Source organism: Cryptomeria japonica, chromosome 5, assembly GCF_030272615.1.
Source record: "Cryptomeria japonica chromosome 5, Sugi_1.0, whole genome shotgun sequence".
NCBI classification, from domain to species: domain Eukaryota; kingdom Viridiplantae; phylum Streptophyta; class Pinopsida; order Cupressales; family Cupressaceae; genus Cryptomeria; species Cryptomeria japonica.
Genome location: NC_081409.1, coordinates 826,760,350 through 826,904,528, shown reverse-complemented (window position 1 = coordinate 826,904,528; position 144,179 = coordinate 826,760,350).

Below are 144,179 nucleotides of genomic sequence, written 5' to 3'. Positions count from 1 at the left end.
TCAGCAAGTAAATTATTCCTTTACAAATAGGAAGGCAAGGTAAAAATCTTATCCAATTAGTACTCAATTAGCACTCATTTCTCTAGAATAATATAATTTGAGTAAGAAAATCAAGGAGTTTGTCATAATACTGCGGACATTTCAAAAATATCCTAGTTGTTCAAAAATATGGTTATATTTGAAGAGAACACATATTCAATGTTCAAAAATATCTATTTTGCTTTCTCAGGTTTGGGCCACAAACAAATAAACAAGCATACAAAACAGTACCTGTTAAAAGGATATGACTATCTTGCTTTGAGAAACACAAACAGAGTTGTAGATCATTTTGCTAACAAAGTATTGGCAATTCAAATCTTGCCAAATTTTGTATATATACTTAGAAGAAGAAAAGTTAACGACTCCAATGAATAGATACAGATGTGTAACTTTGTTTATTAAATCAATTCTACTCTATCAGTTCCATACACCACAGTTAATAAGCAAGACTTGCTATTTGGGATTTGTTGTAAACATGCATGTATTCCGATCAACTATCAAGACAGCAAATTTAATTCATCCCATTTGTATTTCATTAATGAGGTCCAGAACTTTCTTCTTCATTTTTTCCTTTTTTTTCGTTTCTGTTTTTTCTGTTTCTTTTCGTAAAAAAAGGGTTCCTAACAGAAACATTACACATCCCTGGAGTGTACCCCATACACTCGAACCATTCTTAAATCTTAGATGTAAAAACCTAAAGGTGATATGGAATACCGGTACTTCCAATATCTGTATAAACGATATCAAATTTTGAGGTATATTATTGCCCGGATATTTAGCGATGCAGCTAAATATCAGCCCTCAGCAAGTAAATATTTCCTTTACAAGTAGGAAGGCAAGTAATAATCTTACCCAGTTAGTACTCATTTCTTGAGAATAATATAATTTGAAGGCAAGTAATAATCTTACCCAGTTAGTACTCATTTCTTGAGAATAATATAATTTGAGTAAGAAAATCAAGGTGTTTTCAGCAGTTACAGTACTGCAGACATTTCTATTAAGGATGTTTGGACAATCTTTTGAAAAGATTATTATATATAGTACACTGATTATTTATTCCCAACAAAATCTCTTTTTTAGGATTCATTAAAAATTGGCAGTCCTTGAATAAATCTAAATCAATTCATGTTTAATTATATGTTATTTATCTGATTAGAAATGACCCTTATCAGTGACCCAGATTTAGTAAACTTTGTGTTGAATTCTCTTCAATCTCATCTTCTATTACAATAAAGGATCTAGAAAAGATTCTAATAAACAATTGCAAATGCAAAGAGCATTTTATGCAATTAAGATCTAAAAAAGATTCTAATAAACAATTTCAAATGCAAAGAGCATTTTATGCAATTTTTTTTCTTAATTCATTTTGTTTAAATGTTTATTTCTCAAAAATTAAGATTTTTGTGACAGTAAATGTTTCAACCATTTTTATTTCCTTCGAGCAGTTTCTATTGGAACAGTTTCGAATAGAGTGAACTATTCTAACAACATTTGACAAAGGCTACACCTTCACGCAGCTCCTATATTAGATAAACATTACTTATTCCTTAATGTTTCAGAATCAAAGTCATCTGTTTTCATTAAAAAATAACTTTACCTTAAATATTTTTATTATTAGACACAGCTATTACCATAAAGCTACACAAACATGTCACAATTCAATAATACATGGAAAAAAAATTCATAAAATAATCTTTCCTTTACAAGTTGAAATCCACTTTATGATTTGGAAAAAAATTTGTTTTGTTGAATCTTACATGAAGATATCTCCGATGCCTTTGTGCTTTTTAGAATGACTTGAGAGTCGCTGGTGGAACACGAGTTCTTGCAGGAAAAAGCAAAACCTTTATACCTCCCTTTTCTTTCATTATCTTTCCTGCACTCTTTCATAGCTGCTACAAAGGGATCCCTCTGAAATAGTTTCTTCTGCTTGTTTTGTGATAGTTTTTCCATGTTCATTGGAGGAGGTGGTGGTAAATGACGATGATCATCATCTTCCGGAAAGCTCCGTGGAATACAACTTCTGGTTGTTGTAGTCGTTCTCCTTGCTAATTCCATTTTTTTGACATTTGAAATTGGTAGTAGTAATCCTTTGTCAGGTGGAGGACAAGATGGCCACAACTGCCAGGACGATGAAGAAGGCGAAGCCATGAAATGGATGTAATGACTGGCTGACTGATGACTGAAGGAAGCACTAATGACTAACTGAGCTATTTATGGAAGATAGGTCACTCCTATCACGCGCTATCGGGAATCCACAAGTTTGAAAGCAATGCTAAATAAGATAAATAACGAGGTACATCTGGTCATGAAATAATCAGATTTGGGAAGGAACGGTATTAAAATTATGGTAATTTGCTCTTACAGATGTCAATGTCTTTTACCGAAGAAAAAATTTAAAATCTATAACTAAAACTTGAATATTTTATTCAATGTATAGGGTGGATACACATCATCTTGTATGTGGTACTTGTATATTTATAACTATTTTACTGATGAACAATTTCATTGAATTTTAAAAGAAATTATTTTATATCTAATAATCATATTAAATATTATATTTGGTATTTCAAATTTAATATATTTATAAATTATGTCTTAAAAATAAAAAAATCCTTGTATTTATAATGATATCAAGTTGTAATAAAAAGTGAAATTAATTTTTGGAGTCTCCAATATTTATTTATGATTTTTATTTTCATGATACTTTTTCTATAAAAAAAAATATCCTACTTATGATAAATTTTAAGTTTTTTATAATTCTAATTTTCATTCAAGTTTTTCTAAAAGTAAATATATTTATTGATATTTTCTTAACAAATGTGGTGCCTTGAAATCAATATATCTATTTTTAGAATTTTGTGAGAAAGATACCAAGACATCATTATGAAGGCATTTATACAACTCAAAATCACAAATCTCCTAGAAAATGAACACTTTGAAAATGATGATAAATATATTTATCATTCTCAAAGTGTTTACTTTTTACAATATTTGTAAATGGGAGCCTCCAAAATAATATGAATATAATTTCCAAAATGATATGAATATAATTTCCAAAATGATATGAATATGATCAGCTTAGTTTTTGATAAATGATATTTTAACCTAAAATTATAACCTTATGAATGTTAATCTTAGTAATAGTTTTTTGTAGAATAAATTTATGAAGTATCTTATGAACTATTATCATAATTTTTTTTAGTCAATATATTATAAGAAAAATATAATTCAAAAATTAATTTATAACTCAAAAATTACATATATCAAATAGGAATATAAATAAAAATATATAAATATTGATATCGTCATTTCTACAACTTAGAAATAATGAATTATTAAAAATATAACTTCAAAATTAATCTAAATAAAATAAAATATATATATATATATATATATATATAAAAGTTAAATAAATACAGAGAAATATTACAAAATCTCATCTCTCTCCATATATATATATGTAAACCTCATTGTATAACTTCTCTATATTTCTATAAGAGGTAGATAAACTATAAGAATAAATTGTTATCTAAATAAAAATTTCTTAAATAAATTTGAATATAATTAAATTGTGTACATAAAAATTATAACATAGTTACTACATAACTAAAATTCTATGCTCCAGTTTTTAAATTCATTAAAATTGTTATCGATAAAATAGTTATAAATATATGCAAGTATGTATGTGTATCTACCCTATATATTGAATAAAATATTCAACTTTAAGTTATAGATTTTAATTTTTTTATTTCGGTAAAAGGCATTCCCATCTGTAAGAACAAATTACCATAATTTGAATCCAGTTCCTTCCCAAATCTGCTTTATTTCATGACCAGATGTACCTCGTTATTTGTCAAACTTGTGGATTCCCGATAGCTTCCTTTCTTTCATGACCAGATGTACCTCGTTATTAGTTCATTTGATTTGCTATGTAGTATTATCAGTCAGTCTTGACAGTTGTGGGCATCTTGTCCTCCACCTAACAAAGGATAAGTACTAACAATTTCAAATGTGAGAAAAAAGTGGAATTAACAACAACAACCAGAAGTAGTATTTCACAGAGCTTTCCCAAGGATGATCATCATCATCATTTTCCACGGGCCTCCTCCAATGATATGGAAAAGCTATCACAAAAGAAGCAGAAGAAACTATTTCAGACGGATCCCTTTGTAGTGGCTATGGTAGAGTGAGGGAAAGATAACGAAAGAAAAGGCAAGTGTAAAGTTTTGTATTTTCATTCTGAAAAGAACAAAGGCATTAGATCCATCCACATCTAGGAATCAACGAACAATTTTTTTTCCAAAGCATTAAGTGGATTTCAGCTAATAAATGTAAAAATTACTGGGGTGAAGTTATTTTTTTAATGTAAAAAGATGACTTTGATTCTGACACAGCAAGGAATAAGTAATATGTGTATCTAAGACAGGAGTTGTGGTGAAGGTGTAGTCTTTGTCAAATGTTGTCAAATTGTTCAAAGGAAGTAAAAATGGTTGAAACATGTACTCTAACAAAAACCCTAAATAGTTTGCGCTAACAGAAACTATTCAAGGAAGTAAAACCGGTTGAAACATTTACTCTAACAAAAACCTTAAATTTAAAAAAAAAAATATTCTATTGTAAAAGAAGATTAGACTGGAGAGAACTCAACAAAAAGTTTACTGACAAGGGCCATTTCTAATAATGAAACATGAATTGACTTAGATCTATTGAAGGGCTCCATATTTTCAATGAATCTTAAAGAAAAGTTTTCTTGAGGAATTAACAATCAGTGTAATATATATGATATTCTCTTCAAAAACTTGTCCAAACATTCATAGTAGAAATGTCAGCAGTACTATGACTGCTTAAAACACCATGATTTTCTTTCTCAAATTATATTATAATCATGAAATGAGTGCTAAATGGGTAAGATTATTACCTGGCCCTCCTATTCTTAAAGCAAATTTTTATTTGTTGAGGGCTGATATTTAGATGCATCCCCAGAGGTTCCTTTCGGTACTGTTAAAACAAAAAAAAAAATAATTAAAGTTTTTTAATGATATATAAAAGAAAATCATATAATGGTCCTATGATTAATATTTATAGTAAAATTATGTAAAAAATTCACTTTTAATCATTTGAGGCATGATATAAGATTTGAAGTGGGTATGGGACAATTTTGACAAAATAGATAGCTCTCACATATCCTTTCTTACCCAAAGAAATATTAGTATAGACTTATGCTCTTATAAAGAATAATAATAACAATTCATAAAAAACTATAATATCATAATTTAGCCATAGCAATACCTCTGCTGATCAAGAGTGAATTGTAAAATACATTAAAATCAATTTTGATTTAACTTTTCAATATGTTTCTGAATCTTTACATAGAAAATGATTTCAAAACTAATCTTAAAATCCAGCCTTAAAATCATTATTTATTTACAGTTGATCAATAGTAACCCAATAGCTGTTAAAACTACCTATTGATCAACTGAAACAATAAAATAAAACTAAACCAGATCCAACATTAACAAAATAAATTTTGATGGCGTAGATATAATCAACAGCTTGTAAATCTTTGATGGGCAACACAGATCAAACAATTTATGACAATCGGAAAATCAAAATGGCTATTAAGGAACTACTAATGAAGATATTTTATAATTCTTCAAGTATAAAATACATTTCTGTTATGACAGCACCTAAACATTAATAAATATGCTACGAAGAAAATACACACAAAATCAACAGTCAGTAAATGGTGGAAAGTACACATACAAAATCCAATGTAGTGCTTATTGTTATCCTGACAGTCTGAGCCTTCTTTTAATACCATCGTCCACTTGTTCATTGCTGATCGTCAACAATCCACTCAGCAAAATCCTCCTCCAAGTCATCCTGACCGTTGGGTAACAACAAGCAGAATGTGATTTATTGAGGTCGAAGCTATTGGGGATGCCCATGTCCCAGTTTTAATCTGCAGGTAAAGAAAATCTTACAATAAGATACATCAAAAAATAAGAAATCAAATCAATCTGACTTTTCGGAAGAACTATATTTACCTGCTGAATTTTGGGACAATGGGAGAAACAGTAACTAAGCCGAAGAATGATGCGTCCGGAGGAAAAGGATCTAACTTAACAGGAGGAAATGGATCTAACTTAATAGATGGAAAAGGGGCGTCAGTAAAGTGAAACCCTAAAACAATATCCATTGAATTCTCAACCTCTTCAGCACAAACCAAATTATACTATATAGCAGGAGCTAATGACTCACTGATTGATAATATATAACAAACTGGATGAATGAAGATACAGTAGATGAGAAATTTATAAGGGAGAGGCAATTCCTATCACGCGCTTTTAAAGTCATCTGAAATTAAAATGGATGGAAATGGATTCTTTTATAGTTAATGATTTTGGACAATCTGTTTATGGATCTACAGATGGTTTCTAATAAAGGACTTCTGAGAGGGATCTATCTATGGTACAAATGAAGGGTATATACCTCCCCTCTTATATTGGAAATCTACAAGATTGACTATTTTGAGTGTGAAGAAAACCATCATAAATAATGAGAAATAACAAGAAACACTTTTTTGTGAAGTTATGTTGATCATTGTGAAGGGTTTTGGGTCCGTTCAAAATCCATTTCTTATTCATAGATCCGTCAAAAGCGCTAATCTTAATATAACAAAGAGAATATGGTTTGGAACAACAATTATGTATGTATGCACATCAATAAAACTGAATTGCGAAAGAATTCCAATAATAGCAATTTGATATTGCACTTGACCTATATTTAGGAGAAAAATATATCCTTAGATCTTAAAAAATCTATAACTTACTTTTATAAAACATATTTGTTGAACACATATTATCTTGTAATTGCACTTATATGTATTTAGAAAAAAAATAATCAATTTAATTTTGGGTATCATTTTTTAGAATTTTTTTTTCTTATTTCATTTTGTAAAGTCATATTACTCATTACAATTAACATTTTTTATTCAGATATCTTGAATTTTTTTAATATTGATAGTTTTATTCTCAGTATTAATAATGAAAATAATAAAGAGATACATCAGAAAATTAAACATACTATTTTAATTGTCATCATTTAGGAATGTGTTCTTTAAACTACTTTTTAAGTATCTATATAGGTAATTTTTGTACTCATATTATATTGTTCAAACATATGTTAATTTTTCAAACTAGCTTTACTCTCTTTTATACATATGGCAAGTTTTCAAATTAGTTTATCTTTTTCTCAAAGCATTATATAAGAAACAAAGGCATATCATTCTGAAGATGCCTCTTCAAATTTTATGACAAGCCCCATAAAAGCTCAACATCTTGAAAATTGCTGGTCTTTTATACTTATGAAAAGTTTTTAAATTAGATTTTCTATATTTATTAAAAACTATGCAAAAGACATGAGACATATCATTCTCAAGGTGCATCTTCAACTTTGATCACAAACCTCTAAACAGAAAACACCTTGAAAATAATAGATATATATTCATAATTTATCTATTAAATCATGCATACATATACACATATAATATATACATTGTAAAATTCATTTAAGAGTTACAAGTTTCATTTGAAATATTGTTATGTTTTTCAAAAACTATTTTATTTTTTTTAAATAATAGAATGTGTGTGTGTGGGGTGGCAAAATTCTAATATTCTATCTTTATTTCATCATTCAATATATATATTTTCTATAATTTTGTTTATAGTTATGTGTTATGCATTATTTTTATTTATAGAGAAATTTTTAAGATATATTTTTAACTAGTATATTATTTGCATTTTTTTTCAAATAATGATAGTTCATCACATGAATTCATTACAATTATAGTTGATCATAAGAACTATTATTCATAAGCTTAAATCAAAATCCAAACTTAACAAGAATTCAAATTCTTGTAAATTTTATGCCTTGTGATTTATTCTCCAGAGATACTATGAATCTTCATTCTTGGGAAGTTTTGAAACTCTAGTACCATCTTTTATGACTAGATCAAGAGAAATTTGACATAATTGTGTTGTCTTTGCCTCTAAATATGCTACACAAAGTTGGCATTCATTCTTTCTAAACTTGGTGGAAGGATCAACATTGGCATCCCGACACCACCGTTTTCCATTGTAAGCCACGTTGAGGTTATTGATGGCTCTCTTCACACCTTCCCACAATGCTTTCTCTTAATTTCAGCTCTTTCTATTTCGCAAAAGTATTTCCACAATATTTTTTTTACTATCATTGAGCCTAAACTTTCCCATTTCACCTAGTGTATTCTTTTCCAAGGTTTTCTGGAAGCACCCACATTAAACATATCCGGTTTTTGGACCTATTTGTCCATTTTTCAGCCAACCAAAATATTTCATATGCCTCTTCTTGTTTTTACATTATTATCAATATATCTTAATCTTATGACTTAAGACAATAAATAAGATAAAAATTTAATGACCTAGGAAACAAGAAGTAAATGTAATAAGATAATTTGATTACATGACGACTATAGCTCTAAGAAAAAATTCTAGGTCCCATGTGTACTATAGTTAACTCAAGTTACATGTGTGAGATTAGGATCTAGGGGATGGACATAGCTTAAAATGTCCTTTCACACAAAAAACTTAGTTAAGTGCAACTTAGGGAGAATGTACAAAAATGCAAAGACTGTAAGATGCAGCTTGACTACCAGGCCATGCTTGATAGCTATGTACAAATTCAATGTAACACAATCTCTCACAATCAAAGAAAATGAGAAAATGTAGTGGAAAACACGAGGGCTTCACTTAGTGAACCTAGGTTATATCACATGTGTTCACGACATACTAAAGAATCCTCCTATTTTCAAAAAATATTGCTCTAAACTCATTTCTTGTCACCCCCTCTGAATGCACAAACAAAAATAAAAAACCCACCTATTTTCATTAGATATTGTATGTATCAAATTTCTCTTTAACATTTTTCATATCCCATATTTATATATTATGTGTCTCAAAAAAATTAAAAAATTAATCTTATTGACTCACCAATGCACATGTGGATGGACACATCAGAAGGAATGGCTATTGGCAAAATGTTTTTTCTTTTAGATCCTTTTGTTAGGCAAGATACTAAATGCATTTGTTGGATGCGATTCTTCTTTTCAATCAACCAATCATTGTAGAAAATTCTTCCATTACTTTAACATTCCTAAAGTTTCAAATTTTTTAAACATTTAAATAATTATGATAAAATTATTCCTCCATCTTCCTATTGGTTGATGCAGTCAATAGTCATTATTGTCCAAGTAAAACATAAGTACTCACAATATCTATAATTTTTCACTTGTTTTTTATCAGAAATATGGAGTAGAATTGTGAGAGATATACACCAGCCTATATATCTTCACTTTAATCTATATAAAGTATGCAAAGAGTGCCGAGGATTATTTTCCCTTTAATTTAATTTTTGCATATTTTCTCACTGAGAATCAGGTTCGATTGAAATTTATCACTTGAATCAGTTAGATTACCTAAATAAAGACTAGTAGATGGCGACATCGAAACAATTAATGGGATCAAAGAATTGCTCAAGAGACAGTATTGTTTACTTTTAAAGTATTAAAAAAAATTGTAAGCATTCTGGAAAGACTTATATCAAAACCAGTGATTTATTATATAACCCATATACTTTTTTTTAATCTTGAGAATATAATACAAAATTTAAAATATGTGCATTGTCTACTCATTCAGTATTTTATAGCCATTGAACCATATTAAAAAAGAAAATAAACACTCTAGTCTATAGTATCTCCATATTTTTTGAAAGCTCGCATTAAATCAAAATATGTCATCGTTAACAAAATTAGTTAACATAATCTATATATTCACCCTAGTCTATAGTATCTCCATATTTTGGAAAGCTCACATTAAATCAAAATATGTCATAGTTAATAGAATTAGTTAACATAACCTATATGCTTTCACTATATTTAGACATTTAATATCCAAAAACAAAAGTGGAAAAGTCCTTATACATTTTTTAGATTGTAAACAAAAAAAATAAGAAGAGGAAATTAAGGGGTAGAACATCCCTTAGACCTTAGTGATGGATTGGTCAGAGTGCCTTCCCTTGCCATACTTGGTGTCCTAGATATGGTTCATCATCACAAGGCTAAAATTATTCTTTAATAACCACTCCATGATGCTTAGGTTCATACTTTGTGCCAAACCCTTCCTCATTGATGTATTCCTTTAACCAATCCCTACCTTTGTTGAACTTCAAACCCAAAACTCTCTACATGAATATCATATGCTTCAGAATTTTCAATATCCTTCCTTCAAACACATTCAAAAATTCCCTAGAAATAATAGGTATCCTACAAAATTGCTGACCCCCATGACAATTTATAAAATAGTCTTGTGGGAATGAAATGGTGAAATGGCCATGAATATTAGCAACAACTATTTCAATTTCAACCCAAAAAAGCATAGTTGAGGGGCTTTTGACACAAGTGAATGGTAGTCACCTTTTTTTTTTTTCTCTTTCGTTGATAATCAAAGATAGGAATACAATAGGGATGCCTACATTCACTCTATATCTATGAAAAGTCATGATGAAATCCTCCCCTAATATTTCTTTGGTGACATGAATGATGAGGGGGCTGGAATAATTCAAAACTCCTAAGTTGCACTTAACTAAAATTTCTCCAATAAAATACATTTGTCTTTTGGTAGAAATCAAGCAGATAGGAAAATAGATGGATGCAGAGAAGGAAAAAAGTACCAAGGGAAAATGGTGGGAAAATGAAGGATTTGAAATGGAATGAAAAAAGAGAAGCTGCAAATAAATATATAAAAAACTAATTGGCCTCACCTATAAAAATAGAGAAAGAGATAATAAATATGGAATAAATGTGACATGAGTAGAGGTCTTGAAAATCTGAAAACATATAATTTCTATAGAAAAAATAATCTTGTTTAAAAAAAATCATTCTTAATCACATTGCATATCATTTGCCATTGGCACGTGTTAGGAGAAGGTAAGAATGTAAGGATTTCAACGAAGCATTAAATGATAAAAAATAAATTTTGAGGAGAATGAATAAAAGGATTTCCTAATTTCGATATGTATATCTCCAAAAAAATTAGAATCTCGAATAACCAGAGCCAAATCACCTTCAATCTCCACTTTATCCATATTTAAGTTGACCGGCTTATTTAGTATGTTCTTCTTCTTAAGTTGTCTTTAAGGGTTCTAAGTCATTTCCTTAATCAACCTCGTGTCTAGCCTTGTAATATTTTGTTGGTCGGCATATTTTCCTTAAGTCTTCACTTGCTATTTTTTTCTTTCCTAAGTCATGTGTTAGCGCATATTGGTCCACTATTATGTGTTGGTAACTTTATCTTTAAAGAATATGTTTTAAGTCACTCCTAAGTCATGGTCCCACCAAGAGGTCATCAAGTTCTCGTAGATGTCTAAATCATGTTTGATTCGTCCACCAAGTTGATGTGAAAGTCCACATCATGATAGATAAATAACAAAAGTATCTTTTTGTGACATTGGTGATATCCTTATTGAGGTCTCAATAACCTAGCAATGTACACTTGTCAACAAGGAGTTAGTGAAGGAATGATGTTGAAGGTTCACTAGGAGATTTCTTAGATCCCAATGACTTGGCAATACTAATGTGGACAATGTTCAAAGATAAACCACTTATTGGTGAGATCTTGCACTTGGGGGAGGCTCTAATTCTATCTTTTTGATTCATTGATGCACATGTGGATGGACACTGAAAAAGAGAAATCATGTTGGTGAGATTCTACGTCCTTTGGGCATTTAAATTTCATCTTGTTGACACAGTAATGCATACATGAATGTACACATTAGAAGAAATCACCATTGGGAAAATATTATTATGCATCTCAATGACTTGATGATGGAGGAGGTTGCTAAATCATAATATGTGTCATCCACATCATCAAATGGTGCAAACAACAAAATGATGTTGGGAAGGAGATCAATGGGAGAGATTGTTTACTCCCATGATCCACCGATGATAAAACATATGGGAAAGTTTCACATCCACCTAAGAAAAAAAGATAGTAACATTTCCTAATTGGTTTTTGATAGAGTAAAAATTCATCAGTGATTATTTTAAAATGAACTTCAATTTCCCAATGGTGTCAAGTGTTCCAAAGCTGACCATTGGTAAAAAAATGTCAAATTTTGCTAATGACCATTGATAAAATCAAATCAACGACATAGTTTTAAAATATCTTAGCTACTAGTTCTAAGAAATTAAATCTCACACAAAGGATATTAATGGTAGACACATGGTGGATAGATAGTTGACAAAAGCACCAATTTGGCTGGATTTTCTCAATTTTGAGCCAAAAGTCGATTGAAGGTGAAAGAAAAGACAATCTTGAGCTCTGGAGATTGTGTTGAAAAGAACAAAAGAGGAAATATAGACAAGGGAATTTGGATAGTGAGTTGGTTTATTTCCTATTTTCTTGTATCTATCTATAATTTCTAAAATTTAAGAGGCTAAAGAAATTAGAAACCCTACCTATAGCATTAAATCAATGTTTAGGGTTCCTTTGTAAAATTAAGAAACCACAAAACATGTCAACCTTATCCAAAGCCTCTATACTAGAGAGCCCTAAACCCAAAAAAGAACATGTCAACCTTATCCAAAGCCTCTATACTAGAGGGCCCTAAACCCAAAAAAGAAAAGGATTTGAACCTCTGTGATGACCTAATTGCTCAATATCCAGGGTCTTCTCGAAGACCAAGAACTCTAGGGCATGTAGAGAAAATTTCATGACTCTTAGAGGAATCATAAAGAATATTATATGTCAATCAGAGACCATAACATTTTAAGATATTTTTACACCAAATCAAATAAAGAAGAGCCCGAGTGTAATTCTTGGAGACTAGGGTTAGCTCAATTGGTAGTCCCAAATGTCTTTGTAAATGTGAACATAATCAGAGGGGTAAGTGCACAAAGATGGGGGACCAAAAAGGGTGATCCCCCTAAAGAGTGATCCTATAATACTGGGTTACACTTTTTATGCAAACTTGACACTTGAATCAATATTTTGTACTAGATATTTATTTTCATAAACTTAAAGAAGCTAAACTATTAAAAATTTGAAGATGAAGTAAACTACTTTAATTTGTGAGATTTTTCCTCTAGATTATATATATATATATATATATATATTAGAAATTAAATGTCCATATTGTTACGTGACCTTTAATAACTCGATATTTATAGTAATAAATATTTTTGAGATGTGACATTTATTTGGTAAAGTATAACATTTTTTATAAAAAGAAGGAGATCCTAATTTATGAAATATAGAATTGTCACAACAATAACTAGTGAATGGATACTTTTTCATTATTTTTTGTTACATTTATTGTTTTTAATTAATTTTTGAAGATAGAGTAATTGTAATTTTGATGGAGGTGTATTCTGTAATGTATATCTTTTTTTGTATGCATTTGAATTAATTTTTTTGGTGTTGAATTGAGGATATCAATACCTAGGGAAAAGATATTGTTTACAAAAAAATTTCTCTTTTTTTCAAATTTTCCACATGTGTGAAACACAATCCTTAATGTTCGATGTAAAATATACATTCATAAGAAATGAAACATACATATATTAATGAAATTAAATATATTTAAAATTATACTATTTTGAAAGCTTAAATCTTATAATAAGGACTAAATAATTAATAAAAAAAAACTTCTAAATGAATTCATTTGACCCCACAAAAGCTAATGTAAATGTACATTCTTATTAGCATTTTGATAGGTGCAAAGGAGACTCTATTGCAAGTATCATTTAGGGACCTAGAGATGTTATATCCAAGAAATTTTGATCTAAGAGTCCTTGATCTAACCCTCCTAAACTAACTACTTCAAATGGGACGTCTTAAACTTTAAATCATTATATTTTCTAAAAAATGTATGATTTCAACAAAAAATAGGATGTACCAAAAAGTGTAACCCAATATTTTGGGATCACCCTAAAATGTCAACTTTTTTTTTGGAATTTTTGAAATCTCTCTTGTGAGAAATTATCTAACACCATGTAGTTTATGCTAGATTTTTTGGCTAATTTTTTAATGAATATATTATTATTTACTAATTTTCGAAGTGTATACATCTTGAAAAAAAGAAATTTGAGCATGCTCCCCCTAAAAATTTGTGAAAACTACTCAAAAATATATATTTTAAATTGTGTAGGATGGAGTCTAGTTTCTAAATAAGTAATTAGTTTCAAAATTCTCTAAATGAGTAAAAATCTATGGTCGAAATACGACATGTTAGTTTTTGACAAAAAAATGGATACACTAACAAAAACATTATGGATGAAGACCTTAACATTATCAAACTTTGAAAAGAATTATATGGTTGGATAGCTAAGATAGAGCTTAACGATTGTATGTGTAGACACATAAAATTGTCCTTCCTAATTAAATAAACATTTTTATTTATTTTATTATTTTATCCTAAGTCTTCTATTAATTAAATAAATCTGTATTTATTTAATTAATTCATTTATCATCTTATAAGCCTTTCCTCATTTAAATAAATACTTTCATTTATTTAAATTGTCCTTTTCCTAAATTAAATAAATATTTTATTTATTTAATTGATCCCACTTCCTCTATTAATTAAATAAATCTTTATTTATTCAATGAATTCATTAGCCTTTTCTGCCCATGACACATGTCACTCATCTCTTATTTATTCTCTTACCTACCCCCTTTATCATTTTATGAATTCCTCTACCTACCCTTTAATCTTAGTCGCCCACCTATCTTTATAGCTCTTAATCTTTTCCCTCCATTTCTTACAGTGTCTCCTATATAAGAGGATACACTCCTTCATTATCAACCCTAATTAATGAGCACACTAATGATGCAATCAAACCTTCTTGCAATCAAGCTATCAACCACATTTACATTCTTTGTTGAACTCTTGTGCACACATAAAATCTGAGAGAAAACATATCAAGCAAGATCAATGGAGATAGGAAGAAATGGAGATTGAAACCCTACTAGACATGTGAATGGTATATTTGATTTGTTTTTGTTTGTATGATCTTAGGTAACTACATTGTGTATGGTGGATTGCTTTCATTGTTAGGCTAGGGTTTTATGGTTGATCCATTTTAGTATTTCAATATTGTTATTTCCATTATCCACTTTTCAACATCACAAATTTTGGCATGCCCCATGGGACTCTTCTCCCTTTATTTTAACATTTTGCTTGCATATTTGGTGCTTTTCAAAGTTATAGATTCAACATTGTGACGATTTTGTGCTCTTCAATGTCTGTGACAAATCCGATCATGTCTTCTTTTTGTTTCTGCATCTCAAACTGTTATTTTTTATTTTTTCATTTTACATATCTGCAACTCTTAAATCACATTTTTGAACCTTATTATCATGTTTATGTCATTAAATTGCATTTGTGTGGCTTAAAATCACATTTTTGTCATCTATGTTGTATAAAACTGTGTTTTTGTTCTTGCTGATTTTTTTTGCTTGATTTGGTAGGTTGTAGGTTTTGAAGTTGCATCTGTGATCTGTATTATGCGTTTGTGTCCATAAGGTGCATCTGTGCAGGCTTATGTCATGTTTCTATGTTGTTGTTTTCTTTCCTCATTTTAGATCTGGGAAGTTGCATCTATGTCTTATCATTCTACGTCTGTGTCTATATTTTCAGTTTTTCCTATTTTGCTTCCAATTAGAGTTTCAGATCTAGTTTTTGGGTGCTAACCTCTTTTGATCTAACTAATGAAGTGGTGGTATCTATCTAAAAGGAAAAAAATTCTTGTTGAAGGCCCCTATTTCATAGTCTTTTGGATCTAAAATTTACCTCTTGTGTGCTTGCAGGAGGGGTATTATTTCAAAACTACTAACAAGTTTAGTGTAGGACCTTGGGCAAAGATTTGATTTTAAATTTTTTTTCTTTGTCTTCTTTAGTCTAGCAAAACACTTCAATTGGTACTCTAAAATTAACAACTGTCTCGTGTGTGTTGAGTGATAGGCTCTTTTTGTGTTTCCTCTTAGAGGGCTTTCCTCCCGAGTAGCCCATAAGGCCAAGTGAGAGGGAATGACCCAAGTTGTAACAAGCTAAAGCCAAGGTCTTCAAGCCGTTATAAATAAATGTGTTTTGTGATGAAAATTGCAAGCAATGGGTGTTACATGCTACTATAAAGATGTTATGACTCCCCATAAAACCTATAGAGGGCAACCTCTATAGGCACCCAAATGGATGCCCTTACTAGACACCTTGTGTTAGAAGACAAAAACCTTATTGTTGGTTGGCGCAGGAGGTCAAACCTATGAAGCATCTCACATTCTTATTATTATTAGTAGAGATACAAAGTTTGCCATGGTGCATTTTTGTGGGGATTGGTGCTTGGCTGCCCTAGATAAGTGAGTGCCGAGGGTGGAGCCAGTGGGGTCAAGCATCTAGGTATCCGCTCTGAATTGCGTAGCCTCGGGGTATCCCCCCAAGTGAGATTTAACAACTATTGTCCCTGCAAGCCCTAGGATTTGTGCTTGCATGATTCAAACACTGAAACATTTTTTTCAAACAAAACAAAGAGACATAGTGTATATCATGTCTTTAAGTGTATGTAAACAAAATTTCACATCACACATCACATTTTGGAATATTTTTGATACCTTGGACAAGACACTTTCAAACATTGAGTCTTCACTGTTATTATGTCCTCTTGCCACAAAAAAGAGTCAAAATATTGAGATTTGGTCACATTAAACATCCCCAAAATCAAATAGAATTATGCAAAGAATCAAAAATTGTGTCTGTGACTGCTAAAACTGTGTTTGTGTCCAAAAAATGCATATTTGCAGTTAAGAAATGCATTTGTGTCTCATACAAAATTGTTAATGAGAACCTATCACATTTATCAGAAACTGTGTCTGTGTTATCTAAATTTGCATTTTTGTCCAAAAGTCATGCCTGTGTAGAGTAGAACTACATTTTTTATCTTCAGGGTGAAATGGTCATCGTCACAAAATAACCACATTTGTGCTCATTGAAACTGCATTTTTTATTAAAAATCATGTCTGGGTCAGATAAAACTGTGTTTGTGTTTACAGTTGAGAGATTATAGAAAATTTTTGAGAACAAAACAAACTTAAGTTTTTAGATTCAGAGAGCTTCTAAGGTTGCTTCCTATAGGGCTTCATTTTTAGTTAGCCCATTTTGGTCATTTCCTTCAGTGGCATTGCCCTCATACATATCTTCCAAATGTGAGCTAAAAGGTTACTTTGCTTGTCCTCATCAAACTTTGCAAACCTACTACAACACAACACTAGGCGAGTCTTGCATCAAGATCCATCATCTGAGGGTCTCATTTAGTTTCTTCAGTCAAGGTCAACTTACCTCATCAAGAGATCCATCATCTGTTTCGGAGCCACACCTTACTCTCAAACATACATACCTAGAATCAAGGTCAAATTACCTCATCAAGAGACCCATCATCTCTTTGGAAGCTATACCTTACTCTCCTACTTTGTTCTTATAGTCTTGGACATTATAAGTTTACCTTAGATTCATTTGCATTTCATACACCTCTTGGTCTTCCATAGTATTCTCATCTTCATCCTACCTTTCATTTTGGTCAAGACTTTAGTCCATGATTGAAACCCATTCACAAAGGTCGAGAAGGGAAGATGAAGAAGCTTTACGGTCTTTAAACATGAGTACCTATGAGTTTGATGAAGATGAATTCTATAATCCATTTGAAAACCATAATAATATACCAGAGAATGACAATAACAATGGAAATGATAATGACAATGACAATGCATCTATGGATTTTGCAGAAGTTGAGGAAACTATCATGGATCCCCATTTTAATAGATTAGTTCAAGAGATCATGAAAAGAGACAATAATTCCTACAAGTTATGGCACAAAGTGGGACAATAATACCTCATGGAATTTATATGTCATATATTTTGGAGGGTGATACAAACCAAATAAATCAAGTTAATACAGTACAAAGGATTCCCAATAGTGGTGGTAAGAAAGAACATCTTGTGCTTGAGTCACCTTCATCCCTATTTCAAAAACTAGAGATTCAAAACACATACACTTATTCTCATGCCAGCTATGATAGAACCTCTCATGAACAACCCCGTAGTTGTCCTTTCCTATGAGAAGAACTACCACCATACCTGACCATGATGATACCCAAGATAAAACCAAAGCATATAATTACACCCAAGAAAATATTCAAAATCATGACACGAGGAGACCCCATGTCAGATTTGGGGGTAATATCAAAGATCATCATTATGATACCTCCTATCCCCATGGTTATAACAAGTATCAACCTAGACCTAGTGCTACTCACTATAATACCATACCAAGTGGTCCATACATGAGCTATAACTATGTCTCTCCTCCATATGAACACATCTATGATCAATACCACCTATATATGCATTATATCCCTCCTCCTTCGTCCAGTGGCTCAAGCATGGGACTAGCTCAAATAGAAAAGACATCACCCAAGAATGACTTACAAATGCTGATAAAGGACTTACAAAAGCACATGATGGACATGAATACACCAAAACAATAGTACATAATGAAAGATATATGTCGTTACCCATTTCATAGAAGAATTCCAATGCCTCCATTCCCTCCACATTTTGTAACACCAAATCTTGATAAGTACAAAGCCAAAGGGGATCCTAAGGAACACATAAGATAGTTTTTCACAACTTGCATTAAGGTAGCAACAAAAGAAACATAATTGATTAGATTGTTTCCACAAATCTTAGGCAAACAAGCAATGGAATGGTTTTCCCAATTTCCACCTCGATTTAAATCATGGGGTGATCTAGTAGAGGCTTTTATATAATATTGAAATAGATGTGTTAGTAGCCACCTTATGTAATACTAAGAAGAAATATGGGGAATCCTTCTCTTCATTTTTACAGTGATGGAAAGGTCTCGCTAGTCGATGCTCTTGTGATATACCAGAAAAAAAAAAAATGGTTGAAATGTTCACACAAAACATCAACAAGGATATTAGATATGAGTTAATAAAAGAATGTTTGTCTACCTTAAAAGTGGTCATTTCGAAAGGAATGGCGATAGGAAAAGTCCTTCTTGAACAAGGTGTCATTAAGATATTCAAAGAAAATAAACAGGAATCAAATGGGAAAGACAAACCCCACTTTTGGATCAAGAATAAGAACACAGTCAATGATGGGGTTGTAGATGAAAATGTTGTGAAACCTAAGATAACTTTCCCTAGTGAAAATTCTTCTAACTCAAACAATTAAGTGAACAATCAAAGGAAATCAAAACCCCAAATAAAATAAACCCTGTTACGAGAGGCAATTGAAATAGCATTCTAGAAGTTAGTGACAAACAAGATCATAACACTGCCAAATAATCCACTATATGAGCAAAAGTTAAACCAAATTGGTAGAATGATGATGAATATTGTAAATATCACAAGAGCAAAGGGAATTTAACTAGCAATTTTCATTGATTGAAGAATATCATATAGGATCTCATTGACAGAGGTGACATAGAAGTGGATGGTCATACCTCCAATAAAGAGAATGCGATGTTTAAGAAGCCATTACCTAAGCATGACAAAGAAAAAGAAAAAACTATCGATAATCAAGCTAATTATTATTAGACCCTCTATGACTATGATTCCACTATTAATTTGTTGGAATCCAAGACCACTAAGAGGGAGGAGTGAATCAATGTTCTACTAAAATATTCAATTTTAACCTTATTATAACATGCATTCACCAACCAATAAACTAGTACATATATAATTGAAAGAAGTAAAGCAATCAATCAAACAATCACACAAATGAATACCATAATGTAGAGAATTATACATGGAAAACCTCAAACAAGAAAAACCACGATGGGATTTGTGACCCACAATATCAATCCACTCGCCATATTAAAATATATTACATAATATGGGGGCCTGCACTTGCAGGAAGGCTTACATCCTAGAGCTGACTTCTCATCACAAAGAATTATCATAGACTATAGTTACTTTGAATAAGAAAACATAAAACTAAACTCATTTAATGCATCTACTATGCCTGATAGAGTTTTGGTTCAAGCTCTGACTGTTCCACTTCAGAAATCCTAAACTCTTACCGAAGTAACCTCTTACATAATTTTCACATTACAAAATTCCTCTCATTACAAAATATTCATCTCACATCTCACATATCACAAAATGATCTAATCAATTAACCTATATACCCTAACAATCCTCCATGCCTCATGTCATCTTACATAGATAATTACCAAATGAATGTACATGTTGGCTCAATTACATATATACATAAATATCAAAATTAATTGTTGATTGTCAGATATCCCAATGATGTTGGTCTCCTATGTCGGTGTCCTTTTGTAAGTCATGTTGACCACCAATGCAAGTACCTGAAGAATCCTTCCTATCAGTGAAGATACTTGTCAGTGCTAGTCTCGGTGAAGTGTCTATCGGTAAACAACCAAACCAAGCAATGAAAGCCGAAACATGTTTCCATCAATGACAACATATAAAACCAATCAAATGAGTATCAATATCCAACAATCTCTCCCTTTGGCATTGATGGTAACACTCATGTAAAAAATGATAATGGTTTCCATCTGTCGGTTTCACCCTAAGACTGCTCCCCCTAAGCTAAATATCCATCTGTGATCACGACCTGTACAATATACTCCATACCTCCATATCTCCTGATGTCAAGAATATATTTTTTACCTATACCCCCCCCCTTTTGACATCAATGCCAAAAAGAATTCCAAAAATTGGGATGATGTACTCTACAAAGAATATATCCCAAAACATCTTACCGGAGCTGAATATACTTGAAAATATTTGGATAGGGTTTCTCCAAAATCTCTAGATAGGTGTCCCAATCTGATTTGAATGTGTCAAAAATAGATACAAGTCCATTTTGCATGTGAGCATATGACTCTTTATCCTTAAGGTCTGTTGGTGTGGGGCTACCAACCATATCAATGCATTCCTTCTTATGTAGACTCAAAGAGTCAAACCAAGGACTCACCAATCCTCTAAGCCCTTTATCTCTCCTTATGATTTTATCTTTTTTCCCTTTCAAGAGCTGAAACTTGAACTTCTAATACCAAAATATGACCATCAATAGATGTAGTCAAAGAATTTGAGCCATCAAAAGAATTAACTATACCTACAATTTTCTCCTGTGAATCCTTAATCATTTTATCTATATCTATAGCAAGGAAAACTATGTTACAACATACTCTATATATATTAGTACATTTCCTTAAAGAATTATCAATCAACTTCAATTTAACAGTAATCTATTTCTCCTCTATTTCAAACATCTAATAAAAAGTAGCTCTCTTAGCTTGTGTGAACCTCTCTAATGCCTGTCGGTTAGATATCTGCTATAAAGATTGAAAGTCCTTAGAAATATGCTCTCTGATTATTTTGATCTTTCCAGATGAGCTTTCTCCTTTGTCAAAATGACACTTTGGGATAAGCAAATGCAAAATTGGGATTGATTGATCAATAATTCCTTTGTCCACTGATCCTTCCTTCATCATATTTAGTGCAACCATTATCATGAGCTTAGTAGATCTCATCTCAGTTATGCTTTTCTGTTCTACCTATGAGGTATCAATTCACAACAATAATGTGCTCACAAACAGTTCCCTACCAGATTCCTCTTTCTTCTCCTTTGATGGTTGATTAACTTTAATATCTTCAAGTTTTGCACCAGTGGTTTAACCACTTGGTGCAGTATTGGTTACTGCCAGTTGCTCCTTATGAAATGTGTCCTCAACATGTACATTCTGACTCGAAGGACTATTTTCCTCAACATTTGTAACCCGTACACTCTGTGCATCTACTAGCATCTCCACATTTGTCGGTATCACCTTTGTGTCATGTACATTACATTCTACTAGGGGCTCTACATCCAATACCTTATTATCTTTCAAAATTGTAGATGAGGTACCCACTATACCTTTGCCTTTCCATTCAACTAGGATGTTAGTAGTGCTTGTTTCAACTTTCTATGAAGTGTAGAAACTAGGGATTTCCAAAAAGAATTGAACTGATGCCTTGTGGGTTTTAGTGATTATCTCATTAACCCTTCCTAATATAAGACTATCTTGTGCTTGCTGTGAAAGATTTTTCTACCTGCAACCTCAAGTGTCATTTCCAACTCATTTGGAGTAATGGATCCATAAGTAATTAATAACTCTTGAATCTTTATATGCTTATCCTCCTCCATAGATGATAATCTCCTAGCATCTAGGTTGTCATATAGATGTGCTAGGATTTGATTCTCAATTTCCAACAAATCTTTCTTATATATATCCAAATATAATAAAATTGTTTCTTCAACTTCTCTTTGCTCATCATTATCTAAATGCTCATAATAGAATTGTACAATTTTCAACATACCATCCTTAGTTATTTCATCTACCAATTCTGTACAAGCCTTACATTATCGGATATAATTGCAAGATTTGTGTCATCCATATTCTTTCTTCTACCAGTACAGGATGGTGTAGAAGGTGTTTCCTTTGGAGCTCTTTTATTATCTAGTACCTTGATTGTGACCTTCCTTACCAGTTGCTTCCTTGCTTCCTCCTTAGTCTCCCCACCTTTCTTCCTCAATACCCTCTTAATTGCTAAAGGTGTGTCATCTTCAATTCCAGAGTCTAATGGAATAGGCTCAATGAAGACTTCAAGATCTTTCCTCTACCTTCCTTTTTCTGAAAGAACATCCATTAAGGCCTTGATGTCCTGAGATACTTGTTCAAAAAATTTGCTAGCCTTGCCTTGTTGTTTCTCCCTCTTCTTCTGATTAAATTCAATTTGAACCTCTTGATTCTTCTATTTTGTAATACCAATTGATTTTTTAGTCTCATCAACAGGAGTATCAACTAACATCTTTGCATAAGTAGCTAGGAATCCGATAATCAACCTCATAATCCATTTCCTCTATCCATATCTTTTGGGGTTTGACTACTTCCATCAAGGTTTCATCATTTTTAACCATAAAGAAGATCTCAGCTAAGTATTTCTCAACAATTTGTTTTGGAACCCTCTCCCTAGATTTCATTGCCTTTTGGAATAACTTGAACTAACCCCAAACCTTATCATCTTAGTGACTACCCAAAGTAGCAATAGATTGTTTTAGTTATCTTCCTACTAGTATATCAAATTCTCATTGTCTCTTCCCAAGACCGAGAGTGTCATTAATGAAAATAAACATCAAGCAGACAATAAGATTTCCATACTAGAATGTCCCCTTTTTCTCTCATTTGATCTTCCCTAGATTGATTAAAAACTCATCTAACATCCATCCATAGAGATATAACTTCTCATTTTCCCTCATGATCTTATGTGCATCATGAATGAAGGAGATAGAAATAGAGTTGAGATGATTAGATTGAGTTACCTTGTATCCAATAATCATGCTGCTGAATCTGATATCTCTATTAGTAATGGTACTGACTCGCATCGATCATCAGTATGAAGTTGTGCTAGTGAGTTTGTTAGCCTAATCATTTGAAATCTTTTTCTCTAGACACTAACAAATCTATGGCAAACTTGTGACGACCCTAATGGCCTCCTTTTTGATCTTATAACATCTATCCAGCCAAATGAATTCTCCATGCGCTGTACTCAATACATATCTATGTTGGAATATGTAAAGTCTTTAACTGGACTAGGCTCCTAATAGAGAAAATTTCAGAAGAGTTCAAGAACAACTTGTGGGTATTCATCCCCACCATGGTTTTTACCAGTTGGGTTTCCACATGAAAAATTAGTGTGTTATGTGTGATGCTTTTTCATGTGATGTTTTAGTTTTTTTTGTTAAGTGGTAATGCAAGCTGATCCAATGGTCATTGTATTTCTAATGTATTACTTGCATAAGAATATGGGTGAAGTTGAGATGACATATTAGGTTTTAAGAAGATCTATATGTTACTGGTTTATGTCTTTTATAGTCAGATTGTGTTTTACCAGTAGTGCCTTGATTCAGATTGGTGATATTGTTTACCAGTTAGTGCAGTCTTTGTAGTTTAAGTTGTTGAAGAAGTTTTTGTCCATACTGATTCACCCCCCTCTCAGTGTCTATTAGGTATTTACTGTTCATCATTATTCATCAATTGGTATTAGAGAATCCTCCAGGTCCTTTGTGTTATAAGCTTAACTGCTTGAGGAGAAGATCCTATTCTAATGATGAAGAGGGAAGGTCCTAAGTTCAATAGAGATAACTTTAAGATATGGAAGGACAGAATTAAGATCTACATTAAAAACATGGGTGCTCAAAACTAGAACTATGTTGAGAATACTTATGTTGTCTGTACCAGTACTCTCACCGATGATCAAAGAAGAGAAATTTAGGATAATGGGCAATTCATGGAAGCTCTTATCAATAGTCTATCTAATATTGAGTTTATAGATGTTTAGGATAAAGACAATCCCAAAGATGTATGGGATACTCTAGAGACTATCTATAGTGTTGATGAGCATGTGAAGCAAGCTAAGGAAGAAAGCCTTAGAGGAAAATTTGAAGACATGCAGATGGTTGAAGGAGAGACCATTCAACAATATGGGATAAGAATTAAAACCATTGTTGGAGATATCAAGAGTGTAGGAGGTACAATGGATGATCCCACCATTGTTAGCAAGGTTTTGAGATCCTTGTTACCGATCTATGCAATAAGGGTTGCTGCTATTCAGGAGTTGAGATCTATTGAAAAGACAAAGGTATCCCTAGACTCCATCATTGTTAAGTGGACTACATATGAGCTAAATAGTTATGACGATAGTCTTTGAAAGACTGAATCAGCCTTTAGAGCATCTGCTGCACTATCTAGAAAGTGAAAAGGTTGTACTAGCTATGAACCCAGACAAAATAAAGATATGGATGATGAGGAGATCCTAATGGAATTTTAAGCTCTTGTTTCCAAGAGACTTCCTAAGTGAAGTGGAAAATATAGAGGTAAGCTCCCTTTGAAATGTTTTTATTGCAGTAGGATATGACACATTGCTGGCAACTATCCCAACAGTGATAATAAAGACAAATCGGAGAAGATTAAAAAGTTCAAAGAAGGAAATAGAAGAAACTGTCTTGTTGCAATTGATGAAGGTGTCACTAATGATGAATCGAAAGATGAAAAAAGAAAAGATGTAGTGTTTGTAGCCGTTAAGGAAGATGTGTCAGACAAGAAGGCTCTTGTCTCCCGCTTTGACAATTCTAATGAGTGGATTATTGATAGTGGATTTTCTCACCACATGACTGGTGACAAGAGGAAGTTTCTGTCTCTGGAAGAGTACGATAGAGGTGTAGTATGATTTGGTAGTGATGCACCATATATGGTAAAACGCAAAGGGTCCATCTCTCTAAATGGAAAAAGCAGTGCTAATAATGTGTATTGGGTAGAAGGTCTCAGGCATAACCTTTTGAGTGTTGCCCAACTAAATGATAAAGGACTCACTCTAGAATTCAAAGATGGAGTGCGAAAAATAAAAGACAAGAGTGGTGAACTGATGGCCACTGGTATGCAGACCAAAGGTAACTTATTCCAGTTAAATACAAATATTAGTCAATGTCTAATGGCTAAGTTTCATGACAGTTGGATATGGCATAGGACACTTTGCCACATAAATTTTGGTAATATTGTGAGGGATAGTAAGATCAAGGTAGTTAGAAGATTGTCTGTGCTAAAAAAAATGGAGAATCCTTTGTGCAAAGAATGTCAACTGGGGAAAATGTCTTCCTCAACCTTCAAAGGTAAATATTTCACAATAGATAATTTACTTGATCTTGTGCACACTGATTTGTGTGGTCCTATGAAAACTAGGAGTGTTCAGGGAGATATGTACTTTATAATTATTACTGATGATTGATCAAGAATGATGTGGGTCACATTCTTGAAAGACAAGTCTGAAGCTTTTGGAAAGTTTAAAGCCTTTAGAGCACTAGTTGAAAAGGAAAGCAGTAAGAGGATTAAATTCCTTAGAACCAACCAAGGAGGTGAGTTCACTTATGGTGAATTCAATAAGTACTATGAAAAGAATGGCATCAAGAGGAATCTGTCTACCCCTAGACTCCACAGTAAAATGGCTTAGTAGAAAGGAATAACCGAACTATAGTTGAAGCAACCAAAACAATGCCGAGTCAAGGGAAGGTTGCTCACACTTTTTGGAGAGAAGCGGTGAGCACTGCAGTCTACACTATGAACTAGGTACTCATTAAGAAAGGTAATGATAAAAATCCTTATGAGTATTGGACTAGTAAGACTCTAATAGTAAGCTACTTTAGTGTTTGGTAGCAAGTGTTATATCAAGAGAAGTGAATACAACAGAAAGTTTGATGCAAAATGTGATGAGGGAATATTCCTAGGGTATTCCACCAGAATAAAATCTCTCAAGTGTTTTAACAATAGGACTCAAAAAATTATTGAAAGTATAAATGTTAGAGTTCATGAAACCTCTCAAAAACTTGAGGAAACTAGCAGCAAGCGAGCGTTAGATGAACCAGATGTAACCTTTTGAGAACCGGTTGCAAAACAACCAAGTACAAGTAACAGTGCTCCTACACCACTAGATGTTGATGAAGATGAGGATGAAGAGGAAAAGCAAGAGGAATTAGTTAAGATCATTCCTAGGTATGTAAAATTCCATCATGATCCAAAGCAGATCATAGGGGATAAGGATGTAGGAATAGTTACAAGAAGAAAGGTCAGAGAGAATTCTTGCATGATTTTTGAATTTGAGCCGAAAACATTTAAATAGACACACAAATTGAAGACTAGATTAAGGCTATGGAAGAAGAAATTGACCAAATAGAAAAGAATGGTACATGGTCTTTGGTACCCAAACCTGAGCACAAAAATGTTATTGGCACCAAATGGGTTTTTAGAAACAAGTTGAATGAAGATGGCACAATGGTAAGAAACAAAGCAAGATTGAAATGTAAGGGATATGCTCAAGAAGAAGGAGAAGACTATGGAGAAACCTTTGCTCCAGTAGCTAGATTGGAAGGAGTTCGAATGCTACTTGCATATGAAACCTTCAAGGTATTCAAAGTGTATCAAATGGATGTGAAATCTGCATTTCTGCATGGAGTAGTTGAAAAGGAAGCGTATATAGAGAAACTAGATGGGTTTTCCCTATCAGAAGATAGTGATATGGTGTGTAGGCTACATAAAGCCTTGTATGGATTGAAGCAAGCACCTAGAGCATGGTATGAATGCTTACACTCCCATCCTATGAAGATTGCATTTGAAAGAATAAGTGAAGATATCAATATCTATCTGAAGACAGAAGGAGATCAAATTCTGATATGTGAAGTGTTTGTTGATGGCATAAGTTTTAGTGGAGATGATAAGATGAGCCATGCATTTGGAGATGAAATGAAGAAGGAATTCAAGATGTCACTAATCAGAGAGATTAAGTTCTTCATTGGACTAAAAATTCAACAAATGAAAGATGGTATCTTTATCACTCAGTCCAAGTATGTCAAAGAGGTGTTGAAGACCTTTGGAATGGAAGACAACAAATTGGTTGGTACATAGATGATGACCAGTTGTAAATTATCAAAAGAAGATGACTCAATGTTGGTGAATGAGAACGACTATAGGTCAATGATTAGTAAGTTGCACTATGTTGTACATAATAGACCAGACATTGCACATGTAGTGGGCATTAGTGCATGTTTTTAGAAAAGTCCAAGAGAATCCCACTTGGTAGCAGTCAAGTGGATTCTTAGATATCTAAAGGGAACTATAGATTATGGATTGTGGTATCCATACAATAATGATTTCAATCTCAAAGTGTTTACTGATGTCGATTGAGCTAGTAATGTAGACGACCAGAAGAGCACAACTGGTGGTGCATTCTTTCTTGGTGGTAGACTAGTCTCATGGATGAGCAAGAAGCAGAGTTGTATCTCTCAATCCATAGTAGAAGCAGAATATGTAGCAACATTTATGAACTGCACTTAGACAATTTGGATGAAGCATGTATTAAATGGTTACAAAGTCCCTATATCTAAATCGGTGAGTATAATTTGTGATAACAGAAGTGCAATTAATATTTCCAAGAATCTAGTATTGCATGCTAGAACCAAGTACTTCGAGGTCAAGTATCATTTCTTGAGGGAGAAAGTTTATAACAAAGAGGTTGTATTGGAACATGTTTCCAGTAAAGAGCAGTTAGCAGATCGATTCACCAAGCCTCTACCGAAGGCTACATTTACCTATTTAAGAGGTGAATTAGGGGTGTTGCCCCTTCAAGAGGTGAACTAAAAGTATGTGCTCCACATCATTCTGGTATTGTATTGTCAAATCTTTTATTAGGATTGATGTGTTGAAGGATGCTACTCCTCAAGGGGAGCAACATAGTAGATCATGGATGTTTGTGCCTTCACTTCGGCATTGTTGTCAAAGGGGGAGAAGATGTGAACCAGAGAAGATATCTGCAGTATTGAAAACATATAATATGGAAGAAGATGTAGAGATATCTTTCTATATTGCCATTAATGCTAAAGGGGGAGATTGTTGGCATATGTGTAGAGTTTGATGACATGATGGGATTGTATGTTGTCATTGATTTCAATATGCTAAAGTATGAACTGATATATTGAAGTAAGAAAATTGGCAAGTGAACTGGTATGATGGTATGAACTAGTATACACAATAAGTGAACTGGTATGTTGGAGTGTGAACCAGTATATGCAAATTTTGTATCAGGTTTTCATTTGGTATGACTATCAGTTGTTATTCTTAGCTTCAAGGTTTTTGGTTGAGGCATTCCAAGTCTGTGTGATTTGACAGACAACATCTTGTGATGAGTTAGCATTAAAATGAAGATTAGATAATGTTTCCATGTCAACATTGTGCACATGAAGAATTTCCTTGAGGATCTTTCATGAAGAAGATTGATTCTATCTACCTCGAGAATGTGCAAAATCTTAGTAAACGATGGAGAGCACGTGATGGGTTATCAACTTTAGTAAATGATGGAGAGCGCATGATGGGTTATCAACTTCCAAAAGTGCTAAAGAACGGACGATGCCGAACATCTTGAGATTTGTTCAAGATTGTTTTATCCTATGTAATGTGACTAAATGGTCAAGATTGGACTGAATATATTGTTAACCTAGATGCTTAGAGTTTTACGTTTTGGCCACCAACCTAATTATTGTCTATAAGGTCAATGATAATTTTCATTTGATGTTGTTGGAAAATGATTGTATGTGAGGTGATTCTTTCTAGACCAAAGAAGTAAGAAGAGATTTGCAGAGTGTGATTGTAGATGTAAAGGAACTAAAGTGGATCTGTGTTGGCATTGAGTGTTGTTATCAGATCAGTGTATTACCTGTTGACTTCTAACCATTTGAGCAGTTGGAAAATCCATTTACCAGGTAGCTTTAACAAGATTTTTGTAAATCCTTTAATAGGGTGACTCAAACTCATTGAGTTCTTCAAATCCTCTTACAAGGTAACCTTTAACAAGGTTTTAACCTCTAACCAGGTATTTAGCCATCCCTTAACTAGGTGATCCCTAATAGGATCAGTTCCTAGCAAAACCTGTTGTAAAGTCTTTAACCGGACTAGGCTCCTAATAGAGTGAAATTTAGAAGAGTTCAAGAACAACTTGTGGGTATTCATCCCCACCATGGTTTTTCCCACTTGGGTTTCCACATGAAAAATCAGTGTGCTATGTGTCATGCTTTTTCATGTGATGTTTTTGTGTTTTCTGTTAGGAGGTAATGCAAGCTGATCTAATGGTAATTGTATTTCTGGTGTATTAATTGCTTAAGCATATGGGTAAAGTTGAGATGACATATTAAGTTTTTAGAAGATCTAGATGTTACTGATCTATGTATTTTATAGTCAGATTGTGTTTTATCGGTAGTGCCTTGATTTAGATTGGTGATATTGTTCACCAGTTAGTACAGTCTTTGCAGTTTAAGTTGTTGAAGAATTTTTTGTCCATACTGATTCACCCCCCCTCTCAGTATCTATTAGGTATTTACTATTCATCATTATTCATCAATTGGTATTAGAGTGTCCTCCAGGTCCTTGATCTTTTTAGAGTCTCCCATTAACTTGAATATATACATGCTCTTGATATCACTGGTACCCAGATGCTCAATGTGGTAGTGAATGTAAGCTTTGACATCTTGCACATATACAACTCCTTTAGGAAAATGGGAAAATGCACCAACAGAATCATCCAAGCAGGCAATATGCAAACATTGCTTGAAAATAGGCCTAGGATGATCTTTAACCTCGACAATAGTAGGATTTACAATAAAAGTAGGTGCAAAAGATGATCTCACTTCCATGATGAAAGATAAATACCTGATAAATAGTTGTCAATGAAACCCTAAATAACTCTTTCGATCACTGGTGGAGTCATTGAAGAATTTATTTGATTGCACTGAATCTCTCTTAATCACTCTAAATGCAAGGTGATAAAAAATGAAGTGGATTCAACCTTTTAACCTTTAACAAACCCTAATCCATCATTGATTTGAATGAATTCCGGTTAAACATACCGGATCTTGGTCGAACATCTTGCTGCTAGATAAACCTTTCCAATGTTTGGAACATCTTCCAGAACTCCTTCTCGGGGCTTAAGCAGTATTGTCATGAATTTTTCCTACCCCTAAGGAATCTACCACAGTTACCAGATGAGCTTCCTACTGGTGTAGGAGAAACCTCCTCTATCGGTTGAGTAACTAGAGCATATCCATCTATTGATTTCTCATTTGACTTCCTGACCCATTTCTTGCTAAAATCTTGCCAGATTTCATTGACCTTCCCCTTCCCTTTATCATTTGATGCATCATTGTTAACTGATGGATTTTTGTTTCTATAGAATTTAGCTATGTGTCCAATCTTGTTGCATGCATAACATGTAATATTGTTTTTTTCAATTGATTTGATATAACCAGTATAATTTCTTGACCTGCACTTACTATCCATATGTCTAAATTTTCCACATGCATAACATTTAACATTCATTCTGAAATCTCCTATCTTATAACCATACTTATTGCATTTAGAACATTGACCGGGAGTAGAATTATAGTTCTGATTTGTACTATTTCTACATTGCCTAGCCATGTGACCAAATTTATTACAAACAAAGCATCTACCATTAAATTTGTAAGGATTAAGTTGCCTTACTAGTGCCTTCTAGTTTTGATCTTCATTTGTAGTACCAAAGCTTTGACCTTGTTCAAATCCAAGTCCACTGGAATCTCCATACTGTCTTTGGCTTTTTTAATAATTCATCCAACTATGTTGAACTAACCTTGAATTTATCCTTGTACTCACTTGCAATAGTCAGATCATCTCTCAAAATTATCATTTATCTCTCAATTTCTTTTTCATTACTTTGGGATTGCACTAAATCAGTTCTCAACATATCATTTTCATGAACCAATTGGATGCATTCTTTAGATCTATCTTTTAGATATCTCCCAAGGTTTTCTTCGTTCATCTTAGGGTCTTCAATCTCCTTTGAAAAACTCATAGTTAGGGCTTGCATTTCATTCCTCATGACCATCTTCTCTTGACTTAGCTTGTGATATCTTTCAATAAGGGCATCTTTCTCTTTATTATCCTTCTTTTGCAAACATTCCTTCCTCCTATCTTGAACAAATGATAGCCTCTCCTATAGGATAAGAATGAATTCCTTGGCAAAATTCAATTCATCTTGTAAATTCAAGTTCTTCATCCTTTTAGCATCATAATCTTCAAGTGCTACGTCAAGTTGCTTCTCCAAACTCATATCCATGGATTCTAGATTCAGGATCTGCCTCAAGCTATTAGACTTCCTCCAAGGCACAAGGCTCTAATACAAATTGTTGGAATCCAAGAACACTAAGAGTGACGGGGGGGTGAATTAGTGTTCTACTGGAATATTCAATTTTAACCTTATTATAACATGCATTCACCAATTGGTAAACTAGTACATATATAATTGAAAGAAGTAAAGAAATAAATAAGACAATCACACAAATGAATATCATAACACAAAGAATTATACATGGAAAACCTTAAAGAGGAAAAACCACTATGGGATTTGTGACCCACAATATCAATCCACTAACCATATGAAAAGATATTACATAATATGGGGGCCTACACTTGTAGGAAGGCTTACAACCTAGAGCACATTGCTCATCACAAAGGAGTCTCACTCACTACAATTACTTTGAATAACAAAACATAAAACTAAAAACATTTAATGCATCTTCTATGCTTGATAAACTTTCATTTCAAGCTCTAATTGTTTTGGATCTAAAACCCTAAATCCTTACCAAAATAATATCTTACATATAATATTTGCATTAAACCATTCCCGTCATTACAAAATATTAATCTCACATCTCACATATCACAAAATGATCTATTAAACTAACCTAGATACCCTTACAATCCTTCATGCCTCATGTTAGCTTACATAGATAATTACAAAATGAATATAGATGTCAACTCAGTTACATATATACATAAATATCAAAACTAATTTCCAATTTTTGGATCTCCCAATGATGTTGGCCTCCTATGTCGGTGTCATGTTGTAAGTCATGTCAGCCTCCAATGTTGGTACCTAAAGAATTTGTCCTACTGGTAAAGATACTAGTTGGTGTGGGTGTCGATGCTGGTGAAGTGTCTATCGATAAACAACCAAACCAAGGAATGAAAGTTGAAACATGTTATCATCAATGACAACATATGAAACCAATTAAATGAGTTTTGATTGCCAATATAATCATATTTCAATGTACAATCATGTTTGTACTAGCATTATAAAGGACAAAACTCTTGAAGGTCTTAATTTCACAACTCGTTGAGGTAAAGTCACCTTGCAAGGTGTTCCATCCAAACCCATAGCCTTATCATCCATAGAGAATGAGTATGACCTTGTAGATCAGCTAGAAAAGAGACTTTCCATCATTTTCATCCTTGAGATTTTATGCATATCTCCTGCACATAAAGTCATCCTTGATAAGACTTTGAGAGAGACTTTTGTACCCACTATTATGAACCTAGACCAGTTTCAAGCCATGGTGGGATACCTTTCAATTCCACGTACCCTCACATTCACAGAAGTTGATGATACATACATAACCTAGCCTTATAATACACCTATACATATTGAAACCTTTATCTATAAAAACCACATCAAACAAGTCTTGATAGATGGAGGAGAAGGTCTAAATATTTATATATTGAGAACTATTAGGCAATTGGGATATTCTGGAAAGGCTGTGAATTCTACAAATGCAATAACCATTAAGGCATATGATGACAAAGAATGTTCATCTAGGGGCACAATCACCTTACCTCTTAGAGTTGGGCCAATTACAAAGGATGTGGTATGCCAAGCCCTTGATTTAGAGCTCACATACAATATACTCTGTGGATGTCCATGGATGCATTAAATGAGAGTTGGTCCTTCAACATACCACCAATGTATCAAGTTCCCATACAATGGAGTTGAAGTGATCATTAATGGTGATCCAGAATTCATTTGTATATTGCAACAACTTATAGTCAACATCGGAAACAATAATACCCATCAATAGAAAGGCAACTCCATCATCTACATATATTTATCCTGAGTCACTACAACTTTAAACAATAAAACAAGGTGATCTTAAAGGGAAATACCAGGATAAAGGCATTGGTGAGTACACTCTAAATCAAACTATTTACCTGAGACAACTAATGGATTCTCTAGAAGAGTATGGACGATGACATCCTTCTAAATAGTTATCAATCATTACACCAAAATGGGATCCTATTATATTCCAAAAGTGGGGTGAGATGGAAGAAGAGGACTTGTACAAAATACTTTACAAAGAACCTAAAGAAGATACACAAGATCACATCAAGATACCATGTAAAAAGTATGATAAAGGATTCCAAATCCTACAAAAATTTGGCTATGATGGTAAAATCCCTCTTGGTCTAAAAAAAGAGGGTATCACTCAACATTTGCAACAAGAATTGACATTCAAGAATTAGTGCTCAAAAGAGCTTTCTTTGATACCTTTCAGGTTAAGCACTCACAAATGTGAAGAAGCATTGCAAATCAGAGACCCCAATGATCAAAAAGAAAAACACTATTACACCAACTCGAATGAGTGGGAGTGGGGTTCAAACAAATCATTTATTTATTACGATCTCACCCAAACATTCAAAGAACTAGGTGAACCCATGAAAAAAGAGGAAGTTTATAGAAAATTTAGAGTTCGTCAAACTACTTCAAAATCTACAGCTCAAAAGGAGGATAATAAAGGATATATTCTTGAGGATCCCAAACAGTCTTCGTTTCTAGGTTCTAGGTCCAAATCACAAAGAGTAAGGACTCCCATTACTAAATACACTTCTAGTGAGGCTAATTTGGATTTTTTTATGATCAAGACACATGAGGAGACTGCTAGCAATGACCTCAATAATTACCTTGATATACCTTAAGATAATCATGTCTTTACCCTTATGCCCATTGACTTTGAAAACATTGATGGCCTTCCTCTCATTCACCCACAACTCATTGATTTGACCATAAAGGACCTTTACAACTAGACACATTTCAAAATAATGAGGATTTCATAGACTACCTCAGAATAGGAGATGATCTTCCACTTGGGGACCATAACGTGAGATACACTATAAAACTCAACAATGTGGCATACTTCGGTGAGGGTGTTGGGCCTTCTAGTCACAAAATAATAAAAATAAAAACAAATCATGGGTCTTATGATGAAAACAACATGTGGAACTGTCTGACTCTTATAAAGTAAAAAGAAAGGTCATATCTGAGGCTATAAACCTCTTTGATGCTCCAAAAGATGGAAGGCTCGACATTCTCTTGGCATCATATGAGGAGAAATCATCCATGTTGGTAGAGGAGACTATCAAAACAAACATTGGCACAAAAGATAAGTGATTACCTAGATAGTTGATTAAGGGGTCCAATAGCATGGTGTATTTTCTTTTTTGGAGACCTCAGTTTCACTTGGTGTGATTAGTTGTACACTTGTGTCTATGAACTTGAAATATTTTCAAATTTGGGAGATGGTGTGTCATGATTCTTGGAGATCTTAGTACCATGGTTCAATGGGAGCTTTAGCACTGGTTGTGTATTTATCATGTGGTGATGCATGTTCTTCTTTAGTGATGTAGATGGCTTGGAAGGATTCTTAGATGGACTATTGTTGCATAAATGTTCTTTCCCCATTGCATGTACACTATTTGAGGATGGGTAACATATCAAAGCCCTGGAGGACTATTGGAGTTTTTGGTTGAGGTGTTGGTGGTGCTTGACAAGTGATGTTGGTTTAGATTATGTTAGTGTTATGTCATGGGATACTCTTGAGTGCGCATTAGGTTTTTGGCATAATACATTGTTGTTGAAACCATGATATGTTCACTTGGGTCATGTGATGTCCTAGGAGGGGATGGTCAGCTCATGATGGATTCTTGATTCATCTTATTGGAGCTTTGATAGTGGTTTGGATGGTTCTCTTTGTATTTGGTTCATTTGGTCATATATTGATAGCTTCATGAGAGTGGAGAGATGCGTTTTAAATTTTAGCATGGATTGAACATTTGTTGGTACTCATGGATACATAGTGACTTAGGTCAAGCTATATTACTCTTGAGATGAGAGACATGTGTTGAGATGGTTACTATTGATAATATTTCAGCTGAAAGTTTGAAAAGCCTACACCTTGATTGGATGTGAGTTCAGTAGATACCTATGAAAATATTACTCTTGGATGAGTCATGATAATTTAGACATCTTGGAGGAGCATTCTCATTCTCCACTCTTGGTCTACTCAATAGTTTATTACTTCAGAGGTTTGGTTGATTGTTTTTCTCATGTGCTTTATGATTTTCTTGCATATTCATAAATCTTGAGCTATGATCAAATGGTTTTATATGATTCATTATAAGATATGGATAGTATGGATATCTCCTTGGGTATGTACTTTATTTTGTGATGATCATTGGGGATATTAGTGGGATGATTTACTAAAATGAGAAAGTAGTTTGATCTTCTTTGAGAGACTTACATCCATGTAGATTGATGAGGCATATGCTATGAATGGATTTGGATGTTGTCATGGCTTTTCTCATGGAGATGCGAGGAAGACCTTACTTGACATATCTGACAATTAGAAGTGTATGTAGAAGGAAATGCTACATGATTTTCAAGTTATCTCTTTGGTCTTGTTTATCTTCATGGATGTTTGGATTCACATAAAATTATTTTTTAGATATTAGGTGGATCTATGGTGATCACTAGTTTGTGGTCATATGTTGTCACTTTTACTTTATTGTTTTTTGGTGATGACATGGATGGTCCTTTATCTCTTTCCTTTATTGGATGTGGAGAACTTGGGAGACCTATAGAAACATCTTGAGAGAGATGTTTCTTGCAACAATTTTGTTTGCAGGATGTGCCTATCTTTGTGCATGGTCCTTGGTAGTACATTGTTACATTTTTCATGTGTTGTGATTGGTAGACTTGGTATGTTTGATCTTTTAGATTTGGCAATACCCATGCAGTGGGAGTCTATGGATGTGTTTGGTCTTCATCGACTGGTCTGTACATGGAACTTGTGGTTGTAGTTTATGGGTTGGTTATGATGGTGGCATGAGTTTACTAATGGTGGATACCTTTGAGGTATGTGTGATTGGATGGGTTAACACTTGTTGTGGTTATCATTTTTCAATCCTGTCGATATATCAATTGGATCTAAGCAGTGATTTGGGTTGTTGTTCTAGCTGATGTTCTATCTTTTTCTATGAGGACTACATTGTAATTGTGTTCTAGTTATGGGTCTTTTAAGTTGATGTTGATGCTTTTGTATATGTTGTGAGAGCATTGAGGTTGTGGTAGTATCATATAGCCTTTGTTATCACTCGGATCTTATGTTTGTATTCTTTGGATTGGTGTCTTGCTAGAGCATAAGAGCATGTTTGACATTTGTGTGGTTGTATGGATGGTTTTTATGATGTCATTTCACTATTTTAGCTCCTATGGAGTCAATGTTGTTGACTCTTTACAGGTCTTAGATAAGTGGGCGAATGTTGGGTTTAAGGTGTCTCAACCTTATAGTCCTCAAATGCCAATTTAATTAATTGTTTCCTAATTGATTTATTCTCAGATATGAACTTCCTATGTTGTCATTCACTTTGTATAAACTCTAGGTGAGGTGGTATCCTACATGGTAGGTGATGAAATGGTATATTCCTTATTTTCAAGGAAGTTGGTACCGACTTGGAAGATGTTATGTTGGAGTGGAAATTGATTTGGTATTTTCCTATGTTGACTAAAGAGTCTTGATTTTCAGCTTCTATTATGTATTGGAGTTATATTATAGCTACTGGAATTTATGATGGAGTTCACTTGTACAAGTGGTGTGAAGTAATGAAGGTGCCTATTCCTAGTCATAGCAAACTCTATGTTGTTTTTACATTGTATTTTCCAAGATGCCCATTATGGATGAGATAGGTGTTGTTTCCTTGGAAGTTGTTATGAGAAACATGTCATGGGATTAGCAAGATATTGTTTTGGACACAACTTATCTCTTAGGTGTTGAAGATGGTTTTTGAAAGCATGGGAACCTAACTCCTTATGCTAAGCTCTATTTATATGTTGATGCCTTAGCTGATTTAAGAGAGGATAAGAGTACATTTTATAGAGGCTACACTACCATTTTTTCTCCAGGATGAAACAAGATGTAAATCTCCATGTAAAGGATTAGAGCCTAAAATTGTATTGGAACTTGTTGCTAAATAATAAATTGGCTTGATGTTTTGGAAAGTGGATTTTTTTAACCAAAAGGGTTTTCCCCACATATATCTGTGTTCTCTCTTTTGTCCCATACTTCTTTTTTCATGATTATGATGTATTAAATTTGTATGCTACAATGCTACTAAAATTTTCTTAGATCTATATATTGCAATCACTTTCCTCTAAGGTTTTAATTGTGGGAAGTCAACTATGTCCATTTCTACTTTTATGGCATAGTAGTATGTTATTGTATCAACATTTTGTAATCTATTTTGAAAAATCATTGGATACTAGAGGTGCATACTAATCTGAGATGGTTTTCTAGGTGTAAAGCGGAAAAATCGAACCCTAGTAGCTCTCCCCTCTTCCAACTCCAAAGAGAGAGAAGGGAGGTCACTAGGGTTGGCGGTTTTCACTTGGGGGAGACTTTACATTCAAAAGAGGGGTTGAAACCCACAAGATCCAATCCCACACAAGGCAAGATTGGATTCTAAATGAGTTTCAAGGGTTAAGACAGCAAGGCTACCCTCTTTTGTAAAGAATGTAGATAGAAGGATTAAGCTAGGAATGCATGAAAAATGAGAAAGATTCACTTATAAACAGAGATAGGAATATAGGATGAAGCTGCAGACCTGGAATTAGTAGTAAAATGTTGATACGGCACTGTCCTACAAATTTGAGCCAAAGTTGACAGGACGATGGTGCCTGGCGTGCACACGGTCCTCTGAAAAATCCACGAAACGAAGGGGCATCTGTTCATCTCTGCACAAGGATTCCAGATCTTCAATTTCAGCCACGTACCTACAACCTACACATAGAAAAGCAAAGACAATTGGGGGGTTAGGGATTAGGGGTTTGCCCTTAGGTCAAACCCCGGTTTTGGAATTAACCAAGAAATGAGAAATGCTGTAAATGTAAATGTTTGTAATGTAAAACAAGTACTAGTACCTTGTTGTAAGGATGTTTGTATCCTTATATGCGAAGGTATAGATGTTGTATGTTGTATGTTGTATGTAGTAGGTGATCTCCTCTTCAATGGTTGAATCCTTGTCTTGAATGCAACACTTAGCCTTGAATGGAGACTTAGAATGATCAATTGCTTGAAGGAATGCTTGAATGCTTGAATGTTTGAATGCTTGAATGTTTGAGTATCGTTTCCACCTCTTTTTCCATCCATCCAAATGGGAGAGGAAAATGTAGTTTATATACCTGTCAATTAGGGCTGATAGACTGATTTTTCCGACCTTGGGCCGACCAGGAAATGTTATTTTCTAATTTGCAAACAAAAAGACCCGAAGCCCCATAGGAGACCAGGCCCAAAATAGGGCCAGGGACCAGGGCACTGGGCGCCATGGTCCTAGGGGACCAGGGTGCTGGGTGCCCTGGTCCTGAAGGACCAGGGCACTGGGCGCTCTGGTCCCACCTCCCGGGACAGCAGGGTGCAAGGAGGGATTAGGCCAGGGTGCAAGAAAATGCAGTTTTTGGTGTCGTGGACAAGTTTCAGGGTCTCCATTCAGGTTTCATGTTGCGTCGCCATCGTGAAGACCAAAATGCAGTCGAAATTGCAAGTGTCGCAATTTTAGGACGCTACATTTAGCCCCCACTTTAGCGGGAGTATAGGCGTACGCTCATACTTCTGGTAAAGTACAAGGAAACAACATTGAAAGACTTTCACCACGTCAAGGAGGCAAGACACACCAAGCCCCCAGTGGACTAAGGATCTTATGACTTCGATTGACAAAGTAAAAGGGAAGATCAAGAGGGAGAACCATGACTGTCCGTAGTAAGGTTCCCTCACTATGAGTCATGCAAGAGAAATACCAAAAATTTTCAAGGCAAAGCTAAGTTCGCCAAGAAATTTTCAAGTATCCTGAAAGGATAGACAGGGTGTATGCCCCCCTACGTTAAAGCAATCATACACGTCCAACGGGGGTGATTGCTTTAAGGTAGTGATATAAGAAACGAGAAGGGAAAGGAGCACGCTATCACAAGGATTTAGCCCCCAAGTGTGAGATAAACCCAAGGATAATAGACACAAAACACAAAGCACGAGGTGACTTCGCTTTCCTTGGGGTCAGTATGCTGTATGATAATTCATGTATATCATATGTATGTATGCATAATTGTTCTTCATTCCCCAATCAAGGAAGGTCACCTAGAAGAAGGGAACACATGTGTCTTTTGAGTCAACATGAGAGAGACCAAAAGAGATCTCAATGCTTTGCATCGTCCTCAAGTAGACAACACTAAGGACAACAAATAGAAGAATGAGAATAACACATAGAAGAAGTAACAAAAGAGAGGAGGAGGGAATCTTCTATGCTAATGAAACTAGTCTAGCACGTCATCTACCCCCCGATCTTGCTGATCAATGTTTCGGGAAGGCAGGAAACATGCTAGAGGAGGAACATCCAACACAGCAGATGGAGCTATCACAAGATCCAAACAAGGGTTGTGTTCATGTTCCAAGCAACGTTGTTCTTGTCTAGGAGCTAGGATAAGTGCTTTGGAAAATTTGTTAGATAAATGGTTATCAATATCAACAAGTTCATATTCACTATCAGAAACAAGAGGAGTAGCATTTTCATCATGAATAACATTTTCATCTATATCATCATCAAGATTTATAAAAATAGGATCTTTAACTCACACAGGATCAAGACCATCATGCATCTTATGTTTAGGAGATTTTGGCTCAATTTTCGGCTGAGGAGAAAATGGAATAATGCTTGTTGAAGGTGTTTTTGGAGATTGTAAAGTGTGAGGAGCAGCTGCCTGAGCTCTAAGATGACGCTTTCATCTACGTTCACGTGCAGAATGATTTCATCTAGTCTTAGTAGGAAGTGGAGAAGATTGAGGAGGAGGAATGTTCTCATCCTTATCACTTGGATGTTTAGGTTGTGGTCTCTTAGGCTGGATAATAGGAGAAGAGGAAGGTCTCTTTTCTCTATAAAAGGAAGGAGGAGGAACTGCTCCATATAAAGGATGAATATTTGGTTTAGGAAGGAGACCAAGTCCATCATGACGAGGAGGTATAGGTCTACCCTTAGAAAGTTTGTTAGACATAGACATAGTTACATCCATAGGGATGGGTTGGGAATCTTCTTGAGGAAAGACATTAGTTTTATCTTTCAAAGGAAGAACTTCCTTCTCAAGAATGATAGGAATATCAAGTTTGGGTGTTCTAGGTTCACTTAAAGATAGGATCATATCTGTTTTCCACTTTTGATAAGATTTGAAAAGATGATCACTTCGCGGAGGAAGAGATTGGAATTGTTTAGGCCAAAAATAATCAATAGGAACGCTAGAAGTTCTTTCAGCTGGTTTAAAGAGACTATGATTGACAGTAACAACTTCACCATTATGGGGAAATTTCAAACATTTATGAATAGGAGAAGCAATAGCTTTCATGGAAGATAGCCAAGGATAGCCAAGCTTCACACGAAATTGTTCGGATGAAGGAATAATAGCAAAGTTCACATCAAGGGATTTGTTATGAACTTCAATAGGTAATGTAATAGAACCAATTGCAGGAGAAGAAAATGCATCAAATAATTTCACAATCACATCTGTTTTGTCATAAATCACTTGATTGAATTGCAAAGTAAAAAGAAATTCTTCAGTAATAACATTAACCATGCACGAAGGATCAATAAGCACTCCACGGCAAGGTGTATTCTTGACTTTTGCAACTATGTATAAAGGACCATCAGGTGCCCTGATAGTTTCACTAGAATCAAATGTGATGGAAGGTTCTTTAGGGTTTTCTTGTTGCTCTACAAAGTTAATCACATTCGGAGTCATACACACAAAACCATCAGATGAGAGAGAGGAATCATTAGTCTCAATCGCATTACAGGTATGAGAAGGTAATGGATCAGTAAAAATCTGAAGATTTTGGTTAGGAGGAGCTATAGTTGTATTGCCTTTATCATTCACTCTGGAAACAGAGATAGTATTATTATCAATCAAATCTTGAATTTTACCCTTCAAAGCAAAACATTTTTCAGTATCATGCCCAGGTTGACGATGAAATTGACAAAAAGATTTGTTATCAAAATAGGGTGAATTAATCTTTGTAGGATCAATTTGCCTTATAGGAGGAAGAGTAAGCACATTTTGTTCCAATAACTTATTCATAATACTATGCAATGATTCATTCAAAGGAGTAAACTTTCTTTCTTTCTTGAAAAACTTAGAAATAGAAGGCACACCTGATGCTGCATTCACATTGTTGTTGATGATGTTTTCATTGAATTTGATGGAATCTCTGTTCGGTTTAAACTTCCCAAATGGTTGTTGACTGCTATCACCCTTATCACTCGGAGCCATAGGATGTGATTGTTCCATTTGACTCACAGTCAGTTGATAATTGTGAAGAGTTGCACACAACTGTTAGAAAGAAGTAAACTCAGAAAACAGAAGTTTGTCTCGAATATCTTTTTGTAAATTAGAAATAAAGATTCTTTGAATATCATTGTCAGTCACTTTTTCTTTAACACCTTGTTTACAATGCATTAAATCAATCAAAGTAACTTTAGGACTTATATTGTTTTGAAATTGTTGAATAAAAGCATTTGCAAGTTGTTTGAAAGAAGTAATAGAATAAGAAGGCAACGAGCAATACCATTGTAGGGCTTTATCTCTTAATGTTCTAGTAAACAGTTTTGCAAGCAACCTTTGGTCATAAGCAAAATCGGTACAAATTGTTTGAAAAGTCTTAACATGTGTTAGAGGATCACCTTTACCATTATAAAGCTCCAAATGCAAGATTTCAACATGTTTAGGAGGGATAGCTCGAACAATGTCAAGAGAAAGTGGGCTCACAACATCAAATGTGGGCACACTAAACTTAGATTGATTCATAGAGGCAATTTGTTGCTGTAAAGAAGAGACAGTTTGTGCAAGATTGTTAATGGTCGCTTCAGTCGAAGAGTTCATATTAGACATGTTAGATTGTGATGGAGGTGTTATGTTATTGAAAGAAGGCATTGATTGAGAGTAAGGTGGTGGAACACTATGATAGTTAGTCATAGGAGATGATTGGAAAGGAGGAACACTACAAGGAGGAATGGAATGGTTAAATGAATTGCCCCCTTGCGTCATGTTCATTTGTGGAGATGTAATAGGAACACTCATTGAAGGAATGAATGAAGAAGTCGGATTGAATGAAGGAAGAGGGATTGCCCCCATGACTGGTGATCATAGGAGGAATATCTTGTATTGAAGTAGTCATTATGTTTGATGTAAAGGTAGGTATGCTAGCAATAGAAGTTGTCAAAGGAATAGAATGATTGACTTGAGTGGGAGGTTGTGTATAACCTAAAGTTTCAGCACAACTCCTTATAGCATCACATTCGAATCCATAATGTGTGCAATACCACGCAAAATATCAATTCCATTCTTATCACTTTGAAGCATATGTTTTAGACCCTCAATTAAAGGAAGAGCTTGACTATCAGGGTATTCTTGAGACATCCATTGTCGAAAATCGTCAAATTGGTTATCCAATTTTGAAAGTTGTTCAATAGAAACCTCATGGAGAGCTTCTTCATCATTAGGAGGATTAGAGGAATTACCCATGTCCTCGTTAAAAAGGCTATTCAAATTAGGTTCCATCTCCTCGGTAATTAAACCTCGGAAAGACTTAATTCTACGGCTTCATCTAATGGGAATAGTGTAATTAGGGCTTATTGTTGTAAAACTCATGCACTAGAAAGGGAGAGAAGACTGTGAATTTAGAGGTAGCAAATTTCTGTAAAATCAGCCAATCTCCTAGATTTAAGCTGTTAAATGCAATCACGACAATCTCCCAAAATTTTAGAAAAAATGTCAGGGGCCGTGGCGCTCGGAGTGCACACGGTCCTCGCAACTTTTTTTGAAATTTGCAGGGATGACAGTTATGATGATTTTAAAGCTAATCTGAAAAAATTGAGTGATTATACGATCTGTAGATAGGCAAAATTAAAGTTGCAATCTCGAAATTGAACCCTACCCAGATTGTCGAAAAATGCAAAATTTGAATTTTGAAAAAGAGAGGGAAACTGAAATTTTGAATTTTATGATTTTAGAGGGAATACCAAAAGCAATGCAAATTTTGAATTTTAAAAGTTGACTCAATTTCATGCAAAATTCAATTTTTAAAGCGGAAATCAAAGTTGTTGTAATTAAGCACTTAACTTCAAAAGTCACAAATTGCAAGAATTTGAATAAAGCACTGAAATTTCGAATGAATGCCGACACACTTTTTAGATTTAGGACAGTAAGAACACAATTTTGACACAAAATTTCAATTTCAACAATATTTGAATGATTAGAAGCCTTAATCCAAGCAATACCTAGACCAACTTTGACTTTAATTTTGAAAGTGTTATAATTGATAAAATCAGCCGAAATTCTGGATTTTAGCAGAAAAATACAGTAAGATCTAGATCCCAAAATTTTGGAAAAAATGTCGAGGACGATGGCGCTCGGAGTGCACACGGTCCTCGCAACTTTTTTCCAAATTTTCAGGGATGAAAGATATTATGATTTTGTTGCAGAATCCAAAGTTACAGCCGATTTGGAGATGTTTTGATCAATGAAATTATCAGTCAAAGGTTGAATCAAGAAGGTTTCAAAAATTAGGGTTTTGACACTTAACCACTTAATTTTCAGAATTAAAGCACAAATATGAATTGATAATTTGCAGTAGAAGGGTAGATCTAAAACAAGCATTAACAATTAAACATTTCACAAGCTCAATTACACAAAAGAAAATTTAGGGTTTTTATGCAATTAACCTCTAAAATTTGCAAAAGATCAAACATGGAAATGTAATCAAGGAAGCCAATTTTCAGATCTAAGCATGAATAATTTAGAAAGGATGTTCACGTCGGGCTCACCAAAATGTAAAGCGAAAAAATTGAACCCTAGTAGCTCTCCCCTCTTCCAACTCCAAAGAGAGAGAAGGGAGGTCACTAGGGTTGGCGGTTTTCACTTGGGGGAGACTTTACATTCAAAAGAGGGGTTGAAACCCACAAGATCAAATCCCACACAAGGCAAGATTGGATTCTAAATGAGTTTCAAGGGTTAAGACAGCAAGGCTACCCTCTTTTGTAAAGAATGTAGATAGAAGGATTAAGCTAGGAATGCATGAAAAGTGAGAAAGATTCACTTATAAACAGCGATAGGAATATAGGATGAAGCTGCGGACCTAGAATTAGCAGTAAAATGTCGATACGGCGCTGTTCTACAAATTTGAGCACAAGTTGACGGGACGATGGTGCCCGGTGTGCACACGGTCCTCCGAAAAATCCGCGAAACGAAGGGGGATCTGTTCGTCTTTGCACAAGGATTCCAGATCTTCAATTTCAGCCGTGTACCTGCAACCTACACACAGAAAAGCGAAGACAATTGGGGGGTTAGGGATTAGGGGTTTGCCCTTAGGTCAAACCCCGGTTTTGGAATTAACCAAGAAATGAGAAATGCTGTAAATGTAAATGTTTGTAATGTAAAACAAGTACTAGTACCTTGTTGTAAGGATGTTTGTATCCTTATATGCGAAGGTATAGATGTTGTATGTTGTATGTTGTATGTAGTAGGTGATCTCCTCTTCAATGGTTGAATCCTTGTCTTGAATGCAACACTTAGCCTTGAATGGAGACTTAGAATGATCAATTGCTTGAAGGAATGCTTGAATGCTTGAATGTTTGAGTATCGTTTCCACCTCTTTTTCCATCCATCCAAATGGGAGAGGAAAATTTAGTTTATATACCTATCAATTAGGGCTGATAGACTGATTTTTCTGACCTTGGGCCGACCAGGAAATGTTATTTTCCAATTTGCAAACAAAAAGACCCGAAGCCCCATAGGAGACCAGGCCCAAAATAGGGCCAGGGACCACGGTGCTGGGTGCCATAGTCCTGGGGGACCAGGGCGCTAGGCACCCTAGTCTTGAAGGACCAGGGCGCTGGGCGCTCTAGTCCCACCTCCCGGGACAGCAAGGTGCAAGGAGGGATAAGGCCAGGGTGCAAGAAAATGCAGGTTTTGGTGTCGTGGACAAGTTTTGGGGTCTCCATTCAGGTTCTATGTTGCGTCACCATCATGAAGACCGAAATGCAGTTGAAATTGCAAGTGTCGCAATTCTAGGACGCTACACTAGGATGCCCCAATTTTCCTTCAATTGGTATAAGAGATTTGTTCCATTATTTGAATGGTGCTTGAATGTGAGGATTCATGGTGATTCTAGTTCTAGTTATTTATTCTATTAATATTTCTTAGCTTGGAAAGCTTGAGGAAATTTTTCAAAGGAATCAACTGATGATTAATCCTTTGACGAGTGAAAGTCTTGTAGTTGATCTAGTTTTATAGGTGAAAGAATGCATTTTGATGGATGGTGAAGATTAGTGGATTTGACCATGTGCTTTAATTTAATATGATATTGATCTGGAGATCCTTTTTGATAGTGTTATAACCCTAATGCATTGTAGTGATGTTTCATTTCATTGTTATGGGCAACAAAGTTTTCATGTTGGGTGTTTATTTTAGGCTCCTTGACAATATGGAGAAACTTGGTTTTTCTAAATGATGGTGTGAATATATTGGGTTCTTGGTTTAGCCCTTGATATTGGAAGGCATTTTTTCATTATCCTCAAATGCATGGAGGCTATGGAGTTGATCATTGGATGATCTCAAAGTTTCTCGAATAGATTATCTCTCTCGGATACATGTACTAGTGGTTGTTGTGGAGTTGGCCTACAAATGGCTCTGGAATTCCTAAAGTACTTTTTCCTTATGGATGGTTCTACTTGCATGGCTTAGATTCATGTTCCTTGGATCTAAAGGTTTTATAGATTTTATGCTCAAAATCTATGGTGATGCTCATCTATTATAATAATTTCATTGTTCTCCTTGAACCTTTTTTGGTATTTTCAGACTTTTTGAGTCTTCTAGATGTGAAGTGGGTATGGATTTGCATGGGTGTTCCTGAAAATAGTGGTTTTTTAGTTTTTACACAATCAAGGAAAAAACTTGCAATTTTGTGGATCTGCTCAAGACCTATTTTGTAGGCTTTGTTTCTATGAGGTGTTATTGGATGAGATAGTTGCATCTCTACATGTATGCTTTGCACATGATGAGAGAAAATGTGATTCTTTCTCTGCATGAAGATTTTTGTACATGATTAGTCACTCAACATCTTTTTGGTTATGCTTGGTGGATTCCTAGACTATGGTGATTGATGTGGACATGGCTGGCAAATTGGATATGTGCTTGACTTGGTGCTTGAGTCATGTTGTCTAAATGATTGTTCTCTTTGAGATCTTATAATTATATTTTATTGATGTGATAGTGAGTTTTCATGTTTCAATGATTGGATCCTTGAGTTATGTAGTTGTGTGGGTTGATCACCTATTCAATTATATTGGGCTGACTCAGATGAGAACTATCTATATCCATGAGGTTTGATTCAATATTAACACTAACTTGTTAGCTAGATTTGTTTGTGGTCACTTGTGCATTGCTATGGTTGCTTCTGGGATGAGAGGATAAATGATAAGTGAGTACCTATATAGTTGATTATGATAGTAGGATGAAAGAACAAGTATCTGATAGAATACTAAGAGGGGGGGTGAATTAGTATATTAAAAAATTGATATAAAGTTCCCAAACTCAAACTCAATCAAACAAAGTAATCATATCTAAGTCAAGGTCATTATTCATAAGAATACTTGACATCAACCGGTTTAACTATTATGACAACTTTAATAGTAAACAACTTCAATATTGTGAATTTGAACAATGCTTAATCATAACTCAACATAATCATCTCTTATTGCTTCTACTTAACATGCCTTATTAGAGATTAACAAAATTAACAAATAAGATCACAACCACAAAAGCATTCACCACTTGACACAAATGTTTATATGTGGAAAACCCAAATAGATAAAAACCGCAATGAAATGAGACACAAGGATAGCTATCTGAACTCTTTCGAAGTTCTCCCTATTAGGAGCCAAAGCCTGTTGGAGCTTTACAATAAGTCCTGTTAAGAACTAATTCTGGTTAGGAATCACCCAGTTAAGGGATTTAGAAATATACCTTTTCAAAAGCACAATACCCTGTTAGGAGTAACCTCGCTGGAGGATTTAAGAATCCAAGCTAATGGACCACCTTGTTAGAGGATTTAATGAGTAACCAAGGTTGTTAGAGCTTACCTGGTTAAGGGATTTAACTTCTACTATAATTATTAGAAAACAACAATTTAGTTGATTTGTTTGAATAGCACTGCTTTTGATTTATCATATCCTTCTATAACCTTCAGTCTTTCTTCACTCAAAGTACAGATCCATTCACTGATTTAGAAACTACACACTCAATAGGTTTTCTACCAACCTTGTCAGTAACCTTAACAAACAACTTCATCAACCTTGAATAGAAATCAATTAGGTCGGTAACCTAGCAAAAACCTAATTCTCATCATCAAGATTACAAACAAGTCGGTACAATATTGACTGTTAAATTGATAGTTAGAAATTATGACAATCTCTTCACATTCTTCAAGACAATTTCAACCACTCCATGATAACCACTATATTCAACTTTGTAACTCATCACACATTGTGCATTAGATGCAATCCACTTTTCTCCTTTTCTAGACAAGAACAAACGTGCTAGAATGATTTGAATATCTCCTTAATCAAATGATCACACATGTCTCCATCATTACAACTTATCATATAATAAACCATCAAACTTGCTCGGTTAGGGTTTAATAGCTGAGAGGGTTTGTTAGTTAGATGAGAGGGGGGGGTCAATCAGATAAACTCACAATCCAATGATCTATCTGGATTCAACCTCAGTAGAACTTACTTGATATGCAACTATAACTATAAATCATTCAAACTCATAAACTGATAAACTTGAAACAACAAAACGCATATAACACCATATTTAACATGGAAACCCAAATAGGGAAAAACAACTATGGGATTTTGGACCCACTCAGAAAATATACACTTCTAGAGTATGCTCGGTTAAAAGCGAATCCTCTTAAAGATTACATAAACACATTTTCTAGATGTGACTCGGTCAAGGGATTTCCCTCAGATCTATCAGAATCTTGCACTTTGTTAGAAGTGACCTTGTCAAAGGATTTCAAACACTCATTCAGAATATTATCTTGATAGAGGATTTAAAAAAAAGACTGTTAGGTCCACTCGGTTAAGAGATTTTTTGTCACTTACAAAAATAAATAATAGTAATAAAATATATCCGCAACTTCACATCTGAAATGTTAAAGCAGACTCTATGTGCTCAAAATAATCTTGTCATAAGACTTATCTTCCTCCTTGTTGGGCTTTTCAATCTGATCTTCAATCAGATCTTCAATATTCTATAATCGATAATCACTTTAATAGCATCACTGATCTTCTATTTGCTTGCATTCTATGTTCATCAACTTTTCCATATTTATAAGCAATTTCTAACCGTTTAATCTCCTTAATCACATTTTCCATGATTAATCTTAGCCATCAGATCTTCAAACTTGACTAGGTTCATTGAATCCTTTGAACTAAAAAAATGTTTTATCTTGCCTTTAAACTTGTATCCCTTCGTTGGTACTTGTGCTTAGTTATGACCGTTCAATCTGTGCTATAGATCCAACTCTTGAATTTTCATTTCCGTTGATCCTTAACAAATTTCTTGCATGACATTCCAATCTTCTATCAATCTCTAACTCATTGGCATCCTTCATTTAATAATGTATTTATTCATCCAATGCATTTTGTTACTGCTCGGTTGATACTCAGTAAATACTGAACTTTACTCAATAACATCTTTCTTCTTTAACCGACACTGATAACCTTGGTGTTTATCAACTAGCTCCTTGCTCGGTAAAATAGAACAGTATCGAACCTTTACTCATTTTATTGCATGAAATATTTTCTCCTTCTTATTCAGTCTTCGAATACACATATATAGGATATCAAAACAATCAAAATAACATAATCTCATCACTGTCTAACTTGGTAATAGTTGCCCATTGAATAACTCATTACTCCCCTTCATTTTCACATTGTTTCTGTGTCACTTACCGACATCTTTATACTCATCAAAACATATTCTTTAAGATATGGCAACATCATACTGAATCAAAAAATCAATTGTTTGACATCAATGATAAAATAATATTATTAAGACAGTAATCATCCTTTATCAATTATATCATTAATCTCCAACAACCTTCCCAATATCAACAAACTTAATGTAATGCCAACAATCTCCCCCTTTGGCATTGATGGCAATACCAACTTGATTTATTCCAATTGATTCAGACTATTGTTATTCTTCTCTTGTTATCCTCTCCCCCTATCTTTAGTCTTCTCCCACTTTGACAATAATGACAAAAGTAAAACTAATTCATGATTACTTCCCCTATGAAGTAATTTCCTTCTTGTTAAAACATATACAAATGTATCATCTTAGTCTCGGTCAAGGCATCTTGTCTTCATTCATTGTTTCCTACACAAATTTAGGCAACCTCCTAAAGTGTGTAAATTAGCATCAACTCACAAATAGTATTTTGTATAGTCATAGAATTGATTCTTTCACCGAACTCTGTCAGTGAGTACTAGATAGGGGTAGGACCCCTAACTTACTTCTGAGATAATCAAAAGTGTCCCTTGGCAGTGACTTTGTGAAGATGTTTTCTATTTCTTCCTTTGTGCTAACATATTCCAACACAACTTTATTTTCTTGAGCTTCTTCTCTTAGATAATAATACTTTATAGAGATATGATTTGTCTTAGAGTGTATTACCGGATTCTTTGAAATGTTAATAGCACTTGTATTATCCAAAAATATAGTTACTAGAATGGTAACTATCTCATTCATACCTTCCAAGAGTTGTTTGATCCATGCTATATTGGTACAATTCAATGCTGCAGTGACATATTTAGCTTTAGCTGTTGATTGTGAAATGCATCCTTGTTTCTTGCTAAGCTAACTCACTAGTCTTTCTCCCAAAAATAAAGCTCCATCGTTTGTGATTTTCCTGTCATCAATATTTCCTACCCAATCAGCATTAGTATAGACTTTTAAGTCAAAATAATTCCTCTTTTTATATAGTAAACCATAATCTTCAGTGCCTCTCAAGTATCCAAAAAATTCTCTTGATTGTTGTCAATGGGTTTCTTTGGGATCTGCCAAAAATATTGCAACTATACCTACTGCATGTGCTATATCAGGCCTACTGCTAACTACATATTGCAACTTTCCAATCATAGATCAGTAAAGTGTCTCATCAATAGATGCAGATTCATCATTCTTTGATAGTTTACAATTAGTAGTCATAGGAGTACTTACAGGTTTAGAATCCTCCATTCCAAATTTCTTCAAGATTTCCTTTATATACTTGGATTGAGTAATGAAAATCCCATTTTTCTTTTGCAGTTACTATAAAACTATAAAATAATTTATTTCACCGATTAATGACATCTAAAATTATTTGCACATTTCATTTCCAAAGTCCTTTCATAAAGAATCATTTCCACAAAAAATAATATCATCAACTAATATGATTGAAATCAGTCATCCATTATCCTCATCATTCTTCATATACATGTTGTTTTCACTAGTCCTCATAAATCCAATTTTGATTAAGTAAGAGTGCAACCTTTCATACCATGTTGTAGGTGCTTGCTTTAGGCCATATAAATCTTTGTTCAACTTACATACCTGATCTTTATTATTCTCTTCAATAAATCCTTCAAGCTATTCAATGTAAGCTATTCAAAAATGCAGATTTAATGTATATTTGGTATACATTGAAATTTTTGTAAGCAGCATATGCCAACAATATTCAAACTCCTTCAAGTCTTGCCACAGGTACAAAAGTCTCACCATAGTCTATTCCTTCTTCTTGAGCATAACCTTTGCAAACTAGCCTTACTTTATTCCAAATGACCTCACCTTTTTCATTTAGCTTATTTCTGAAAATCCACTTTGTACCCATTACATTTTTCTCTTTTGGTCTTGGGACCAGTGTCCATGCTTCATTTTTCTTGATTTGTTCAATCTCTTCTATCATAGCATTCACCAAATCTTCATTGCTTGATGCCTCTTTTGCTATCCTTAGGTCAAACTCAGATATCAGACATGTGTTCTGTCTTAGTTTGTTCCTTGTCATCACTGGATCATCCTTATCTCCTATAATCTGACTTGATGTATGATTTCTTCTAACATATTTTGCTAATATAGGCTTGGTAGGCTTTGTATGATCTTCATCACTTGGTAACTAAGTATTTTCTTCATTGGCTTTCTCAGTTAGACTTCTCGGTTCTACATATACAAACTCTTCATAATCTTCTAGTTCTTTGGAGTTTCCTTCATCATTCCTTTCTGTAAATTCATCAATTTTCATATTTGCACTTTCCACTATTTTGTTAGATGATTTGATCAGACATTTAAATGCTTTACTCCTATAGGAATAACCAAGAAATGTTCCTTTTCTTTTCTGATCAAAATTTCCATTTCTATCATCTTTGTGAGCATAACATCTACTTCCAAATATTTTAAAATAACTTACATTTGGTTTATTGTCATACTAGATTTCATACGGTTTCTTCATAGTCCCTTTCTTCAGTTGTACTCGATTTAGGGTGTAAACGGTAGTGCTTATTGCTTCTCTCCAAAAATGTTTGAGGTACTCTCTTCTCTATCATCAAAGTTCTGGCACAATCTACAATTGATCTATTTCTTCTTTCAGCTATCCCATTTTGTTGTGGTGTTCTTGATGTAGATACTTGTCTCTTTATACCATGATCATTGTAGAATAAGTTAAATTCATCTGAAATGAACTCTCCTCCTCTATCAAAACTTAGACATTTCAACTGTCTTCCTATTTCATTTTCAACTCTTGCCTTATACCATTCGAACATTTGAAAGGCTTCTTATTTCTCTTTTAAAAACATAATGAACATCATCCTTGAGTAATCATCTACAAACAATATGAAGTATTTATCACCGTAATAACTTTGAACTTTCATAGGATCACAAAGGTCAGTGTGTACAAGATCTAAAATTCCTTTAGAAGTGTAAGACTTACTTGTGAAGCTTGATTTTGCCATCTTACCCATCTGGCATCCTCAACATAATGCATTCTCAGGTTTTTCCAAGCTTGGTAGACCTCTTACTCGGTACTTCTTACTTATTTTGATCAGGTTATAAAAATTTACATGACAAAACCTTTTATGCTATAACCAGGTATCTTCAATTTTTGCATATAGACAATTGTTTTGAGTTGAGTCAAGATGAAATGTATTACCTCTTCTTTGAGTTCTGGTAGCAGCCAACTTTCCATGTTTGTCATGAACTTTGACAATTCCTTTCTGAAATTCTATTCGGTATCCTATATTGTTTAGTTGTGCTACACTCAACAAATTGTATTTCAGACCTTCAACCCAATATACGTCATCACATTTAGCATTGTCAAGAAGTGTGATTGATCCTTTACCTTTCACAGGAGATGGTGCACCATTACCAAATCTTACATAACCTCCATCATAATCTTCTAATTTAACAAACTTGTGTTTATCACCTATCATGTGATGTGAGCATCCAATATCTATGATCCAAGAATCATTATTATATATGTGTGATATTAAGGCTTTTTCCTCATACCTTTCTTCATCTGATCCATCTTTGATAGCCACATATACAACTTCCTATGTCTTAGTCCCATCAGATTTATCATCATTGGATTCCTCATTAGCTACTAGGCATGTATTTCTATCTCTCCTTCTGATGTCTTGGTGCCCTCTATATTGGTTATCTTTCTATCTGTCATCTCAGTATTCTCTCTTTTCACTAGATTCTTTGTCAGGAGAGTTTGAAGCCATATGTCCAATTTTATCATAGTTAAAACATTTCATGTTAGTTATATGAGAGGAGGGGTGAATTAGATAAACTCACAATACAATGATATATCTAGATTCAACCTCGATAGAACTTACTTGATATGCAACTATGACTGTAAATCATTCAAACTCATAAACTAATAAACTTGAAACAACAAAACACATATAACACTAGATTTAACAGGGAAAAACCATTGTGGGATTTTGGACCCACTACGAAAATATACTCTTCTAGAGTATGCTCTGTTAAAAGCCAATCCTGTTAAAGATTATATAAACACATTGCTAGATGTGACCCGGTCAAGGGATTTACCTCAGATCTTTCAAAATCTTGCACTTTGTTAGAAGTGACCTTGTCAAAGGATTTCAAACACTCATTCAGAATGTTATCTTGCTAGAGGATTTACAATTAAGACTGCTAGGTCCACTCAGTCAAGAGATTTCCTATCACTTACAAAATTAAATAACAGTAATAAAATATATCTGCAACTTTAAATCTGAAATGTTAAAGAAGAGTCTATGTGCTAAAAATAATCTTGTCATAAGACTTATCTTCCTCCTTGCTAGGCTTCTCAATTTGATCTTCAATCAGATCTTCAATATTCTGTACTTGGCAATCACTTCAATAGCATCAATGACCTTCTATTTGCCCACATTTTGTGTTCATCAACTTTTCCTTATTTATAAGCAATTCCTAACCGCTTAATCTCCTTAATCACATTTCCCATGATTAATCTTAGCCATCAGATCTTCAAACTTGACTAGGTTCATTGAATCCTTCGAACTAAAAAATGTTTTATCTTGCCTCAAAACTTGTATTCCTTCCTTGGTAGTTATGATCGGTTATGACCATTCAATCTGTGTTGTAGATCCAACTCTTGAATTTTCATTTCCGTAGATCCTTAACAAACTTCTTGCATGACATTCCAATCTTCTATAAATCTCCAGCTCATTGGCATCCTTCATTTAATAATTTATTTATTCATCCAATGCATTTTGTTATTGCTCGGTTGATACTTGGTAAATACTGAACTTTACTTGGTAACTTCTTTCTTCTTTAACCGACACTGATAACCTTGGTGGTTATCGACTAGCTCCTTGCTCGGTAAAATAGATCAGTATCAAACCTTTACTCATTCTATTGCATGAAATCTTTTCCTTCTTATTTAGTCTTCAAATACACATATATAGGATATCAAAACAATCAAAATAACATAATCTCATCATTGTCTAACTCGGTAATAGTTGGCCATTGAATAACTTATTACTCACCTTCATTTTCATATTCTTTCTGTGTCACTTACTGGCATATTTATACTCACCAAAACATACTCTTTAAGATATGGCAACATCATACTGAATCAAAAAATCAATTGCTTGACATTAATGACAAAATAATATTATCAAGATAGTAATCATCTTTTATCAATTATATCATCAATCTCCAACAACCTTCTCAATATCAACAAACTTAATGTAATGCCAACAATCTCCCCCTTTGGCATTGATGGCAATACCAACTCAATTTACTCCAATTGATTCAGACTACTGTTATTCTTCTCCTGTTATCCTTGAGTTGTAAACTTCTCCTGTAAACTTCTCCCCCTATCTTTAGTCTTCTCCCCCTTTGACAACAATGCCAAATGTAAAACTAATTCTTGATGACTTCCCCTATGAAGTAATTTCCTTGCTGTTAAAACATATACAAATGTATCATCTTAATCTCGGTCAGGGCATCTTGTCTTCATTCATTATTTCCAACACAACTTTAGGCAACGTCCTAAAGTGTGTAAATCAGCATCAACTCACAAATAGTATTCTGTAGAGTCATAGAATTGATGCTTTCAATGAACTCTATCAGTGAATACTGGATAGGGGTAGGACCCCTAACTTACTTCTGAGATACTCAAAAGTGTCCCTTGGCAGTGGCTTTGTGAAGATGTCTGCTATTTGTTCCTTTGTGCTAACATATTCTAGCACATCTTTCTTTTCTTGAGCTTCTTCTCTTAGATAATGATACTTTATAGAGATATGCTTTGTCTTAGAGTGCATTACTAGATTCTTTGCAATGGTAATAGCACTTGTATTATCACAAAATTTAGTTACTGGCTTGGTAACTATCTCATTCATACCTTCCAATAATTGTTTGATCCATGCTATATTGGTATAATTCAATGCTACAGTGACATATTCAGCTGTAGCTGTTGACTATGAAATGTATCCTTGTTTCTTGCTAAGCCAACTCACTAGTCTTTCTCCCAAAAAGAAAGCTCCACTGCTTGTGCTTTTCCTATCATCAATATTTCCTGCCCAATCAGCATCAGTATAGACTTTTAAGTCAAAATCATTCCTCTTTTTATATAGTAAACCATAATCTTTAGTGCCTCTCAAGTATCTGAAAATTCTCTTGATTGTTGTCATATGGGTTTCTTTGGGATCTACAAAAAATCTTGCAACTATACCTACTGCATGTGCTATATCAAGCCTACTATTAACTACATATTGCAACTTTCCAATCATAGATCAGTAAAGTGTCTCATCAGCAGATGCAGATTCATCATTCTTTGATAGTTTACAATTAGTAGCCATAGGAGCACTCACAGGTTTAGAATCCTCCATTCCAAATTTCTTCAAGATTTCCTTTATATACTTGGATTGAGTAATCAAAATCCCATTTTTCATTTGTAGTATCTATAAACCTATAAAATACTTTATTTCACTAATTAATGACCTCTCAAATTCTTTGCACATTTCATTTCCAAAGTTCTTGCATAAAGAATCATTTCCATAAAAAATAATATCATCAACAAATATGGCTGAAATCAATCTTCCATTATCCTCATCATTCTTCATATACATGTTGTTGTTTTCACTAGTCCTCATAAATCCAATCTTGATTAAGTAAGAGTGCAACCTTTCATACCATGTTGTAGGTGCTTGCTTTAGGGCATATAAAGCTTTGTTCAACTTACATACCTATTCTTTATTCTTCTCTTCAATAAATCCTTTAGGTTGTTCAATGTAAACTTCTTCTTCTAGTATACCATTCAAAAATGCAAATTTAACATCCATTTGATATACCTTGAAATTTTTGTGAGCAGCATATGCCAACAATGTTCTCAATCCTTCAAGTCTTCCCACAGGCGCAAAAGTCTCACCATAGTCTATTCCTTCTTCTTGAGCACAACCTTTGCAAACTAGCCTTGCTTTATTATGAATGGCCTCACCTTTTTTATTTAGCTTATTTCTAAAAATCCACTTTGTACCAATTACATTTTTCTCTTTTCATCTTGGGACCAGTGTCCATGTTTCATTTTTGTTGATTTGTTCAATCTCTTCTATCATAGCATTCACCCAATCTTCGTTGCTTAATGCCTCTTTTATTATCCTCGGTTCAAACTTGGGTATCAGACATGTGTTCTGTCTCAGTTTGTTCCTTGTCATCACTGGATCATCCTTATCTCTTATAATCTAACTTGATGCATGATTTCTTCTAACATATTTTACTAATATAGGCTCGATAGGCTCTGTATGATCTTCTTCATCACTCAGTAACTGAGTATTTTCTTCATCGGCTTTCTCGATTAGACTTCTCAATTGTACATATACAAACTCTTCATAATATTCTAGTTCTTTGCAGTTTCCTTCATCATTCCTTTCTGCAAATTCATCAATTTTTACATTTACACTTTCCACTATTTTTTTAGATGATTTGATCAGACATTTAAATGCTTTACTCCTACAGGAATAACCCAAAAATGTTTCTTCCTCACTTTTCTGATCAAAATTTCCATTTCTGTCATCTTTGTGAACATAACATCTACTTCCAAATATTTTAAAATAACTTACATTTGGTTTCTTGTCATACTAGATTTCATAGAGTGTCTTCATAGTCCCTTTCTTCAGTTGTACTTGGTTCAGGGTGTAAGCTGTAGTGCTTATTGCTTCTCTCCAAAATGTTTGAGGTACTCTCTTCTCTATCATCAAAGTTCTGGCACAATCTACAATTGATCTGTTTCTTCTTTCAGCTATCCTATTTTGCTGTGGTGTTCTCAGTGCAGATACTTGTCTCTTTATACCATGATCATTGCAAAATAAGTTAAATTCATCTGAAATGAACTCTCCTCCTCTATCATAACTTAGAAATTTCAACTGTCTTCCTATTTCATTTTTAACACTTTCCTTATACCATTTGAACATTTGAAAGGCTTCTAATTTCTCTTTTAAAAACATAACAGACATCATCCTTGAGTAATCATCCACAAATAATATGAAGTATTTATCACCGTAATAACTTTGAACTTTCATAGGACCACAAAGATCAGTGTGTACAAGATCTAAAATTCCTTTAGAAGTGTAAGACTTACTTGTGAATCTTTATTTTGTCATCTTACCCATCTAGCATCCTCAGCATAATGCATTCTAAGGTTTTTCCAAGCTCAGTAGACCTCTTACTTAGTGTTTCTTACTTATTTTGATTAGGTTATCAAAATTTACATGAAAAAACCTTTTATGCCATAACTAGGTATCTTGAATTTTTGCATATAGACAATTGTTCGGAGTTGAGTCAAGATGAAATGTATTACCTCTTGTTTGAGTCCTGGTAGCAGCCAACTTTCAATGTTTGTCATGAACTTTGACAATTCCTTTCTAAAATTCTATTCGGTATCCTATATTGTTTAGATGTGCTACACTCAACAAATTTTATTTCAGACCTTCAACCCAATATACATCACCACATTTAGCATTATCAAGAAGTGTGATAGATCCTTTACCTTTCACAGGACATGGTGAATCATTACCAAATCTTACATAACCTCCATCATAATCTTTTAATGTAACAAACTCGTATTTATCACCTGTCATGTGATGTGGGCATCAACTATCTATGATCCAAGAATCATTATTATTTATGTGTGATATTAAGGCTTTTTCTTCATACCTTTCTTCATCTGATCCATATTTGATAGCCACATATGCAACTTCATCTATCTCAGTCCCATTAGATTTATCATCATTGGATTCCTCATCAGCTACTAGGCATGTCTTTCTATCTGTCCTTCTGAAGTCTCAGTGCTCTCTGTATTGGTTGTCTTTCTGTCTCTCATCTCGGTATTCTCTCTTTTCACTAGATTCTTTGTCAGGAGAGTTTGAAGCCATATGTCCAATTTAATCATAGTTAAAACATTTCAAAGGTAACTTTCCTTTATACTTACCTTTGCCTCTTGGTAACCTTCTGGCCAATAATGCTTCAAACTCTTCTTGCTTTCTGATTTCCTCATATAGTTTCAACTCACAATAAACTCACAATACAATGATCTATCTAGATTAAACCTCAGTATAACTTACTTGTTATGCAACTATGATTGTAAATTATTCAAACTCATAAACTAATAAACTTGAAACAAAAAAACATATATAACACCAGATTTAACATGGAAACCAAAATAGGGAAAAACCACTATGGGATTTCGGACCCACTAAGAAAATATACTCTTCTAGTTTATGCTTGGTTAAAAGCAATCCTATTAAAGATTACATAAACACATTCCTCGATGTGACCCAGTCAAGGGGTTTCCCTCAAATCTATCAGAATCTTGCACTTTGTTAGAAATGACCTTGTCAAAGGATTTCAAACACTCATTCAGAATGTTACTTTGCTAGAGGATTTACAAATAAGATGGTTAGGTCCACACGTTTAAGAGATTTCCTGTCACTTACAAAAATAAATAATAGTAATTAAATATATCTGCAACTTCACATCTGAAATGTTAAAGAAAACTCTATGTGCTCAAAATAATGTTGTCATAAGACTTATCTTCCTCCTTGCTAGGCTTCTCAATCTGTTCTTCAATCAGATCTTCAATATTCTATACTCGGTAATCACTTCAGCACCATCACTATTCTTCTATTTTCCCGCATTCTGTGTTCATCAACTTTTCCATATTTGTAAGCAATTCCTAACCACTTAATCTCCTTAATCACATTTCCCATGATTAATCTTAGCCATCAGATCTTCAATCTTGACTAGGTTCATCGAATCCTTTGAACTGAAAAACATTTTATCTTGCCTTGAAACTTGTATTCCTTCCTTGGTACTTGTGCTCGGTTATGACCATTCAATCTATGTTGTAGATCCAACTCTTGAATTTTCATTGCTGTAGATCCTTAACAAACTTCTTGCATGACATTCCAATCTTCTATAAATCTTGAGCTCATTGGAATCCTTCATTTAATAATCTATTTATTCATCCAATGCATTTTGTTACTACTTAGTTGATACTCAGTAAATACTGAACTTTACTCCGTAACTTCTTTCTTCTTTAACCGACACTGATAACCTTCATTTTTACCGACTAGCTCCTCGGTAAAATAGATCAGTATCAAACCTTTACTCATTCTATTGCATGAAATCTTTTCCTTCTTATTCAATCTTTGAATACACATATATAGGATATCAAAACAATCAAAATAACATAATCTCATCACTGTCTAACTCAGTAATACTTGCCCATTGAATAACTCATTACTCCCCTTCATTTTCACATTCTTTCTATGTCACTTACCGACATCTTTATACTCAGCAAAACATACTCTTTAAGATATGGCAACATCATACTAAATCAGAAAATCAATTTCTTGACATCAATGATAAAATAATATTATGAAGACAGTAATCATCCTTTATCAATTATATCATCAATCTCCAACAACCTTCTCAATATCAACAAACTTAATGTAATGCCAACATTTCAAAGGTAACTTTCCTTTATACTTACCTTTGCCTCTCGGTAACCTTCTAGCCAATAATGCTTCAAACTCTTCTTGCTTTCTGATTTCCTCATATAGTTTGTGTACTTCTTCCATGTTTTTGCAAAATCTCTCACTTGCTCGACTATAATTTCCTTCAACATACTTATACATTCTATCATTGTAATCATTAGATTCATCAAGATGAAAAGAACTGAATGTAGATTCAACTTTGTTTACTGAAGACCCACTGTTATCAAAATTACTCAACTCAAAAGCATGTAGCTTACCGATAGTAGCATCCAAAGAGACTAGCAGGTTTGGTACAAACCTTAATTCATTAATTGTAGAGACTCGAATGGCATAAGCAAGTAGAAGTGTTCTCAGCAACTTACTTGTTACATCCTTTTCTTCAATAATTCCTCCTTATCCTTTGATTTGATTGATAGTTTCCTTTAACCTTGTATTGTATTGGATTATGTTCTCACCTTCATTCATTCTCATGGATTCAAGTTGTCCTCTTAGACTGTCTACTTTTTCTCTTTGAACATGTTCATCACCACCATACATAGATATAAGCTTATTCCACAAAGCTTTGGCATCATTACAACCTTCTAGATCATTAAACTCCATGTCGGTCAATGTTGATGTTATTTCAATCATTGCTTGAATATGTTCTTGCTTTGCCTTTATCTCTTCCATTGTCATTGGGTAGGTGCTAGGTGCAGTGTAATCATCCTTTTCTGCCATGTGGAGAAACTTGACTTGTTCAACTTTGGTGCATCCCTTTTATACATCTTTGGATCTTGCCTCAAGTTCCTTTAAAATTTTCTTTTGGAGTTATAGCTCTGATACCAATTGTTAGTTAGGTGAGAGGGGGGGTTGAATCAAATAAACTCACAATCAAATGATCTATCTGGATTCAACCTCGGTAGAACTTACTTGATATGCGACTATGACTGTAAATCATTCAAACTAATAAATTGATAAAATTGAAACAACAAAACACATATAACACCATATTTAACATGGAAACCCAAATAGGGAAAAAATAATGTGGGATTTTGGACCCACTAAGAAAATATACTCTTCTAGAGTATGCTTTGTTAAAACCCAATCCTGTTGAAGATTACATAAACACATTTGCTAGATGTGACCTGGTCAAGGGATTTCCTTGAGATCTATCAGAATCTTGCACTTTGTTAGAAGTGACCTTGTCAAAGGATTTCAAACACTCATTCAGAATGTTACCTAGCTAGAGGATTTACAAATAAGACTATTAGGTCCACTCGGTTAAGAGATTTGTTGTCACTTACAAAAATAAATAACAATAATAAAATATATCTGCAACTTCACATCTAAAATGTTAAAGCAGACTCTATGTACTCAAAATAATCTTGTCATAAGACTTATCTTCCTCCTTGCTGGGCTTCTCAATCTATTCTTCAATCAGATCTTCAATATTCTATACTTGGTAATCACTTCAGTAGCATAACTGTTCTTCTATTTGCCCGCATTCTATGTTCATCAACTTTTCCTTATTTATAAGCAATTCATAACCACTTAATCTGCTTAATCACATTTCCCATGGTTAATCTTAGCCATCAGATCTTCAAACTTGACTAGGTTCATTGAATCCTTCGAACTGAAAAATGTTTTATCTTGCCTTGAAACTTGTATCCCTTCCTTGGTACTTGTTCTTGGTTGTGACCATTCAATCTATGTTGTAGATCCAACTCTTGAATTTTCATTGCCGTTGATCCTTAACAAACTTCTTGCACGACATTCCAATCTTCTATCAATCTCAAACTCATTGGCATCCTTCATTTAATAATGAATTTATTCATCCAATGCATTCCGTTAGTGCTCGGTTGATACTCGGTAAATACTGAACTTTACTTGGTAACATCTTTCTTCTTTAACCGACACTGATAACCTTGGTGTTTACTGACTATTTCCTTGCTCGGTAAAATAGAATAGTATCAAACCTTTACTCATTTTGTTGCATGAAATATTTTCTCCTTCTTATTCATTCTTCGAATACACATATATGGGATATCAAAACAATCAAAATAACATAATCTCATCACTTTCTAACTCGGTAATAGTTTCCCATTGAATAACTCATTACTCCCCTTCATTTTCATATTCTTTCTATGTCACTTACCGACATCTTTATAATCATCGAAACATACTCTTTAAGATATTGCAACATCATACTCAATCAAAAAATCAATTGCTTGGCATCAATGACAAAATAATATTATTAAGATAGTAATCATCCTTTATCAATTATATCATCAATCTCCAACAACCTTCTCAATATCAACAAACTTAATGTAATGCCAACAAGGTTTACCGGTTACATTACATTGAAAGGCTTAACACTTTACACCGGTTCAACTCACAAACTTAACATACAAGTTTACAACATTGTTATCTCGCCATTAATCCTTCATAGTAGGATTAAGTCACCCTATAGAAATTTATTTGAGTGCTTATCATTATAAGAAAATACCTGGTTCAATCCTTAATTCATTTGTTAAATGTCTCTTAATCCATAAATGCCAGGTTTTAATAGTCTGTTTGAACTCCATGAACTCATTGAACCATTTTGAATAGGGTTCATAATGTTCATTTCAGTTCCAGTAGTTCTAGGTGTCCAAAGGGTTTTTCATGCTAAAGTTCCCTCAAAGTGTTTTGCAGCGGTCTTTTTCATGGTTGTGTCTGATGTGCTATATCTTCTTTTTCTTGGTCATGAACCCTTTGAACTTATGTCAAATGGTTCAGTGATGTTCAACATGTTCAACGAGGTTCAAAAGACCAACAACACTTAGCAGGGTTTATCATTTCCAAAGGAAAACTTTTTGGTGTCGTGTACACTTTGAACTACCTGAACTCTCGTGAAGTGAATTCAGATTATTCATATGTGTTCATATCAGGTAGGTCCCAAGGGATAAAAAGATATGATGGTGCATTTACTACTAAGTATGTTGAAGATTGAACCATATCTTAGGTGACATCAGTTGGTTGAGTTTTCAAGGCAAGTGATCATTTTTGCAACTTGACGGTTACTCCAAAAATGCCGCCATGCATTCAATGCATGTGTGCGATGTCTAATCCCAATGCTCAATACATTTGAGTTAATAATTAGAATTAATGCACTTAATAAGTTCGTATCACTTCTTTACTATAAGGTATGAAATGCTTAATTTATAAAAACTTGTTCTTCATTGCTGCGGAGTTCTTGGATAGAAGGTTTGTTTGCCGGTAGTCATCTGATTGGTCTCAACTGTAAAGGTGAGTCTGTTTCCTATTCTCTCTAGTGATTTTTACCTATTTTTCCTCTCTCATAATAAAATTTGTTGAGAAAATAAGGGTTGTTGTTTATGAAACATGAAGTCCACATTGCACCTTTTTGGGAAAATTTTTAGTCTTGCATGAATAGAGCCCATAGTCAGTGATACAGACTTGAAGGGAGAAAATATGGAAGTTCTAAAGGAAAGGGTGTTCAAAGGGATTGATGGTTCATTTGGTGTAGAAATTCTGAGTACTGGTCTCATAGAAGCGACAACCTTTCCTCCTATTGTCCCTTGCCCAAAACTAGTTAGGGAAGGTATTGCGAGGTATGATCCTATTTTTGAAACCATTAAGAGAGATAATGGTGAAATCCTCCTCGCAATTAATTGAGAAGTTATTTCCTCCAATTTCAAGTTACCAGATTACCAGTTCTCAAAATTTTCTCCTGCCCAGTCAATTACTAAGTTCAATGCTGATAGAACTAGACATCATAATTATGTAGCAAAGTACTGGTTGAAGGTTCCTTAGAGAGGTGGCTCCAGATTACCTAAGAATCCTAACAAGAACCATATTCTTCCACACATCCATGATGTCATGTTATTACTTCATTGAGTCAGAGGTTCAACTGAGGCCTATAGTTTTGATGATTGGATTTACTGCTATGTACAATTGGTTCTGGAAGGAAAGAAGTATCTCGATTGGGCAAAGCTAATTGTCGATTCCATGAGGGAACAACTAAGCATGGCCAAACAGTTTAAGAAGAATTTCTTCATGTTCTCATATCTGATATATTGCTTGGCATGTGTTAAAGAGATAGTGGGAATACCCAGGTAGGTCACTGAAGGAGAGGTTTCCGTGTATGATTTCTACCCTATGTTACAAAAAGATAATGCTTTGCAAGACTTTAGGAGAGTACACAATGCCTTCCTGGGGGATTTGTGTTACGAGTTAAAAAATAGGAAAACCAAGAGAATGCCTGATGATGCACAAACATTAATAAGGAGATTTGCTAGTTTCTTTGTTCAGTTCCCTCGCTTTTGTTACATAAGAATAGGCGGTTTTGAGGAAGAGCCTTTCAAGCTTCGTCATTTTTGTTCAAACTATTTTGTTTTGGCTAAAATCTATAAATAGTTGGCTACCGTGATTAAGAAGGCTCAACCCAGGGATAGATGGGAGGATCATTTTCCTATCCATCTAGATATTTTATCCTATAGTTCAATGTCAGATGCTTTAAGTATTGGAGCCAACTTGGAAAACTTCAATTTTCCATTGTATCATGAAAGAAAGGGCTTTGACAACAAAGGTTTTTCATGAAGTCTTGTCTTGATGCCCCACTTTCCAATCCCACACTTGGAGGACTTCTAGGAAGATTGTAAGGATGAGATTGAGGTGTTCAAAAGGGAAAACATGAGAATGGTTTTGGAACAAGTAGTTTCACTGCAGGTGAAACTTGACATAAGTGGGCTTGAGGAAGATTATCTGGAGCTTTTTGAACCTGGATACTTAGACACAGATGAACCTAAAATGTCCTGCATTAATTGGGATGTAGAAGAAGATGATGACATACAGCTTAAAACAAAGAGGATCTGGAAAAGAGCAATGGAATGGGTTAACAAGAAGAGAACAATGAAACTAGGCAACAAGATTAGTCCTGCAAGAGGTAGTGAGACTTCTCTATGCTCCCCAAAACATTTCTCTAACTCCATTTCTATGCCTTTTCATGTAGGTAAAGATAAGAAGCCATCTTACACCAAGCACAAGCCCAATCTGGCTCTGGATGCTCCTTGATATACAAGGTCACGAAGTGCTATGCAGAAGAGAATCAACCAGATCAAAGATATAGAGGCAAAGGAAAAAATTCTTGATGCTTAGATTTTTGAAGTTGAAGATCTTGACAGCGATGTTGTCAACACTATAGATTCTCATGTTGTCACCATAGCGATTACACTACCCCCTAAAGAGATCAAAGGAATAGCTAGTTTGAGTACAACTCCTAAGTGGTTAACAACTTTAGTAAGCAAAAAATGGAGTTTTATCATGTGACCATCCTGATTCAGGACATGGTGGTTAAGTACATGGAGAAGGGTCCCAAACAAAAGAAGTTCAAAATGACTACCAGATTGGATGATGATGAAGGCACTAGAAAGTGGGTTGCCAAGATTTCTTCTTACAAGACCAAAGATGAGAATAAGGAGGTACATGCAGAGGACTTTGAGATCACCAAAGTGGAGCTCGAGAACATGAGTATAGATTCATATAACCACTTTTTCCAGGTATTGGCTAAAAATATGCTCACCAGGTCAGAAAAAGATGGACAGGAGAAAAGAGAGCTGAAGCGGCATATTAAAATTCTTGCCCAATTCATTGATAGCACCAGCTGTTTCGAAGAACTTCCTATATCTCATGCAATAGAAAGATTTGATCCTCCTTCACCAGAGAACAAAAAGGTAATGAGTCAAGTTCAATGAGCTAAAAGCATCACTGGGGGTGGGGAAAAGTAGATTGAAGGAGTGATTAAAGATGGTGAAAAATACATCACAGGCTCTAGGAAGTTATGTGACAAGATGCAGGGCCTCATTGTAGAGATTCAAAACCAGATTTTGTCATGGGAAAAAGAAGAACATAAATGGGAAAATGTCTTTCCTATGCTCACCAACATAGAAGAGTACGGGGCCACCAAATTTTTAATAGAAAACTCAATCAAGTTGGTAACTGATGAGTGCCAACTTTTTGTATTGAAGAAGACTATAATGTGGTGTGTACTCACTTTCAATTCTATGATTTTCAATGCCAGGATTTTTGTTTATGAACTTCAGGACCTTCAATGCAGCTTTGTTAATGACAACAAAGTGGTTAACCCGAACCATGATTGGCAACTAGGGATTTATGGACTGAACATGCTGGACACGATAAAATATTTTAAGCTATACATTGAGAAAGTTAAGGCTAAAGGAAATTTCACTCCCGAAGATATAACACAAGTTACTCGGATCAAGTCCATGACATTTATTGGTAACGATCAGTTACTGAAGCATGCCAAGAAAATGGTGAAGCATAGATGGGACAAAGAAGCCGCAAAAGCAAAAACCAATGCCATGAAAAATCTGAGCCAACCTATAATCCAAGAACTTACAACCACCCAAGATGCCCAGGAAAGTGGAGGAGAGGATGATGATGGGAAATAAGCATGACATATTGATAATTCTTTGTTTAATTTTATGTGTTTTCTTCATGATCTTGCAAATGACTCCAGGATATATGTCCCTAAAATAATCTGTTTGTTTTTATAACTATTTTGGAGGAGGTCAAGTTTTAAGGGAGACCTCCTCTACTCTTTAGAGACTATAAATTATATTAAGATAGATAGAATTGGGGTTAGAATAGGTGACTAGTTTTTGGTTTTTAAAAAAAGTTCTATTTTTATTGGAAAAGAAGTCATCAGTTTGTTTTGAAATCTAAAATTGGAAAGGGCTTATATGAATATTGTTGTGCCTTTGATGCATGAAATACATATATATATAAAGATCATATGCATTTCTGGGGAGGAAAAATCTTTGAGTTTTGAATCCATGGAGTGGTATTTTTTTGCAAATATTAACCCAATTAAATGACTATGATTACCTTTCTGATGATTGATGTCATTATTAATCTGAGGATCCTTTCTATGTGTTTTTAAAAGATTTGTGTTTGGAAAGAGATTTTATTTCTCTTACCTATTTTTAAGAAATATTGAATCGGTGTTTTTAAACTTTGTTTCAATCACATTTGGTTTTCATGTTGATGCTTTTTGAAGAATAGTTTTTCCTGCAATATTTGTAAGCCGATAGCCCCTCATCTAAGAATGAAGTAGGCAACCTTATGTGCTTTCAGGTTAAAAGAATACCATTTTAAATTTAATTAGATTATTCCCCAAACAACTAATGCAGGGAGTTGTACCTATCAAAAATTTAGAGGGAAGTGGTGTGCATCACACTTACCCAGCTGTTCAGTTGAACATTTGTCTTTCAATGAAGGTGATAGGGTTTGAAACAATTTAATTTAAAGAAAGGCAAAAATCTGTTCACTAGCAGATTTTTGGAAGGCAAAAATATGTTCACTAGTAGATTTTTGGTGACTTTGCTAGGGAGTTGAACATTCAATAGATTAGTGTGTTACATACATGTTAGAGTTGAACTTATAAGCAATAGTATCAACGAGCTCACTTTGTTTGTAAACAGTTGAGAAAAATTCCCATAACCCAAGGACATTGTCATGGTTGAAAGAATAATTTAAGGACTCTAAAGAAGACAACCTTGGATTCTCATCCTTGTACTAGATCATAAAGGAGAGAGGGAATTCTTGATGATTGTTTTGAGGAATCGCAAGGCTTATCATTTTCCACAAATTTCACTCCCAAGAGAAATGTAAAAACAAGACTATCTTCTCCTTTCAGAACCACTCCCTAGATACCTTCCTCTTCTAGCCACTGGCAAGCATTAACGCTCACTAGAATCCAAGCTCCTCCCCTCGTAACTATTTACCCTATTTTCATTATGGCCCAACCCTAGGGTTTTGCTGTCGGACCTCTTTCTCTTGGAGCCCACAATCCACTTCCGAAAGGGGCTAAAGATGTTTTACCTAAGTTTAATTGAGATGGGAAAGTCCTAGTTGAAGAACATTTGAATTCCTTCAATGTAGCTACTGGGATACTGGCAGTACAACATGAAGATGTGGCTGTTAGGCTTTTCACTCAAACTCTTATCAAGGGAGCAGCAGATTGGTTCAGTCATCTATGGGTCAAATCCATAACATTGGTAAACAATGAAAACTACTTTTGAGAAACAGTTCAAGAGTGTCGATGATGAGCACTCACTTTTGGCCCAGCTCACACAAATGAAAAAGAAGATTCATGAGCCAATGAGAGACTATGTATCTAGGTATAATAAGATTATCTATAAAATTCCTCAGGCCAAAAAACCAACTACAGATAATCAACAATGTTTCTTTATCAACTCTATGCCTCCTAATGTTGGTTTCCATCTCAGAAGAAATAGGCCAGTCGATCTGTATACTACGCAAAATCAGGCAATAGAGCTTGAAGATGATTTAATAATAGCTAAGAAGTGGAGAAAAGATGTACAAATTCCTCAAGGTCAATCTCAAGCTTCCACCTCTTCGACCAATCCAGTTGTTCAAAGGATAGTCAATGATATGATTGCTTTAAAGAGGCAGATACCAAAACCTTGGATTTCCTACCCACAGCCCTATCAATATATAAGTAGAAAGTAACCAAAGCTGTATAATTATGGGCAATCTTTGCAATTGCCTGCTGCCCCGCAGAGATTACAAATAGAGGCTCCTCCTGATAAAGGTGCTATGTGCTCTTTTAACCTTACCACAGATCATGATGGGAGTTCTTTTCCTAATATGATAAGGCATGTTCAAATGAAAAACACAAAGGATGAACTAGGTGAGTTCACTAAAGCAGAAAGGATTCAAGAAGTACCTAGCGACTCTGGATTATTCTACCTTGAATATGAGTCAGATTCAGAAAGAGGTGGTAATATTTTGGTAACTGTTGAAGACCCTGCATGTGCAATCCTTACAAGGAATCAATGAACCTCCCAACCTATTCCTTTTGTGAATTCTTCTGGAGGTAATTTAAGGGGTAAAGAACCCGCAAGTAATGATTTTTCCTCTCATGCAAAGACTCCTGAAGTTAAGATTTTACAGAGAATTCTTCAAAGTAAAACTAATTCTTCTCCTTCCTCCTCCTTTGACATAATTGAATTTTGTAAGGCTTCAACAGTTCAACTTTCTACTATTGAATACTTGAAACTAAACCTGAAGGAATTAGACAAACTGGTCAAATATGTAAAAGGGGATTCTACCTCAGAGTCCTCAGTAAATAAGTGCATGGTTGATAGTGATTTGTTTACTACTGAAAAACCTACATCTATTCCTCGCCCTTCTACTGATTTGATTAATCCCTATTCTTTTCACAATGCTGAAGATAGGCTTGACATTGAAGTTCTAAAGCTTGAACCTTTTCATATCTCTCTTCTCCTGAATGGTCAGAAGCTTAGTAATTGTATTATAGATTCAGGAGCATCAGATAACATAATTCCATCATCTGTTGCTAGATCTTTAGGTTTAACACTTACTAAGACATTTGGGAGATGTTACTCAAAGGATGGGAAGTAGGTTCCACTCATTGGACAAGTAAAGGATGTTTAGGCAATGCTGCTAGCATGTCCTGATAAAAGGGTAAAATTGACTATTTTGGTTGTTGGCATTCCTACAAGTTATGGGATGCTCTTAAGTAGGACTTTCTATAAAGAACTTGGAGGTGAAATTAAGATGGACTGGTCAGAAGCTATCATCCCACTAGGAAAACAAAAGATCAAACTTGAACCCAAACCAAAAAATAAATACAAAGTCTTTCCCTCTGAAAATCCCAAAGCCCAGATTATGTTCCAAGAATGTGAATTTGGAAACTATCGCATCCTTGCACTTGATAAAAAAGAATTGGGAGAGGCAGTTGATGAACAAGGTGGACTGTGGTGAATGGAATTTGCTGGAAGTTGTGTGAACTCTAGTTCAGGAGCAGGGGTAGTTTTTCTCTCCCCTAATGGTAACATTTTTCATTTTTCTTTCAAGTTGGATTTCAAGAATACTAATAACATAGCATAATATGAGGCATTACTGTTGGGATTAAATGAAGCTAAATATAAGGATATAAAATTGCTTAAGGTAAAAGGTGATGCAGAGCTGATTGTTAAATAGGTAAGAAATGTTTACTTAGTCAAAAATGATAGACTGAAACATTACAGAAATAGGGTTTGGGATGAGATAGAATTTTTTGAAGCTTTCTCAATTGAAGCTATACCAAGGGAGAAAAACACTAGGACAGATTCATTGGTTGTTTCAGCTTCTCTCTTGTTACCAAATCCAAATTTTAAGGATGATTCTTATAGGATTGAAATGATTTATAGGCCTAGTGTCCCTAACAATCTGAATCATTGGCAAGTATTTGATATAGATACTCAGATTAAAGATATTCTAGAGTGCACCTGTTCATTTGCCCAATCATATTTTGAAGGTTCTGAAGATCATTGCAAAGAATTTTTTCCAGACCCTGGTATTGATTTTGATAAGAATTTTATTCAGTTGAAAGGGAACAAAATTCTCAAAGGCTTGGTGACTCTAGAAAGGTTCTTCACCCATAATGATGTGTTCACTAGCAAGAAAGCTCCTGATGATGATGGAAAAGGAAGTTGTGAAAAGATTAATCTTAGTGATGAATCTGATCCTAAAATGGTAACAGTTGGCAAGTGTTGTTCTTCTGAGGAAAAATGAATGCTTAATAAATTACTAGAAAAATACATTGATGTGTTTGCCTGGTCTTATGATGATTTGAAGGAATTTAGGAATGGCCACTTTCAACATAAAATTTCGTTGAAACTTGGTGTTTCTCCTTTTAGACAGAAACTAAGAAATTTCAATCCCCTAATGGCAGACGCAATTTTCAAGGAAGTAGATAAAATGCTTAAAGCTAGAATTATATATCCAATTCATCACTCTACTTGGGTAGCCAATATAGTGCCTATGAGGAAGAAGAACGGGGAGATTTAGATTTGTGTAGATTTTTGCAATCTAAACTAGGTGAGTCTTAAAGACAACTATGCTTTACCCAATATGGATCATATTTTGCAGATAGTAGATACGTCGGAGATGATGTCAATGTTGGACAATTTTTTTGGTTACAATCAAGTTAGTGTCGCAAAGAATGAACATCATAAGACAACATTTATCACTCCATGGGGAACGTTTACATATAATCATATGCCATTTGTTTTGATTAATGCTGGAGCTACCTTTCAAAGGGCCATGGATTCTTATTTTAGGGATTTTTGTGACAAAAATATTGTTGTTTACTTAGATGAATTGACCATGTTTTTTAAAGATAGGAAGAATCATCTCAAGGATCTAAGGGCAGTTCTATAATGTTGTCGAGAGCATGGTATCTCCTTGAATCCAAAGAAGTCAGGTTTTTGTGTAACTGAGGGAAAGATATTAGGGCATATCATTTCAAAGGAAGGTGTCAAGATTGATCCTGATAGATTCAATGCAATTCAACATCTCAGCCTACCTTCAAATTGGACTGGAGTAAGGTCATTCTTTGGCCAGGTGAATTTCATAAGAAGATTTGTACCTGAATTTGCAGAAACAACCAAGCATATCATTAGCTTGTTGAGTAAAAGGTATCCTTTTAAATGGACTGATGAAACCAAAGAAGCTTTTGAAAGGATCAAGAGTTCAGTTGCCAATGCGCCAACCCTCATCAATCTAGATTTTAGAAAGGATTTTGTCATATATTGTTATCCCTCAGAACATATAATGTCTAGGATATTATTATAGGTGGATGAATCTGGGGTTGAAGCACCTATAGTATTCATGAGTATCCCTCTCAAAAAGCATGAACTTAAGTATTCACTCTTAGAGAAACAAGCCTTTGCCATGATTAAAGCTGTAAAACAATTCCAATATTACATTTTGCATTCTCATTCTATGGTTTTTGTTCTAGACTCTGCAGTAAAAAGTATTTTTACTCGGCAAGAAGTCAGAATTAATAAAAGGGCAACATGGGTAACCAAAATTCAAGAATATGATTTAGATATTCGTCCTACAAAGACAATTAAAGGATAAGGATTATGCAAATTAATAGCAGAAAATAAGATGGAGACAAGAAAAGAGTCACCATTGACTTTGTTCATTGGGTTGCAAGATTCGTGGTTTTCTAATGTAGCCTATTATTTGACCTACGACAGTTGTCCAAGTCATTTGTCAACTAAAGAACAAAGGAACCTCAAGCTAAAAGCAGCTAAGAATTTTATTTGGCAAGATGTTTTATACAAGGAGGGATTGCATGGTACTGTTAGGTTCTAGAGGCAACTGAGAGGGGGGGCATGAATCAGTTGTCAAATAAATTCAAACGAAAACAACTTAACCAACTTATTGCTTAATACCAGTAAATCAATCTTTTATACCGGTAGACAATTTTATCAGTTAATTGCAATACCGATAAATATTAATGCATAAAACAAAAAGACAAAGTCATCCACAACACTTGACACCAATATTTGTACATGGAAACTCTGTAAGGGGAAAAACCATGGTGGGAAACCTTACCCACAATCAGATGATACTACTACAGATAGTAAGTGTATACAAATGGGGTCTGCACATGCAGAAAGGCCAAGTGCCTAGAGCTCACTGCTCAAACACAAAATAGGAGACACATTGACTACAATTGGATGGTTAAATCCAATAAGAATGTACTACTCAAAATAGCATCTTCATATGCTAGATTCAGTACCAGTGTAGTTCTGATATGCTTTCACAAAAATCTTCCTTCACCTTCAAATGATGTCTGCATGTATAGCTCTGCTTATTCTGGCATATACCTTCTCACAATTCTTCTTTGCATTCCACATTTGATCTTAAAAATAAGATCTTACATTTATATCATAACCTAGGACCAATTTTAGTAGGTCGGCTCTAAAAGATATTACAAAAAAATCAATTTACAATTAAATTAATGCTTAATGCAATAACAGATTCAACATGTTGGCTTAATGCATTTACAACAATAATAAATCATCTCCATAGCCTACCATGCTGATCTGGAAAAGATAAACCTGTCGGTGTATAACCTGGACCTATTTGTCGGTAACAACAAATATGCAAATATGAATTCACCAATAATCAAATCTCCAAGACAAGTTGTCCAAATGATGTCTTCAACATAACTAAGTGTTTTCCATGCCATTCCAAGTGCCGGTGATCATTATATCTTGTCGATGTACCAGATATCGGTGACTGTGCATGAGTCATTTACTTGCCGATGAATGTTGCTAATTCTCCAAAGTGCCAAAGTTGATAACTGTTAGTGGGTGTTGACATCAATGACAAAACCATTCCAAAATACCAACAATCTCCCCCTTTGGCATTGATGGCAATAAAAGATGGAAAAACCATCAAAATGCCAAAATAGAAATGCCAAATACCAAAATATCAACAATCACCAAAATATAAGTAATTTCTCCCAAAGTAATAATCTCTCCCCTTGAGAGTGACATACATTTTCTTTTGTTTTTCCATACCAATCTCTCCCCCTTTGACATCAAATGGAAAATTTACTATAAAACCAAGTTCATATACAAAATACCAACTAGTTTAGTATACCAATACTCCCCCTGAGATGTAGCTTCCTCATCAAAGTCGGAGTAAAATATTTCTTTGTTAATTCTGTCAGTTGATGACAAACATCAACTCTCTAAGTATCTACCAGTGGGGGTATGACCCCAAGATGATCTCTAACATATTCAAAAGTCTCCTTAGGCAGAGGTTTAGTGAAAATATCTACAATCTGCTCTTTAGTATTCACATAAACTAGTTTTATTTCTTTTGCTTCAACTTTCTCCCTTAGAAAATTCAGTTTGATAAAAACATGTTTGGTTTTAGAATGTAGTACCGGATTCTTAGATATATCAATTGTTGCAGTGTTGTCACAGTATATAGTAATAGGTTCCTTGCAATTTACCTTTATGTCTTTCAACATTTATTTAAGCCATAGTACCTGTGTACAATTAGTTACTGCTGCAACATATTCTAATTTTGTTGTTGATAAGGATGTGCAACTTTGTTTCTTACTCAACCAAGAAATTAGTCTATTTCCAAGAAAAAATGCTCCTTTGGTGGTGCTTTTTCTATCATCCACATCTCCTGCCCATTTTACATCTTTGTATGCACATAACTCAAAGTTTTCATCTCTAGGATACCATAATCCAAGATTTGTAGTGCCTTGCAAGTACCGAAAAATCTTTTTTACTGTTGATTCATGATTTTCTTGAGGATTACTTTGAAATCTTGAAATAATACATACTATATTCATGATATCAGGTTTGGTTTGTGTCAAATACAGTAAACCTCCTATCATAGATTTGTACCTAGTTGGATTAACAAGTGTAGATTCATCCCTTAGTGATAGTTTGTCACTTGTAGTCATAGGTGTGCTTACCAGTTTAGAGTTCTCCATCCCAAATTTCTTTAGTAACTCCTTTAAGTACTTGGATTGACTCAATAATATACCTTTGTCAGTCTATGAAATCTGCAATCCTAAAAAGAATTTTATTTCTCCAATCATAGACATTTCAAATTCTTGCTGCATTTCAATAGAAAATTCTTTACATAATCCATCTTCTCCTGCAAAGATTATATCATCAACAAAAAATTCTATAACCAAGATGTCATCATTAGTCACTTTATAATATAAGTTGTTGTCAGCATTACCTTTAGAAAAACCAATCTTTAAAAGATACTTATCCATTCTTGCATACCAAGCTCTTGGACCCTGTTTCAATTCATACAAAGCTTTCCTTAACCTGCAAACCATATCTTTGTTATCTGTCAAAGAAAATTCATCAGGTTGTTCAATGTAAACTTCTTCTTCAAGATCTCCATTCAAAAATGCACATTTAATATCCATTTGATATACTTTGTAGTTCTTATGTGCTGCAAAAGCCAAAAATAATCTGACTGCCTCAATTCTGGCTACCGGTGCAAAGGTCTCATTATAATCAATTCCTACTTTCTGAGAATATTCCTTACATACTAGTCTTTCTTTATTTATAATTACCTTACCATCTTCATTAAGTTTGTTTCTGAATACCCATTTGGTACCAATTACATTTTTATCTTTAGGCCAGGGAACTAATGTCCAAGTGTTATTCTTCTCAATTTGTTCTAATTCTTCTTCCATATCTTTAGTCGAATGTTTATCTTCGCATGCCTCATTAACTGATGATGGTTCAATTTGAGAAATAAGACATACCTCTTCATTTGCCAATCTTCCTCTTGTCATAACTCCTTTATACTTATTTCCAATTATCTGATCTTCAGAATGATTCAGTCTTACATACTAGGGTGTCTTTGTTTGTTGTTGTTCCTCAGTTACTGTGGAATTTTCAGATGATACCAGTGCAACTGGATCTTCATTTTGTACCGGTGGATTCAGTGTAGGTTCATTTGTTAGAATTTCTATTGCCGGTTCAAAATCTATATACCTTGAAGTTCCTCTGAATTGTTCATCAATCTTCACATTTGTACTCTCATCAATTTTCTGCAATCTTTTGTTAAAAAATCTATATGCTTTACGTTTAGATGAATAACCAAGAAATATTCCTTCATCACTTCTAGGATCAAATTTCCCAATATACTCATCTCTTCTAATATAGCATTTACTTCCAAATATTTTGAAATATTTAGGAGTAGGAGTAATACCAAACCATAGTTCATGAGGAGTCTTACCAGTTTCACCTTTGATGTGAACTTTTTTGAATGTATAGACCGTTGTACTCACTGCCTCTCTCCAATATACATGTGGTAGGTTTGCTTTTGATAACATACTTCTAGCAGCATCCAAGACAATTCTCTTTTTTCTTTCAACAACTCCATTTTGTTGTGGTGTCCAAGGTGCTGATAGTTGTCTTCTTATTCAATTAACTTCACAAAATGCATTAAATTCCTTAGATGTAAATTCTCCTCCTTGATCTGATCTTAGACATTTGATTTTCTTACCGGTTTCATTTTCTACCATTGCTTTGAACAGTTTTAACTTCCCAAGTGCCTCTGATTTTTCTCTCAAAAAAGCAACCCAACACATTCTAGAATAGTCATCAATGATTACCATGAAATATCTATCACCTTGTACACTTTTAGTTCTAGCTGGACCACATAAATCAGTGTGAATTAAGTCAAGAGCATTATTGGATTTTTCTAGAATACTTTTGAAGGTGGTTCTAACTTGTTTTCCAAATTGACATTCCCTACATATTGTATTGTGAGGTTCGACAATTTTAGGTAAATCTCTAATTGCCTTAGTAGTTTTGATTTTTACCATGCAAACAAAGTTTACATGACATAGTCTCTTATGCCATAGCCAGCTTTCATCAATATGTGCAATCAAGCATGTCTTTTCACTATTATTCAAATGAAATATGTAATGCCCATACCCTAGTCGGACTTTTAAAACCCGTTTAACCTTGATTGACTTCCTATGTGGCTTTCTTGAATGGTAGATTAACCGATATGCAATGTGTAGTTTAGATAAAATAAATAAACTGTGCATACTTATTATTGTGCTTTTGCATCGATTCTCGTGTAAATGTAATTGTTCCTAACCCTTGTGATAAATCTTGAGCTAACGTCTTCATTGAATATGTATTTGTATATGCATGCTTGTATGAATTCGTGAGTGCAAGAGATTTCAGGTACAACACCGCTTAGGGCAAGGTTCATCTCCTTTGGAATTTGCAAGGTTGAGTATGCTCCTTCATCTTTTGAATTCGGATTTAGTGGTCATATAACTCTCGTTTTGCCTTAGCCATGGTTAGGTGAGCATCGTGTGTGGATTCGTGAGGCTTGCTTTTCTTTGGGATGCGTGTCGAGAGACTTGGAGGACTTCCTCGATTTGTGTGCCATGCGCGAGGTAAGTGAGGTTTGTTATCCTAAGTATTAAATTCAAATTTATGAGTAGACGAGCACATTAGTAATTTAGAAATTTAAATGGGTAGCTTCCTTTATATGATTGATCATTAATTTAAGAGATCGCTTTAAATTATTATCGTGGCAAGCTTAAGGTATTTAACTGGGGTTAGCGTGCTCATTTACACATTTGTAACATTTACGCATATGTAGTTGGGAAATTAGAACAAATAAGACTCTTGTACTAGATTAGTCATGTATTTAAAAAAATGTCGCTTTATTTTGTTGTAGCGAGTTAATTTAATAGTTAATTTTAATAACTACAATTTTAATAAATTATGCGTTTTGGAAAGGAAAAATTTAAAAGTCAATTGAGAAATAGAAATAAATTAATCATTTTTGCATGTTGGGAGAAAAAGGGTAAATTTTATTATTTAAAAGGAATTAGTTCCATTTTACTTGTAAAGTGGATAAAGTATGAAAGTTCGATTTTTAGAAAATTAAATTAATCAAAATATAAAGTGTTGGCTAAAGTGATATGAAGAAAATTTTAAAAAAAATTAGAGTTGAATAAGAAATGGAAGCTTTTAAATTTTAAAAGAAAAATGAATAAGGAAGAAATGAATGACTTCCATTTGGGATTTTCATTCATTTTATTTTAAAAATAAATACCTAATTTCGAAATTGAAAATTAGGGCAAAATTAGGGTTTCACTTTTTAACCTAGTTTTGGAGACATTTTGGGGGTTCTCTTGTGGGGGGGAAAAATGGACTTTTCTTCTTGCTTGCTTGGAGTTGCAGGTGGAGCTCTTCCTCAGATTCATGCCAGGAATGCTAATGGGAGGTAGGCCTCTTGTGTATCTTGTAGTTTGAATTTAAAACCATAAGAAATAGTTTTTTTTTTAAAAAAAAAACCATGAAGGTTCTTCAAGATTAGTTTTAGATTCAGTTTTGGAAGCTTGTTGTTCTTGGATTCAAGTTTTGGCATGGCTATTTGGACATTTAGAAGGGAGGAAATCTTCCCCAAGCTTTTCTTATACATTCTGGAAATATATAAAAAAAAAAAAAAGGAAAACAAGCAATGGCTGTGACTGTGTGTGTGCTTTCTTTAGTGTTCATTTCAAAAAAAAACGTTTAAATTTCAACTGTGATTTCTAAAAAAAAATCTATTAAAAAAAAAAATTGGGGAAACACAAAAAAAAAATATATTTTAAAAAGGGAGAACAAAAAAAACGGGGGGAGAATGATTCATTTTCGACTAGGGTTTGGCGGGCGGAGGAGCCGAAGCTCGGCTCTCGCCGCCGCCACCCCCTCCCCCATTCCTCCTTCCCGCACTCCTGTGGCCATGCAGGGGTTTTCCCCTACGCCCACAGTGGGCCGCAGGGAATTCCCTGCGTCCACCGTGGCCGCAGGGTAAAACCTGCGACCACGGTGTCCGCAGGGAACCCTGCGTCCACCGTGGCGCGCAGGGAAGCCCTGCGCTTACCGTAAGGTAGCGCCGCTTCCTATTATTCGATATTTTAAGTTTTTTTTGTATTATTTTATTTTTAGTTTTTTAAAATCGTTTCAGTATTTATAAAAAAAGAAAATACAAAGCAAAGAAATATGCTAGTAATATTGTGTTATATAAAAAAAAAAGGAGTTGAGGTTTTATTTAGAAATATAATGTTTGTTTTTAAAACAAAAAAAAAGGGATGAATGCTCATAATATAATACACATCAAAATGCATAGCACCTATTTAACCATTATAATTGATTACATATATGTATTTTGGGCGCTAATATAGCAATAACCTTCACTGTGATTTTTAAACCAAAAAAAATATCTGGTTATATGATATGAGTAAATTGATTTGGAGGTAATGGCCTTTAATTTTTAAAAGTAGGCAATAGAGACTTAATTTAGCCGGAAATGAATTTTCCATTCCTTCATTTACCCTTAATGTATCTTGCTCTTGTTGTAGAAAGGGTTGTTTTTGTGTCGATAAAAAGGGGCTAGACTATTGTTGTAAACCAACTTGTCAATTAGTGCTTATCTAAGGGTTAATTAATTTGATTTGACGTTTATGTCAACTTGAGAAAGTGTTGAATTTACTCGTTAACGCTTGAGCTTGACTTATTATTTTGGGCTATTGTGGCGTCTATTATAATGGCATGGTCTAGATAGGCATGTTGGGTCCCCGTCATCTAATTTCTTTTGTCTGTCCAACGTCAGTCTAGTCTCCATTTAAGGTACCACCTGTTAAGAAATCCTTGTCTTTTTTTTACTTGATGTATTTAGTAGGATCTGTTACAAAAGGGATCATTATGTAATTAATGTCTGAGGTGTCTGTTGCATATTGATTTTATTCGCCTAAGTGGCAAGATGTAAATGACTTATAAATCATGTATTCCTAACGATATAATACCAAAGGGGTCTTGCAGTTGAGCAGACCCAGAGATGTAGCCCATCCGGGGTGAACTCCGAGATCATACCTGTGTTATGCGATGTTTTTAGCGTACTTTGTTTTATGTTTTCAAATTATCATGGATGGTTGTAATCTTGCATAAGTGTATGGTGGAAAATTAATGAATTCAAATTTAAATGCATAACATTATTCTTATGGATAAATGTAGTTATTTAAGTTCATAAAACGTCGTGAATTATGAATATGGCAAGGTATTTAAATATTGAAATTAAAGTGTGGAAAAAGTAAATTGGTAATGTTAATTTAAATTATAGTAGTGGAAGAAATCTAGATAGAATTACTTCTTTGGATTAATTTGTTAATAAGTATGTTAATGGACTGACTGTAAAGGGGAAAACAAAGTTAAAATTTATGTCACAATTCCTAGATTGAAAACTAAAGGATGAACATCATATAAATAACTATCTTATTACCTTAGAAAATGAATCACGCCATGTCAATTATGTTCCATTGCATTGGACGAATTTGTTAATTTATTTCACATTTTAATCTTAACAATAATCCTCACCAGATTAATTTGATAATCGTGTGGACTCAATTAGGTATTCATGTTGTATATTGGGTGGATATACTTAGTAATTTATGTGGTAATTACAATCAATAATCCTCATCGGATTAACTTTATAATTGGGTGAACTCAATTAGATATACATAGTTTAATCCTTATAAAAGGAATCCCTCATGATTGCTAAAATTGATCTAAAAAGGGAAATAATTGAATAGTTGTTTATACGTTAAATCTTAGTAAAAGTATCTCCATCCTATTACTTTCATCTAACAAAAAAAAAGATATGCAATAAGATAATTGTATTTTAATCCTAATAGAAGAATGTCATTATGATCTTATTACTCTAATCTTGAAATGATGAATGTCATCTAGATAACGATACTTTAATTTAAAGGATGTTTTCCGTTGTCCTAATGCATATCCATCTTAGTGAAGTTAGTCCATTTATTGCATTATTAAAACTTCTAATGAATTCTATGACTACTCATATTTTACCATTCATAAAAGAACTTCAATTCATTAGTTGGCTACGCATGAAATCAATAAAGGGACCTCACTCTATTAATTGTAGATAATCCTTAAGGAACGAATTCTTCCTACTAACCATATCTTTTAATTTAAAAAAAAAAAAAATATATGTCAAATGTGAGTGAATACTTTAAAATCAAATGATGGAATCCTCGTTTTACTAATCGTGGTTTAATCCTAAACGAATGAATCTCATTAAGCACATTTATAGCATTAAAGGATGATGTCAAGTGTGGATGGTTATTTTAAAACTCTAATGAATGAACTTGGTTACATTTAAAGCGCTTGAACCCATTTGGAGACCTCCTAATGTAATTATGAATTAAAGTGCAATGAATAAATAACTTCTCAATGGCCTCCTAACCACCAAAGTAAATGAACGCCTCCTAAAATTTTAAGATGTCATATCTTTGAACACATATGTAGTTAAGATCCATGCATTATCTCGTAATTAAGATATCCAGTTTAATGGATCTGATGACGCAAGTTGAGTTAGGTGTAAGGGTTGTGTAATCGCGTTGGGAAACCTCTTAGGATCATTTAGCCTTCCGCTGTGTTATCTAGTTATAGATAACATTGAGTCAACTTCAACTATCTTAATGTTGTAACTTTGTATTAACGCTCTTAATTATTATTTTAAAAAAAAAAAAATTTACACTCTAATTGAGTGTTTTTAACTTGAACCCTTAGGGGTTTCCTGGCGGGGCATTACACTTGGTATCAGAGCGCATGTTGCAACACTGGGATCTCTGGTTTCACTTGTGCTCTTAGTTGGTGTGTGTGTATCTACCTTAGGTTGTATGCTTGCCCACCTTGATGTGAGGGTGTGATTTAACAAACCCTACTTGTGTGTAACGTGTGTGTTCACACTTTGTTTTCACCTTAATGATGTGGGTGTTTTGTCTGCTTATTGAGGTCTTGGTCTATGACTTCTCCTACTTTGAAAAGGATTCGTATGTACCTTCATTCTTACTTTGTTTTACTCTTTTGACTAATCCATCTGGGTTGGTTGTCAATGTCTGGAATCTAAAAGTACGAAATGTGCTTGTTTATGGTTTTGATCTATTTTAATGATTGTCCACTTGAAAGACTAGTATGGCAAATGTTAGTTCTTATTATGTAGTACATTTAGTGATTATGACTCTTCCTCTTCTCTCTTTAGTAAATTAAAAGGATTTGGTATGTGTGATTATCTCTTATTTAAGTTTTCGTATTGCAAGAGAAAGGATGATGTTTCTTGAGCCTTGTGCGAGCCTTAGAATGTTTTTGTGTTTTAGATTGTGAAAGGGAATGGTTTGGGAGTTAATTTTTGGTTAATGATAGGAAATTGTATGTTTGCAATAAAGGGTTCTCCATGCGCTTGGTAGGAGTGATATAATTAAATTTCATCTTAAGTAAGGTGCTTTAACATGCGCGTAGTGATTTTGTGAAAAATTGCTTGATGTGAAAGAAATACCAAAAGAGGACATATTGTAGTAGCTTCAAGAGTAAATTAATGTGCTCCTCAAAAGATTGTTTTACGTGCTTAATTAAACTAGTGTGATTTAGGACCTAGTAAGTGACGCACTTTTAACTTGCTTTGGATATGAGTAGTTGTCTTATTATGCTTCGGAAAGAGTAAATGAAAGACTTGTGGAATTGTATGCATGGAATGTGTAAAATTTAGAAGATAGCTCTTTATTTACCTCCTTGTTATATTATGAATTTCCAATGTTAGATTTGATGTATTATTGTATTGTATTGTATTACGAATAGTGATTGTGCTCTAGAAGACTTGTATTACAAAAAGAAAATTTGGTTATTTTGAATCCTTGTTCGGAAAACTAGAACATTATAGTGCAGCAATAATGATTAGAAATGTCATGTTAGGATGTTTTGGAACCTTCCTAAAAAGATAGAAAAAAAAAAGAAAACCGTGCAACTCAAATGATAAACTTATGTCCGAGCATATGGTGTGATTTTGAAATTCTTGTGTATTCATAGGGATTAGTTGATTTTCGAACTCTCTTCCTCCTCTTGTCTAAAATATAGGAATCGTTGTTTTTGAAACACTATTTAGAATGCAGTGATTTAAAGAAATTCTTATAATGCATATGAAATTTTATGTTGCTTTGGGCTTCTAATTGAAAGAGGAACATTTTTGCATCTTGGAAAGGGAGATTGCATAGTTAGTAATGTGAATGAAAATGCTTAGGGAAGATTGAGAAAGATATCAGAATGATGTTGTTTCTTTGTGTAAATTTGAATTGTTGAAAATATCAGTACATGGCTCTAGAGTAAACTTTGTTTGGTGATTCATGTGTAAAGCATAATTAAAACTTCCCTTAAGTATATGTTAGTATAATGTAAAGTACTCCCCGTAAATGTGACTAAACCAGTAATGGTGCTATTCTGTGTGTGTTGTGAGAAAACCAGTACTTGCTTTGTGTGCCCATGGGATGGTGAAGTAATCAACCATGGGGAATATGTTTGTATATGAGTATGGGAAACCATACCTATCTATGTGATGTTGCTTATTTGTTTCCTTACTGAGTGCCAACCCACGGGTTGTTGATAAGTCAGTATGTGAAGGGGTAGTAGTAGAAGTCACCATTCCTTGAATAGCATGGACAGTGTACGAGTAATGTCGACACGAAGCGACTTTAGCTTCCCTATTTCGAGGAAAAGTATGGTTTTGTAACGAAACTATAACATAGGTGTACTCAATACTTCCCCTTGTGATGAACCTATTTACGAGGTTCATGAGTGCCAGCCTTATTCCTATCCTTTAATTTGAGCATATAAATGACAATTTTTGAGCATATTGTTGGATTCCATTGGAGCATTTGTTGCCTTGTCTTCATGAGAGGCGTGGTATTTTCTTACATAAGTTGCCAACTAACTAGTGTAGGTAGACTTGTGGGTAGACCTTAGCCATGTATACCTCTGGCTTACGGTGAGTATCCTGAGAGGAACATCGCTATGCGGAGTGTGACCGGCGCGTGCCTTATCCGCGGGGTACACTGCCATGCGAGATACGTCCATTGCGTGCTTTGTCCGCTTGGAGTATTGCCACGTCATGCTGAGACACGATGCGGGATGTAGTAGACATTTCCATGCGGCCTACCGCTAGGTATTGGGTAGAGCCATGCCACGTGACGACGTGATGCGGGGTGATGTTGAGGTGCACACTGCCATGCCATGTGGATGTATGACTTGGCCACACCACATGATGAGCTACTAGGATAGCTAGACGATTGTTCCTTCCTTCCTCATTGGTGGCTAGCTATTAGTCACATAGTGATGTAATGTGCACTTATGAATTTCTTTTATTTATTTATTTAATTATGTTCTTGTGGGCCAGCAATTTATTTTACTTTGACCTTGATAGTTTAGCCACGATCTTGTGATTTTGATTTTACTTGATTTGATGTTGCAAATCCAAAAAATTATTTTCTTGTTTTATTGTTGGAATTGACAATTATTATCTTTAATCTTTTGTACTTTGGTGGCTAAACCGGTTTATCCTTGTAGTTTTCGTATGCTGGTCTTGTGTTGTAATGTGAATTCCTCTCCAAGAACGTAGGAGACGGGCTTGGATGAGTTTATACGAGGAAGTAGACGCAAGGAACCTTGAGGATGGAGGTATGTGAGGCTGTGAAAACAGCTAGGATCCACTACCTACCTATGAGTGGTGACTATCTCTTGGAGGCTAAACACCTTACACAACAAGGGATATTCACGAGGGACTTGTATGGAAGGTAGCACCGCTATGGTGTACCCTAGCACCATCAAGCCCTTGAGTGAGATGTGGATAATTGTTGATCATGTATTTATTCTGAGAGCAGGCATAGAGATGTTGATTATATATGTTACCTTTGACCGAGCATTAGACATGCTCACATGTGGCCTATTGTGTTGTGCAAACCAGTCTTGTGGATGGATATTTTGTGTAATCATGGATTAAATGGTATTAACTTGTCACTATGTTATGGGGCATAGTCATTGGAAAGGTTCTTGTATGTCTGAAAAGTGTAAACAATTGAGTTCTTACATTGCTTTTATTTGACGAAAGTTAACTTGGTTGTAAAAAAATTGATATGTGAAGCTAGTTCTATGTGATAAAGTTTTGTGAAAAAGATGAATTGGTGAGAGAAATTGACCTTGAGAGCATATTTTCTTGTCATGTTTGATAAATGAGTATGATAATTGTGCTTATATATTTTAAATTGCTTATATTTGGTGAAATAAAAAGGGAAAAGTCTCGTATCCTTGCTATGATTGAGTGTAAATTATAGAATATTTGAAGGTGTGAATGATGTTAGATGCATTTTTATTGATGAATAATGTTTTAAATTGTTGACAAAATAGTTGTTTGTGCAAATAGATAATTGTTAATTGAGTTTAAGGACTAATAAGTGTTGCAGGACTTCCGTTTAACTTTCTTCCAGGAGTAAGTCGAAACCTAGGGGGGGAGAATGTAATGCCCATACCCTAGTCGGACTTTTAAAACCCGTTTAACCTTGATTGACTTCCTATGTGGATTTCTTGAATGGTAGATTAACCGATATGCAATGTGTAGTTTAGATAATATAAATAAACTGTGCATACTTATTATTGTGCTTTTGCATCGATTCTCATGTAAATGTAATTGTTCCTAGCCCTTGTGATAAATCTTGAGCTAACGTCTTCATTGAATATGTATTTGTATATGCATACTTGTATGAATTCGTGAGTGCAGGAGATTTCAGGTACAACACCACTTAGGGCAAGGTTCATCTCCTTTGGAATTTGCAAGGTTGAGTATGCTCCTTCATCTTTTGAATTCGGATTTAGTGGTCATATAACTCTCGTTTTTCCTTAGCCATGGTTAGGTGAGCATCATGTGTGGATTCGTGAGGCTTGCTTTTCTTTGGGATGCATGTCAAGAGACTTGGAGGACTTCCTCGATTTGCATGCCCTGCGCGAGGTAAGTGAGGTTTGTTATCCTAAGTATTAAATTCAAATTTATGAGTAGACGAGCACATTAGTAATTTAGAAATTTAAATGGGTAGCTTCCTTTATATGATTGATCATTAATTTAAGAGATCTCTTTAAATTATTATCGTGGCAAGCTTAAGGTATTTAACTGGGGTTAGCGTGCTCATTTACACATTTGTAACATTTACGCATATGTAGTTGGGAAATTAGAACAAATAAGACTCTTGTACTAGATTAGTCATGTATTTAAAAAAATGTCGCTTTATTTTGTTGTAGCGAGTTAATTTAATAGTTAATTTTAATAACTACGATTTTAATAAATTATGCGTTTTGGAAAGGAAAAATTTAAAAGTCAATTGAGAAATAGAAATAAATTAATCATTTTCCCATGTTGGGAGAAAAAGGGTAAATTTTATTATTTAAAAGGAATTAGTTCCATTTTACTTGTAAAGTGGATAAAGTATGAAAGTTCGATTTTTAGAAAATTAAATTAATCAAAATATAAAGTGTTGGCTAAAGTGATATGAAGAAATTTTTTTAAAAAATTAGAGTTGAATAAGAAATGGAAGCTTTTAAATTTTAAAAGAAAAATGAATAAGGAAGAAATGAATGACTTCCATTTGGGATTTTCTTTCATTTTATTTTAAAAATAAATACCTAATTTCGAAATTGAAAATTAGGGCAAAATTAGGGTTTCACTTTTTAACCTAGTTTTGGAGACATTTTGGGGGTTCTCTTGTGGGGGGGAAAAATGGACTTTTCTTCTTGCTTGCTTGGAGTTGCAAGTGGAGCTCTTCCTTAGATTCATGCCAGGAATGCTAATGGGAGGTAGGCTTCTTGTGTATCTTGTAGTTTGAATTTAAAACCATAAGAAACGTTTTTTTTTTTTAAAAACAAACCATGAAGGTTCTTGAAGATTAGTTTTAGATTCAGTTTTGGAAGCTTGTTGTTCTTGGATTCAAGTTTTGGCATGGCTATTTGGACATTTAGAAGGGAGAAAATCTTCCCCAAGCTTTGCTTATACATTCTGGAAATATATAAAAAAAAAAAATAGGAAAACAAGCAATGGCTGTGACTGTGTGTGTGCTTTCTTCAGTGTTCATTTAAAAAAAAAACGTTTAAATTTCAACTGTGATTTCTAAAAAAAAATCTATTAAAAAAAATAAAGGGGGAAAACACAAAAAAAAAAAAATATATTAAAAAGGGAGAACAAAAAAAAAGGGGGGAGAATGATTCATTTTCGGCTAGGGTTTGGCGGGCGGAGGAGCCGAAGCTCGGCTCCCGCCGCCGCCGCCCCCTCCCCCATTCCTCCTTCCCGCGCTCCCGTGGCCACGCAGGGGTTTTCCCCTACGCCCATAGTGGGTCGCAGGGAATTCCCTACGTCCACCGTGCCCGCAGGGTAAAACCTGCGACCATGGTGTCCGCAGGGAACCCTGCGTCCACCGTGGCATGCAGGGAAGCCCTGCGCTTACCGTAAGGTAGCGCCGCTTCCTATTATTCGATATTTTAAGTTTTTTTTGTATTATTTTATTTTTAGTTTTTTAAAATCGTTTCAGTATTTATAAAAAAAGAAAATACAAAGCAAAGAAATATGCTAGTAATATTGTGTTATATAAAAAAAAAAGGAGTTGAGGTTTTATTTAGAAATATAATGTTTGTTTTTGAAACAAAAAAAAAGGGATGAATGCTCATAATATAATACACGTCAAAATGCATAGCACCTATTTAACCATTATCATTGATTACATATATGTATTTTGGGTGCTAATATAGCAATAACCTTCACTGTGATTTTTAAACCAAAAAAAATATCTGGTTATATGATATGAGTAAATTGATTTGGAGGTAATGGCCTTTAATTTTTAAAAGTAGGCAATAGAGACTTAATTTAGCCGGAAATGAATTTTCCATTCCTTCATTTACCCTTAATGTATCTTGCTCTTGTTGTAGAAAGGGTTGTTTTTGTGTCGATAAAAAGGGGCTAGACTATTGTTGTAAACCAACTTGTCAATTAGTGCTTATCTAAGGGTTAATTAATTTGATTTGACGTTTATGTCAACTTGAGAAAGTGTTGAATTTACTCGTTAACGCTTGAGCTTGACTTATTATTTTGGGATATTGTGGCGTCTGTTATAATGGCACGGTCTAGATAGGCATGTTGGGTCCCCGTCATCTGATTTCTTTTGTCTGTCCAATGTCGGTCTAGTCTCCATTTAAGGTACCACCTGTTAAGAAATCCTTGTCTTTTTTTTACTTGATGTATTTAGTAGGATCCGTTACAAAAGGGATCATTATGTAATTAACGTCTGAGGTGTCTGTTGCATATTGATTTTATTCGCCTAAGTGGCAAGATGTAAATGACTTATAAATCATGTATTCCTAACGATATAATACCAAAGGGGTCTTGCAGTTGAGCAGACCCGGAGACGTAGCCCATCCGGGGTGAACTCCGAGATCATACCTGTGTTATGTGATGTTTTTAGCGTACTTTGTTTTATGTTTTCAAATTATCATGGATGGTTGTAATCTTGCATAAGTGTATGGTAGAAAATTAATGAATTCAAATTTAAATGCATAACATTATTCTTATGGATAAATGTAGTTATTTAAGTTCATAAAACGTCGTGAATTATGAATATGGCAAGGTATTTAAATATTGAAATTAAAGTGTGGAAAAAGTAAATTGGTAATGTTAATTTAAATTATAGTAGTGGAAGAAATCTAGATAGAATTACTTCTTTGGATTAATTTGTTAATAAGTATGTTAATGGAATGAATGTAAAGGGGAAAACAAAGTTAAAATTTATGTCACAATTCCTAGATTGAAAACTAAAGGATGAACATCATATAAATAACTATCTTTTTACCTTAGAAAATGAATCACGCCATGTCAATTATGTTCCATTGCATTGGACGAATTTGTTAAGTTATTTCACGTTTTAATCTTAACAATAATCCTCACCAGATTAATTTGATAATCGTGTGGACTCAATTAGGTATTCATGTTGTATATTGGGTGGATATACTTAGTAATTTATGTGGTAATTACAATCAATAATCCTCATCGGATTAACTTTATAATTGGGTGAACTCAATTAGATATTCATATTTTAATCCTTATAAAAGGAATCCCTCATGATTGCTAAAATTGATCTAAAAAGGGAAATAATTGAATAGTTGTTTATACGTTAAATCTTAGTAAAAGTATCTCCATCCTATTACTTTCATCTAACAAAAAAAAAGATATGCAATAAGATAATTGTATTTTAATCCTAATAGAAGAATGTCATTATGATCTTATTACTCTAATCTTGAAATGATGAATGTCATCTAGATAACGATACTTTAATTTAAAGGATGTTTTCCGTTGTCCTAATGCATATCCATCTTAATGAAGTTAGTCCATTTATTGCATTATTAAAACTTCTAATGAATTCTATGACTACTCATATTTTACCATTCATAAAAGAACTTCAATTCATTAGTTGGCTACGCATGAAATCAATAAAGGGACCTCACTCTATTAATTGTAGATAATCCTTAAGGAACGAATTCTTCCTACTAACCATATCTTTTAATTTAAAAAAAATATATATATATATCAAATGTGAGTGAATACTTTAAAATCAAATGATGGAATCCTCGTTTTACTAATCGTGGTTTAATCCTAAACGAATGAATCTCATTAAGCACATTTATAGCATTAAACGATGATGTCAAGTGTGGATGGTTATTTTAAAACTCTAATGAATGAACTTGGTTACATTTAAAGCGCTTGAACCCATTTGGAGACCTCCTAATGTAATTATGAATTAAAGTGCAATGAATAAATAACTTCTCAATGGCCTCCTAACCACCAAAGTAAATGAACGCCTCCTAAAATTTTAAGATGTCATATCTTTGAACACATATGTAGTTAAGATCCATGCATTATCTCGTAATTAAGATATCCAGTTTAATGGATCTGATGACGCAAGTTGAGTTAGGTGTAAGGGTTGTGTAATCGCGTTGGGAAACCTCTTAGGATCATTTAGCCTTCCGCTGTGTTATCTAGTTATAGATAACATTGAGTCAACTTCAACTATCTTAATGTTGTAACTTTGTATTAACGCTCTTAATTATTATTTAAAAAAAAAAAAAATTTACACTCTAATTGAGTGTTTTTAACTTGAACCCTTAGGGGTTTCCTGGCAGGGCATTACAAAATATATTACATCTAGTTTGATTACCGGTTGCAATTTCTAAACCAGTTCTATTCATGATTTTGCATTTTCCGTTTTTGAATTGTAACTGAAATCCTTTCTCAACTAATTGACCAACACTTAAAAGATTATGCTTTAAACCTTCAACATAGTAAACATTGTCAGTATTATGCTTTCCATTGAGTTATATTGTACCTTTACCTTTGATCAAACAAGCTTTATCATCTCCAAATCTCACTAGACCTCCTTTATATTCTTGAAAGTTCAAGAATTTACCTTTATCTCCCCTCATATGATGTAAACATCCTGAATCAATGATCCATTCATCCTTTACTTCAACTTTAGCTACCAAAGCCTACTCTACTAGTTGTATGGTAGGTGTTGGTTGGTCTCCTATTACAGCAACAAAAACCCATCCATTTTCTTCCAGATCCTCATCAGAATCATTAGTTACTCTTTCATTAGCAAGATAGCAAGATTTGTCTTTATTCTTCTTAAATCTATATCTCTAATATTCAGGGTTAGGCATGTATGTTCTTCTAGCTTCTTCTCTTAGTCTAGCATGTCTATCAGGGCATCTTGAAGCCATTTGACCAATCTTATTATAGTTAAAACATTTAAAGGGTGCTTTACCTTCATACTTACTTCCAATTGGACCTTTAGGCATTTTCCTTGCAAATACTGCTTCAAGTTCTTTAAGCTCTTCATTTTCTTTCCTGCTTTCTTCAAGTTCTCTTGCATAAAAGGATTTCCAATCATATTTTTCAAATGATGATGCAAATGATGTTGATGCTTTAAAGGCTATATATATCTTTATAGTAGCAACATGACCAAATTCCTCAATTTCAAAGGCTGAAAGTTTTCCAATTAATGTATCTCTAGTTACTGATGTATTAGGCATTGTTCTTAACTCATTTATAGTAGTGACTTTCATTTTATATGTCGGTGGTAATCCTCTTAAAACTTTTGAAACAACTTCATCTTCACTTAAGGTTCCTCCACAACATTTAATACCCAAAAAAATTCATTAATTCTTTCCATAAAAGCAGAAATCCTTTCATCTTCTTCCATTTTCAGATTTTCATACCTAACCTGGAAGCTTTCAAACTTTGCAATTTTGACTATGGAATCTCCTTCATTCGGTGTTTCCAAATGATCTCAAATAGCTTTAGTAGTGGACCTATCTGATAATCCCATGATTTGCTGATCGGTTAATGCGCTCAAAAGTGCTTCTCTTGCTTTGCAATCATTTTCTTCATCTTTCCTCAAGGTAGGTGGATTAGGCTGACTGAGAGTAGGAGATGTATAGCCATTCTTTGTAACTTCCCAGAATGTTCTTTCCAATGCAATTTAAATGTGTCTCCATTCTGATCTTCTAGATGCCATAGTTGGTTCCATCGAGTTTAGGACTATCCTTCCTGAAATAGTTAGTAGTCATTGGATCTCCTCAAGTTGTTCAACTTCTACAAAAGAGGACTAGGCTCTGATAGCAATTGTTAGGTCCCGGAGGCAACTTAGAGGGGGGGGTGAATCAGTTGTCAAATAAATTAAAACCAAAACAACTTAACCAACTTATTTCTTAATACCGGTAAACTAGTCTTTTATACCGGTAGATAGTTTTATTAGTTAATTGCAATACTGGTAAATATTAATGCATGAAACAAAAAGACAAAGTCATCCACAACACTTGACACCAATATTTGTATGTGGAAACCCTGTAAGGGGAAAAACCATAGTGGGAAACCTTACCCACAATTAGATGATACTACTACAAATAGTAAGTGTATACAAATGGGGTCTGCAATGTAGAAAGGCCAAGTGCCTAGAGCTCACTGCTCAAACACAAAATAGGAGTCACACTAACTACAATTGGATGGTTAAATCCAGTAAGAATGTACTACTCAAAATAGCATCTTCATATGCTGGATTCAGTACCAGTGTAGTTCTGATATGCTTTCACAAAAACCTTGCTTCACCTTCAAATGATGTCTGCATGTATAGCTCTGCTTATTCTTGCATATACCTTCTTACAATTCTTCTTCACATTCCACATCTGATCTTACAAATAAGATCTTACATTTATATCATAACCTAGGACCAATTTTAGTAGGTCAGCTCTAAAAGATATTACAATAAAATCAATTTACAATTAAATTAATGCTCGATGCAATAACCGATTCAACATGTCATCTTAATGCATTTACAACAATAATAAATCATCTCCATAGTGTGCCATGCTGATCTAGAAAAGATAAACCTATCGGTGTATAACCTAGACCTATTTGCTGGTAACAATAAATATGTAAATATGAATATACCAATAATGAATTCTCCAAGACAAGGTGTCCAAATGATGTCTTTGACATAACCAATTGTTTTCCATGCCATTCCAAGTTTTAGTGATCATTATATCCTACCAGTGTACCAGATACCGGTGACTGTGCATGAGTCATTTGCTTGTCGGTGAATGTTGTTGATTCTCCAAAGTGCTAGAGTTGATAAGTGTTAGTAGGTGTTGACATCAATTACAAAACCATACCAAAATACCAACATGTACCTATTTGAGGTGTGTTGACAAACCTCAACAATAACAACTTCTGGAAGTTTATCATGGGGAACCCTGTGGTGGACATTTCTCATCCTTGGTAACCGCCTTTAAGATTTGGAGAAATTGTTTCTATTGTCTTGGTATGTCTCATGATGCATATACTTATGTTAAAGGATGTGAAAAGTGTCGACTTTTCTCCGGGAAACCACATTTAGCTGCTCTACCTCTAAGACCTATGGTAGATGATGAACATTTCAAACAATGGGGTATTGATTTCATTGGTCCGATAAATCCTCATTCTAGTGCTGGTCTTATATATATTCTGATAGCAATGGAATATTTTACTAAGTGGGTAGAGGTTGTTCCCACTAAGAAGGCGAAGTTAGAGGTCGTATGTAATTTTCTCAAAGATTACATCCTTGTCTGTTTTGGGGTCCCTCAGAAGATTGTTGAAGACAATGCATCATACTTCTCCTCTGAAGAATTGACTATGTTCTGCTACGAACATAAAATTACTCTTTCACACTCCTTTGATTATGTTTTGCAAGGAAATGGTTAGTAGAATCGAGCAACAAGAACCTGGTGACAATTATGAAGAAGCTAGTTGATGATAATGCTCAGAACTAGCATAAAAAGGTATATGAAGCCTTATGGGTAGACAAAATTATGCCTAAAAGAGCCATTGCAATGACACCTTTTGAGCTAGTGTATGGGATTGGTGCGAAAATTTCTTTACCCCTAGAATTATCAGTAGCCAAACTTCAAACTATAATTAAGGATTCCTTTTTCAAAACTGCTCTAGAGAAGAGAGTTATGTATCTGATGAGGTTTGAAGAGGAAAGAGAAAAGTTAGTGGACAGAATTACTGAGCATCAGATTAGAGTGAAGAAGATCTTTGACATGAGAGCTCGACCAAGAGGTTTCCTTAGAGGAGATGAAGTACTGTTATGGGATAAAAGGAAATAACCAAAGGGTGCTCACAGTAAATTTGACTCATTGTGGAAAGGCCCATTCAAGATTTGTGAAGTGGTGGGACAAAATGCTTTCAGACTCAACTATTCTAATGGAACATTTATGCCCTATACCTACAATGGGTAGGACCTTAAGCTCTACAAACTTTGAAATCTATGGTTAAGAGTTCCTTTACATAGTAGATTAGATGTTTGTTTTGTATCTATTTGATGTGTCTCTTCTCTGGGCCCTTTCTATTTTTGCTGTGTGAAACTAGAGATTTAGAGTTCTTTACATTTTCCTTTGCAAAATACAATCCCCAGTCAGAGCCAATGTTATCTAGCCATTCATCCTTCATAGTAGGATTAAGTCACCCTATGGAAATTTATTTGAGTCCTTATCATTCTAAGAAAATCCCTGGTTCAATCCTTAATTTGTTTGTAATATGTCTCTTAATCCATTAATGCCAATTTTTAATAGTCTGTTTGAACTCCATGAACTCATTCAACCATTTTGAATGGGGTCCATAATGTTCATTTAGGTTCTGCTAGTTCTAGGTGTCCAAAGGGTTTTTCATGCTAACGTTCTCTCAAAGTGTTTTGCAGCGGTTCTTTTTCATGGTCGCATCTAATGTGTTATATCTTCTTTTTCTTGGCTGTGAACCTTTTGAACTTAGTTCAAATGGTTCAGTGGTGTTCAACATGTTCAATGAGGTTCAAAAGACCAACAACACTTAACAAGGTTAATCATTTCAAAAGGAAATTTTCTTGGCACCATGTACACTTTGAACTACCTGAACTCTCGTGAAGTCAGTTCAGATTGTTCATATGTGTTCAAGTCAGGTGGGTCCCAAGGAATAAAGAGATATGATGGCCCATTTATTACTAAGTATGTTGAAGATTGAACCATATCTCAGCTGACATTAGTTGGTTGAGTTTTCAAGGCAAGTAATCATTTTTGCAACTTGACGATTACTCCAAAAATACCGCCATGCATTCAATGCACGCGTGTGATGTCTAATCGCAATGCTCAGAACATCTGAGTTGACAATTGGAAATAACACACTTAATAAGTTTGTATCACTTCTTTGCTATAAGGTATGAAGTGCTTAATTTTTGAAAAACTTGTTCTTCATTGCTGCAGAGTTGTTGGATAGAAGGTTTGTTTGCTGGTAGTCATGCGATTGGTCTTAACTGTGAAGGTGAGTCCATTTTGTGTTCTCTCCAATGATTTTTAGCTATTTCTCCTCTCTCATAATAAAATTTGTTGAGAAAATAAGGGTTTTTGTTTATGAAATATGAAGCCCACATTGCACCTTTTCAAGAAAATTTTTAGTCTTGCATGCATAGAGCCCATAGTCAGTGATACAGATTTGAAGGGAGAAAATATGGAAGTGCTAAAGGAAAGGTTGTTCAAAGGGATTGATGGTTCATTTGGCGTAGAAATTTTGAGTAGTGGTCTCATAGAAGCAGCAACCTTTCCTCTTGTTGTCCCTTGCCTAGAACTAGTTAGGGAATGTATTGCGAGGTATGATCCTATTTCTGAAACCATTAAGAGAGATAATGGTGAAATCCTCCTTGCAATTAACTAAGAAGTTATTTCCTCCAATTTCAAGTTACCTGATTATCAGTTCTCAAAATTTTCTCCCACCTAGTCAATTACTGAGTTCAATACCGATAGAACTGGACATCAGAATAATGTAGCAAATTACTAGTTGAAGGTTCCTCAGAGAGGTGGCTCTAGATTACCTAAGAATCCTAACAAGAACCACATGCTTCCACACATTCATGATGTCATGTTACTACTTCACCAAGTCAGAGGTTCAGCTGAGGGCTATAGTTTTGATGATTGGATTTATTGCTATGTATAACTGGTTCTGGAAGGAAAGTAGTATCTCGATTGGGCAAAGCTGATTGCTGATTCCATGAGGGAACAGTTGAGCATGGCCAAACAATTTAAGTAGAATTTATTCATGTCCTCATATATGATATATTGCTTTGAATATGTTAAAGAGATAGTGGAAATACACAGGCAGCTCACTGAGGGGGAGGTTTTTGTGTATGATTTACCCTATGTTACATAAAGATAATGCTTTGCAAAACTCTAGGAGAGTACACAATGCCTTCCCGGGGGATTTGTGTTATGAGTTAAATAACATGAAAACTAAGAGAATGTGTGAGGATGCATAGGCATTAATAAGGACATTTGGTAGTTTCTTTGTTCAGTTCCCTCGCTTTTGTTAAATATGAATAGGTGGTTTTGAGGAAGAGCCTTTCAAGCTTCCTCATTTTTGTTCGAACTATTTTGTTCTAGCTGAAATTTGTAGACAGTTGGCTACCATGATTAAGAAGGCTCAACCCATAGGAAGATGGCAGGATCATTTTCCTATCCATCTGGGTATTTTATCCTGCAGTTCAATGTCAGATGCTTTAAGTATTGGAGCCGACTTGAAAAACTTCAATTTTCCATTGTATCATGAAAGAAAGGGCTTTGACAACAAAGGTTTTTCACGAAGTCTTGTCATGATGCCGCACTTTCCAATCCCACACCTGGAGGACTTATGGGAAGATTGTAAGGATGAGCTTGAGGTATTCGAAAGGGCAAACATGAGAATGGTTTTGGAACAAGTAGTTTCACTACAGGTGAAACTAGACATAAGTGGGCTTAAGGAGGATTCTCTAGAGCTTTTTGAACCTAGATACTTAGACCAAGCTGAACCTGAAATGTCCTACATTAATTGGGATGTAGAAGAAGAGGATGACATACAACTTAAAACAAAGAGGGTCCTGAAAAGAATGATGGAATGGGTTAACAAGAAGAGAAAAATGAAACCAGGCAACAAGACTAGTCCTGCAAGAGGTAGTGAGACTGCTCTACGCTCCCCAAAATGTTTTTCTAACCCCACTTCTATGCATGTTCATGCAGGTAAAGATAAGAAGTCATCTTACACCAAGCACAAGCCCAATCCGGCTCTAGATTTTTTTGCTCCTTGATATACCAGGTCACAAAGTGCTGCATAGAATAGAATGGACCAGATCAAAGATATAGAGGCAAAGGACAAAATTCTTGATGCTCATATTTTTGAAGTTGAAGATCTTTACAGCAATGTTGTCAACACTATAGATTCTCATGTGATCATTGTTGCCATGATGCCACCCCCTAAAGGGATTAGAGGAATAGCTAGATTGAGTACAACTCCTAAGTGGTTAATGAGTTCAGTAAGAAAAAAATAGAGTTTTATTTCTGTAACCATCCCAATTCAGGACATGGTGGTTAAGTACATGTAGAAGGGTCCCAAATAAAATAAATTCAAAATGACTACCAGATTGGATAATGATGAAAACACTAGAAAAGTGGGTTGCTGAGATTGCTTCTTACTAGCCCAAAAATGAGAATAAGGAGGTACATGCGAAGGACTTTGAGATCACCAAAGTGTAGCTTAGGAACATGAGTAGGGATTCGGATAACCACTTTTTATAGGTATCGGCTAAAAATATTCTCACTAGGTCAGAAAAAGATGGACAGGAGAAAAGAGAGCTAAAGCGGCATATTAAAATTCTTGCCCAATTCATTGATAGCATCGGCTACTTCGGAGCACTTCCTATAACCCATGCAACAGAAAGCTTTGATCCTACTTCACCAGAGAACAAAAAGCTAATGAGTCATGTTCAATGAGCTAAAAGCATCACGGGCACTATGGAAAAGTGGATTGAAGGAGTGATTAAAGATAGTGAAAAATACATCACAAGCTCCAAGAAGTTATGTGACGAGATGTAGGGCCTCCTTACAAAGATTTAGAGCCAGATTTTGTCATGGGAAAAAGAAGAACATAAATGGGAAAATGTCTTTCCTATGCTCACCATGATAGAAGAGTACGAGGCCACCAAATTTTTAACAGAAAACTCAATCAAGTTGGTAACTGATGAGTGCCAACTTTTTGTATTGAAGAAGACTATAATGTGGCGGTTACTCACTTTCAAGTCTATGATTTCTAATGCTAGGACTTCTGTTTATGAACTTCAACACCTTCAATGTAGCTTGGTTAATGACAACAAAGTGGTTAACCCGAACCATGATCGGCAACTAGGGATTTGTGGACTGAACACGCTGGATGCGATAAAAGATTTTAGGCTATACATGGAGAAAGTTAAGGCTAAAGGAAATTTCACTCTCAAAGATATAACACAAGTTGCTCGGATCGAGTCCATGACATTTATCGGTAATGATTAGTTACCAGAGCATGTCAAGAAAATGGTGAAGCATAGATGGGACAAAGAAGCCGCAAAAGCAAAAGCCAATGCCATGAAAAATCTAAGCCAATCTATAATCTAGGAACTTGCAACCACCCACGATGCCTAGGAAAGTGGAGGAGAGGATGATGATGGGAAATAAGCATGACATATTGATAATGCTTTGTTTAATTTTATGTTTTTTTTTCATGATTTTGCAAATGACTTCGGGACATCTATCCCTAAAATACTTTGTTCATTTTTTTAACTATTTCAGAGGAGGCCGAGTTTTAAGGGAGACCTCCTTTGCTCTTTAGAGACTATAAATTATATTAAGATAGATAGAATTGGGTTTAAAATAGGTGACTAGTTATTGGTTTTTTAAAAAAGTTATATTTTTATTGGAAAAGAAGTCATCAGTTTGTTTTGAAATCTGAAATTGGAAAGGGCTTATATGAATATTGTTGTGCCTTTGATGCATGAAATACATATATATATATAAAGATCATATGCATTTTTGGGGAGGAAAAAACTTTGAGTTTTGAATTCGTGGAGTGGTATTTCTTTGCAAATATTAACCCAAATAAATGACTGTGATTACCATTCTGATGATAGATGTCGTTATTAATCTGAGGCTCCTTTCTATGTGTTTTTAAAAGATTGGTGTTTGGAAAGAGATTTTATTTCTCTTACCTATTTTTAAGAAATGTTGAATCGATGTTTTTGAACTTTGTTTCAATCACCTCTTTTTTTCGTGTTTAAGCTTTCTGAAGAATAGTTTTTCCTACGATATTTATAAATTGATAGCCCCTCATCTAAGAATGAAGTAGGCTGCCTTATGTGCTTTCAGGTTAAAAGCATACCATTTTAAAATTAATTAGATTATTCCCCGAACAACTAATGGTGGGAGTTGTACCTATCAAAAATTCAGAGGGAAGTGGTGTGTGTCACACTTACCCAACTATTCAATTGAACATTTGTCTTTCAAAGAAGGTGACGGGGTGTGAAACAATTTAATTTAAAGAAAGGCAAAAAGTTGTTCACTAACAAACACCTTCCACATTTCTCTTCTTATTGGTTACTAGCTAATATCAAAAACAACAATATTAGCAATAAAATGAATACCATTTACTTGTTCAATTGACATCAATGACAATATATTATTAATGCAATCTTGATACAAAATACTAACAATCTCAAAATTCCAACAATCTCCCCCTTTGGCATTGATGGCAATACAAATATCAATGCCTTTGATTGCTGTTGAGATTCATGAGATTGGTGAATAGGAATCTTGGTTTACATTACCAAATATTCACCTTACTATATCTATCTTCAGCCTACCACTGGTTCACTTTATCAGACACATAATTCTTCTCCCCCTTTGACAGCAATGCCAAAGTGAAATAAAAGCACGTAATTCTACTCTCACTATGATGTTGATGCTCCCCCTATGGAATGCATCCACTCCATCAATCCATCGAAGATTCTACAAGTGGTTCAGGGACTGATGCAATCGACATCATGCTTAACTAACTTCATGAAGAGGGACAACCTCCAATTGACTTCTAAGATACTCGAAAGTGGTCTTAGGCAAAGGTTTGGTAAAGATATCTGTAAGCTGCTCCTTGATAGAAACATGCTCCAAGATAACATCTTTACTTTGAACTTTTTCCCTCAAGAAGTGATATTTCAATTCAATGTGCATAATCCTTGCATGCAAAATAGGACTTTTTGAAATGTTTATTGCACTTGTATTATCACACAAAATCTTTATAGGTTCTAAGATTTCTATCTTCAAACCTTCCAAAATGTGCCTCATCCACATAGCTTGTGTGCAATTCATATAAGCTGCTACATACTCAGCTTCAATAGTAGATTGTGAAGTGCAACTCTTCTTGTTACTACTCCAAGAGACTATCCTTCCTCCTTAAAAGAATGCTCCATCGGTAGTACTTTTTTAGTCAACAATGTTTCCTACCCAATCAACATCTGTGTATGCTTTCAGATCAAAATTTCCACCATATGGATACCATAACCCATAGTCAATAGTACCTTTTAGATAGCTAAAAACTTCTCGTAGTTGCCATCAGATGTGCCTCGTTTGGATTCTTCTGAAATCTAGCAACAATACCAACTGCATGGGCAATACCTAGTCGACTATGAACAACATAGTGTAGTTTTCCAATCATTGACCTATATTCATTTTCATCTACAGACTTAGATACATCTTCCTCAGACAATTTACAACCTATAACCATTGGGGTTCCAACTAGTTTACAGTCACTCATACCGAAAGTCATCAAAACCTCTTTCACATACTTGGATTGAGTAATGAAAATACCATTCTTCATCTACTGTATCTGTAAGCCTATGAAATTTTTTATTTCCCCTACCAATGACATTTCAAATTTATTGTTCTTTACATCTACAAAACAATTATTCATGTCATCATTACCTAAAAATATAATGTCATCTACAAATACTTCACTGACCAGTATTTCATCTCCTTCAGACTTTAGATAAATGTTGTTGTCATCACTAGTTCTAGTAAAGCCTATCTTCATCAAATGAGTATGAAGTCATTCATACCATACTCTAGGTGCCTTCTTTAATCCATACAAGGCTTTAAGTAATTTTCATACCATGTCTTCCTTATCTGTCAATGCATAACCATCACGATTCTCTATATAGACCTCTTCTTCTAGTATCCCATTCAATAATGCAGACTTAACATCCATCTAGTATACCTTGAACTTTTTATGAGCTGCAAATGCAAGCAATGTTCCGACACCTTCTAGTCTTGCTACTAGTGCAAAAGTTTCTCCATGGTCTTCTCCTTCTTCTTTTCATAACCTTTGCATACTAATCTTGCCTTATTCCAAACTACAACATCATCTTCATTTAACTTGTTTCTAAACACCCATTTAGTACCTATAACATTCTTGTTTACCGGTCGCGGTACCAGGGTCTGAGTGTTGTTCTTCTTAATTTGATCTAACTCCTCCTCCATAGCTTTCACCCAATGATCATCACCAAATGCTTCTTTAACACTTCTAGGTTCAAAGGGGGATATCATGCAAGAGTTCTCTCTTATTCTCCTTCTAGTTAGTACTCCAGGATCCTTATCCCCAATTATCTGTTCAAGACTGTGATTCAGTCTCACATACCTAGGAATAACATGATAATTCTCTTCAGGTTCAGCTTCATCATTGTCATCTTCCTCTGAATTTATTTGTTCCGGTTGAACAAGTTCATCAGGATTTGCTTTACCAATTTCAGATTTAACAGTTTCAAGTTCCAAAAGCAAAATGCAAGGATCTTCATTTTTCTTCTCAAAACTGGTTCCTTCTACAATTTCAAGACATTCATCTACACGAACATCAACACTTTCAACATTTTTTTGTGTCAGGTTGTTGAAGCATTTATAGGCCTTACTCTTGATACAATAGCAAAGAAATATGCCTTCATCACTCTTAGCTTAAAATTTTCTTATGTAATCACCTCTTTAAATAAAACATTTGCTACCAAATATTTTAAAATAGCTAACATCAGGTGATCTCCCATACCAGTACTCATATGGGGTCTTGTCCTTACCTCTTTTTACGAGAACTCGGTTAATTGTGTACACAACTATACTTACAACTTCTTTCAAAAATGTTTTTGATACACCACCTTGTATCAACATAGTCCTAGCATATTCAACCACTAATTAGTTGTTTCTTTCTTCTATACCATTCAGTCATGGTGTCCTTGGTGCAAAAAATTTTCTGCTTGATACCATTATCATCACAATATTTAGTGAACTCTGCAGAAGTGAATTCATCACCTTGATCTGTTCTTAGACATTTTATCTTTTTTCCACTCTCTTTCTTAGCTAAGGCTCTGAATGCCTTGAATTTACCAAAAGCTTCATTTTTATCCTTCAAGAATGTGACTCACATCATCCTTGAACAATCATTAGTGAAGATCATGAAGTATCTATCACCTTGAATACTTCTTGTTCTTATTGCTCTACACAGATCTGTATGAACCAAATCTAACAAGTGTTCTGCTAAGAAGGACTTGCTCTTAAAAGTTGAAGAAGTCATCTTTCCTAGTTGACATTCTTTACAAAGAGCATTAACCAGTTTGTCTAGCTAAGGTAGAACTCTTACTATCTTAGACTTGCTTACTTTTATAATATTGCCGAAATTAATATGACAAAATCTCTTATGCCAGAGCTAGCTATCATCCACTTTCACAATCAAATAGTTGCTAATTTTAAGATTGAGATGAAATAGATTACCTCTGGTCTATTTACCAGTTCCAATCAATTCTGTAGTACCCTTTCCCTAATCAATTTCCAATCTCGATTTAACCTTGGTTAGTTTATCTTAATATAATGATTATAGTTAGATGTTTGATTTAGTGCATATCTGTTAATGTGGTTTTCACACCAATTCATATGCCAGTTATTAATTCTCCTATTTCATGTTATTATCTCGAGCTAACGTGTTCATTAAATTTATATATGTATGCATGCATGACTCTTGGTTGCAGGATATTTCAAGTACAGTACCGCATGAGTGCGAGGTTCATCTTCACCTAGATTCACAGGTTTGAGTGTACCTCTTTGATCCTTAGAGTTTGGATTAAGTGGTCGCAAGACTCTCGTTTGACCATAGTCATGCTCAAGAGAGCATCGTCAGTCATCATTGGTATTCCCTTTGGTTGGGTTGTGGGTCATTTATTTGTTTGGCATTCTTGGTTTGCATGTTTGGTGTGTATGGTTAAATTGAGTAATAAATCCTTATTATTTAATTTGATTAAATATATGTTTGAGCATTAAAGATTAATAGACTAAATTAAACAAGGTTTATTTATGTGTTTAATCGCTATTTGAATTGCTCGAGTCAGTTTGGTAGCAAGTTCAAGTAAATGGTTAATTTTAAATATTAAATATATTATGTGTATGCTTATGAAAGGAAAGTTTTGAATTTAATTGCAATAGAATTAATTGTATTCTATTGCCTTTTTAAATTAGAAAGGTTAGTTTCAGTTAATTCAAGAAATCAATTTTAGATTGAAAATCAAGTAAATATATTGATATAGTTGGAAAATAATGATTTTTGGGATTTATTTTAAATAAAAAAATTAAATTCCAAAAATAAAATTTTTGGTCAAACTTTTCCATATAACCTAGACTTTTGAAAAATATCGGAGATGGATATTTTTTTGGGAAAAATATTTTTGGAAAATATTTTGGATGAAAATTTGGGGGTTTTGAGAAGAAAAAGAATTTCTTGAGCTACAGAATTGGGCTCTTCTTCAATCTTGCCCGGATTGCTGAGCCAGGTAGGCTTCTAGTTAATTTTATTGATTTCTTTGTTTTAAAGAAATTGTTTTGGATCTTTAACAAATTTGTGTGTGAAGATTGAAAAATCTCTTCTATTTGGGGAAAATGAAATAGATGCAAGTTTATTTCAAATCCAAACCCTTCTTGTTTGTTTCCATACCAAGTTTAGATTATGGTTGCTCTGATTGTTTTAAAAATAAAAAATAAACTTGAGATAGGCTGATTACAATGAAAGTTTGATAAAATTCTAAATTATTGCTTTCAAATTCAAGCTTCAATCAGATAAATTTGCCTAGGTTTGGATAATTGATGTAAATCCTTATCATTATGCCAGTATGGTATTGTTTTGAAGAGATTGCTCTTCCTAAATCTGGGTATTTGAAAATATTAGAAACCCATGCCTTCTTAAAAAAAAAAAACAAAAAAAAAAAAACAAAACAAAACAAAAACATGCTGCTGGAAATGAAATTTTAAGTCCTTGGGAGACTGTTTATTTCTTTTATTGTGTTTTATCCATAGCAATTTACTGCAAAAAAAAGAATTATAAAAAAATAAAAAATAATAATTAAACCCCCACCCCCACGTGGTAGAGTTTCCTCCACCAGGTGGAGGGGTGCTACATACCCCATTGGGTAGCAGCGCTACCTTGGGGCAACGTGAGCTACCAAAAGGTGGGGGGGGCACATGGGTACCCTCCCCCCCATATATTTGTGTTTCCTTTTTTTTTTTTAAAACAACATTTTTTTAATATATTTTTTTTAATAAAAAAAAATATAACAATTTAATATTATTTAATGATACAATTTAATATTATTTAATGATAATATTTTAATGTTAATTTTATTCATTAAATTATTAATTAATGTATATAATTAATTAATGAGTAATTAACATATATGTTAATTGGTTAAATTGCATTTTGATGTATTTGCAAGGAACTAATATAGGCATTTGCAAATTGAAAAGAAAGAATAAAATCAAATATTTATTATTTGTTAATTCTTGGAAATTAACACCTATGTTAATAGGATTTTGTGGAATTAAAATATTATGTTAATTCAGAAAATGTTTACCTATTTTGTTATAGGTCCTTTCTAAGGGTATATTTCCATTTTTCGAAACTATATGCTTATTTGAAGAAGTGAGATTGAGTTATTTTATTTCAAAAGAGAATATCAATGATGTTTTATTGGAAGCTTAAATACCATATTTATTCGGGTAATGTTATTTAATTATATTCATGTGAACTTGGTTTAAGAACTCATTATGGCATATTTATGCATGTTCAATGCTAACGAGCCTCAGTGAGTTAGAAAACCAAAAATGATCTGTGCCAAGATGAGGTAGCTATCTACAACCAAACTTAGATCAATTAGAAAATTGGATCGATTTTAATGTTTAAATCATATGGGAAAATATTGTCTTTTCGGGTTATTGCCTATGCAAGTTTAATTTCTACATTCACTTTTGCTTAAATAATGGTAAGTCATGCTTTGTTTGATAGGGCCCTATCGTATGGATTGATTTGGGGTACCTGTTTCAGTCCTTGGTCTTGAGTTTGACTATTGTTTGTGGTAGAGATGTAATTGATCATATCCTTTATGTGGGTGTCGAATGATGATTCGTTGTTGACCATAGTTGGTCAAGTCTATGCTTAGAGTACCGTTAGCAAGTGTACCTCTTTTGAGTCATGTTTGACCAAATGGTTGTTCCCTCCATTTTGATCCCTGTTTGCTTGACCATGTGTATTCCTTGGTTTTGAGTTTGTTGAGTATAGTCTAGTGTTGTATGGGAAAGTGGCTTTTGATTGGGGGCCACTACCAAATTGGCTGTTGGATAACCCATCGAAAGTGAGTCTAATAAGTGATAACCTAACAATAGATTAGAATGTTAATCTCTAAGTAAGATAATTGTGCCTCACAGACGGGATGAGTGCTAACATAGACTTGACATGTTGTGAGAAGGTCTGAAATGGCAAACCATCATCCTTGTCTTCACGAGAGGATGTGTGGGTCCACATGAGGCTTGGATGGGCCAAAGGTTTGGATTAGGTTGCTAGGGTAACCCAGTGTATGGGGTCGGAACCTATGAAGACTTTCCATGGTAGCCATACCAGGTTGTGTGATGACACATGTCCCTACATCCACTAGTGTGTTGTTGTATTGTCCTGATAGGAGCACGTTTGTGAAGTCATCTTGTTGTCTCTGCCCTTGTGAGTATCGGTTTCATGTTAGACCTTGGGTTGTGATGACTCATTTTTGTGGATGTCCTAATGGACCTTTGTATTAGCTTCGATTATGTTTAGCTAGATCCTTTCCTTTTCAGGGATCCTTTATGTATTTATTGACCGATGTGGTCGTTTGTATATTGGTTATGTTTCACCTTAATGGCAGGATTGTAAATTATGAGAACCTCATGTATTCTTAACTTTATTAACTATCAGAGGGGTCTTGTAGTTGAGCAGACCCAGAGATGTAGCCCTTTAGGGGTGAACTCTGAGATCATCTTGGTGTTATGTGATGCTTTTATTCTTATGCTTCAAGTTTAGTGTTAACATGTATGAATGACATTTCGATAGAATGTATAAGTGGATACGATGATATTAATATTAAGTGCAAGTATGTAGTCATCTTTTAAATGCTGAAATGGGATCATGGTAGATTGTGGATTGGAGCAGTAGAACGCATTCTGTTATTGTTAAGGAAATTAAGTATGCATGGGAAGATCTCATTAGCTTATGATGAAATTCTAGTATGTTTAAATTAGATGTAGGACTTATATTTTTATGAAAATCTTGAATGTAAGGTATGAATAAATCTTAATGGATGAACATTATATTGTGATCTATATTCTCATCTATCTAAAAGAAATTGTCCTTGTTTAAGAATTATCTCGTTATTAAGATAATCAGCTTAACGGATTTATTAGTGTGAGTTAAGTTAAATGAGTAATTAAGTAATCATGTTGGGAAACTTTAGTGTTAGTTGATGTCTTCTGCTATGTAATCTGAATTCTAATATCTTGATGTATCTTAATGTTGTGTATCTTTAAAAAAAAAAAAAAATTATTGCACTCTATTCTTTTGTTATGGTTTAATCCCTTCGGGGTTTCCTGGCGGGGCATTACATTTGGTATCAGAGCCCATGTTGCAAACACTAGGATCTCTAGTTTCATTGTGCCCTTAGTTGTTGTGATGTGTATCAACCTTATATGCATGCTTGTCCTCACTTGTGTATGTGAGTGATTGAGCATACCTTAACTTGTGTGTAACGTGTGTGTTCACACCTTGTTCTCACCTTCTTGATGTTGGTGTTTTGAGTGATTGATCGTGCTTTATGTGCTTATTGATGTCTTGGTCTACGATTACTCATATTCTGAAAGAGAGTTGTATGAACCTTCCTTATTGACTATTGTATTCTTTAGACTAATCCATTTGGGTTGGTTCGTGCTGGTTTTGAATCTGAAAGTGCAAAGTGCGCTTGTTTAAGATTATGATCTAGCTTAGTGTTGTCCACCTGAAGGACTAGTATGGTAAATATTGAATGCTTATTTTGTAGAAAATTTAATGATTATCATCCTCCCTCCTCTCTCTCTATAGAAATTAAAATGGTTGGGATATGTGTAATTATCTCTTATATGAGGTTTCATTTTGCAAGAGAAAGGCTGTGACTTCTTGAACCCTTGTGTGAACCTTATGATGCTTCTATGTTTTTAGATTATAAAAGGGCTATGAGTTTAAAAGTTCATTTTGGTTGTGGGGAGAAAACCATATGTTTACATTAAACAATTCTCCATGTGTATTGTAGGAGTAACATAATCGAATTCCATCTTATGTAATGTGCATTAATATGCGAATAGTTGTTATGTGAAACTACTTTGCTTGTAAAAGAAGTATTAAATGGAACATGTTATAGTAGCTTTGGGAGTGTATTAATGTGTTCCACTAAAGATTGTTTCATGTATTTCATTAACCAATTGATTGAGGATCTATTTCAGTGATGCTCCATTGAACTAGCTTTTGGATATATGTAATTGCATTACTATGTTTAGAAAGTGAAAATGAAAAGCTTGTCTTATGTGCATGCATTAATATGTATTATTTTGGTGATATCTCCTCGCTTACCTTTTGATCGTAATTTGATTTCCAATGATAGGTTGCAAATTATGATATGTGTTTGTATTGAATTAAAAATAGTGAGGATTCTCAAGAGGTATTGTAGTATCGAAAGATTGCCTGTTTTGATCTCTATTGTTTGGAAAACTGGAACATTCTGTTGCAACCATAATTATTGGAAATGTCTTGTTAGGCTGATTGACATCCTTCTAAACAATAGTGAAATGAAAACCATGCAATTGAAATGATAGGCCTACAGTGAGAAATTTTATATTATAGTGTGATTTTGTTGATCTCATGTCTATGTAGGAAATAGTTTGGTTATCAAACTCTCTTTCCCTTCTCTTTGCCTAATCATAAGATTTTTAGAAATGCTACAAAGAATGCATTGATTTAAATAGAATGTTTATAAAACATGTGAAATTGTACTATTGCATTTTGGCTTCATATTGAAAGATGAAAGTCCTCTTTGGGAAAAGAATTTGCATAGTTAGTTACGAATGCTTAATGTAATTCGAGAAAGATATAGGAATGATGTTATTTCCTTATGTATTTGTGAATTGTTAATAATTTCAGTACCTATTTCTAGAATAAGCTTTATTCAGTTATTCATGTGGGAAGCATAATTAAAATCTTCCTTGAGTAGATGATAGTGTACTGAAAAGTACTCCACATAAATGTGACTAAACCAGTACTGGTGTATTCGTGTGTATTGTAAGAAACTAGTATTTATTATATGTGCCATGGGTTGGTGAAGTAATCAACCATGGAGGATATGTTGCTTATGAGTATGGGAAACCATACTATTTATGTGATGTTGCTTATTTGTTTCCCTACTGAGTACCAAACCTTAGGTTGTGGGTAACTCAGTATGTTAAGGGGTAGTATTAGAAGTCACCATTCTTTGAGTAGTATGGATTGGCGTACGAGTAATATCGGTGCAAAGTGACTTTAGCTTCTCTATTTCGAGGAATGATATAGTTATACTATAGAACTATATCAAAGGTGTACTCAATACTTTCCCTTTTTGATGATTCTATTTATAGGTTTATGTGTGTTAGCCTATTCCTTCCTTTATTTGAGCATTTTGATAGTATATCTTGAGCATATAGATGGTGATTCTTGTGTATAGTGATGGTGTAATTTGGAGGATCCTTTGCCTTGTCTTCATGAAAGGTAGGTTTATCCAAATGAGTTACCAGTTAGTATGTGTTGGTGGGCATGTGGGTGGATCTTAGCCATGTATACCTCTGGCTTATGGTGAGTATCCTTCTAGATACGTCACTATGCGGGATGTGACCTGCACGTGCTTGTTTTCGTGAGGTACACTACCATGCAGGATATGTCCATTGCATGTTTTCTCCACTTGGGGTATTGCCATGCCGCATGACAACAAGATGCAGGGTGAGGTCAAGGTGCACATTGCCATGCCATGTGGGTAGTGTGACTACATCGCACCACATGATGAGCTACTACAATAGCTAGATGATTGTTCCTTCCTTCCTCATTGGTGGCTAGATGCTAGCCACATAGTGATGTTATGTGCAGTTGTGATATTCTTTATATTCCTTTGGGGACCAGCAATTTATTTTACTTTGAGTTTGAAGGTTTAGCCACGATCTTGTGATCTTTCACACTTTTGATTTTGTGCTGCAAATTCTAGATTATTTTCTTGCCTTACTATTGGAATTGATGATTTGTTATCTTTATTCATCTGTACTTTGGTGGCTAAACTAGTTTATCCTTATTGTTTTCATATGTTGGTCTTGTGTTGAAATGTGAAATTCCTCTCGAAGGATGTATGATACGGACTTGGTAGAGTGTGTACGAGGAAGTGGACATAAGGAACCTTGAGGATGGGGGTATGTGAGGCTGTGATGTAGCTAGGATCCACTACCTAGCTATGTGTGGTGACTATCTCTTCAAGGCTAACACCTTACTCAACAAGGGATGTTCACGAAGGTCTTGTATGGAAGGTATCACCGCTATGGTGTGCCTAGCATAATCGAGCCTTTGAGTGAGATATTGGATATTTATGATCATATTACTATTCTGAGATCAGGCATACAGATGCTGATCGTACATGTTATCTTTGACTGAGCATTAGACATGCTCACATGTGGCCTTTTGAGTTGTGCATTCCAGTTATGTGGATGGTTATTTTGTGGGTCATAAAGTAACTTGTGTTAACTTGTCACTATGTTATGGGACATAGTCATTGGAAAGGTTTTCATATGCCTAGCAAGTGTAAACAATTGAGTTATCTCTGTTGCTCTTATTTCATGGAAGTTAACTTGGTTGTAGAAATTAAAATTTTGAAGCTAGTTCTATGTGATAAAGTTTTATGAAAAAGATGTACTGATAACAAAAATTGATCCTGATGGCATGTTTTCTTGTCATGTTTGGTAGATAAGTATGGTAATTATTGTTTACTTCTTTGTAATCCATTAATTTGGTGTAATGAAAGAGAGAAAATCCTTGTTCCTCTACTGTGATTATTGATGATTCCTGGAATATTTTAAGAAGTGTATGGTTTTAAGATGCATCTTGCCAATGGATAATGGCATTCATAAAGGATTTAGCAATAATGTTTCATTTATTTATGGAAAGATTCTTATGTGCAACTTAATATTTGTTGAATGAGTTTCAGGGATTATGCATGCGACATGTTCTCCATCTAGCCTTACGACTTCCAGAAGTAAGTCAGAACCTAGGGGGGAAGAATGTAGTACCCCTTCCCTAATCAATTTCTAATCTTGGTTTAACCTTGGTTAGTTTATCTTAATATAATGATTATAGCAGATGTTTGATTTAGTGCATAGATGTTAATGTGGTTTTCGCACCAATTCGTATGCCAATTATTAATTCTAATATTTCTTGTTATTATCTCAGGCTAACGTGTTCATTAAATTTATATATGTATGCATGTATGACTCTTGGTTGCAGGAGATTTTAGGTACAGTACTACATGAGTGCGAGGTTCATCTTCACCTGGATTTGTAGGTTTGAATGTACCTCTTTGATCCTTAGAATTTGCATTAGGTGGTCATAAGACTCTCGTTTGACCATAGTCATTCTCAAGAGAGCATCGTCAATCATCGTCGGTATTCCCTTTGGTTGGGTTATGGGTCGTTTGTTTGTTTGGCATTCTTGGGTTGCATGTTTGGTGTGTATGGTTAAATTGAGTAATAAGTCCTTATTATTTTATTTAATTAAATATGTGGTTGAGCATTAAATATTAATGGAATAAATTAAACAGGGTTTCTTTATGTGTTTAATCACTATTTGAATTGCTCGAGTCAGTTTGGTAGCAAGTTCAAGTAAATGGTTAATTTTAAATATTAAATATATTCTGTTTACGCTTATGAAAGGAAAGTTTTTAGTTTAATTGCAATAGAATTAATTGTATTCTGTTGGCTTTTTAAATTAGAAAGGATAGTTTCAGTTAATTGAGGAAATCAATTTTATATTGAAAATCAAGTAAATATATTGATATAGTTGGAAAATAATGATTTTTGGGATTTATTTTAAATAAAAAAATTTAATTCCAAAAATAAACAAACTTTTCCATATAACCTAGACTTTTGAAAAATATGGGAGATGGGTATTTTTTTCGGAAATATATTTTTGGAAAATATTTTGGATGAAAATTTGGGGGTTTTGGGAAGAAAAAGAATTTCTTGAGCTAGATAATTGGGTTCTTCTTCAATCTTGCTAGGATTGCTGAGCTAGGTAGGCCTCTGGTTAATTTTATTGATTTCCTTGTTTTAAAGAAATTGTTTTGGATCTTTAAGAAATTTGTGTGTGAAGATTGAAAAATCTCTTCTATTTGGGGAAAATGAAACAGATGCAAGTTTATTTCCAATCCAAACCCTTCTTGTTTGTTTCCATTCCAAGTTTAGGTTATGGTTTCTTTGATTGTTTTAAAAATAAAAAATAAACATTAGACTGGCTCGTTACAATGAATGTTTGATAAAATTCTAAATTATTGCTTTCAAATTCAAGCTTCAATCAAATAAATTTGCCTGGGTTTGGATAATGGATGTAAATCCTTATCATTATGCTAGTATGGTATTGTTTTGAAGAGATTACTCTTCCTAAATCTATGTATTTGAAAATATTAGAAACCCATGATTTCTAAAAAATAAATAAATAAATAAATAAAACATGCTGCTGGAAATGAAATTTTAAGGCTCTGGGAGACTATTTATTTCTTTTACTATGTTTTATCTAGAGTAATTTATTGCAAAAAAAATAATTATAAAAAAATTTTTAAAAAAATAATTAAACCACCCCACCATGTGGTAGAGTTTCCCCCACCACGTGGAGGGGTGTTGTGTACCCCATTGGGTAACAGTGCTCCCCAAGGATAGCGCCTGCTACCTTTGGGTAGCAACGCTACCAATGGGTAGCGCCTGCTGCCTTTTGGTATTAGTGGTGCCTTGGGGCAGCATAAGCTACCAAAAGTGGGGGGACACGTGGGTACCCTCCCCCCCATAGCCTTTCTTTTTTTTAAACTGCATTTTTTTATATATATTTTTTAATTTAAAAATAAAAATATAACAATTTAATATTATTTAATGATAATGTTTTAATGTTAATTTTATTCATTAAATTATTAATTAATGTATATAATTAATTAATGAGTAATTAATATATATGTTAATTGGTTAAATTGCATTTTGATGTATTTGCAAGGAACTAATATAGGCATTTGCAAATTGAAAAGAAAGAATAAAATCAAATATTTATTATTTGTTAATTCTTGGAAATTAACCCCTATGTTAATAGGATTTTGTGGAATTAAAATATTATGTTAATTCGGAAAATGTTTACCTATTTTGTTATAGCTCCTTTTTAAGGGTATATTTCCATTTTTGGAAATTATATGCTTATTTGAAGAAGTGAGATTGAGTTATTTTATTTCAAAAGAGAATATCAATGATGTTTTATTGGAATATTAAATAGCATATTTATTTGGGTAATGTTATTTAATTATATTCATGTGAACTTGGTTTAAGAACTCATTATGGCATATTTATGTATGTTTGATGCTAATGAACCTCAGTGAGTTGGAACACCAAAAATGATCTGTACCTAGATGAGGTAGCTATCTACAACCAAACTTAGATCAATTAGAAAATTAGATCAATTTTAATGTTTAAATCAATATGGAAAAAAATTGTCTTTTCCAGTTATTGCCTATGAGAGTTTAATTTCTATATTTGCTTTTGCTTAAATAATGGCAAGTCATGCTTTGTGGATTGATTTGGGTTACCTATTTTAGTCCTTGGTCTCGAGTTTAAATATTGTTTGTGGCAGAGTTGTAATTGATCATATCCTTTATGTGGGTGTCGAATGATGATTTGTGGTTTACCATAGTTGGTCAGGTCTCTAGTTAGATTACCGTTGTGTTTGACCAAATGGTTGTTCCCTCCATTTTGAACTCTGTTTGCTTGACCATGTGTATTCCTTGGTTTTGAGTTTGTTGAGTATAGTCTAGTGTCATATGGGAAAGTGGCTCTCGATTGGGGGTCGCACCCAAAGTGGTTGCTGGGTAACCCATCGAAAGTGAGTCTAATAAGTGATAACCTAACCGTAGATTAGAATGTTAATCTCTATGTAAGATAATTGTGCCTCACACATGGGACGAGTGCTAACATAGACTTGACATGCTGTGAGAAGGCCTAAAATGGCAAACCATCATCCTTGTCTTCACAAGAGGATGTGTGGGTCCACATGAGGCTTGGATGGGCCAGAGGTTTGGATTAGGTTACCAGGGTAACCCAGTGTATGGGGCCAGAACCTATGAAGACTTGCCATGGTAACCATACCAGAATGTGTGATGACACTTGTCCCTACGTCCGCTAGTGTGTTGTTGTACTGTCCTGATAGGAGCACGTTTGTGAAGTCATCCTGTTGTCTATGCCCTTGTGAGTATCAGTTTCATGTTAGACCTTGGGTTGCGATGACTCATTTTTGTGGATGTCCTAATGGACCTTTGTATTAGCTTCAATTATGTTCAGCTGGATCCTTTCCTTTTCAGGGATCGTTTATGTATTTATTGACCAATTTGGTCATTTGTATATTGGTTATGTTTCACCTTAATGGCAGGATTGTAAATTATGAGAACCTCATGTATTCTTAACTTTATTAATTATTAGAGGGGTCTTGCAGTTAAGCAAACCCAGAGATGTAGCCCTTTAGGGATGAACTCCAAGATCATCTTGGTGTTATGTGATGCTTTTATTCTTATGCTTCAAGTTTAGTGTTAGCATGTATGAATGACATTTTGATAGAATGTATAAGTGGATAAGATGAAATTAATATTAAACGAAAGTATGCAGTCATCTTTTAAATGTTGAAATGGGATCATGGTAGATTGTGGATTGGATCAGTCGAACACATTCTGTTATTGTTAAGGAAATTAAGTATGCATGGAAATATCTCATTAGCTTATGATGAAATTCTAGTATGTTTAAATTAGATGTAGGACTTATATTTTTATGAAAATCTTTAATGTAAGGTATGAGTAAATCTTAATGGATGAGCATTATATTGTGATCTATATTCTCATCTATCCAAAGGAAATTGTGCTTGTTTAAGAATTATCTCGTTATTAAGATAATCAGCTTAATGGATTTATTAGTGTGAGTTAAGTTAAATTAGTAATTAAGTAATCACATTGGGTAATTTTGTAGGTGTTAGTTCATGTCTTTCGCTATGTAATCTGAATTTTGATATCTTGATGTATCTTAATGTTGTGTATCTTTAAAAAAAAAAAAAAATTATTGCACTCTATTCTTGTGTTATGGCTTAATCCCTTCGGGGTTTCCTGGCAGGCTATTACAAATTCTCCTTTGTTGTCAAAGATTTTGCATATGCCATTGTTGAATTCCAATGGGTATCCTCTGTCATTAAGTTGTGCCACACTAAGAAGATTGTGCTTTAGGCCTTCAACCCAATAGACATCATTAGCACTATTTTACCCATTAAGATAAATAACTCCCTTACCTTTAACCATACAGGGTGAGTCATTGCCAAATCTGACAACACCACCATCAAATTCCTTCTAGAAAAAGAAATTTGCTCCGATCACTGGTCATGTGATGTGAACAACCACTATCAATTATCCAATCATCAGAGTTATCCATTATGGATGCTAGTGCCTTCTTATCTGATATTTCTTCCTTAATTTCTACAAACACAATACCTTCAATAGAACCACCATCTAATTTTCATCAGTAACACCACTGTCAATAGCTACAAGACAATCTCTCTTGCCTTTACCCTTGTATTTCTTAAATTTGTCTCTCTTGTATTCATTTTCACCATTAGGGAAATTTGCTGCTATATGACCAATCTTGTTACATGAAAAACATTATAAAGGTAGCTTACTCCTATATTTACCAGTGCCTCTAGGCAGTCATTTTGCCAACAATGCTTCAAGTTCTACTAAGTTGTCTTCATCTTCAGCATCTTTGTTGGGTCTAGATTCATAATTATGGCTAATACCTCTACTTCTTCTCATAGATGGGTTAGAGACAGAAGCTCTAAATGCAGATTCTAATTTCTATTCACTACCATCATAGCCATTTAGTTCAAAAGCAGTAAGTTTTCCACTAATAGAGTCAAGAGTTACCTCTATTTTATCAATGGATTTTAGCTCCTGAATAACTACAACTTGGATAGCATAGACCAGTACTAGGGTTCTCAGTACCTTACTTACTACTATGGCATCTTCCACTTTCCCTCCTACACTCTTTATCTCACCAACTATCTCTTTAATCCTTTGACCATACTATTGGATATTATCACCTTTAGACATTCTCATGTTGTAAAACTTGCCTCTTAGACTCTCCTCTTTTGCAATCTTAACATGTTCATCACCACTATAAATCTCTTCTAATTTCTTCCATACTTCATATGTAGTTTCAAGACCATGAACATCTACATATTTAGCATCAGACAGGGAACTGATAATAGGTTATAGTGCCTAGTGATTTTCTTGTTGTTCTTTCTTCTAATCATTAGTTGGAGGTCCAATAGGTGTAGTTTACTTATTTTCTATATGCTCCCAATACTGACTACAAGACTCTTAATGTAAATCTTCATTCTATCACTCCATATTCTATAGTTATCTTTGTTGAACTTCATACCTTCTTTCTTTATCATGATCTACAACATCTTTTCCTCAAGCTATTAGGATTTTAGATTAAGAGGACTTGAGATGCTCCGATACCAATTGATGGCGATAAAAGAATAAGTATCTGGTAGAATACTGAGAGGGGGGAGGGTGGGTGAATCAGTATACTAAAAAATTGATACAAAGTTTCCAAACTCAAACTCAATCAAACAAAGTAATCATATCTCAGTCAAGGTCAATATTCATAAGAATATTTGACATCAACCAATTTAACTGTTATGGCAACTTTAACAGTAAACAACTTCAATCTTGTGAATATCAACAATGCTTAATCATAACTCAACATAATCATTTCTTAATGCTTCTACTTAACATGCCTTATCAGAGATTAACCAAATCAATAAATAAGATCACAACCACAAAAGCATTCACCACCTTGACACAAATGTTTATAGGTGGAAAACCCAAATAGGTAAAAACCATGGTGAGATGAGACTCACAAGGATAGCTATCTGAACTCTTTTGAAGTTCACCCTGTTAGGAGCCAAATCCTGCTAGAGCTTTACAATAAGTCCTGTTAAGAACTAATTCCAGTTAGGAATCACCTGGTTAAGGGATTTATAAGTATGCCTTGTCAGAAGAACAATACCCTATTAGGAGTAACCTCGCTAGATAATTTAAGAATCCAACCTAATGGACCACCTTGTTAGAGGATTTAATGAGTAGCCAAGCTTGTTAGAGCTTACCCAGTTAAGGGATTTACCTTCTATTGTAATTGTTAGAAAACAATAGTTTAGTTGATCTGTCTGAATGGCACTAATTTTTATTGATCAGATCCTTCTATAACCTTCAATCTACCTTCACTCAAAGTGTAGATCCATTCACCGGTTTGGCAACTACACACTCCATAGGTTTTCTACCAACCTCGCCAACAACCTTAACAAATAGCTTCATTGACCTTAAATAGTAATCAATTAGGTTGGTAACACAGCAAAAACCTAATTCTCATCATCAAGATTACAAACAAGTTGGTACAATTTGGACCGTTAGAAATTATGATAATCTCTTCACAGTCTTCAAGACAATTTCAACCGCTCCATGATAACTGCTCTATTGGACTTTGTAACTCATCACACATTGTGCATTAGATGCAATCCACTTTTCTCCTTCCCTAGAAAAGAACAAACACACCAAAATTATTTGAATATCTTCTTAATCAAATGATCACATGTGTCTCCATCATTACCGCTTATCAGATAACAAACCATCAAACTTGGTCGGTTAGGGTATAAAAGTTGATAGGGTTATCGGTTATATTACATAAAAAAATTTAACCCTTTACACCGGTTCAACTCACAAACTTAACATACAGGTTTACAACATCTTCCACAGATCTCTTCTTACCGGTTACTAGCCAATATCAAAAACAACAATATCAACAATAACCTAAATACCATTTACTAGTTCGATTGAGATCAATGACAACATATCATTAATGTAATCTTGATGCAAAATACCAACAAACTCAAAATGCCAATAGATTAAGGGGTCCTATAGCATGGTATATTTCCCTGGTTTGGAGATCTTGGTTTCACTTGGTGTGATTAGTTGTACACTTGTGTGTATGGACCTGAATGATTTTTAGAATTGGGACATGGTGTGTCATGGTGCTTGGAGAGCTCGGTACCATGGTTCAATGGGAGCTTTAGCACTGATTGTGTATTCATCATGTGGTGATGGATGTTCTTCTTTACTGATGTAGATGGTTTGGAAGTATTCTTAGATTTTGTTGTTGCAGAAAGGTTCTTTCGTCATTGCATGTACATTATATGATGATGGGTAACATCTCAATGCCATGCAGGACTATTGGAGTTTTTGGACGAGCACAGAAATAGAACCAAATCAGGTAGCGTAGAGACACCAAGTGTCCTTATCCTCGCATGATGAATGGTGGGACCGAGAAACATACCATGTTAAAAAACCTAGCCATGCGAAAGCTCCACATTCTCCCTACTTTGAATGAAAAATGCAAGCACCTAGAGGCAACATTGAGACACCACCTCGCTCACATGCTAGAAAATAGGAAAAGGGCCCAAAGGGAAAGAAAAATTCTCCCACTTGATCAAAATTCCACCTGTGAGAAATCCCAAAATAATATTAACATTTCTTGGTGACTAAATGGGAAATTATGCTTGCCGAATGATAGAACCCAAAATTGCTCGTTTGAAGACCACACTTCATGCTAGAATGGGGAAAAGTAGATCAAATATCTGCTACAATGAAAACCATTCATCCTCAGATGGAAGCACCTATGCTTCCAGACTCTGGTAGTGTTAATCTAAACAAATTACTGTGTCAAATGACAAGTTAGCTGGTTCATCATGGACTAGTTTTAAGAGTGCGTAGAGTTGGGTTAAGGGATGCAGGAGATGCTTGACCTCCTCCACCAAGATAGAATTATTCAGGTGTTGTAGGAAGGTCGTATCATGTTGTATTTTCTCTATCTGGTTCAACACTTGTTCAATCCCTAACACAGAATTATCTGTATGAAAATGAGAAGGAAAACCTAAGGAAACAAACCTCTCTATGCGTTGGTTGATATCTGGAACCAAAATCTGCAAAGATTCAAGGAATGGTGAGACATGCATGATCATCATGTGCTGGTTGATGAAGAAATTAGTTTTCCTAATTAATTGCTTGTGGTCTGTAACCCGTTTTTCTCCCAACTCTTCCTCTTGAGCAGCGTACAACATCTTAATTAAACCTTGGGATATGGGGAGATTATAACCAATAAAAACTAGATAGTTGTTAATGAGAGCAACCACTTCAGCATAGAGGGACTGCGCATCTCATAGAAATCTCAGCACAGGTTGAAATAAAGGGCAATACTGCTTAATTCTTTCCCAATGGGAAATGTACAACTCCACCAAAAATGGAAATAAATCATGATGAATCTCCACAGAGGGAGGAATGATTGATAGTCATGAGATTTCTCCAGCTTTTTCTATTATTTCATGTTGCATCTCCCTCCACTTGTCTTGTTCAAGGATCACTTGACTTTCTAGTGTGATGATTTTGGTGCTTCCATCTTGTAAAGCTTGTTGAAGTCGCAACATGAGATCTCATTCTTGCTGCAATAAAGCTTTCGTATTTAGGAATTTCTTTTCCGCTTGCTCCAAGCTACTCCCTTTTTCATGCAACTCTATTTAAAACCTTTCTTTCTCCTCCAAAAGCATGACCTATGCCTCACTCAATTGTGGAGTGTACTCCTATTTTAGGCAGATCTCCTCACGTAGCTATGTGTGCATTTGGGTAGCATCTTTGGAAGTTTCCTTTAGCTATTGTATTTCTTTCTCCTTCTCCTGCAATTATTTCAAGGCCTTATTCCTCATTGCTTCTTGCCCTTTCAATTGATAACTCTCATTATTCAGGGCGACAACTTTCCTTTTTCAGAGTTATCTTGTGTCAACAATCCATGCCAGTGATTGATTTCAACATTCCTAGCTTTATCTTATTTTCTCTATTGGCCCAATATTCTCAAAGATTCAGATTCTCCACTTGCCCTTTCTCTAGGCGATGACTCTTCTTGATGAAATCCAAAGATATAGACTTTGGAGTTTCTTCCATCATCTCAACTTTATTAGATGTCATATCATTCATAAGGTTGACCCTGATAGTATGCAAAGTGTAATCGTTGGGTCTCATTGGGGCCTCTGGCTTGTCGACCTTGGGGAACATGGTCGCAAAGAAAAGACTATCCTTTTCCTCACTGAAATGTGTCTGTATGTGAGGACGGGCTGGCATGGCACCATCCTTTTCCTTTCTTTTACAAGTTTTGCCAATACATGCAATCTTGGAATAGGTAACCTGTTATTGATAAGCATCCGGGTTTGCAATAGTTTGGCCTACAAATACTCCACCAGAAGGGATTGCAAAGGGAAATTTGGAAATAGGGCTAGCAAGTAAGGTCTGAATGAGATGCACAAGTGTGGTTGGAGAAAACAATGGGAGGAAAGGAGAGGATCCTAAGGAAAATGGATCAGTAGGTACTGCCCCAATATTTGGGGGAGAGTGAACTCTCCAAAACCAAGCCTACGGAAGATAGTGACTACATTAGGTATTAGTGAGGAAAATATTGTAGGTATAAAATAAGGGGCCGAGAGTGAAATGGGAACCTGCAAAAATGCAACTTGAGGATTGGTCAGAGTCCTAATGGGTGGTAAAGTTAGAGCAGTGGGAATTTAGGCAAGCATGGGTGCAAGATGGGGAGAAACACACACAACTTGAGTAGAGAGAAAGGGCAAAGAAAGGCATACCTACTCTGTGGTAGTCACAAACCATTGTGAGACTAAGGGACCCTTTGGAACTCGAGAAGGTGAACCCTTCTTTGCATGACCCAAATATTGCTTCTTCCTAGGAGGGGAGTCAGGTGACTACTTCTCTGCTGATCTCTTGGTAATTTGGGAACAGGGTCTTCGAACTGAACTGGCAAGCGGAAGAAGAATATTAGGTTTAGTCTCTTTCTCTTCAATACTTATAGCCTCCACCTCTGGCTTCGAGGCCACCTCTGGAGATGAGTTGTCATGTGGGGACTCATCGCCTGTCTCTTCATCTAACCTATTGTATTGGCGCCATTCAATCTCAAAATGCTCATCAAAAGTAGGGTTTCCAATATTAGCTCTAGGTTGGCTCACATCCTGATGGTAAATCCAGAAATCCTCCCACTTTTTCCTAGGCCATGAATCCAACATCATTTATTCTAGCATACTCCAAGGAATGGGCTTGGTTGGATTATACTTTTGCATGATAGAGTAGAAACTCAACCATGAGGGTCACTTTAAAATAGTAAAATCATTGAGACCCACATAGAAATTTGAGTCATCCACTTGAGGGTTAGTGCACTCTACCCACGAGCTTTGTGATTCATGCTTAATTGCATTCTTCCTCTTTGATAGGCACCCATCTGGATCATAAATCCACATATCATCAATCACCACTAAGCGAAGTTGCACCATGGATATTAGGACATTTTTGGTGATACTCCTTTGGAGGAGAGTAATGGGGCCAATGGCTTTATGGTCCTCTGTAATTGATGTGTCATGCTTTCTTGTCCCTATAGCTCTTCCAATCTACACCAATTGTCATGAAATTTCAAGGGTGAGGGTTCTTTTGGTGACATAGGTAGGTAGGCGGAAAGGCTTGTCAAAGAAGCCATGCACTCTGACAAAGGAAAAATCTCTACCTATAAACCAGTCACAAGGAGGGCATTCATTACACATCCAATTCATCTATATCCAAGAAAAGTGAGCAAGGGACTCATCGAGGATTAAACAAAGGTCTCTAAGGAGCGAAGTTAAGAAACAATCTAAAAATTGGTAGGCATCACAAGAAGCCAGCAAGAGGAGTGTCCAAGCTAATATAGGCATTTTGTTCCCTAACTCATCATAAGTAGCCAATCACATGAATTGGTTGAAAAACACTTCATTTAGGTGCAAGAAAATGTGAGCTAAGACTGAGGCGAACCTGAAATATCAAAAATGTTGGAACTCAGCTAGCTTCTTTACCATCTCTCTGGCTATAAAGATAGAGAAATCAAAATGAAATGACCTTTTTTGCTTTTGGCATTTGAATAAGAAGCCCATCATGGGAGCAGTGATCTCTTGGTCACTGTCGCAACCACATAGCCATGCAAGAGTTGAGGATATATCCTTGAGGTCATCATGCCTCAAGTCACTCTAAGATAGAGGGAGAATTGGAGGTCTAGTCGTTAGACTTCGATTCAATGCGATATGATAGAAAGAGATCATATGTCTTGTAGTGCTCCAATATTTCTCCATGATATTTTAAGAGAACACCTCCTGTTGTTCTCAAATTTTGATTGCTTTGTTTTCCCTACTCGAATCTTAGATCTTTTTCCCTTATGGAGAGAAACAATAGGAAACAGAACAAAAGATAACATATAACAAGGTTTATACAAAAACCTTCTACACTTCAAGCTTTCACCTAGCTTAGGCAAGTTTATCCTTTGTGATTACTTTTCATAACTATGACTAGAGATTTACAGAGAAGACATATAACAACCCCTACAAACCCTATCACTTTGAACATAAATGAACATAAAAGAAAGGCTTGTAATCATTTTCACTGATCCCCAAGAAGCTTATAGAACCTAGCAAACTATACCAGTGCCTTATCTAGGGCTTTAGAGTCACCTAAGACTAAATGAGAATTCTAAATTGGAAATCTACATACATTTCATCATTCTGACTTCACTAAACTTATATATACCCGACATACATAAAATTTTACCTATATGCTAAACCTAGTTATCAGATTCAAGTAGAATTACTGATTACTATTAGAGAAATTCTAAGTATATTTAATCCCCCTCCTTGAGAGAAAAACCTAAAACATCTCTATGAATTTTCCTTGCAAATCATTCAATTAAATAACCTTGGACTATCTAACGAAACTAGTAAATCAATCATACATACAAGAAGACAACAAGAATCTAAGATCAGAATGCTTTGATCTGTGTATTGATGTCCATCATTGAATTCTACATCACTCAGAATGATCTTTCAAAACTCGAAAGAAAAACCCCCAAATATATTTTGCAAGAGCTTTTTTACAAGAATCTTGTGATCCCCTTCAAAATGAGAACTTTGATTTTTCACCAATTTTACATGTTGACATCCTACCACGTGGTGACCTACAATTTGTCAATGGGATCCACTAGGTGCCACCTTGGATGACACCTCATCTTTTGCCACTTTTCGGCCATGTCATTGCCACTGAATTGCCTACTTGTATGCCACCTCAGTGACACATCATCGCCACCTCACTGCCATGTCAGCAGGACCCGTGAGTTGTCTTTCCACCTGGATTGGTAACTGGACCAGCCACCTGGCTTTTTCCATTTCACAATGGCTAACCTACATGCACCTTTCATTCACGAAATCACGCCAATCATTGGATCTTGTTGAACCTCCAGGGTCTTTTACACTTTGTTTTTGCTTCAGTTTTGGCCTGAGCTTTTCGCCATTTCGTGATAGCTAACCTTCAAGCATCTTCGGCCTACAAAATCATGCCAATCGTTGATCTACTTGGGACTTGCTCATTGGTTAATCTGCCCTTTGTCTACAAAATTTTGCCCACCTCAAGATCCGTGCCTACGTGGGGTCCACCTATCGCTACCTGTCAACCTCCTTGTGTCAAAAGCTCTTAAGGCTTTCACATTATGGATGAGTGTGCCTTTGCTTATAAATATCCAAAATGTTCATTCCCCAGCCAATGTGGGATAATACCTCATGCCTAGAAATGCACTTCTCAAGGTTTTTCTGCGTGGCTTGTAATGCAATTTTTGAAACTTCCTTAATATCTCTTCAACTCACTTATGAGAGAGGCATTACTTTTACTAATTTCAAATGCTAGAGGGTTTTAAACCCCATTCCACCATCACAATCCTTTGCACAGTAAAGAGGACTTGGTAATATACCTACAAATTGCTATTTCTTGAAGACTTCATGAAAATTACCTTCACCACGATGCAGAGGGAGGATACTGGTAAAGTTGTGGAGGCTGGGCTTTGTAGCTGCATGTGCATTGGTGTTGAAAGTTTCTTTGAGCATCCCTTTACTCATACCACATAGGGAGAAGGCTACCATATGCATGTCTATACAATTTGTAGTCTTTGTCGAACACCACTCCACACTGAAGGAAGATACTACATAGAGGGGGGAAATTTTCATCTTCCAGGACGTATTACACATAGCTACACCTCACAGAAGCCACACACCATATTCCAGATTTCTCCTCACACAAGGTGGATTGAGCAAAGGTTGTGAAATCTAGCCTTTGCACCTGCCAATTACATGCCTGAAACATGCTAATTCCTTTCCTCACAGGTCCATGCAGAGGATGTTGGCACAATCACATGGAATTTGGCCTACCTTCCACATTGCATTTGTAGTTAATTTCATTTCCCTTTGTCCATGCCACACTCCAGGGGATTTGGATTTGATGCTTGCTAATGGCATTTGCTAAAACATGTTTTAATGCCCTCTCCATCCCACGCAAGGAGGAATTTGTTATTTCATTTATTCTCAATGCTGCTTCTCCTCCATCACGTAGGTTATGCACCAAACAATTGCATAGCTTGGAAGTTTTTGAGTTTTCTATTCAGCTACTACGTTGGGGAAATTTGGTTTCAAATCTGTAGATTTGCATTATCCTAAAGAATCAATGGCCTCCTTTGTTTGAAGCCACATTTTCCAGGAGATTTGGCTTACACATGCCAATTTTCCTTTGCTTGAAAGCTTATAAAACTATTTAACACTGCCCCCCAAGAGGAAAATGATGGCAGAAGTTGTGGAAGTTGCTTTACATCTACCAATACCATTTGCCTTGAAAATCTAACGTGGTCTATACCTTTTCATTTTCCACTTGCTGGAAAACATTGCTGGCAAGGTCATGTGGTAAGTGCATCTGTTTGGAGCTTTTAAATTCCCTTTGTCTTCATTTCATTGAATACCTTCTCTAAATAATGGATTATACATTTTCATTTTAAATATGCGTCCATCAATCCATAGACGACAAGTAAACTGAAGTCACCTCTCACCATCCTATTGGTGAATTGTAGTCGAGCTCTAGAAACGATCGACACCAATTTTGGATCATCAAATTGAATTTCGTGACTCTCAGGCACCTGTGCCACATTTTCGCATTTAATCGCGAAGACGTAATTTTGAAAGTGGTCAAAACACATTTCTGGACCTTGCCATCTGACAGGCATGTACTGTGATATACAAGCATGAATTATATCAAATGGTTTCTCAAGACAATTCTCGAGCGAAGAGATATTAATCATCAAAAATGACCAACTGGCTTTGTTGACACTGCGGACCTGATGAAGTCAATGTTCTGGCAACACATGATGCCTTTCTTAAAAATATCAAACGACCTCCGTAGACCCTCAAATTTGAAACACAGGTACCAAGAAGTACATATTAAATCTTTGAATTCTCAGTTTGACTAAAATTCTGACTGGGTACAAATGGTGCACTCATGAAAATGGCCACTTTAACTGATATAGCAATGAAAGCACAAAAGACTGAAAATGATGGTTCAATGAACCCTTTTGAAAACCAACTAAATGGGTTGGTAGGAGCTTGAAAATTGAAACATATCTTGTCATTTATACCAATAATAACCTGGAAAAACCATTTTGTCCTAACACTCACTAAGGCAACTTTTGCAGTTATGCAAAATAGGGCTCTAACTAGTGGCTGAAACAGAGACTTGTAAAACCATACAAACTCCAAACAGATAGAGCTTTGAAAACTGAGCAAATGGATTCATTAAGACTTGAAATTTTGCATGTTGACCCACATTTATGCATAGAATTGAATCCATTTTTAATTTCTTCATGAAAATCAAGAAGGAAAAAGATATAAGCACTCAAATTAAGCTACTTAGTAAAATCTGCATTTGTGCCTAAAATGCACTTTTAGCTCACCCATCGAAATGGGTACCTGATAAACTTATCCAACCAAATTCTGAAAGTTGCACATCATTGTAGAGGCCAAATGAAAGGTGTAGGACACATTTGCCAAGCCTTACCCTTTTAAAATCAACTGGCTCCATTTTACCCTCTCTCTAACTAGGCCACCTGAATGAGATTAGGTGCCTTTCTGAAAATGCAATATCAAGATTTCAAATTGGGGCTCAAATCTTGACTCAATTTTAATGAGTCCCAATAGTGGCTCTGACTAGGGATGGTTGATTGCAAGATCAACACAAGAATCCAGATATCTATGGTTAAGTACACCACCCAAAAATGAATACACTTCTCTTCTCTTCCTAAAAGCAAAGGGCTTCCTTATTCTACCCAAATAGCAGGGCACTTTATTGAAAACCACACAACTAAAGAAAAGCAACTGTACAAAATATACAAACATACTTATAAAATGGTTCCCAGCCACTAAAGTTGAAACGAACTCTTTCCCTTATCAAAAATTTGATTCTCATCACTTAATAATGTAAATAATCTGAAGCAAACATTGATCATGAAAGAAATGTTTCTATTATGACACACATCTTTCAGCATGGTTTTCCAATCAACGTTATATGCATACTCATCATGAACATAATTTTGAACCTTACTTTTATGATCAACTACTGAAACATATCCATTCTTTTCATCATTTACTAAGTTTAATAAATCAACATTTGCAATATCCCACTCTTGAAAAAATGAACATACCTCTAGCTCAAGCATATAATCTGAAATAAGATTTAAATGTTCATTTTTTCTTCACATGAAAAACTCCAAGATGGGGTTCAAACACACTAGCAAGAAACCCATTACAAAAATCTCCATCCTAACACATGTCACTGCTGCATGGAATGGTATTAACATCATGAACTAGTTCATCATTTACAACATCTGGCTGATTAGTTATTTCTTCATACAAAGGGTTAGAAATCAAATGAAGAATCCCCTTATGAACATTATGACAACGAAGTGGTTGGTCTGTATCTATATCAACATTGAATAAAACATTGGAAAAATTGCTAAAGATATCATCTTCCCTATCATCATAATCATCTTCATCAGACAAAGAGGAAATTAAAACTAGGCTGGTTCCATGTTTCACAACCATAAGACTTCATCCTATGACCATCATTCTAAAAAATCAAGATAATCATACTTATCTTGCCACCATTGATCTCTTTTACCAGTAGAACACTCATCACCAGTCAAAGAACAAAGATGAATATCACTGCCATTTAATTCCTCTGATGAATATCCAGCATGTTCACTTAAATTTTTTGTCATAAAACCATCTGTTAGATCAACATGTTGTTCATCAAGTGTACAAGCATTTAGTTCATAGTCCTTTTTTGAAGAATCCTCTTCACCATGTTGCAGAAGGTCTTGATTAATAACTCTAAGGCTCTCAAACATTTGAACCTTCTTGTCCACAACTTCAAGAGCTTTCCTAAGTTCTTCAATCTTCTGGACTTGCATTGCACTTTGTTGTTCCATGTGACATTCTTTAAAAATTTGTTCATCCATGTGTGCTATATTTTCATTGCAATCATGTGTACCATTAAGATTTTCTAAATTAACTTTGTGCATAACTTTCAAATTAGAAAGATCATCAACATGATTAGAAGAAGTGAAATCTGAAAATACATTTACTTCATCCTCAACACATTTGACATTATCAATATTTAAGTGAGGATCAACCATTGTTTGCACAAAACAACTCTGATTTTCAAAGGGAATTAAATTATCATGGTTGCCAACACAAGTATTAACACAAAACTCTGAGCATTATTCCTCACTTCATGCTTAGTTGCAGCATTACAAACACCATGACAGCAAACACCAGCAAATACAAGTCTTTTAGGAATGCCATATTTTAAATTTTTCTCTATGTCCATGGCTATCACAAATACCTGATGCAATGTCTTTGGCTCTTTATCCCTCAACTTGTAACTCATCTTTCTTCTAAAGGCATCCAAATAAATTACTAAAGACACTTCATCATTGAGTTTATACCCTTGTGGGATCTCAGCCAATGCTTTGGAAAATCTAACATTGAAGGCCGGCACTAACTCACCTTCCTCAATTCTGATCTCCATCAATTTCCTCAATGCATCATTAAAGTTTATTCTCTCAGCAAATTGCTCAAGAAAAGATGCAACTAATTCTTCCCATGAGGGAATAAAAGCTTCCTGCAAAAAAGAGAACCAAATCCTGGCATCCCCTTTCAAGCTTTGCACAAACAACTTCATGCAAACATCCTCATGATAGATTTCATAGTCATTCATTAAATTAACAAATTTTTGCACATGAATTCTTGTTGATTGTAACTAGTCCCCATTAAACAATGGCAAATGCTTCCTAATGTCACTTGGAATCTAATTCGGGTAACTAGGTATGCCATGAAAACAAAATGGCACATAACCTTGAATAAAAATATTTCTACAACAATCCATTACTAGCTGCAATCTTGCCTGAATACATTCACTATTTTCAACCAATAAAATTTATTTGCAGCTGGAGTTTATCTTCTCTATTATTCAAAATACTTCACCCATGCTTTAACTGAAACTTTTCAAAATAGGAAATATGTGAAGTATGAATTTCTTTCCCTTTCTATGGTGACCTTTTCACCTAATAAGGAACAAATAACCACCTCAACAATGAGGAATACCTAGAGTAAATTTGCTACTACTACTGCTCTGATATTTGGTAAGATCTTTCTGAGATCTTCTAACATTATACACTGATCTTCATATAGAGTCCCAACCTCCTTCATGAAGGAAAATATCTTCAATAAATTCTTTGGGATCTACAATCATAAAAACCCAAGTAGCTGCTAAATCTTTGATGAAAGTTCACCAAATCTTTTAAAAATTGTACTATAATGCACACTGGTGCAAAGATCTTTCAGAGTCACTACTCACTGCCATGAGAACTTATAAAATCATTTCAAAACATGAATAGATCTGGACTTACACAAAGATAAATGGATTACAAATTTTCACCACTTGGCACACAACACTACTAGGAAAATAACTACAGATTTGAAAATGGTTTCAGATTTATAACACTTTTATGACTCTTTCCTCAAATTGGATAGGCACAACTCTGGGATTCGATTCAACATGAGTTACTATCAACCATTCCCCAGTAGAGTCACCACTTTTGTTGTTCTCAAATTCTAATTGCTTTGTTTTCCCTACTCGAATCTTAGATCTCTGTCACTTATGGAGAGAAACAATAGGAAACAGAACAAAAGATAACATATAACAAGGTTTATAAAAAAACCTTCTACACTTCAAGCTTTCACCTAGCTTAAGCGGGTTTATCATTTGTGATTACTTTTCATAACTGTGACTGGAGATTTACAGAGAAGACATATACCAACCCTTGCAAACCCTATCACTTTGAACATAAATGAACATAAAAGAAAGGCTTGTAATCATTTTCACTGATCCCCAAGAAGCTTATAGAACCTAGCAAACTATACCAGTGCCTTATTTAGGGCTTCAAAGTCACCTAAGACTAGATGAGAATTCTAAATTGGAAATCTACATACATTTCATCATTCTGACTTCACTAAACTTTTATATGCCTGACATACATAAATTTTACCTTTATGCTAAACCCAGTTATTAGATTCAAGAAGAATTGTTGATTACTATCAGAGAAATTCTAAGTATGTTTAATCCCCCTCCTTGAGAGAAAAACCTAAAACATATCTATGAATTTTCCTTGTAAATCATTCAATTAAATAACCCCAGATTATCTAACCAAACTATTAAATCAATCATACATACAAGAAGACAACGAGAATCTAGGATCAGAATGCTTTAATCTATTTATTGATGTCCATCATTGATTTCAACATCACTCAGAATGATCTTTCAAAACCAAAAAGAAAAACCCCCAAATATATTTTGCTAGAGATTTTTTACAAAAATCTTGCGATCCCCTTCAAAATGAGAATGAATTAGGATAAGAAGGAAGAGGGAAAATATTAGGTCTGCAACCAAAATTGCCAAGTGTCTCCTTTGTCCCTAACTGCAAAAATATCTTCTTCATTCCCATGGAAACTTCTCTCGAAATATCCTATATCTATTGAAACTAACTCCATCACTGGATTCCTTATTCCGAGAGCTTTCCGGTGATAATTTATACTTTCCATTTTGGGAAAAAATGGACCTCTGGGCAAATTAATTCTAAATATGGCTCTATCATTTAAATTTTTTTATTTTTTATATTGTTTACACTATATAATTAACTTTTATTTTTCACCCATTTTACATGTTGACATCCAGCCACGTGGTGACTTGCAATTTGTCGATGGGATCCACTGGCCGCCACCTCGGATGACACCTCATCTTTTTCCACTTGTCGGCCATGTCACTGCCACTGGATTGCCTACTTGTATGCCACCTCAACGACACATCATCACCACCTCACTGCCATGTCAGTTGGACCCATGAGTTGTCTTTCCACCTGGACTGCCAACTGGACCAGCCACCTGGCTTTTGCCATTTTGCAATGGCTAACCAATGTGCACCTTTCATTCATGAAATCATGTCAATCGTCGGATCTCGCTAAACCTACAGGGTCTTTAACACTTCATTTTCGCTTCATTTTCGCCTGATCTTTTTGCCATTTCGTGTTAGCTGACCTTCAAGCATCTTTGGCTTGTGAAATCATGCCAACCGTTGATCTTCTTAAGACCTGCTCATTGGTTAATCTGCCCTTTGTTTGCAAAACTTTGCCCACCTCATGATCCATGCCTGTGTGGGGTCCAGCTTTCACTACCTGTCAGCCTCCTTGGTCGCCTCCGAAAGTGCACCCACGCATGTGGGGTCCACCTTGGGCACCCATCAACACCTTGTGTCAAAAGCTCTTAAGGATTTCACATTATGGATGAGTGTGCCTTTGCTTATAAATATCAAAATTGTTCATTCCCTAGCCAATGTGGGATAATGCATCATGCCTAGAAATGCACTTCTGAAGGTTTTTTTGTGTGGCTGCTAATGGCATTTATGAAACTTCTTTAATATCTCTTCAACTCACTCATGAGAGAGGCATTACATTTACTAATTTCATATTCCATAAGGTTTTAAACCCCATTCCACCATCACAGTCCTTCACACAGTAAAGAGGACTTGGTAATACACCTGCAAATTGCTATTTCCTTAAGACTTCATGAAAATTACCTTCACCACGATGAAGACGGAGGATACTGGTAAAGTCATGGAGGCTGGGCTTTGTAGCGACATGTGCATTGGTGTTGAAAGTTTCTTTGAGTGTCCCTTTACTCATACCACATAGGGAGAAGGCTACCATATGCATCTGTATACAATTTGCAGTCTTTGCCAAACACCACTCCATGCTAAAGGATGATGCTACACAAAGGGGGAAAATTTGCATCTGCTAGGATCCATTACATAGAGCTGCACCTCACAGAAGCCCATGCACCATACTCCAGATTTCACCACACATAGGGTGGACTAAGGGAAGGTTGGGGAATCTATCCTCTGCACCTGCCAATTACATGCCTGAAGCATGCTAATTCCTTTCCTCATAGGTCCATGCAGAGGATGTTGGCACAATCACATGGAATTTGGCCTACCTTCCACATTGCATTTGTAGAAAATTTCATTTCCCTTTGTCCACGCCACACTCCAGGAGATTTGGATTTGATGCTTGCTAATGGGATTTTCTAAAACATGTTTTAATTCCCTCTCCATGCCACATGGGGAGGAATTTGTCATTTCATTTTTTCTCAATGCTGCTTCTCCTCCACCACATAGGTTAAGCACCAACCAATTGCATAGCTTGGAAGTTTCTGAGTTTTTTGTTCAGCTGCTATGATGGGGAAATTTGGTTTTAAATCTGCAGATTTGCATTAGCCTGAGAATTAATGGCCCCCTCTATTTGCAGCCACATCTTCTCAGAGATTTGGCTTACACATGCCAATTTGCCTTTTCTTGAAATTTTATAAAACTGTTTAACACTCACCCCCAGGAGGCAAATGCTGGTAGAGGTTGTGGAATTTGCTTTACATCTGCCAATGCCATTTGCCTTAAAAATCTAATGTGGTCTATACGTTTTCATTTTCCACTCGTAGGAAAACATTGCTAGCAAGGCTATGTGCTAAGTGCATTTGTTTGGAGCTTTTAAATTCACTTTGTCTTCATTTCATTGAATACCTTCTCTAAATAATGGATTATACATTTTCATTTTAAATGAGTCCATCAATCCACAGATAATAAGTAAATTGAAGTCACCTCTCACCATCCTATTGGTGAATTGTAGTCAAGCTCTCAAAATGGTCAACACCATTTTCGGATCATCAAATTGAATTTCGCGACATTCAGGCACCTGTGTGACATTTTCACATTTATTCACGAAGACGTAATTTTCAAAGTTGTCAAAGCACCTTTCTAGACCTCGCCATCTATCAAGAATGTACTCTAATATACAAGCATCAATTCTACCAAATGGTTTCTCAAGATGAGTCCTGAGAAAAGAGATATTGATCGTCAAAAATGACCAACTGGCTTTGTCGACACTGCGGACCTAATGAAGTCAATGTTCTGGCAACACATGATGCCTTTCTTAAAAATATCAAACGACCTCCGTAGACCCTCAAATTTGAAACACAGGTACCAAGAAGTACATATTAAATCTTTGAATTCTCAGTTTGACTAAAATTCTGACTGGGTACAAATGGTGCACTCATGAAAATGGCCACTTTAACTGATATAGCAATGAAAGCACAAAAGACTGAAAATGATGGTTCAATGAACCCTTTTGAAAACCAACTAAATGGGTTGGTAGGAGCTTGAAAATTGAAACATATCTTGTCATTTATACCAATAATAACCCAAAACAAAAATTTTGTCATGACACTCACTGAGGCAACTTTTACACTTATGCAAAACAGGGCTCCAACTAGCAGCTAAAACAGAGACTTACCAAACCATACAAACTACAAACAGATCTAAACTTTGAAAACTAAGCAAATGGATTCATTAAGACTTAAAATTTTGCATGATGACTCACATTTATGCATAGAATTGAATCCATTTTGAATTTATTCATGAAAATCTACAAGGAAAAAGATATAAGCACTCAAAGTAAGTTGCTTCGTAAAATCTGCATTTGTGCCTAAAATGCACTTTCAGCTCACCCCTCGAAATGGGTACCTAATAAACTTATCCAAACTAAATTACAAAAGTTGCACATCACTACAGAGGCCAAATGAAAGGTGTAAGACACATTTCTCGAGCCTTACCCTTTTAAAATCAACTAGCTCCATTTTACCCTCTCTCTAACCAAGCCACCTGAATGAGATTAGGTGCCTTTCTGAAAATGCAATATGAAGATTTCAAATTGGGGCTCAAATATTGACTCAATTTTCATGAGTCCCAACACCTCCATTGAGTCAAAAATAGGACAACACATCATGTCCCTCACAACTTCTTGGGTTATGACTACTTTCAAAAAAGAGCCCTTAATTGAACAAGAAGCATGGTCAAACCTGTTAGCACATGCATCCACAAACTTTGAATAGTGCAGGACCATGGGGACCATGAATTGGGGAGTACCACTACTCGAGAAATTAACTACTATAGATTTTGGCTTCATTCTACATTTTATCATTCTGTTGCAAGTGGCCTCTTTGAAGTTCTTGGGTTTCTCGTGAAGTTTTGGCTCAACAACATTTTCTAGAGAATCTAGCACCACAGCTGGGTTTCGGGTGGTCATCTTTTATTTTGCCTTAGTTGTCTAGTACTTCAGCTTAGGGGGAATGGCATGGGAAGAATATAAGAGTTCTCCAAACACATCGACCCACAACCTTTCTTGGGTGGAACCTGAGGGGGCTCCTTCCATCTCCATCTTCCATAAGAGAAATTCTCTTTCTGACACTTCTAAAGCTTCTTGGTGCTTTAGGTTGTAAAATGAACAATATAATGGGCACCTGGTGACTTTCTTCCTTAAATGCATCACATGCCTAGATCTTCATGAAAGAAGGTGATTAATGATGAGCACCCATTTGCATGTATGTTGGTTCATTTCCCAACTACAATTAATTTTTAAAAAGGAGCACCACCATCTAAGATTCCCAAGAGAATACCTATTCAGGTTGTCGTTAATTAGAGCCACTTGAGACAATTTTCTTATCTGGACAAATCTCCCCATTAAGGAGAGTATCAGCAACTAGTAGGGCTCACACAAGTTATAGTAGACCTAAACATGATGTACCACTACATATGAGTGGCATCTAAGGACATTGCTGGTCTTTTCAAGGCATAGGGTAGGACGTTTTCCACCTTTGAACTAGACTTCGCCTACTTGTGCAAATTGATGAGGTAAAATGGATGCATGGAAAATCGGGAGCACTATCCTTTTACTTCAATTGTCATCCGGAGCTGAAAATCCACTATAAATATATTTTTTCAGACATTCCTTTTGCATATTATCCAACTTCAACAATGGTATTTCTTAGAGAAATGGATACTCTCATTAAGCTTACTAATAGTAGGGTGCAAGTCACTTTCCTGGGGAACATTTCAAACTGAATACTACAAAGGATGACACGACACAAAAATCCCTTGATGATCACTGCCATTAAATGGGTGCTCGGCAAGGATTTTATCAATGACATAGACAGATACCACATGAACATGAATATATATTCACATTTTGTAGCTTCGTTACTAGATATCAGGATGACTGGATACTTAGCCTCGGAGCTAGTCAAAGCTCTCTTCTCCATGGATTATGTGGGAAGCTCGGAAGATGTGGTGGCATATCATGTTCCTTTTAGAGGCTTTCCTTTGGCCTCGGATTTATGGCATTTCATTACCTCTGGAGAGGAAGTGACATGGCACCCACTTATTGGTAGTCTGAATACTATGTCATTATCATCACATTGCTTTCGAGTGGAGCTTGCTGCAGAGTTCCTCCTCCGGGTCCATCTGATAGTGCCCATCCTAATTGGCATTGAATGGTATACTAAGTTCTTGGACTACCTATTTTCATAGATTTTTACACCACATGTCCAACCCAATCTGGTGCTTGTATCAATAACTGAAGAGCCTAGTGACAGTTTTGATCATGAGTGGTCAGAGGGGCAAGACATCAAAGATGAAGTTGATGACTCTAATTTTCAAATGGATGAGGAGGAAGACAATGAATATTCATGAAATTGCACCACCTTGTCTTCAGAGAACTTTTTCTCTTTATTCTTCTTCAAAACTAGGCCACAGGCCTCATGATGTATTGTAATATAAAGATTTATTTTTGTTTGATCAAGGAGTATCTTGTGATTATTTTTGCCTCAAGGATGTATTAAAAACAAAATTAAATAAATAAGGCACACAAAATCACTATTTACATTATGTCCATTAGAGAAAATCCGCTAATGAAAAGGTTTAAGGTGGAACCCATTGATCGGGATCCTGAGAGAATCTCCTTGCATATCTTCAAGATCAAAAGAATGGAAACCTTTTCAATTTATAATGTGGAAGGGTCCTGATGAGTTGAGACATTGGCATATTTTTATCCTCATAACTCTTAGGCTTTTGTAATATTTTGATTTACATAATAATAATGATGTATTGGAAGTTTACTATATGTACTTTAGATGTTAGCCTAAACCTATTAAAGCATGTTTTGTCTTTGCTAGTTTATTCTGGCAGCCATGTTATTAATTCCTATAGCCATGTTATTCATTCCTGTTTCCATGCGGATTATTTAAGGCAATATCATGTGTGAAATTAATAGATGTTCTGATTAATTAAAATATGTATGTATGTTCTTGTATGTTATTTCTTTTGAAGTGCATGAAATAAATGATGATCCGATGGAAGCTCTCCTATCATGCTAGTTGCAGGAAGAGATATTCAAGAAGATGACTGAAAGATCAAACAACAAAGATGCTAAAGAGCATAAGGAATGATAGAGGAGAAGTAATCATGCGACACTACTGATGTCTAACTCAAGTGGACATTAGTGTTGTAAATACCATCACAGTATTTTATGACTATGGTTTGGTTTAGATCTGCATTTTTTGTAGCTTAACTCTAGCTATCTCCTTTCTCAATTAGTTATCTGCCTCTTCTCTTCAGCATGATCTGTGTTATTTAAAGTAGATGTTTTCTTTTAAAATAGGCACTTCATCTCTTCTTAGAGGTTAGATAGAAATAGGAGAAAGTAGAGCAGAGGATTTTGAAAATAAAGTTACAAGTGTTTTTGAGTTTCTTTTTATGGTGAATCATGTAATGACTTTCAGAGAACAATGAATAAAAATATGTTATTCTGAGCACTTAGAGTTGTATTTGGGAAGCCTAGAATCACTCATCCAAGGAGGCCCACTTGGTGAGAGTTCCTATGCCTTTGTTAAGATTAGTTTTCTTCTTTAGCTGCAGTAGATGTTCTTGCATTGACTCTTCCTATAGCCATTGGAAATAGATCCACTGACTGTTCTTGCAGCCAAACCAAAACAGAGTAGTTTTTGTTTATCAGCATTGAACTTAGCTAGTATTGCTTGATTGAATTTATGTTAATGCAAAATTTTTCCTGTAGCCTTTCAATAGTTTCAATTCATGCTTATCTTTTCCACATAATGTTAGTTGTTGTTGTAATGTAGAGTAGCTGTTGCAGGAACTTAGTGCATATATAGTGCAGACCCATTTCAAGTATTACGTCCCTGGGTTGACAATCAAATGAACACTAGCTATGGAAATAGTGACTTTACCAAGTGAATGTCCAAACTTTGGGTTGAGAATTCAACTAGAGTTATTATTCTTATAGTTGGGTTGAACATTTTTGGCATCGTTACAAGGGATGATATCAAACTAAGAACCTGTTATGGTTATTGTCTTTTTAATTTTTAGTTAATTGTTTCCTATCATACCTGATTGTTTGAAAAAAATTATGAACCTGCATGCATAGGAGATGAAGAGATGCTCTAGGTAGATTGATACCCAGTCATCCTAATCATGTATAAATTAATTCCCCAAAGATAAATCCTTTTGCTAAACTTTATCGAACCGCAGAGAATTTGAACCACCCCAGAAGAATAATTTCATATAGTAACTCCCCACACAAATCCAATGCAAGGAAACCCATCTCCTAGTGGAAATAATCCACCACCACCACCTTTGGACCCAACGTTTGAGTTCCCCATATCTAATTAGCATGATAATGCTAATCTCAAGAACATTCTAGCTTGTTCCCTCCCTAAATTCTATGGATTAGTGACAAAGGATCCAGACACATTTCTGTTTGAATTTTATGTTCTCTATAGGAGTTTTGATTACACTATAGATGCCCATAGCCTCAAAATATTTCCTACCACATTGAAAGAATCATCTTTAAGATGGTTTATTAGTTTGGGTAGTAGCACAATAAATACATGGGATGAGATGAAATGATTGTTTCTTTCAAAGTATAAAGACTATTGTAGAGGCACTGATCACCATGGGGATGATATTTTTATAATGACACAAATAGAAGATGAGAGTCTTGAAGATTACCCGGAAAGGTTTCTGTTTGGTGTCAAAAAGTTCAAGCATAGTACTCTAAGTGAGGATTCCCTCAAGATGATATTTTTAAAAGGAATCAGTGATGAATGTACTGATACTTTGGATCTTATGGGAGGAGGTGACATTACATAGTCTATGTAGAGTGAAATAGGACAAATTTGTAAGAAGTATTCTAGATCTGCTTCTAAAAAGAACAGGCGTTTCAAGCCAGGAGTGCCTTCATCAACATCTAGTACTAGAGTTTGTAGAATGGAACTTAGCCATTTGTTGAAGGAATTTAAGGAGGACATCGTAAACTATATGGCTACTCAGTTGGATACACTCATAGCTAAGAAGAAGCATGCATAAGCTGATGCATTTCTTGCAAAATTTTGCTCTCATTATAGACAAAGAAAAAAGGACTGTAGATGTCAAATGGTTGCAAATCTTGAGGTTGTAGACTTCAAGCCAATACAAGGTGAGGATGAACAAGTTTTCTATGTTTCTCAAAGAAGGCCAAATTTCCAAAGACAAGGTATGCCTCTGGATCCACTTTCTTTTTTGGAAATTCTTATGTACCAAATAATCAATGGCAATCACCATATGTTCAAAATTTTGGTAATTATCCAAACTTGTATGGTTCTCAAGGCCAAGGGCAGCATTTTTCTAAACAAATGCCACAGTGGAAGTAGCCACAGCGAAATTGGTATTCACCTCAAAGCCAAGGGATCCAATTTCAAGGGAATTGGCAACCTACTCCTCAATGGAGGGGGAGTCAACTGTGGACTACCTAATATTTTGGATATCAATAGCCTATTCAACAACCACAACCACCTGCAATAATGTTTCCCCCTACAGCCACTATTGTTCCACCTAAACCAATGTAGTTTCCTACTCAGCCAATGCCAAATCCTAATATTAAATCTCAGCAAAAACAACAAGCTTATTCAGCTGACCATAATCAATACCTAACCTATTCTCTATTTATAAGTGATATTCACCTTAGATCCAGGACAACTCTGCCTAATCCATCTCCTCCAGTTATTACTGAGGTGCAAGAAGAATAAGAAATCTCTAATCCAATAGCCACAATACCTCAAAAGTAGAGATTACCACCATTTCCCTAGACATTGAAAGAAAAGGAAGTTCTTATAGAACATGAGCATGGCTTTGATATCATAGATCAACTGAAACATGTATGTGTTCAAATTACATTTTCGCAAGAAATAAAAGATGTTCCTATATAGAGTAAGGCACTTAGGGAGGCATGTCTCAAAAAACCTAGCAGGAAGAAGAAGGATTTGCCAACAGTGCATGTGATGGGTCAACTAACAAATATCATGCTAGGAAATGTTTCAATTTCTAAATATTATGATACTGGTAGTCATGTTGTGAATATAGTCATTAATGGCAACTAGATAAGGAATGTTTTAATTTATTTAGGGGCAACCATTAATGTGACGACAAGAGAAGTAATGCAGTAGCTTGAAATCAATACTCTTAGGCCTACACATACAATCCTATAGCTTGCTGATAGCTCTATAGTGCAACCTAATGGTATGATTTAAGATGAGGTTGTTATTTTGGATTCTTGGGAATACCCTACAAACTTTATGATTATGTCTCCAAAGGTGACATTGGGAGGATATCTGGTGATTTTGGGAAGACCTTGGCTTGGCACAAAAAATGCATATATTGGATGTAGATCAGGGGATATAATTATTTCAAATGGGAAATCTACAAAAACATTAGCTTTGTATTCTCTTATTCAGCCATAGTTTGATCAACAAGAAGTTGTTTCGCCTACTTTGGGAGAAGAATCTGAGGCAGTTGACTCTATTAATCACCTTATGATGATTAATTGAGGGCCATTCATGCAATTATAGGATGAAGACTCAATTCTTTATAAAATTCTGACAAATGAGTTTAAACAAGAACAATAATTTTAGGAGTTGGTACCAAATATTGCAGATTTAGACTTTCCTACAGCCATTGATATATTGCATACTCTATTGCCATAGGAAGTCTATACTTCTCATTTTTCTGATATATCCCAGATTGATCTTACTATCAAAATAGAAGTTTATTTGAATAAATATTTGAATATAATTAGTGATCTTGCAGATACTCGAAAAGTAGCACTCATGGACTTGCTTGAATGTAATAAACATGCCCTTGCATGGGATTACAAGTACATGCATGGAATAGATCCAATAGTTTGAACCCACTATATCTATATAAAAGAAGAATGTTGCCCACTCAAACAGCCACAAATAAGAATCAATCCTGCATTAAAAGAAATAGTTAAAGAGGAATTGCAAAAAATGTTAAAGGTTGGGTTTATCTATCCCATCTCTGATAGCCAATGGGCATCACCTTTGGTAATAGTTCCTAAGAAAGGAGGAAAATGGAGGGTATGTGTATGTGTTGCCATTTGTCGATCAGGTATTAAACTCTTTGGCTGGGAAGAGATACTTTTCATTTTTTGATGGATTCAATGGTTACAATCAGATTCAGATAGACCCAAATGACCAAGAGTAGACCACATTTACTTGTCCTTGGGGAACATATGCATATTTTGTTCTTCCTTTTGGATTGCATAATGCTCCAACCACTTTTCAAAGAGCAGTTGTCAGTATATTTTTAGATATTTCGCAAGACATCATGGAAATTTATATGAATGACTTTACAACCTATGGTTTTGAATTTGAAGAAGCATTAGGGAACTTGAACAAAGTTTTGCAATAGTGTGAAGACTATAGTTTGTCATTAAATAGTGAGAATCACTTCATAATGATGCAGGAAGGAATAGTCCTTGGTCATCATATCTCTATAAAAGGAATATAGGTTGACCTAGCAAAAATTGAAGTCACTCAGAATATCAATGCACCAGTAAAACAAAAAGATGTTAGAAGTTTCCTTGGTCATGCTGGATATTATAGAAGGTTTATCAAAGATTTCAGCAAAATTGCAAGTCCCTCATATTCTCTACTTACCAAGGATATGGAATTTAACTGGACTTCTTCATGCAATCAAGATTTCTAAAAGCTTAAGAATTCTTTGACCGAAGAACTAGTTCTTAAAGGTCTGAATAGTTGTTTGCCATTTCAAATTCATATAGATGCATATGATTATGAAATAAGAACAGTCTTAGGATAGAAGATTGATAACTTGGAAAGTGCAATATATTATATTAGCAAGAACTTGCAGGTGCTTGAGTTAAATTACACAGTCACTGAAAAGAAAATGTTAGCAATTATATATGCACTCAACAAATTCAGGCACTATATAACAGGGTATCCCATATTTGTGCATACTGATCATACTACAATCAGATATCTAATGAATAAGCCTTCAATTACCAGTAGATTAGCTCACTAGTTATTGTTGATGTAGGAATTTGATATCATGACTATTGATAAACTAGGAAAGACCAATGTGGTTGCAGGTTATCTTTCAAGATTTCAGTTATAGGAAGATCCTATACCCATAGATGATGCTTTTCCATATGAACATCTATTCCTTATAAAAGCCCACACTCCCTAGTATGCTGATATCACCAACTATTTATTTGTTGCTAAAATGCCACTTCATTTCTCTCCTAAAGAAAGAAGGTTGTTAGTGGAAAAAAGCTTTAACTTCTCATTGATTGTTGATTTTTTTTTTACACTAGACCAGACCAAGTCATGAGAAGATGTGTTAGAGAGGATGAAACATATTATATACTGCATACATGTCATGATGAGCCATGTGGAGGACATTTCTCTGCTTGAAGAATAACACTCAAAATACTAAATACAAGATACTATTGGCCCACATTATATAAGGATGTACCACAGTATACAAGAAAATGTGACAGATGTTAGTGCATGAGGAGACCTACTAAATCTGATGAGATGCCATTGTATCAACAAATATTGGTTGCAGTGTTTGATAAATGGGGATTAGATTTTGTTGGCCCAATTGATCCCCCTTCTAATGGAAAATCCTACATTTTATTATGTACAGATTATGTAACAAAAAGGGTGGAGGCTCACCGCATGACACATGCAAGACATAATGAGGTAGCTAAGTTCCTTTATGAGGAGATATTTATAGGATATGGAGTACCAAGGGAAATTATATCAGACCAAGGCCCACAAATTACTTCAATATTGATTGTAACCTTGGTCAATGAATACAATATAAGGCACATAAAATCTACCCCATATCATCCACAAGCTAATGGACAAGTAGAGGTTACAAATAGGGAGCTTGAGGCTATTCATACCAAGACAATAGCTATTCATAAAAAATACTGGTCTCATAGACTTTCAAAAGTAATTTGGGCATATAGAACAACTTGGAAGACACCAATTGGTTTTACACCTTTTGAGATGGTGTATGGAAAAGTAACAATGATGCCTATTAAGTTTGAGCATAAAACTCTTAGGATAGCTTTGCAATTAAATCTGACACTTTTTGAAGCACAAAAAGAATGTATTCAACAATTGAATGCTTTGGACGAATGGAGAAAAATGGTTGTCCAATAGATAGAACTAACACAAAATCAGAGAGAAAAGTGGCATGATAAATAGATCAAAGAGAAAAAGTTCAAAGCAGGTGACTGGGCAATATTGTATGACTCCAGATATAAATATACTATGGGAAAGCTACAAACTAGATGGTTAGGTCCATATGACATAGAGGAAGTTTTCAACAATGGAGTTGTTCATTTTACTACAATTGATCTGGTTCGGTTCAAGCTTTTGGTAAATGGTCATAGATTACATCTTTATCATAAGTCAACCAACAAAGAGGAGTTCCTACAAAAATTTGCTAAAAAGGATTAAACACAAGTTCCTGTAGCAAATGATCAAGTTCCTTCAGCCACTGATCAAGTTCCCTCTATAATTGAAGAAAGTATTGGAGGTAAGGTTCCTACAGCCACTGTAGTGAACGATGCTTGCCATTTCATAATTCTCCTCGTGTCATTTCACAAAAATATTTCCATGTCTTATGGAAATATTATTCTCCATAAATAAAATTTTCCATCCATGTCATCTCATCTCATTTCTTTATCTGTCATTTCATTTCATTTCGCCACTATTTTTGCATGACTGCAGGTATGTACATATTTAGTGTTATTTTAATTAGGCATTTATGATTTCGTTACGATTATTGCCTTTGCCAAATCCATGTACACTTCCCTACATCCTTTCATCCTATATGGACACATGCCAAAGTAAGTTGGGGGGGTGTTTTATGGTTTGGTTTCCAAAATTAGTAATTACTCATCCTTTTCAGTACCCTAATTTGATTGCTTGCCATCCTTTCTTTAATAAGATATTCTTTGGAATAAGAAAATAATAAACTCTACCACCAAATTTGGAAATAGGTAAGGAAGTTTCAATTTTCAGTCTATAGAATATTTTGGTTCTTCGTTTCTCAACTACAGAGTCTTGTACATTAACAAATTAAGAAATGGGTGGAGATCCAATCCACCATGAATGAATAGTCCATGATGCATTGCTATAGGATTCTCTTTGTGAGCATTATTTCAGGCACCATGGTTGAATTGTCTACTTTTTGAAAATAAGGGAATATAATGAAGAAACTGCCTCAGAGTTTATGCATTCATTCAATGAAGGAGAGGCTATCATTAAAGGATTAAGGGTCATTTCTATAGAGAAACAGATAGCTGAAGTTACAAGATTTCCATAGGAAGGAGAATTGTTTCTAGAATCAAAAGATGCCAAAAACATTAGAGCAGAGTTTACACTCCCCACAGATGGACCTCTAACAGTGGACAAGCAAGGAACTAGGAGGGTTTCCCCTCCACCAGAGTGGCCCCAGGTGGCTTTATATGTAATGAAGTACATTACTTGCAAAGGGAGGTATTCAAATTTACATTCACCCCATTTCAAATTGCTTAGTCATTTACGGCATGGCTGAAGAGTGAATATTCTTAATTTTTTATATCACCTCATTTCTATAAGTGCCAAAGAAACATAGAAGAATGGAAATTGTTCTATCAACCATCATGGTCTGATTAAATTGCTGGTAGAAGGGATGTTTCATAGATGGAATGGGGGTATTTGAAGACATATCGTAGTTTAGGGTTGAAGATGCTCTTGTTGCTGATGAACCAACAATTGAAAAAGAAAATATTGAAGAACCCTCTTCTCCCATAATTTTTGTAGAGAATGAATCTCTCATCGCTGAAGGAGCTATGACTATTACAGAGGAAGAGATGGTTGAGACAAACATGGAGCAACCCTCCACTTATTTTCAAAGGGAATCACCATATTCTAAAAGAAAAGGGAAAGAATTGGAAATAATTGATGCAGATGATGAGCCTATGGTTCAGCTGTAGGCAACTTAAGTTTCTCCTGCAGGAAAGAGGTGTAGGTCAAAAACAAATACTCCTACAACAAAGCCACAGGTAGAAACAATTCCTACAACCACTCCAAAGGTTTATGTGAGGACTTAGAGAAAAACCCAGAAGGCTCATCCAACAAGTGATCTGGCAGAGGTTATTTCAATGGAAGCATTAGAAGAAGGGAGCCCCACAGATGTTGAAACTCAGAAGGAAGATGATGTTGATAGACTTTCAAATATGGCATATGTGGTAGAGTAGCTTGAGGAACCCGTTGAAGAGATTCCATAGCCTATGGTAATAGCTATTAGACCTCCATCATCCCTAAGTAGTTTATCTATTGCGTTAGCATTTTATAGGAAATGGGAAATAGAGAGGGCTAGATTATAGGGGATTATTGACAAACAACAAAGGGAAATTGAAAAAAGGGATAATAAAATTGAAGAATTAGAGGCTAAATTTGATACAATCACTACTATGGTTCGTGAATTGATGCAATGTAGGGCACCGCCAAGAGTTTATGCTCTGCATTTAAGGGAGCAATATTTAAATTTCAAATTGAACCACATTGTCAGGGACCTTAGCCCCTCTTTAGAAACCCCTAAGGAATTTTATGATGCTTACTAGACTTCCCCAGTAGCTCTAAAAAAAAATTTATGTGAACTTTATTTGCATAACTATGTTGTAGCTTCTGATAGTGAGCAGAATCCCTTTTTATACATTTGTGATATCCACATAAAATCTTTAATGTCATTGATTCAAAATGAGATTAGTATGGGGAACAAGCCAGAGCACATAAGGATTTTTAATTTGATTGTCCATTGATATTGAGGAAGGAAGCAAAAGAGACAACAGTTCTTTATTATGAATGGCAGAAGCTATTGGTAAGGAAAGATTTTAGGAATCTAGTGCTGCCAATGAGGGAAGAAATATTTTGAGCATATGACCATTTCGTTCAAAATGAAAGTGCAGTTGCAAGTGTTAGCTTAACTCGGCGCTGGAATAATTTGCCAAAAGAATTGAAATAGGGAGAACATCATTCACTGCCAAATTTCCATGCAGCTATGCAAAGAGCCCTTAAATATATACAACTGGGTAGAGTGAAAACCAATAATTGGTTACCTTTGATCTTTCAACCTCCTATTATTATGTGGCCATTATTGGGATGTAAGACTACAGATAAGCCCTATGAAGTAGTTACAAAAGAGGCCAGATGCTCTAGGTTGGGAAAGATGAAATGGTTTTACTAGAATTTAGCTTTAGGAGGAATCAGACAACCATTGGTGACATAAGAGTTAGTACAGGAATCATAATTTTTCCTCTTGCTGAAGGATCAACAAGACCTT